Source organism: Parasteatoda tepidariorum, chromosome 5, assembly GCF_043381705.1.
Source record: "Parasteatoda tepidariorum isolate YZ-2023 chromosome 5, CAS_Ptep_4.0, whole genome shotgun sequence".
NCBI lineage: Eukaryota > Metazoa > Arthropoda > Arachnida > Araneae > Theridiidae > Parasteatoda > Parasteatoda tepidariorum.
The window spans coordinates 5193509-5311800 of NC_092208.1; the positions used below are offsets into that span (position 1 = coordinate 5193509).

The window sequence follows — 118292 nt, forward strand, 5'->3', positions numbered from 1 at the left end:
ATACAGAAAATTAAGAGAATTTGTAGATTTGGTCGATTATCTCTGAAACTACTAGACTAGACAGATTTAAATGAAATTTGATGTGTGCATACATTGATACAATACAAAACAAATAACCATTCAACAATTGTGATACACACGCATGATCGTGCATAACACTCGTTGGAGTCGAAACGTATGAAACAGCAGTTGCAGAATAAACAAGAACAACAAGGGTTAATAGGAGGTATGGTCCCCTCTTACAGGGGTACAGGACTTGCAGCGTGATTTCATACTTGAAATAAGGCACTTTATCATCTCCCGTGGCAATTTCATACCTACCGACTCCAACGAATGTTACGCACGAACATGTATGTGTATTACAATTGTTGAATGGTTATTTGTTTTGTATTGTAGCAATGTATCAAATTTCATTAAAATCGGTCCTGTAGTTCTAGAGATAATCGACCCAGTCTGCAGATTCTCTTAATTTCTTACACCAGTGTAGAAAGGAGCCCCTAAAATTCTAGGAAATTTTCCATGTGAGGCATTTATAACCAGATTCAACTACACCCTATAGATACGCCGTCTCTTAAAAATGATGTCTCGTCCCATAGCTATCAAGATAAGTATTTTGATATACTAACTTGTTAATATACTAATGTTAAATATACTAACTCTATAGGTATACCACACTTGGACTGCTTCCTGGAGAATAAATATTTTATAATTTTGAACGAGGTTCATTTCGATGTCATTAAAATGATTTTTTAAGTATTGTTTTTTTACCAAATAAAAGAAGTAGAAAAAAAAATTTTAGATTATTTTTTTTATGTTTGAGAAAATATTTTTTTTTTCTACGACAGGCACTGAACGTTTGTTCGTCACCTCGGAAGATGCGTGAAGTGTTGCTCGTTTAACGTTACCTACCGGCACCATACTTCCATCGATAGGGTGGGCCACATTCACACAACAGAGAACAACACAGAGACCTCCATTCTCAAAGTGGAATTCGAACCAGCAGCCATTAGCTTCACAGTCAGGCACGCTGACTCGGCCGCCTGTTTGAGAAAATATTAAAAATTGCCACTTACAAGCCCCTCCCTTACCTACGTGTATCAAAAAACGTGTGACATAACTTCTTTGCCGAGAATGAACTCGTTTCATTATAGGTTTTCTTCAAAGTCAAACCTAACGAAAGGTTATACTCGAGTAATTTGAGATCACCCCTCTTTCAACCATTTATTCAAGGTGTTCCGGTATCTATAGTGTATTTTAAAATAAAATTAATTAACTTTAAGTACAATTTTGTAATCTAAGGACTTAAATGTCCTCATACTTTGAAATTAAAAACAAAAAAGTAAGTGAAAGTTAAGATAAGTTCTTATAAATGAATGGTGAGAGGAAAGGATTTAATGGAAGTACAAGGTTATCGAGTCCTATAAGTGATATAGAAAATGCGTGTTTACATTCTGTTATCTTAACTTAATGGAAGTCGAGATTAAAAGCAGTCTTTTTATCATTCGGTTACGAGTTCCTCATGACAATTTTGATAATACGTTCTATACTATATCAAGCAGGCATAGCAAAATTTTCATTCATTTTTTTTATTCTCTTTTCTAATGATTATGATTTGAGTTACCATACAACGTATGAATGTAACTAAAACGTATGTATACATATATATTTACCTAATTCAAATCTAGGTAATCTATATATATATACATATATAGCATAATAAATAAATACAAAAAGGAAAAAAAACACGAAGAAAATTAAGAAAAACAATATTTTTTTTAATTTTATCATTATTATTATTGTTTTTTTTTTTTTTAGTACCTCTCACACTATTGCATTGATATATTTTGTTTTGGCTTTATTGATACAATATTAGAAAGCGCTCCTTTTTGCGGATATAATCGTGTGAGCTGATGAAAAGATTATATATTTTATTTTCCGGATTTCGAATTTTTTTTCTCTCCAGTTTCTTGTAAATTTTATTATTATTTTTCTTTTTTCCCCTTTTTTCATTGTTCTGTAATTTTTTCCATGTTTTCTCTGCATTTTGAACTTATATACAATGAACATATATGTAATGTATATATTTGTGCATGCACAGAGTATATCCGTGTTTATGCATATAAGTATATACAATGTACTTGAAAAAACATACGTGCATTGTGTGTACAATATTTTTCTCATGCATGTATACACGATATATGTTCTACGCATGTATATCCAATGTACGTATTTCTTATGTACAATATATGTATGCTCACTGCATCTATGTGCATATGTACAGTGCTCAAAATAAAAAAAAACGGACCATCTTGAATAACTTTTGATCTAATGAACGGATCTTTACGTTTTAGGACTCAACCATAATCGTTCGAGGAGGTGACTTCGTCTGAATTAATTAGTGGAAAGGGTTAATCGAGGGGGTGGAACTAATTAGTGCAGACGATATTTTAATTAACGAAATCAGGCACAAAAAGTTTTTTTTTTTCTGAATAAACATACCATTTTTTTCGACGGATTCGGATTTCTGACACATAAAAAACAGCAATCTGAGAAATGTATCTGATATAAATTTTGATTAGCAACAGTTTTGCCAACCATATGTTGTTTTCTAAAGAATTTCAATAATTTATTTTGGCATAATTTTATTATTTTGGCATAGTTTTATTATTTTTCTGATATTGAATAAAAATTACTTTTACTCCTTTTTTGAATTTCACTATATAAATATTCATTATAAGATCATAGTTCATCATATGATTAAATTTAAAAAGAAAACTTTTGGGCTCAAGTTTTGATTATTAAATAATTAACAACCGATTAAAAAGCCATTGTTATATAAAATTCTAAAATTATTGTTCTTAAGAAGCTTTTATAAAAATGAAACATAATTTTTTTTAATGAATTTTAAGGGGTTACCTGTATATGAATACAAGCTTTTATTAATTTTTTACTTATTTCTTTAAACGAAAATTATAATGTTGTCCAACTTCTTCAACACATTAATTTATTACAATAAATTTCGAAAGCAAAAACAAAATTTCTAACGACATGATAGTTTTAACTAAATTTAACATAGTTAAGTTTAATTATGTTATTTAAGGTATCCGACTACCTTCGGGACAAAATTTTTGAAAAATAAGTATTTTCCACAACATTATTGCAATTTATATTGTATATTAATTTAAATTAACATATTTAATAGAGAAAAGGTAAAAGCACAAGAATTTTTTTGTTTAAAGAGTATTTTTTAGATAATTTTAATGAAAATAACTCATTAACGGAAATCACTCTACACAAAAAACTATTGTACATACAGCTATCAAAAATTTCTGAGCAGTTTCGTATAACCCTTTGAAGTGTTATGAACCTCAACTTAAATGATATCATGAAATTAATAAAATTTATGGAGTGTTAAGCATATTTTTCCATTTTATTCGCATTTTCTTCACATTATCTACTGCAAAATATCTCATAAAACAAAAAATAATACAGATATATGAATTCTGGAGGTCTGTTACATAACCATCAATACAAGAAACAATCTCTGAAAGTTTGAAGACAAATTTATAATAATTGGTTGAGTTATCTTGTTTTCCGTAGACAAAATTTTCATTTTGAGTAAAACGTAATTAAAGTTTATAATTAAATTTTTTTTAAAAAAAAACTATGAATGTTTGTCAGTTGGAAGTTATTATATTTTATAGGGGGCACATTCCTTCACACATTTTCTTAGTTTCATTTTCATATTTAAAGCCTGGAATTTTTTGTAATAAAATTTTAACGTAGTCAGTGAATACCATCAAAAGTCTACTACTTATAAAGCATTCAACACAGGAACAATTTTTTATTAAACAACAATCTTACATTATTTTTTTACTTTAATATATATGTATAAATATAGTTTTTATTAATAATTAGAAGTAAAAAATATTTTTTATAATAATTAATTAAAGATAATACAACAGTGGAAAACACTGTTTCTGAAATATGCAATAAATATACCTAAAAAACATTTTTTCTGTGCATCATCAAAAATTGATTCACAGTTTAGATAGGAAATATCTAATTAAAATATAATTCAGATTATTAGCCGAGAGTTTAAGAGCTTTTAAAAATTAAATATCTAAGAGAAATAAACACACAAATAGAAATGGAGCCGAAACTGTCGGTTTCGTTTTTGTAATTTCTGGTAAGTTTGACAGCTGTCGTCTGTTACTAAAATAGCTATAACTAAAGTTCTACTTGATGTGCAATCAAAAACAAAACAGTTTTGAAAACTAGAAAAATTTCGCATTATTATAAAACTATAAAATAAAATAGTGACTTTTTGTCAAAATCCTCGTTTTTAAGGTAGTCGGATACCTTAAAACTAATTTAAAACTCTTTTTTATATGCAAGCATTGAATTTTAATTTCTGGTTTGGTTTCTAGATGTTTCTAACATTCAATGAATATTGTAACATTTAACTGCTTTTGAAGTTTTTATACATTTAAATTAAAACGTTTCAAATAAATTTTTGTCGCATTTTTTTAAAATGAAATTTTTGATTACGTTGAATTTTCGATTTCATCAAAATGCACTTTAAAATCGTTACATTTTTTGTTTTGTACTTGTACTTCTTACTCATTACTTTTTAAGATCAAAACTTTTCACTTTTTACTCGTTCTTCTTTGCTGTTGTTTTGAGTAGAAGTATAGAGAGAAGTTATCGACAATGTCAACCTTAATCTATGAAAAGCCCTACATAGAATCGAGTTAACATGTCTTATATGCTAGTGAATTGGAATTGTATTTTTGTAGTAGCAGACACACTTCAGTATACTCTCCCACCAGAATTATATCTGTGATAGAATTCGATGAACGGATACCACTAGTTGATTCATTACCGTTTTGTGAGAAGCCGGGAGAGCTGTATTTAGATCACCGGACTTTGAGTGCTGATCGTGAGAGCTATATTAAGTTCACGGTCATAGACGTTTCTGTGTTGCCATTAGCAGTAGAGTGCATACAGGTCGACGTTGTGTGTGATCGAGATTGCGTAGTAACAGCGCGATGAAGACAATGTCCCAGTCACAAATAACAAGACAACTGTTGAAAGTGGACCATCTATCGAAGTAGGCATGTTCAAATCGAAGTGGGAGCTTCTGTCAAGGCAGGTGTGTTTACATCACGTCCGGGTCACCAATGAAGTGGGTAGAGAAGTTATTGACAATGTCAACCTTCATCTATGAAAATATACCCCAACATAGAATCGAGTTAACATGTCTTATATAGTAGTGAATTGAAATTATATTTTTGTAGTGGTAGACAAACTACATTATAATCATTAACTTTAGAGTTATAATTATTATATATTAATTTCTAGTTAACTATTAATTGATTCTTAACTTTCTATTATAACTGTAAAAAAACTGTACATGAAATTGCATTCGAATAGCCAATTTATATTTCAAACAAGACTAGTAATACGAATAACAATAAAAGAGATAGCAATCAACATCAAAAGATAAAACCTTAATATAAGTGTCATTTATACAATACATTATTTCTTGCGAATTGATAATTGATTGCAATATTTGTCTGTTATTTTGGATTTCAATTTATGATTTGACATCGCTTAATACTTGTAAAATTCATCAACATATTTAATTTGTTTAATATTATTATTGACTCTTTACTTATGTTAACAAATGTTTGCATTATTCATTTATTTTGTTTACCTTGATTATCATAATCTGCATAATTATTACTCACTTTAAAGACAAGATTCATTATTATTAAGCAAAAAGTTTCTCCTAGAATTATTATATTCACTTTTATTATTTTAATAAAAGAATATTTGCTCTATCAAGAATCATTTGCAGTGATACAAACACTTGTCTTTAAATGGATCTAGCTCCTAGATTTGCTCGTCAATTTCTTGTAATGTTACACAATCATAAATTAGACTTTTTGATTTGACGATCTTCCTCTAACATTTTCTCTCCTCGTTTAAAACCAAAACAATAAATTAATTTCTCCTTAATTTTAATCTTATTTTTCCTGTGAGTACAGGAAAAATAAGATTAAAATTAAGGAGAAATTAACCAGACAGAGGTCGAGTTCTGACCTCTGCATTGGCTGAGACCTTTTGATTTTAAACGAATTCATTTTATTTTAATATTATATATTATAAGCGCCATTGAACAGCCGACCCGATTTTGGGTTTACGACTACTATAGTATTCAACTCTGTAGCCTTGCAATTTTGAACCCAATCCAGAAGACAAGGAAACTCCTGGATCAGTACCCCCAAGGGTTATGATTTGTTATGGGAACATGGACTCGACAGATTTAACTTGCATCAGTCACCATTTACTAAACGGAGAGTCTTCAACCGGCGGTGATTGAACCCACGGCTTCTTGGACACAAGCCCAGTGCCCTACCAACCAGGCTATCCCGGTCCTCATTCAACTTTGCAAACGAATTCCTTATATTTCATAACCGTCGTTGAACAGCCGACTCAATTTTTGGGTTTACGACTACCAATGTTCAACTCCGCAGCTTCGTCATTTTGAACCCAATACAGAAGACAAGGGAACTCCTGGATTAAGTATTGAAAAATTTGCTCTCGTGGAGGACTTTTTGATGGAACTAAGCCGCATTTGCGTTACATGGAGAGGAAGACCGCGAGAATCTCTCACGGTTAGCCTGTCGGCAAAGGGACTCTAACCCATAATCCATCTTCCACTGAGGATATTGCACGTCAGCACTGTGGTCGGTGCAAGTCGGATGGGGAATTCATATCGACCAGCCATGCCATGACTGGGATACGAACCCGGTTCACCTCATTGTAAAGCGAACACTTTATCCCCTGTGCCATCACGGCTCAGGGGGATCGTTCATTGGACTTTTTTTTCTTCTTGCATGTGAAAAGTTAATTTCGTCCCTTGTGTAGTAGGAATTTACCGTTTCTCAGTCTTTTCTTTTCTGCTGTGCCAAATGTCTCCGCGTACGTAACAATAACTATCTACACTTAATTGACCTTAACTCAATAGGATTAAACAAATTTTCTCCCCGACCGAATATCATCTCTTTATTTAATGTTTCAATTATTTTATCAGATTTGATTACGTTACTTAACATGTGTCAACTTTACGTCATTTGCAATAATGTGACTGCTTAGCCAATTGAATAAATGTTGATGAAATTTTTAAAGTAGTCTTAAAGATTCTTAGTTGAAAATCGCGCCACATTAAAGCTTTTAATTTTTTAAAGTAGATCATCTTCTTCGCAACAAGCCCATTGATTAAAAATTCTTTTGATGTTTTTCGAAGCAAATCAAAGATGAAAATAAGCACATTTTCAGGCGCAGCACCGGAAGGAATATCCGATATTATTTTATTTTTATACCTCTACTCCCGGTTCCTGTTGACATAATAGTTAGCAAACACTCATGCAACACATGTCCCATTCTTGATAATCTCCTGAGACGCTTTCTTATTTTTTATCCCCTTATTTTATAGTCATGAATTTGATTTGGATTATTTTAAGCCTTCAATTTATTCTGAGGCGTCTGCAAGAACATTTTATTTTGTAACCTTCGTCGAACAGCCGACCCAATTTTGGGTTTACGACTACTAATATTCAACTCCGTAGCCCTGTAATTTTGACCCCTGATCCAGAAAACAAGGGAATTCCTGGATCAAGAATAGGGAGAAGTTTGTTTTTGAGGAGAACTTTTTAATTGAACTAACCCTCGTTTGGGTTAAATAGATAGGGGAAACACGAAACCCTCCCACTGTTAGCCTGACAGCAAGGGGACTCTAACCCATGATCCGCTTACCACTGAGGATATCTTTCATTTATTGTTTTGGGAGCTTGGTTTTTCGCTTCTGTTTAAAGTCTTTCTCTTAACTGTGCTAGAATTTTGTTTAGTTCCATATTCGTTGCCTTTTCCTCTGCCTGTAATTAAAGTTACAGTTTTTAACAAATTCAGTATCTTAAATATTTCTCCATTAATTTAGTAATACTGTTGGCGCTATCCATTCGTCTAATACCTTTACTTCTTTTTTAGTATTTTTTTCTTACATGGTCAAAAGTATAGAGAAAAGATTAAAAAATGTGCAAAGAATTTTTCAAAGGAAAAAATAAATAATTTTTAAAAAAAACTCTAAAACTTAAAATAGAAAAAGAACGGAAAACAAAGTAAGGAAAAGATATAATCTCGTCCTCACCTCAGACGATTATATTAAAAAAAAAAGTACTTTCTAATATTTTATTTGTATAGCCATAGCAAAATATAGCAATACAATAGTGTGAGGAGTACCAAAAACTGAAACTAAAGTAGAACTTATTAAGCAAAAAATGTCAAATAAAACAAAGAAATGCAAAGTGCAAATAAAATTGCAAAAAATATATGTATTACACTCCGAACTTGAGATTTGCGAGTTGCTTTTTATTCTTAATCATAAAAACAAATGACTCGAAAGAAACTGAAGGTCTTTCAAATCGAGAGAGCTGTCACGACGATCTGAATATTTTAATAATATAAATAATTAAAATATTCAGCGATTTATAAAATGAATATTTGGATTCATACTGCTCTATTCAATTTATTTGAAGTTAAAAATATAGAAATACATACTTCAAACTGCCGTCCGTATTGATAATGAAAAAGGAACTAGTATTTACATAAGAAATAAAAAAGTTCGTTGTCTATTTAAATCATAAATATTTATTTTCTGACATAAAGGAATGCTACGATTTGAAATATGTCGTTTGTTTTGCATCAAGGTTTATTTTATGTGTCCACTCACCTGCTGTTTTTTGCTGATGCAAGGTGATGCAAATGTTACCGAAAGCTGTTTTGTTTTATTAATAGAAACGTGTAGTTAGCTCGAATTAACCGCAGATTTAGAAGATTCTCAAATGATATCTTTTTATATAGGGATTGAAAAAAAAAACACTTCTTTACTTTCTTTTTCTTCAAATTTCGCAAGAAATACTTTTTAAAGCATTAAAGTACTATTTAAGTTTTGAAATTTATCATACATGTATACAGTCTGGCCTCCATTTAACGAAGTTGCTAAATACCGATAAAAAAAATTCCTGATATGGAAGATTCGTTAAATAGAAAATCATTATTTGAAATACTTAAACAACGCATAACAGATTTTAAATTCATAAACACCAGACATAATTTGTCTTCCTCACATTTTATTGCTGCATTGGTTTTATTTTTTGCACTGTCCAAAATATCCGACTCAGTTAATGTTCCTGTGCTTGCCGCTTCAAAATCAATAAAACGAAAATCATTAATCAGTAGTACATCATCGTTCACTTCGTGGCTCTCTCTTAGCTGTACCCACATATTTCTTAAGTTCTTCTAAAGAAATGTCATCCTCGTCCTCCGCACTTACCAAATTCTCCACGCTGACTAAGAATCCAGCTTCAGCATAACTGTTACGAATAGTTACGATATGTAACATCATAGTTCCACGCTTTAGAAATATCTGTTATGCTTTCTCGTAAATTAATTTTTGGAAATGGATTCCTGTATGAAAAATAAAAGGGAATGCAAGTAGAAGGGAAGGGATTTTACCACTTTCTCTAGAAGTTAAGTCGCTGCAAAAATCAATTCAAGAAAATTTTCCCATAAAATGAGTTAACAAGTTTGAAATGTTCCGAAATATTTCGAGAAATACGGAAAGTGAATCTTAAAGAAAAAATTCGTTAATTAGAAAATTCACTTTGCTATTGAGAAGTTATTTTACGAAGAAATTTCTAAAATATTCTCAGTTTCTCGAAAAAAATCGTAAATTAGAGAAATTTGCTAAATGGAAGTTCGTTAAATAGAAGCCCGACTGTATATATATTTATATCCGTGTAATAATAAAGTTTCCAATAAAGTTTAAAACTTTTAGAGTGACGAACGAAAAAGAATGCTTTTGAACACCCTATGCCAAACAATTATAGCCATAACTTATGACAATTATGTTGGTTATTATGTGCAATAACTGCACAAAATTTCGTAAACCTAGCTAAATATTCATAAAAATGTAAACGCGAAAAAAAAAGAAAAAAAATTTACCTTAGGTTTTCTTACTATAACTGCTAAAATATTCTATAAAATCAAACAAAATTTTTAGAGTAATTTTTAATAAAAAATAAAAATATCATTTTAAAATTTGAACAAAATTCGTTAAAAATTGAGCAAGATATGAAAATTTAAAGTAATCCTTTCACACTGCTTAGACATTTTCAATAATTTATTTTCTTTCATAATTTTCATTAGAATCGTATTTGTAATGATGCATCAGAAATCTATGAATGTTACAATCCTCTGCAATAATACCATTGAAACAGCGTGTAGTGTGTCTACCACTACAAAAATACAATTCCAATTCATTAGTGTATAAGACATGTTATCTGATTCTATGGTGGGATATCTTTTTATAGATGAATGCTGACATTGTCGATAACTACTATTCTCACATCGGTGACCCGGATGTGATGTGTACACGCCCCCACTATTACTTCGATGGATGATCCCCATTGAACAGTTGACTTTGCTACTTGTGATTGCGACATTGTCCACCTCCTCAACGTCGACACGTATACACTCGATTGCTAATGGCCACACAGGAGTGACCACGACCGTTAAACTAATACAGTTCTCGCAATCAGCATTCAAAAGTACGAGGATCTTAATACAGCTCTCCCGGCTTCTCACAAACAGCAATGAATCAACTAGTGGTACCCGTTCATCGAATTTTATCACAGGTATAATTCTGGAGGAGGAGTACTTTAGTGTGTCTACCACTATAAAAATAAAATTCCAATTCCCTAGTACAGGGATGGCGAACAAATGGCACTCGTGCCATTTATGGCACGCTGCACAATATTTTGGGCACGCCACCGATCACAATTGTTATTGCACTATGAATTGTTATTACAAAAATGTTATTACACTATGAAGCATATGTAACAATTAAATTAAAATTTATAAAAAAAAACGAAATAATAAAGAATCATTAATAAAAAAATTAACAATTAAGGCTAAAAAAACAATTAATAATCATAAAAAAACAAGCTATCGAGTAATGGGAGGAATTTGCCTTCGAGGAGAACTTTTTGATGGAGCGAACTCACAGTTGCTTTACACGGAGAGGAAGACCACGAGAACCTCCCACGGTTAGTCTGATGGCAAGAGCACTCTAGCTCATGATCCGTCAACCACTGAGGATATTTCACGTCAGCGCTGTGGTCGGTGCAATTCGGATGCGGAATTCGTATAAACTGGGATTCGAATCCGGTTTGCCTCATTGGAAGCCTAACGCTCTATCCGCTGAGACATCGCGGCTCTACATGCACTAGTGAGAAAAAAATCAATTTTTTGTTTCAATTCTTTCCGGTTTTAATAATTTATTAACTATAAATATATTTTCCCCGGAAAGTATCATCGTCCAATTCCACGAAATTCGAAAAATCAAACATTTAAAACAGCATTATTTAAAACAGCATCTGTTTTAACCATGAGCATATCTCTTCTGATCGATTTATTTTTATTACGCGAATCGTCTCTTAAACATTTAAACGCTCTTAAGTTAGTATTCACCGCCATTAACGCTGTATACTTAATAAGAGTTGATTACGTTAAACTTGGTTTACAATTTATGATGAGCTCTTCTCGCAGTTTTACATTCTGCATATATTAACTTCACGTCGGGAAGCACTTAAAACAGATTATTTTTAACAAACTCTACTCTATCAGAAAATCTTTTAAATTGTGGGCCAAATTGTAACGCATGAGATTCATTATTTTTTACATAATACGCAGTTATCATTTTTTTTTTAATCGCACTCCTGCCCTAATTAATGCTGTTTAAAATACGCCCCCCCCCCACTTTTAAACTAATATGAGTCATCAATTTCTTATCGAGATTTTTTTTTAAAACCGATACTCGCAGACATTACAGCAATAATATTCAAATGCCGCACTTAACCTTGAGGTAGATTGTATTTATTTTTGGCGCTGTTTATTAAAGCATTGTTGTGGGGAAAGTTCTTTCAGTTCTCGTTTTCGGAACCATTAAAATGTAACCCATTTTTAAAAGAACTGATCTTTTGTTTTGTTTTGATGCGACTGGAAAAATAAATTCTCCCCGACTTTAATAAAGCTCCGATATTATTTGGAAGCACTCTCTTTTGTAAGCGCTCTTGGAATATTAGCGCTCTAATTTAATTTGCACTTTAGATTCGGACTTTTCCACTAAATCCTAAATATTAGCTAGCTAATTTAATTCGCTTTTTAGCTTCGGCTTTTTCATTTAAATCCTAAATATTAGCGAGCTAATTTAACTCGCTCTTTAGCTTCGACTGTTTCATCTAAATCCTAAATATTAGAGCACTAATTTAATTCGCGCTTTAGCTGAGGACTTTTCCACTAAATCCTTAATATTAGCGAGCTAATTTAATTCGCTTTTTAGCTTCGGCTTTTTCATCTAAATTCTAAAGATTAGCGAGCTAATTTAATTCGCTTTTTAGCTTCGGCTTTTTCATCTAAATCCTAAATATTAGAGCACAAATTTAATTCGCTCTTTAGCAGAGGACTTTTCCACTAAATCCTTAATATTAGCGAGCTAATTTAATTCGCTTTTTATTTTCGGCTTTTTTTTTTGTCGAAATCCGAAATATTAGCGCGCAAATTGAATTCGCTCTTTAGCTCCGGACCTTTCCTCTAAATCCTTAAGATTAGCGAGCTAATTTAAATCGCTCTTTAGCTTTGGATTTTTACACTAAATCCGAAATATTAGCACGCAAATTGAATTCGCTCTTTAGCTCCGGACCTTTCCTCTAAATCCTAAATCTTATCGCGCTAATTTAATTCGCTCTTTATAGCTTCGGACTTTTCCTCTAAAGCCTAACTCCGTTTTATAAACCTCACCGTCTTGGATTCAAATCGCTGTTACATTTAACCCTTCAGCGACTACTCGTCTTTCTTTAATTTAGTTAAAGACATATTTATAATTTGATATGCAACTAAATAGGAAAATTACGTACCTCCTCAGATCGCTGTGTCGCGCAATGGTTTCGATTTTGACCCTAATTTTCACTTTATTTTTTATAAAATGCTCATCCATAGATCATGTAATTTCTATTTAAAATACAGTAAGCAGGTTGGTTTCACTGCACTATCGAGGTCATTATTACACGTTGCCTGCATAGAGGGCGCAGCTGATCAATAAAGCTTTTAGAGTGACCAACGAAAAAGAATGTTTTTGAACACTCTATGCCAAACAATAATGCACTCATTTATGACTGTTAAGTTGGTTATTATAGGCAATATATAGGTTGGTTATTATAGGCACAAAATTTCGTAAACCTAGCATAAATATTCATGAAAATGTAGGCATTTTAATAATTTTTATTATTATTATTATTATTTTTTTTAAATTTTTTTTTAAACTTAGGTTTTCAGACTATAACTGCTAAATATTCAATAAAATTAATCAAAATTTTTAAAGTAATTTTTAATACATAACAAAAAGATTATTTTAAAATTTGAACAAAATTCGTTAAAAATTGAGAGACATATGAATATTTGAAGTAACCCTTTCATATTGCGTGGAAAACATTTAGAATATTTTCTTTCTTTCATAATTTTGATTAGAATCGTATTTGGTAACGATTAGAACATCTTTGAAAATGTAAAAAGTTTCTAGTGAACCGCAATGACTCAGGGGATAAAGCGTTCTCCTTCCAATGAGGTGAACCGGGTTCGAATCCCAGCGATGCCTGGTCGATACGAATTGCTCCTCCGCCTTGCACGGACCACAGTGCCAACCGGAAAATATCCTCAGTGGTAGACGGATCATGGGTTAGAGTCCTCTTGCCGTCAGGAAGAAGGTTTTCCGTGGAAGGTTTCCGTGGTTTTCCTCTGCATGTAACGCAAATGCGGGTTAGTTCCATAAAAAAAAAGTCCTGCACGAAGGCAAATGTGAACACGCCTATCTTAAGAGTATATGGAGAGTATTATTTTATAACTTTAGAAGTGTTTAGGACATGCATATTCTCATGCATATCGATTCAGTTTAAAGCTTTCAGAGATTTGAGGGTCCGGTAATACATTAAGAACAATTAAAAGTGTTTTTGGTGATTAAAAATAATAATTAAAAAAAACAGCAATAAGCTTGTATCTTGTATCAATTATTGTACAAAATTTCATAAACTTAACTTAAATATTCATAGGAATAAAGACATTTTTATAATAAAAAGAAAAAACAAACTATTTTTTTCTCGCTTTTCGTTTTCTTACTACAACTGTAAAAATGTACAATAAACGCAAATTTTAAATTAATAACAAAATATCATTTTAAAATTGATTAATTTTCATCGACCGTATGTTAATTTCAAACATCAAAATTGTAAGTTTTCTCATAAATCATAACCTTTCATTCGTTAATAATTTGCTTATGGATTCCATTACTAAATGTTAGTTCAATTTTTATCAATGACGTGCAGTCCCTGGCCAAATTGTTAGACGCCCTATAAGATTCTATGTAAAATCTTAATTATCAGGTGATACTATACAGCTTTATCGTTCTTAAACGGCTGAAACCAGTTTGCACTCGTTAATGTTCGTGTATCAATTGGTTAACATTGCAAAGCAATACGTTAAAAATAAATACAAATAGGAAGTAAATAAAAACTCTCCTGAATAAAAACCCATTACATTTATGTTTAAATATAGAAGTACTGCATATAAACTGGTGCAAAACACGTCATTATTAAAACACTGCAGGGTGTCTAGTAATTTGGTTCAATTATTACAATATCTTACTATAATACCTGATATAATAAATATTCTATATTTGTATAATATATCTAATTTATATTATATATCGTCTAATTTAACCCATAGATACACGAACGTAAACAGTGCAAACCGGTTTCAGTCGCGTAAAAACAATAAAGCTGTGTATTGTCACCTGATAATTAAGATTTTACATAGAATTTTAGGGTGCATCTAATAATTTGGCCAGAAACTGTGTCTGACATTGATTCTGTGAATAACATAGCATGTTAAGAGTCTTCTAAATAATCAATTAAAAATGTTTTGATATTTGTATTTTCAAAAATCACGATTTACAGTAAAAATTTATTTTCCATAGTTCCGGTTAAATTTTTGCTTTTTTTTAATTCAAACCGTTGATCAATTTCTCAGGACCAATAAAGTTGGAAAATTGTGCCATTGAAAAGATTTTCTGTAATAACCATCTAAAAATGTTTTAATATATTTTATTTTTCTAATGTCCAAGATGATTTTAATTATGGAACATGGTGACCATTATCTTGTGGAATAGAGAGTCATTTTTAAGTTTCCATCTATCGAATTAAAAGAAAACGAAATTTTTGAAAATTATTAATGATAATACTTCTCCCCCCTCCCCTCGAAATCTCCAAGGCAGAAATTAAAAAAAAAAAAAAAAAAAAAAAAAAAAAAAAAAAAAAAAAATACAATTCACACCTTCTATTTATTTACTTTTAAAAATAATAAAAGGTGGTGAATTTATCGTCAAAGCACAATGTTGATGAATAGAAAGTTCCGATTGTGCCAGTCATAGTCAATTCACATGCTATCATTTTCAAAATAAAGTAGTACGCATTCATTTATTTAATCGATGTCATATGATTTATTAATGAGGGCAGATGTATACAAAATACACCTGCGCGTTTCTCACTAAGATAACAGAAGAAAAAATATTCGATATCGTCTGCAACGTGATTTTGAGAAGCCTTATTAAATGACGCAGGAGGAAAAGAAGAAACAGGAGAAAAGAAGGGCTTCCAAACTAATCACTGAAAATGACGTAACGAAAAACTTACGATGAGTAATCCTCTCTATTTGTCATCTCAAGCTACGTGGCGGCAATCATTCGTTACCGATCGCCGACCAATCACAGAGCGGGCGGTTTTTCGATTGGAATAAAAAGATCACCCTACGCTCAATTTCTTTAATTAGATTGTTGTCTATTCTTTCGTTTGGATCTTTACAGGAAGGTTAGAAAGAGAAGATATTTTGTAGAGCTTCTCTTCTCTTCCTTTGGAATAGGGTTTCTCGTTTTTAAGATGAGCATCGAGATAGTTCCAGTGACGATATCGAACGATATGGATGATGATTCCTCCTGCGGCAATCACAGCGAAGAGGGTGGTCTCAATTTTTCAGACACCGACCCTAAAGACTCCGGCATTGACTGTGCTGATCCGGAGGATATGCCGGGTGAGGAGATCGCTTCTGCGATCATGAAGACAGTAGAGTACTACCTCTCTGATGCGAACATTCTGAGGGACCCCTTCCTCCTGAAGCATGTCCGTCGCAACAAGGAAGGCTACGTCAGCCTGAAATTACTCGCCTCATTCCGAAAAGTGAGAAGCCTCAGTCGCAATTGGAAAGCGGTGGCTTACAGCTTGCAGAAGTCGACCCAGCTCGCCCTGAACAGCGAAGGCACCAAAGTGAAACGCCTCACTCCCCTACCTGACCACGACGAGTCTCCGGTGTCCAGATCCATCATCGTTCACGGATTCAGTACGGACAAGCCTTCCGTCGACAGCATCAGCGAGATGTTCAGTCACTGCGGCGACATCGCCCTGGTCAGGATTCTGAGACCCGGCGGTTCCATTCCTTCCGATGTCAAGCACTTCCTCGCGAAGAATAGCGACATTCAGTCCAAAGTCAGCGCCCTGGTGGAATTCGAAGAGCACTCGGCCGCTAAAAGAGCGCTAGAATCTGATCTACCCGGTGACATCAAAGTCACATCGATTGTTCTCAAAGAAAAATCAGAGAACACTGATCCAAAATCATCTCCAGCCAAGGAAAAAAAGAAGAAAAAGAACAGGAAATCATCGAATGCTGATTCATCGACGACTCTAAATGACAATAGACGAAGTTCCAGTGGATCTGTTAGCTCCGGTTACCTTTCATCCTCGCCATACAACACCAATCCATTCGATAATCGATATCCGAGGCGGCACAGTTACCACATCTATAATGACCCAAACTCTTCATTTGCTTCATTGTCTAATAGGCACGGTGGATCAAGGGACCGCCTTCTACGGAGTGATATCATGAGTCCCTGGCGCCGGCGCCGAGAACAATCTGACTCAAATTTGCTCTCTTCGGTGTCATCGGCGTGCCAACTATTGCAAGGTGTTCCAGTCAAAACGATCCGTATGCCAAAAGGGCCCGATGGCACAAACGGATTTTGTCCAAAGTTCCGATCCAGGCTTCCATCCACGGCTGAGTAAAATGCATTTAATTGTTGAACATTTAACATAAGTATTAGCAATTTTGAACATTTTTTTAAACCCAAATCATACTAAAATATCATTTTTTTAAAAAGTATTAATGCATTCATTTTATTATCGTTTGGTATTGTTACTTTATTAAAACAACTATTAGAAGAATAGTTTTTCATGTATTTAAAAAAAAAAAAAAAAAAAAAAAAAAAAAAAAAANAAAAAAAAAAAAAAAACCGAAAACGATAATTAATTTTATAATCATTTCATGACAAATCTTTTTTATGTTGCAACCCTTGATTAGAAAAAAACAGCAATTTGTTTTTAAAATACTTAAATGTTTATTTAATATTATTTTATTTCCAATTTATTCAAATACCATTTCATATTTAAATTTTTTCTTGAAATAATATTTTTTAGTTTGTATATGTGCAATCATACATATATATATATATATATATATATATTTTAAATACCTAAAACAGGATATTATAAAATGCTGTTTTTCGATGTGGTTTAGAAACTGAACGGTAATTTTGTTGTTATTTAAATTCATGTTTATGATCTGTTATCATANAAAAAAAAAAAAAAAAAAAAAAAAAAAAAAAAAAAAAAAAAAAAAAAAAAAAAAAAAACCGAAAACGATAATTAATTTTATAATCATTTCATGACAAATCTTTTTTATGTTGCAACCCTTGACTAGAAAAAAACAGCAATTTGTTTTTAAAATACTTAAATGTTTATTTAATAATATTTTATTTCCAATTGCAATTTATTCAAATACCATTTCATATTTAAATTCTTTCTTGAAATAATATTTTTTAGTTTGTATATGTGCAATCATACATATATATATATATTTTAAATACCTAAAACAGGATATTATAAAATGCTGTTTTTCGATGTGGTTTAGAAACTGAACGGTAATTTTGTTGTTATTTAAATTCATGTTTATGATCTGTTATCATATTCCCACCAAATTTCATCCACTGTTAAATATGAGAATAGTTTGTTTCATTCAATGGTTTAAACAGTATTTCTATGTACATAATGTAAATATATTTGTTAAAAAAAAATTATGATTTTCTACTGTGAAATCTACATATGTTGTGCCTTTTATATGTTGTAAAGTATTCACGTATGTTATATTGAAATAAACAAAGAATTATAGTTTCATATCATATATTTATTACCAATTAATCACAAGCTTATTCATTGTTTCATATGATTATTTAGAATTTGCAAAAAGAATTTAAAGGAAAGTTACATTATTTTTAATAAATGTAGTTTATTTGGAATGTAATTTTTCATCGGGACTATTTACAAAGCAATGAAATACAAAACGTTTCATATCAGATTTACAACGAATAGTATTTTTTTACAAATTATTTTTCAATCGAATGTTTCTTAAATATCAAAATTGAATCATAGTGAAAATAACTTGTTTACATGAATATATAAAAATGATTTACAACTCTAATTTAACTTAAGCAAAATTATTGATTAAAATAATTAATTCAATTGAAAAATATAATTTCTGTTTTTACATTGTACATTGATGATAATATATTATTTATTACTTAAAAATGATTTTTTAAAAATTTTTTTCTAGAGATAGTATTTGATGGTTTTCAATTATAATTTTTGTGTGTTATAAAAATTGTTTCTGGCAAATTTATCTTAGTAATAAATTCATTTTGTGTTTTTGGTTACAAATAAGAATACGGAACTTCAAGTTAATCCTAAAATAGTTTGAATTTTGTCAAAATCCTTTTGCATAATTTATTTATCATAAAAATTTTAATTATTTGTATTTTTAGAAGCTCTTGTAGACAATTTTTTTAGAACTCAATTGAGATCAAAATTTGAAAAAAAAAAGCTATATATTTTAAAATAGTAGTGAAATATGTGTTGTTTAATACAGCGTAATTAAAAAAGTGATTTATTTAATATTCCAGGCATATTTTTTTCAATATATTTGTTTTTCAGGGCAAGTTTATTTTTAATATTTACTATCCTGAAAAAAAAAGAAAACATAAAGAAAAAAATTTCATTTAGGCAGTTTAGTTTTATTCTAATTTAATAAAATTAAAAAGAAATAATGTTTCTGAAATATTTAACTGCATATAAAATAAAGTGTTTATTCCGCCATTTACAACTGCAGAACCGTTTATACTAGCGCCCTGACAGTAGTGAAAAGGGTAATTTTTATTTGTTCAAAAAAATCCTAAAAATTGCTCAAAAAGTTCTATTAGATTGATCAGGAGAGATGTTTCATCCATGGAATTTTTTCTTAGGTCTAAAACTTGCTATTGATAAAAATTAAACTGCAAACGATTTTTTTCCATATATTTTAAAGATTATATGATCGATGTTTCCTTGCTCGATTTAAAAAAAAAAAGAAAAAAAAGAAGAGTTTATTGCACATTCTTTATTAACAAACTAATTTTTATTCGTTATAATAATCGTCAGATAAATTAAATGATTAAGTGAAGGTGGCAGCATAGAACAACGTCACTGAATTAGCTTCTGAAACTAAGTGTTTAATTTGTTAAAATTTAAAACGATGTTTACATAAAATTAAATTCCAAGTGCTTAATTTGTTAAAATTTAAAACGATGTTTACATAAAATTACTTAATTTTAAATCAACGGTATTTTAAAATAAAAAAAAAGCATGCTATGTACTGAAAAGCGAAGTGAATGGAGAAAAAATATATCCATTCGTTTAGGGTTGGGGAAACCGTAAAAAATCATTGCAATACTATTGACGCCAATGATGCTTAATTATTTTTGATGATTAATTAGTATAATTGGAGTAAAAAAAATAAGATACAGTGAACAAATAAATAAAATAATAATAATCACTCTGAATAACTTTCGTTCGAATGGTTTCAGGGGGTGACCTCAAATATGCTAATTATTTAGTGCTAACTATTAATTCAAATGCGAAATCGGACACCAAAACACGTACTTTTCCTGAATAAACGTATATATATGTATAGATGTATAAATTGACATATTTGGATTCTTAACCTTCAAAATGTAGGGCGTAGCCGCAATCTGGAAAATATGGTTCCCATAATATGATCAGGAGAGCGATCCAAAGTTCGTACCCCTCAATGTTAATTTCACTCTTTGCGATTTTAGTTATATTTTTAAAACTAATCTAGCAATTGAAAAAAAAGGAAGAAAAATTGCACTCACTTTTAAAACCCGTTTACCCTAAGATAATTTCCTGCAAAAATAAAAATATTTATTAATTATTTATTATTTCGTATAATTTAATTTATTTGAGGATGAAAAAATGTTGAATTATGAGGTATAAATTTTAACATATATTTTTTTTTATTAAAAAATCTAAAGTTTCAACTGTTTTTATTTAGTAGAAGCAGAGAAAAATTAAAATTAATTATTTTGCAAAAAATAAGTTGACAACAATGAAGAATTAAAATTTAAATGTGGTTAACTTACGAGGAACTTGACCTAAACGCGTGCAGCGTAAAATTTCTTTCATATTTTTTTCGCTAATAACAATCCTTTGCCAATCCTTTTTTTTTTAATTTTTAGTTATGAAATACGTTTTTTTCTTTTTTAGTCGTCTAAAAATTTATTCGTAATTTAGCAAAGATTTTTGAATAAAACATTTTATTGAATAAAAAGCATTTTATTCAACGAATGTCGAGTTATATAAAAGCATGTTTTTTATAGAATGTGATTATACATCAGATTGTGATTATATTTAATATGATTATAATATATTTTTCAGTTTGTTTTTACAATAGTTGATAAAAAAAAATTTCAATATTGAAAGAAAACTTAGAATTATTGCCCGCTAGCTAATAATTAAATCTTGTTAATAAATTAAAAACATTCTGCTGTTTAAAATTATTCGATGCAAAACAGCTGACTATTTACTGAGCAAAAGATTTTTTCTAAAAATGAAGATAAATTATTGATTGCCTTTTTTATTGTTTCTTGTGACTTCAAAAAAAATTATCTAAAACTGTGTCAATGTTAAGTCACTACAAAGAGTATAAAGATAACAAAAAGCTGTCGAATATGTAGCCAAAATTTTTAAGCGTCTTAAAATATCTCAGCATTTTGTGTCGTCCTAATATCTTAATTTTGAAATTAAATTTTTAATTACCACTCGTGATTCAAAGAAATATTCAACTAATTATTTCATTACACATTTTGCTTTGTTTTTTAAATGAACAAATTCAAACCGCTATTTTATTTTGACTTATATATTTCACCGTTAACTTTAAGAAAGTTCTTTTAAAAAAAGATATTGAAAAAATTTACTTTTGTAAAACTATTTCTCATCATTAGCACAATTCCCAAAATATTATTATATTTTATTTTATAACCGTCGTTGGGTAGCCGAACCAATTTAGGGTTTACGGCTACTAATGTTCAACTCCGTAGCCTTATAATTTTGAACCCGATCAAGAAGACAAGGGAACTCCAGGATCAAGTATTGGAAGAAATTTGCCTTCATGGAGGACTTTTTGATGGATCTAACCCGCATTTGCGTTGCATGGAGAGGAAGACTACGAAAAACTTCCACGGACTCTAACCCATGATCCACTGAAGATATTTTACATCAGCACTGTGGTCGGTGCGACCCGGGAGCGGAATTCAAATAGACCAGCTATCGCTGGGATTGAACGCGGGTCACCCCATTGGGCCTTTCGCTCTATCTACTGAGCCACCACCTCTCAAGATATTTATTACAGCATATTTTGTTATTAGGGAAATGCCTTATTTTGTTAAACAGCAAATACTGAAAATTGATATTCGTAAAAAGATTCCGAAGCCATGCAAAAATTTTAGAATCATGATATAATTTGACAAATAAATAAATAATTAAAATACACAATTTTCATTTGATAAAGAAATAAAATACGCAGAACTATGAAGTTGTCTTTAACTTTAAAATAACTATGAAGATATCTTTAACTTTAAAATTTTGAAGCCAGATATTTTGTGTTATAGAAATTGAATATTTTATCTTTTAAGTTTTTGTGCTTATTTCAGTATCTTAATGACCTTACGAACTCTGTTTAAAAGGAGAGTATTGTATTAGATATATATAAGGAAAAAAAAGAAATCATAGTAGCGGTATTTGATGATAAATGTAGCTTATCGTAATTGAAGAACATGTTGTGCAACATTTTGTGGTGAATTTGCGAAAATGAGTTTCAGAATGTATCGAAACATAAGGATGCTATTTGCAAATCATCTTGCAATCAGAAATAGTTTTCATTTTTGTTATTTTTAATTTAATAAGAATAAACTCCAGAAAATTTGACAAACATGAAACACGGTTGAGAATAAGGTAAATTCAACCTAACGTTATAAAAACGAAACGTTACAACGAATTAACGCCATAAATTATGAAAGTTGATAGTGTGTTGAAAAATGTACGCAAAGTATAATAAAATAACAAAACTAAATGAAAAAAAATTAAAATTCGAGAATTATTAACTACTAAACTTGTGAAAATATAAGATGCCACCAACAATCTGTTATAGCCCATAAGTTGAGCAGTTAATATCTCTCGAACTTACTTATCGAATGAGATTTTCATTTTTAATTTGCATACATCTTTATGCTTTTGCTGTACATATATTTGCGTGAAGAGTTGTCATTCCAAAAACGCAGCCATCGGGCAAAAATTTAGTTGTAAAATCAAAATATTATTTTGATGATTTCATTCAATTCATAAACAAGGAATTCGATATGAAAACAAAAACATGCGTATGTACGTCCCGTATCAATAGTGCGATAACAAATGCTTTATCATTTCATCTTACTTGATTCGTGATCTGTTTAACGTAAAAAAAAAAAAAAAAAAAAGAAGAAAGATAATATTTTTATAGTTTTAGAAGTACAATGGCGAACTCTTTTCTTCCCTTTTTGTTATCTATAATTATGAAATAAAGAGTTTTTCTGTGTGTGTTTATGTGTGCGAGTCTGTAAAATAAAATGAAAAAACGAATATTTTTAGGTAATTTCTTAATCTAAATTCTCCTTCTTAATTACAAAATTAAAAGCGTTCTCACATTTTACTATTCACATTCATTAATTTATTTTTAGAATTGAAATTGTACATTCTAAGCTTAAGAGTACTGAAGAAATCCTATTTTTTTGAACGATAGTCACAAGAAATTCCTCTTTGGCACGAAAGTTCACACCAGGATTTTCCCTAATTTTTATGTCGGAACATAAAGATTTTGCGTCACTTTTGACAATTATGGTTAAATATACTTTTACGTTATGCCAGTTCGCCCGGCTGAAAAAAAAAACTGATTTAAAAAAAAAAAGGATGAATTTTTTTTAATTTTTAAAAACCGGAAAATAAAAGATATAATCCTTTCATCAGCCGACACGATTATATCCGCAAAAAAGAGTACTTTCTGATATTGCGAATATAATCGTGTGGGCTGATTTGTAAGAACCGCAGGGAATTGACGGCCAAGTATGATTGTGCGATTATAGTTTGTCTAAAATAGGAACTCCCCCAGACATTCGTCTGGACCTGTGGCGGTGACTATGGTAACGACGTATGACTATTTCAAGAAGGGGTGCGGGGTCACTGTTTTGGAGTGGTTTCGGGTAGGCGAGAGAAAGGGGATCGCTTTCTTCGGTCTATTGTGTTAGCCTTTAGAGTGAAAAGAAGCCACCCTTCCTAAAATGCGCTATTTTTGTTTCCATAGCAGCAAACGGCCTCAGACTTTGTGGCGGGAGTTCTTAGCTTAAGCAAACTATACATCATAAGGGAGTAATTCTGTTTATTTTATGATTTTCACATGACCAAAATGTTTTTCGATGGTGTTTGGTTGTTTAGATATTTTTTTTAAATGTACTTTTATAGTGTTTGTTCTCTTGCTGCGCATGCCGTGCTATAATAGAGAACTCTTAGTCTATAATTAATAAATTTTTTTCCCCATTTTCAGTGCACGAGTTGAAATTTACTGACCGAATTTTCATAGTAATCGATTCTTACAACTTATTATTTGATTTCATTTGCTTTATTCAGCATACGTATAATTGTAGTTTAGAAGCGAGTATGAAAAAGTTTAGAAACGTAATTTTTTAACCAGTGTGCGTAGCCAAATCGTTCAACAAAAAATAAGCACTTTTTACATTAACAAAATGCAGACTCTCAGGGGACTGATCGGTAAGACACACCGGTTCCCATTTAATCACCGAAGTCAAGCATCACTGGCTGCGGTCAGCGTGTGGCTGGTGACCACTTGAATCAGTCTGCGTAGGGACCGCGATATCAGAGGGTGAAATATGAAGCCTTAAATGGAGAATATCTGGCAAAATGCAGCAGAATTACACATGAGAGAGCAATAATCTCACCGAACCCAGCTCAGTAGACGCACATGCGGAATCCCAAGTATTTTATCAAACATGTAAAATGATTGGCGCTTTTAAACGCACCGTTACGAACCGAATGTAAGCCAAAATGGTTTGTTGTCGAATTAATTGTTAAAACGTTGAATAGAACAATGTGAAAAGCACGCTTTTGCATAATACGTGGCGAAAATAGACAGGGTAACAAAAGAAAAATTTCATTATCGAAAAAGGAAAATTAAGCACTTTTTATAAACCAATAAAAAAAGCACTTTTAAGTTTTTAAGGGCTTCTAAAAAACGAAAATGAGTAACATGAAGATATCGTTAAATATATTTAAATACCATTGTCAATTTATTAAACGATATTTATCTCATAATATAAACATATTAATGAAAATCAAACACTGCAATAAAATAATCGATCAACAAAGGATTTATTCTGAATCTCAAAAAGTGAAGACTTTTAAGAGAAGCGTTGTAATCAGATTATAAGCGTCACTCCCAATGGATCTCCTTTCATGACGTCATCACACCTAACTGATAGTTTTGGGATCCATGCATGTTGAGCTCTCGTTCGTAAACAGCCTAAAAAGTTTAATCTTAGATATTTCATCCTTCTTTTCTTGTTATAAACAAAAATTTTTTTGTTGGATTAAAATGTTTTGAAAATTAAAACTTTCATTTAAATACGAAACCCAGAAACCTTACAGCAACCATGTGTCTGAATTTTCTTTTTATTTTCATGAAAAGATTTGCGGTAAAATCCCTTTTTTTTTTTTGCAATGAAGCAAAAGTATTTGCAATTTCAAACCTTTCATCATAATTAATAAATGATTTATAAAGCTTTTTTATGTATACGTAAAATATTGTTGCTTAGGTTTAAAATAAAAAAATGTAAACCTTGTTTTTATTTTTTTGTTCGCATTTACCTTTTCTCCCAAAATGTTAATAAATAATAATATTTCGCAAAAAAAACAACAACCTTATTCTACGGAAAACAAGTTACGAACATAAAACCTTGTTTTTTTTCTAAGGTAGTGCTAAAGAAAAAATAAAATGTTAACTTAATTATCAGTATTCGTTCTGTTTTAAAAACTTTTTATTCTGATAATTTTATTTATGAAATTTAATCTTCAAAATTTATTTTTTATATATTTAAAAATTTTCTCACAATTTATGTTCTAGGAATTTTTTGCGTTCCTTTATGTTGCATGATTTCTATCTATTCGCGTCCATATTGTGAATCTTAGTACAATAATGAAAGACATTTTTTAATTTAAAATGTAAATTTTTTTATACATATAAATGTATTTCCGCAATAGCCCGTTGTTGGGGGAAGTCATGGAAATTAAGGCTCCACAAATTCGTAACCAACCGCATGAATATGGTCTGTTAATAATAAATTCTAAAACCCTACAGATGGCGCTCTGAACAGTAATGTAAAAGGATTAATTGTATCCCGTTTCCACTATGGCCCTGTACCATGATAGCTAGGAAAAGAGCGCCATGCAACATTATTACAGTCATAGTGTTACAATATTAAGCATTCTTTCAATTTAACTTTCAATGAAACAATATTGTGAATCACAACAATGATCCGGTGAGTCATGAAGTTCTATATAGGGCCAATATCGAAAAAATAATGACCCTTTGAGCAATCATTGAGCCTAGATTCATCGATATCGGCCCAAGTTATTTCGCTGCTAGGGCAGTTGCACAAAATTTTAGAGCATCATTTATTTCCTTGTGTCTGATGATTCAGCAGTTTCCAGAGATTCATTTTAACCACACGTGTTTTCGCAATTATATTTTTGAATAAATTTTTTCGTATTTGTGTTCACATTCAATAAAGTAACAGAAATAATAAAATAATTTTATTATAGATGAAATAGGTTTAACACTGTATTTATAATATTTCAAAGTAAAATTAACAAGTATTCACAATCTCTCAAAGCATGGGAATTGGTGCTTTTTCCATAAAACCTGAAAAAAATTCATTTTTTTAGTAATAAAGTGCAACAATGCAGTTTAGATTTTTTAACAAACAAGCATTTTTTAAAAAAATTTAATTTTGCAATCTGGTAACCTGTCTACTACAACTAAACGCTGCTAGTCGGGTATCCCCTAGCAACGAGGAACACGAAACAATTTATGTTCTCTTTTTGATTATTCTTCTAATGTTGTATATATATCTATATTAACGATCTGTTTTTGTTATCATCTCTGCTTGTTCAACTATACTTTCTATATTATTATTCAAAACTGTTTATTACATAAATTTTATTAAAAGCAGTGTGCCTAATTATTTCTCTCAAAAACCGTACCTCCATAAACTCGTGACCTGCAGACGTGATATGAACTCGTCTACAACGAAATTAACATCCACTTTGACGAATGGTAATAATTGAAAAGTTGACTTGCTATTTGTGACTGCGTCATCGTCCTCATCACGCTGTTGATTATCAGTCTCATTCACACACAAAAGGATCCTGCACACACTCATCTGCTAATAGCAACATAGAAGAAATCACACACACAACCGCAAACTTAATGCAGCGTCACAAGTACTCAATATCCGGTGAACTTAACACAGCTCTCCCGGTCTTTTGCACACACGGAAACTAGTGGTATCCGTTCATCGAATTCCATCCCTGATAAAATTCTGGTGTTGCAGTATTGTGTCATAACAACCACTACGATTATGAAACATCAATTCACTAAGACATGCAAACTCGAATCAACCTTGAGGTACCTTTTGATAGATGAAGGTTGGCATAGTCGAAAGCTCAGTCTCCACATGCAATATCATACAACACTTTCTCCTCGTCAGGGTTAATGGCACCCATTTTGACGTATACAGTATTATATGAGAGTAATACCCAACAGAAACGGTGCATCTTAACTTTTTCCAGGGATCTGTCCAGGGTAAATTTACTACCATCTAGTAGTACCTTCACAAATTCAACTTTAAGAAAAATGGTAGTTTCACAAATAAAAAAGCAAACCCTGTTCTCCTTGCAATCTATGGAAAAGAGGAGATTTTCTGTAAGCTATCTTCTACAAAAAAAGGTTGCCCGTGTTTGATCATATAGTGCAATATGGTGAACCTAACCGGTAAACTACGCCATATCAAAGCGAGCCTTTTTTTATGCTGAGTTTTTTTAAAATGAAACGACGAGGCTCTCCCTCTATAAACTTTACAGGAAGTCGAAATTCAAACATTTCCTTAAACATTATTCTATATTTATTCTAACAGACCTTTATTTTTTATGATACATTTTTTTCTCAGTGAAACGTTTTTCTGTATGACCCAATTGAAAATGTACTCATAATTAAAATAACTTTTAGTACTGTTAAATCCATGTTTTTATTAAATTCAAGTTGAAATTTAACTATGGACAATGACTAGTGCTAACTATTAATTAAGTTACGAAATCAGACACAAAAACGTACTTTTTCTGATTAAACATATATTTCTTTTTACATATGGTAGAAAATTTTGAAACAATTTGGTTGCAATAAAGATTTGCATAGATGGTGAAAATATAAAAAAAGTTCCCAATTACTTCGCGATAGAAGATTAAACAATTGTAAACAACCATAAAGAAACTGAATGAATGACAAGATAGCAAAACATCGCATGTAGAAGTTTAATTTTAAATTTTATGATAACTTTATAATTACCACAGTTTTCTCTTTTTAAAGACTCATAAGTACTGTTGAAATATTAAAATACAGATGTTTGTTATTACAAACATAAAAACTTAATTTTTCTAAATGAAAGTTCAGATTAAAAGAAGAAAAAAAAAGCACGGTTTTGGAATCTTTTTACAATTTTCCATTTCAGTAGTTGTTCGACGAAATAAGGCACATCATGCATTTTCTAGATATAGAAATATTTTCTTGAATTGTGCTAAAATTGAGAAATAATATTAGCAACTTTTTAAGCACATTTTTTTAAACAATAACCTTTTTAAAAGGGCAACTTTCTTAAATTTGGCAGAAGAGAAAAAGTTTGAACGTCAAAATAGAATTGATGTCTATAACTTTTGGTCATTTAAAAAACACAGCAAACTGTTGTATTTTTTGCTGTGCACACTTATGCAATTACTTCTCATTATTCAAATAAATAAGAAAAAAAAATCAATAATTTATCTTCATTTATTAAAATTTTTCTTGGTTTCTACCAAATAAAAACAGTGTTGCAATAGAAAAATAAGTAGATTAATATGATATAAATTTTTATCCATAACTAAATTAAATAGTTGAAAATAATAATAGTCAAAAATAATTTTTTGCATTAAATTATCTTTGGGTAAAAGGGTTTTATAAGTGGGTGAATTTTTTTAAATTGCTTAATTAGTTTTAAAAATATGACTAAAAATGCAAAAAGCGAAATTAGCATTAAGGAGTCCGAATTTTGGATCGCTGTCCTGACCAAACTATGGGGAGAACATTTTCCAGATTGCGGCTACCCCTCACATCTTGAAGATTAAGAATCTAAATGTGTAAAACAAATATATGTTTATTCAGAGAAAGTACGTTTTTTTGCTCGATTTCGTAACTTAATTAATAGTTAGCATTAAATAATTTGCATATTTGAAAATCACCCCCAGAAAACATTAAGATTTACAGTTACAAGATGAAAATACGATTATTAGAACAAAAGTTATCCAAGGTAATATCTTTTTTCTTTGCACACTGTAAACTTTACATCTATATAATATATATGCTACGAATGTATGTGTGTATACAAAGATACAAAATATGCATGTCGAATGCATTGGTACACACGTACAATACTGGACATGCATAAAATGTACATATATACATAAACATATTGCACATATATACAAACACATATTGTTCAAAAATAAATTGTACAAGCTCGATTTCGTAACTTAATTAATAGTTAGCATTAAATAATTTGCATATTTGAAATCACCCCCAGGAAACATTAAGATTTACAGTTACTAGATGAAAATACGATCATTAGAACAAAAGTTATCCAAGGTAATGTCTTTTTTCTTTGCACATTGTAAACTTTACATGTATATAATATATATGCTACGAATGTATGTGTGTATACAAAGATACAAAATATGCATGTCGAATGCATTGGTACACATGTACAATACTGAACATGCATAAAATGTACATATATACATAAACATATTGCACATATATACAAACACATATTGTTCATAAATAAATTGTACATGTATGCATGGGGCATTCATACATTATACATGCAGGTGTGGAACATACAACATACATACATTGTACATGCATGGGTCATTCATGCATTGAAAATATATGCATAGGATATAAATATATTGTACATACATGCAGGGTACATTATCGAATTGCACAACATTATGCAATAACTGAATTTGATCCTCAACAATTTTTAAATTACTTTATACATTTCAAAAAGTACACACATCAAAACAGGAAAACAATTCATAGTTATGAAAAGTTCATTTTTTTTTAAAAAAAAGGTATTTATTTAAAAAAAAATTAAGAATTGAAAATCACTTAAAAAAATTCACTAATAGAAAAACTTATAAAAATTAAATTAGCTGAAAATAATCCTAACGAAGTCTTAGTGAAATGGTAATCAGAATTAAACTTATCAACACAGATAATTTTATAAGTTTGTAATAATAATTTAAAGAGTAAGTTATTTATTTGTTTTTTTTAATTGGAATATGGGTAAAAAAGCAGTGAATTAAGGGGTAAGTGATTTTCCGTAAAAAGACATAAGAAATAAGGGAAACGTTTTGGTTAATTATGTTACTCAAAATGTCTTAACTTTCTCATCTCGTAATGAGTAGTTCAACTCTCTTAACAAAAAATATGTTTTATATCAATTTCTTTACTACTTCATACAAAAAGTTCAAGAAGTGTTGCCTCTTTTTTTCTTTTTCATCGAAATCATACTAATTTTTATTATTGCTTATGTTAGCCTCATTGTTTATGACTCCTACAGGGCTAAGTGAAAAATGTCTGATGATTCATGCACTCTGCAAGGAAAAAAAATACTTAGGTGGTCTGAGATTGAACACAGAAGTCTGAGAGTCTGTTATAATTACTAAAAGATACAATCGAACCTCGATTTAACGCACTTTGATTTAACGAATATTTTTTTGTTCCTACAAAAGGAGTGCTAAAATGCTCTCATTTAACAAATTGCTAGTTATGATTTAACAAACAATCGCTGGAAAAAAATGAGCTAATATATCTAAAAATTTTTCGCATTTAAAATTTTGAATATTTCACATCCTAATTGAAGTGTATAATTATCTGTATGTACAGTTGGACCTCTATTTAACGAAGTCGCTAAATTCCAAAAAAAGTTCGTTATATGGAAAATTCGTTAAATAGAAAATCATCTTTTGAAATACTTACACAACGTAGAATAGGTTTTAAATTCATGGATACTAGAAATAATTAAAATTGCAATTGATGCACCTTTATCTTGTAATTTTTTTCTTTAATAGTCAGGCACTTTCGCTTCGACATTTTGCAGCCGTAAGAAAAGCAACAAGCAGCACTCTGATCAGCAATCTTAAAACAGGAGCTCTACCGAGTGAACAACGAGAAAGTTTTTCTAGAAAGGAAGTGAACAGTGGGGGTGGAGATAATATGACATGTCAATAAGGGACCAGGGACCACACACTTTGATGACCCATTCCTTTTATCTTCTCTGCTCATTTTCTATTCAAGGAATTTGATCCTTTCCCCCCTTTTCTAGTGGGATTGCATTTCCTGTATGAAATGCAAACAAAAAGGGAAAGGAATTTTACTGCTTTCTCTAAAAGTTAAGGGGATGCGAAAATCAGTTCAAAGTTATTTCCCTCATAAAATGCGTTAACTAGTTAATACTTTTCTCAAATATTTTGGGAAATGGGGAAAGTAGATCTAAAAAAAAAAATTCGTTAAATAGAAAATTCACTTCGCTATTTAGAAGTTATTTAACGAAGAAATTTCCAAAATGTTCTTGGTTCCATGAAAAAATTCGCAAAATAGAGAAATTCGTAAAATGGAAGTTCGTTAAATAGAAGTCCGACTGTATTACGTATTAAGTTTTAAAAGCAAGTGGCTTTAAAAAATTGAGATAATTTTAAAGTTAATTTCCTAACATATAACTTATAAGTTTTAAGCTTGTAGTAAACAATAATTCCTTTTTTTCATTATCTGTATATCTAAGGGTATTTTGCATCGATACTTTTATACCATACTCTATACAAAAATTGATATTCGATTTAATGAACGGATTTGCCAGTCCCAATCAATTCTTTAAATTGAAGTTCAACTGTAGCTAGAAGGGTACGGAAATTATTGTCCAAATTTAAGAGACAGAGAAAAAAAACCCTTCAAAAATCAAACAAGAAACAGTTGACATTTTTGAAACTTTTTCACAAATAAACGTGTTTAAAAAAAGGTAAATGAAAACAAATATTTACTGCTTGGATAAAAGTCAACATCTTACCCAAATTCAGTTCCCAAACCAACTGCTACTCATTGCAGTTACTTTTTCATAAAAGGATGCTGTTGTTTTCAGGGTGGTTGGAGTTTCAATAGCAACTAAGTTAGGACTAGAACTACGAGTGTTCTTTACTTCTGGTTCCTGTTGAAATAAGCAGCATAACAGTTAGCAAACATTCATGCAACACATGCCTCATGTTACACACACAAACCATTCTTGATAATCTCCTGAGATGCTTTCTTATTTTTTATAGTCCTGAGTTTGATTTGGATTATTTTAAGATTTAAGTTTATTCTGAGAGGCTGCAAGTACATTTTATTTTATAACCTTCGTTGAACAGCCGACCCAATTTAGGGTTTACAACTACCAATGTTCAACTCCGTAGCCTTGTAATTTTGAACCCAATCCAGAAAACAAGGGAACTCCTTTTAAATTTGGAAGAAATTTGCCTTTGTGGAGGAATTTTTAATGAAACTAACCCACATTTGCTTTACACGGAGAGGAAGACCCGGGGAACCTCCCAGGGTTAGCCTGAGGGCAAGGGGACTCTAACCCATGATCCGTGTACCATTGAGGACATTTTACGTCAGCAAGCCGGGTGCAGAATTCGAATTGACCAGCTATCGCTGGGATTGAACCCGGGTCACCTCATTAGGAGGCGAGTGTTCTATCACCATAGCCACCACGGCTCTGCAAGAATATTTGAAGCAAGGAAATATAACACTGGGAAACAATTTTCTTCTTCTATTGCATGGGATTTTTTAAACAGATTTTAGATGAAGCACGGATTTCAAATCTATTTTTCTCAACAAGCTACAGTTTTTAATGCAATTTAATAAATATAATCTGAAAAAAGATTTTTAAAATTCACTTGAGTAACTTGAAATTGACGTGGTAGGAAGAAGGCAATAAAACATTTCAGTTTATGGTGCAGCAAGTTAAGGTTTATTCTCTTAAGTGATATTTTATATGTTCTTCGACTTACGTGTTATTTTCAAAGAAGTGCTTCTTTATCTGCTCCCCCATATGTATATGAATTGATACTTTCTGTATAAAAAATGTACATTCAGACAAAAAAAATACACTAAGTTAAAAATATTATTTTTGAAAATAAAAAAAATTTAGTTTTCAAAACAAAATAAATTTTGGATTTGAAGTTCCTACACCCGAATTAGGTAAGGTGAAGTACTTTTATAAATGGAGAAAAAAAATTTATTCCCCAGTTCAATCATGTTCAAGTTTTTCCCCCATTTTCAAAATATTACAGCTTCTTTTTTTCCCCGAACAAAAAGACACAAATAAAAATATATAGCCATAAACTATGGAAGAGGCCTTGAAACTCTGCCAGGAAAGTTTGGATATTTCACTGATGATTGAGAGGTGATGAATTTTAAAACATTTTTATTATTATTATTATTATTTTGTTTTGCAGAGCAGTGTTAGTTACATCAAATATGACAGAAAATGTAAGTTAATCAGTTAATTGACAAACTATAAAACATAAAGGTTAATATATGTTTGTTAATAAAATACAAAGAAAAATAACATAGAGGATTCAAACTCCTGACTCGACTACTGAAGCAATTGTCTCTCACATGCTTTGAGTATATCAGCCAAAAGGAGAAATATATTTTACTTTAAAGCAAGCTAGTCAAAAATGATGAATTTCTTTTTATTAAAAAAAATAGTATAAATGAATTGGATTTTTCATTTATTTATTTAAATCAAATTTTTTTTATTACATTTACCAGTCAAACCATCCCATGTATTAATAATACATATAATCATATGCATAATATTATCCTATATCAAAAATACTTAATAATTCTAACTAAAAATATTTAAAATTGTTAGGCACTTAATTTATTAACAAAATAATTTCAAAGGCAATTTGTTAGATTAGTTAAATCAATCTAAACTTTGGAGTTTCTATGGCCAGAACAAGTTATTGATATACAGTAACTACATATTTAATAAGTTTGTGAAAGCATTTGTATTTCTTTAAATATGCTTATTACCATCAAATTACTTTACATATAGTAAATTAAAATTTGAAAGTTATAATTTAAACTACTGAAAATTTTTAGTAATTTTTAAATTTTTCTTCTAGTTTGAAGTAAAATAATTTTACATACATTATCAACCTAAAAAATATACTCATAAATAATATTGCACGAAAATATTTCCAAATTAATGATTTATTTTCAAAATATCAATTGGTTTAAATTAATTAGTTACCTTGTTTAGTAATTTAGCCTACCAAAAGTGGAATCTTGAATATTAAATTTTAGTAGGTTAGTTTACTTATGAGTGCTCATTCAGTTATCAGCATAAAGAAATGAAACTCACCTCTAATTGTTCCCGAGAAGAGGATGTCTTGGCTGGCAGAGGCAAATGAGGAAACCTTGCACCCGTTGGAGACATCAACATCACATTGTGGTCCATATGACCACTCACAGAGAGTATTTTACAGCTAGTGAGGTAGCTCACTTGATCTGGCGATGTTATTAGGCCATACAGAGACTGAAAGAGAGTTCATTTTCATTTCTTTATTATGTAAGTTGATATCTAGAGATCTACAAAAGTTTGTAAGTTCCAAAATTTTATAAATTGTTCAACTTTTTTGTATCATAATATTAAATTATTTTTATGATGGACAGTGGAATTCACAAATCTTAAGTGGCATTTACTCTGGATCTGAATTATATGTTTAAGTTGAAAATGAATAAAATAAAGTTGAAATAAAAACAGGAAAGAACTGCTGCAGTATAACTGCTATCAGAGAGACACCTTTGAATTTGGTTGCTTTATTTTCAATTGAAAATTTCAATGGGAAATTTCAATTTTTATGAATATCCCTTTCATAATTAATTGAATACATTGTTTGAATTTTTCCTTCTAATTCTGGTATTTATTTTTTCATGGGCATTTCATCCAAATTACTTTAAATTACTAGTAATAAGTATAATTCATTGGGTATAAATATAATTAAAGGTTTAAAATATCATTAATGGAACCCTAGGGTTCTGTCATACACCTTTTGAGATCCACTCGTCTAGATAAATTAACCAACATGTTTTCGTGCACAGTTTCAAACACTCATATTTTCAAAAATTCATAAAACATTGGCAATTTACCAATTGATTGTCCATTTTTAAAAATTTGTTAAAATAACAAAACTAAACAAATCATCAGTAATTCTCTGAAAACTGGAAAGGGACTTTTGTAGTGTGAAAAACAAATTTCTTGTTCTATGATTGTGAATTTCCTTTTTTATTGTTTCCTTTTGCTTGTTTTTATCACTCAACAAGTGTTTTTTAACAGTTGTAGATATTTTTTTAAAACTTCTCAAGAAATTCTTAGGATTATTTTAGAGCTCTAAAGGTGTTTAGTTTATTGCATAACTAAGTTTACTTAAATGTTTAAACAAATTAAACAATTAACCCAGTTTAAACAGGATTGCCACTCAAATCTGGAAAAAAATAACTCTGTGTGTTTTCCCTGTGTATATTATACACAATACATTAAGAGGAAACACAGCAATTAGTGTTTTGTTTTATTTGCTGTATTTGGCTAACTATACTATTTTTAATCGATGGAAATACTTAAAGAAATAAGGAACATACTTTAATAATGCTACAGTAAATAAAATAGTTCAATGTAGCTTAAATATCTTTAAATATCCCATAGATCGCACTTTGAGTAATCACCATTTTTTAAAAAAGACTAAAATAAATAAAAAAAATTCCTTGTATTTTCCCAGTTTGTAAAGGAAAACTGAAAATTCCTTGCATTTTCCCTGTTATTTCATGTGATTTTTTTTAATTTCCTGTATTTTCAAGGCATTCCCTGTTCTCCAAATTTGGAGTGGCAACCCTGTTAAAGCTGTCAGGGCAATAAATTACCAACGAAAAAAGGAAAAGGTGTTTTTGAACACCCTATGTTAGATAATATGCCAATAAAATGGTAACTTATATTGTTAACTTTATTATAGGTAATAACTGCATAAAACTTTATAAATCAAGCTTATATACTTATGGAGATGTAGATATTTTTTATAAAAAAAACAAGCAAATTTTTTGTCTTCTGTTCTTTTTGTTATGACTTCAAAAATATTCAATAAACTTAAACAAAATTTCTAAAGCAATATTTAATGAATAACAAAATTATAATGAAAAATTTGAAAAAATAACAAAAATAAAAACTCAGTAAAAAGTGCACAAGATACGAGTATTTAAAGTGGTTCTTCCATGTTGCACTCGAGCAGAAAACATTTAAAAAAATTATTTCTTCATAATTTCATAGCGAATAGTATTTGGTAACTAATAAAAAATAGATCGCTTTTAATATCTTAAAAATTTCATAATTTTCAAACTATTTCAGGAGTTTCGGATAAGGGGGCTACCCACAAAACTCATTTTGTATCATAAGACAAAATTTAATAAGAATTGACAATAATCGTTTTGTGATGGTATTAGGGAAGAAAACATGTGAAAGAAACATACTTTTATGGAGGTAGCGTTATTATTAATATTAATTTATTAATAATGCTTTCAATTTTTCGGGTATTCAAAAACCCTTTTTTTTGTTCATAATTTATTGTCGGTCCCTCAAACCTCTGAAAGCCTTAAACTTTATAGATAAGTGTAAGGAAATGTATGCCCTAAACATCTCTAAGCAGATTATCAAATGTAAGAAAAAATATTTTTGATGTCCCTCTCTCCATAAAGGTATTGAGAAATTAAAAAAAAAAATTTCTCCTTAATTACTATAGGGTAGCGCGTGTATAGCAAAAAAAAATCTGGCATTTTCAATTTTTAAAATTATTTTAAAACATTTCTTTCTTACATAAAAATTTTTTTTCCTTTTTATTTCTACCTCATGTAGAGTTTTATGGCACAAGATCCAAAGGAGAATATGCTGCGCCAAACAATTTGTTGAGTTAGATCTAATGGTAAATTTTGTGCTACAATTTCATTGCCATTAAATAAATGAAACTAATAAAATTGTTAACCACAAGACACTTATTTTTAAAAGTTCATAAAAATCAATAAAAGGTGCCATTCTATAAAATACACAGAAAAGATAAAACGGTACATGGGTAAGAAATAAGAGTGAATAAAATCAAATAAAACAGTTATATACAATACAAAATACAGATAGCTCGCAGAAATGTGAAAATGTTAGGAAGATGCATTACTCCTAACAAATCCTTCATACATAAAATAGTGCTACTAAAAAAGGTAAGACGATGATGGTTAAAAGTGATGAACCGTAAGTAAAACATTAGAAGTGATACTAATCAAGGTTGATTCCGTTAAAAAAAGGTTCAAATGAGTAAGAGAAATTACCAGAGATTTGTGCAGAGCTTTCTTAATATTCTGCTGCAAAGGAAGAGAGAAAACGTCCATGTCAAATGGATCTATCTGAGATACTGCTCTGTTTATGATTTCTTGAGAGATGACATCATCGGATGCATTGTGCACCATCAGGCTCATCAAGAACTGCACATCAAATAACAGCTGTAGGGACTGAACCTGCAGTAACCTGGGTGGAATCGATTGTGTTGAAAATACTTTCTGTTTGTAAACATCCAGTAGGGCACTCAACAGCTGCCTGCTCATCCATGCCCTCACTTCACTGTGTGCAGAAAAGATGTGCGTCAGTTTTACATTAAAATACGAAATGAATTATACATAGCAGTCAACATAGATAAGAAAAAAAAAAACAGTAGATTTTACGAAATATAAATTTCATGAAAATTGTTGCATAATAATTAATAACTAAGTATTATAGCTGATTAATATAACTAATCAACTAAATACAGTCAAACCTCGCTATAGTGAACACGGTTTATAGTGAATTCACGGATATAGTGAACGAAATGTTCGGTCCCGTGCCTTGTCATACATGTATAATGCTATTTAGAGAGGAAGTTGGATATTATGAACTTTTTCCATCTTCGACTGATTTTTTTAAAAACANAGGTTGATTCCGTTAAAAAAAGGTTCAAATGAGTAAGAGAAATTACCAGAGATTTGTGCAGAGCTTTCTTAATATTCTGCTGCAAAGGAAGAGAGAAAACGTCCATGTCAAATGGATCTATCTGAGATACTGCTCTGTTTATGATTTCTTGAGAGATGACATCATCGGATGCATTGTGCACCATCAGGCTCATCAAGAACTGCACATCAAATAACAGCTGCAGGGATTGAACCTGCAGTAACCTGGGCGGAATCGATTGTGTTGAAAATACTTTCTGTTTGTAAACATCCAGTAGGGCACTCAACAGCTGCCTGCTCATCCATGACCTTACTTCACTGTGTGCAGAAAAGATGTGCGTCAGTTTTACATTAAAATACAAAATGAATTATACATAGCTGCCAACATAGATAAGGAAAAAAAAATACAGTAGATTTTACGAAATATAAATTTCATGAAAATTGTTGCATAATAATTAACAACTAAGTATTATAGCTGATTAATATAACTAATCATTACATTATTTGTTACTACGTATTATTTTCCAGTCATTTTTGTATTTAATTTTATTGGCCATTTAATTAAATAATGTATAATAAAAGGGAGGAGTTCGGAACTATTAGTTAAAATTGTTTGCGGAACGGATATAGTGAACTCCCGGTGAACCGAAATTTCGGTCCCTTCACTATAGCGGGGTTTGAGTATTACACATAGGAAATTTTAGGGATTTTTTTAATCAAAAGTGAATCATCAAAAGAGAAATACAGCAATAGTTTCCTGTTGTACACAAAGATCGTCAAAACACAAAGAAATCGGCGTTCACAAAGAGTGGCAAAAGTAATAATTAAAATGCGAAATTCGTGTATCATAATGATGTTGTATTAAAAATATTAGGATTCTCAAAACCATGCATAAATCCATAGGATTAACCATCGGAAAAAGAAGTGTTCAAAAAATTACATTTATCAAGATTGGGTACTGCAAGAACTTAAATGCGTGTAACAAATTTTACAATGGATAAAAAACCTCTGTTTAACATTGCAGAACAGCTAAAGGCCAAAGAAGCTCTGTACCTCCCACACCAATGTCCTCATAAATTAAGTCTGACTTCCTGTGGCTACTTTTTAAAAGTATTTGCATGAGCATAAGCAGTTTTTGAAATCGTTCATAATTTTCGCCCATTGTCAAAAGAGCAAGTATTCAAAATAAAGTTTAAAAAATTTAAAAGATCAAAATCAGTTTATTATTGATATCATTATTTTTTAATTCATGAAATTATTTACCCCGTATCATCATCAAAGAAGTAAACAGCAAATTAATGCTTACATCACGCTAAATAATTAATGATTGCTGTATACAATATGGTCACCCATAATACAACTGTATGCACTAATATATACCATACAAATGTAATAAAGTAAAACAATTGCTCAAAAGTGACTTATTAAAAAAAATTCAAATTAAATTACACTTGAAAAATCAAATAGAACATTGTTTAAAAAAGATTTGAGTTATATCCAGCTGTAATAAAAAATATTATAAAACATATGTGTTAATTTAAAATATTTTATATTTAAATAATATAATGAGAAAATAATTATTAAAATTTTTTTAAAAATAAAATTATAGTTAAAAGAATTTACAGCTGCATCTACAGTTTCATATAATATGGTCACCAGGTATTTAATGTAGAGTCACTTAAATGATGTTTGTGGATAAATTTTTTACCTATTGATTGAAAATCCGCCAATAGCATTCAAATGACAACAGAATTGGAATAGAGAATCAGCCACAGGTGTAGATATCTAAGAGAAAATGAAAAAAAAATGAAAAACTCATTTCTAACTAGAACAATGGCACTCTTACTTAGTGATCTAATCCCATGTATTGATGGTTGACTGAATGTAAACAAGAACAAGTTTCCTAAAACTTAAAGAAATTTAGAAAACTTCCTGTGTATCCCTACGCTTATGAGGTGATGTGCGAACAGGCTTATTCTAGGAGGCTTCATTATTATGATTTGTGTTTAAATTCACGTGAAAATTTAGAAATTTAATATAAAATTTTTTTGTAACTTAAGTTGTTACTTATCCTAGCAAAATCGACACCATTCCAGAGAGAATAAAAAAACAAGATATGTAAATTTATATTAAATACAATCCCTTTTACAAAAAAATAATTCAATACACCTGCATATTTCTTTAGTCTGATGAACATGCGCAAGCATAAGGACACAAACCCAACCTATTTTTTTTGTAGTCACATGATTTAAGAATCATATATCGTGATTTGTATTTATGCCTATTAAAAATTATAGGTTTTGATTCTTCCCACAATTTTAAAGTCATATATCGTAATTCGTATTCACATGGTCGAAAACTCACAAATCGCATTTTGTATTAACATTAACGAGATTTAAAAATCGCTCATTGCGATTTGCATTCATGTGATTTAAAAATAACATATCGCGAGTCGTCTTTTGGCATTTAAAAATTCATACATTGTTACTCTTTTCATCATTCATAAATACCGGTGAACCAGCAGATTACAATCACCCCTGATCTTTAGCAAAAACAAAGCAACTCATTAACAAATCTTTGATTTCTTCAATTCTTTGCCGAATATTCAGAACTGACTTTGGTTTATAGCAGTGTATTCTTAGCTTTTTAAGAATTACTTCTTTGAGGAAAACATTTCTGCAGATATTTTTTAAAGCTCAGTTTGTCCAAAAACATTTTCTTAAAAAAGAAAAAAAATATTATTTTTAAAAATTACGTTTTTGTAGTGGAGAATAACTAAAAAACAAAAATTTGAAAAATGAAAAACGTGGGACACATGAAATACATAACAGTAACCGTATGTGTGCTCATGAGAATCTGTGTATGTATATCTGTAATTGTATCTGAATGTGGAATATGTTTGTGTATATGCATGTGTATGTCAATGAGTAAGAAAATGTGCATATATGTACTGTTATGTATTTCATGCTCCCCACGTTTTTCGAATTTTTGTTTTTTAATTATTATTCTCCACTACAAAAACGTGGTTTTTAAAAATATTACTTTTATTTTTTTTGTACTCACTTCCAAAATCAATTTTTTCACTCACTGTACCCAAAACTTTTCAACTGACATGTGACACTAATTTGACATAATCGAATCGACAACAAAAGACAATTGCGAAAATATCAATTTTTCTTCACTTCGTATGTCTTTTTCTCTTCATTTTCATGCATTGTCATCCAATTCTGAACTATGTGCCAAATTTGAAGTCTGAAGCCAGTTGGGTTAGTTTAAAATCAATTACAAAATTCCACCCGAACAGACATACACGAAGGCAAGTTGATATAAACGTGGTAAAAACTTACATTTTGTGGTATTCTTAAAACAGAATGAATGGCATTTCCCTGGTCAGATTCTTCTTGTATTTCAATTTTATCCCATTGCTGAAAAGGAAGATAAAAATGAAATTGTTTTTATAGCCTGTGAATAATTTTTAATTCTACATTCAAACCTATAAAAAGAATTCAATATTACATTTTATAAAATTCATACAAATAATTTGAGTTGAATTGAAACAAGTTATGAGTTTTTACTACAAAATTGATAAAAACACTCATTCATAAGATGCAGCACAAAATGTGTTTTTCCGGATGTCTTCAAACCTTCATTAATGAAAATGTAAGTCGAAATCTGTTTTCTAAATGTAACTTGTTTTATAGTCAAAATTAACAAAATTAGATTACTTATTAATAAGAAAACATATTTTTTTATAAATAAAATAATACAAGGGTGCACTTGATTACATAAAAGCAAACAAAACTATACACATCTTAATTGTTTTATACATATTATTAATCCAATATTCTTAAAAGTTTTATAACATTTCATCCTTTTTTATATTGTTGCACTCTTTCAGAATTTGATAGATAAGTATTACGGATGATGTTTTCAATATAAATGTAAACAACAACAATCTCAAACTCTTGAACTGCTTTACTTATGGCTAGAAAGTATACAGCTACAGCTTATTCTGCAAGGCAATACTTTCAAACAGATAATTTTGATTAATATATGATATAAATTATATGATTTCTGAGTTCAAATATGTTATATTTTATAAGCTATTAATGATATTAAGTAATTCTGGTAAATTTGAAGTGAAAATTTGCTTTAGTTACTTAGTTATAATGTTAAAAAAGGTGACATGTTTGCTAGATTTTGAAAGAACTCGCTTTTTTGGCAGTTCTGATTTGGCCTTTTTTTATTTGTTTATTTCAGTTTGCTCTTGGTTCAAGCCATGTACCATCATTTGAAAGAGTTAGCATATTGTTCGAGCAGCGAGATTAAGTTCATTTTACAAATTATCATTTAGGTTTAAATTTTAAAGTTGGTAAATTGTTAACAAGGTAAGAAGGGTTTTATAATGATTCCTTTTTCAAATGACAATTCTTATGTTTTGATATGACAGGTCTTCAAATGACAAGTCTTATAACGAATATTCTTTCAAACACAAATAACAAATCGGGTAACAAATACACAAAATACTATTCCAGAGACTCTCATGTTGTAAGCCAAATGGTTTCGAAACTCACCAAAAACAGTAACTTGGAAGTATAGGCAGTCAAAAACTTGCACAGCTATGTAGAAAACACCATGCTTAGACTCAGAAAAAAAAAAGCCTCATCCAAAATATAATTCTTACAGTTTTTTTAAATATTAATTTTTTTAATAACATACCAGAAGAATTTTTAAAAGTCCTTCCATAGAATAAGTCATAAGCTCAGATTCCGCTGTGGCTTTCAAATGATTTATTTGGCTAACACTCCACAATCTAGAAAATAAATAACTTAATTAATAATGAATTTTAATACTCAAAATAAAGAAATGTATTTAAAATTTACTTCCACACCTAAAAGCTGATGCACTTGTTTCTAATAATTTACTCTTCAAAATCTTCCAATTTTCACTTTCCTTTAAAATAATAGGATAAACTCAATGAAAATTGTCCAAAAATAATAAAATTATATATTTAATCAATTTATACATATATCAGACACTGTACAAAAAGCAATATACAGTCAAATCCCATTTTAGCGAAATCCGAAATAGAAAAAATTAAACCGATACAAATGTTTTCAGAACTATCAAATGAGTTTCCATAGAAACAATCAATTTAAAATATCGATATTACGAAGAAGATTATCCTATTTAACGAAGGCGAATAAAAGGAACAATTTCTTTTTTTAATCAATGCACCTTTCTTCAAAGTATACTATGTGTTGTATGAAACTGTTTCTGAAGAACAGATGACATTTGTAATGTGCTTGCGCCGCTGACTGCCCAAATGCTTCAGAATGAAATGGACTACTACCTAGATGTTGTCATTGCGACCAAGGGGCGTCACATAGAAAATCTGTGCCGCATGTATAAAAAATTTAGAAGTTCCTTCTACATTATGCATAAATTATACCGATAAATTCTTTTTCATTAAATAATTATAATCGCTTGTAATCACTATATTTATTCTGAATTACCCTATAGTATAAATGACACAGAGTTTACATCAAGGAAATTCTGGGGCGATAATTTTTTTTTCTAAAATTAAAAGAAAATTAAAGTATGTACCTTTATTGCAGCTTGTGTATAGGAGGGTCTTTTCTCCATATTTTCATTGCGTAACAAGGCAAGATTGATATGGGGACATAGGTTAGCCAAACCATTGCACATGTGGCCCAAGAATACAATTCTGAAACAACAACGCAAATATTAACAATCTCATACATGACAAAGAGATAAAAAAAAAACAAACTCATTAATAAGTCCTCGTACCTGTTGCTCTCAGTTGTTTCAGATTCCAAGCATGCAAGATGGGCTTCAATAAAACATATTAAACTGGAAAAAATTCAATCTGATATCACCAAAAATTATTTATTCATCATCAAGGGAAAGTAAAAAAGAAACAGTATTGAGATAAATCCTCTAAATGAAGAAAACCTCTATCTATATATCCTCCATTTCCACAAGACAGTAACCAAATTGCTCAATGGAATTTTTCTCTCAAGCAATGACCGCGAATTCTCCGCAGGCAATGACCGCGAATTCTCTGCTAGCAATGACCGCGGAAGCATCTCATGTGTGGGGGAGGGGGTATCTCCTGATGAATTACTTGGAAGGGACCGCCCTGAAATCCCAACCCATTCATGTCTGAAGAAGTAAAAATACATGCGGCTTTCCAAAAGAATTTATTATTTTTTAATGCGATAAACTCCATTGCCACAAAATAATTTTGGTCAATGTTGAAATTCGAAATATCAGTATAACGAATGTGTGGACCCATTTCTTTTAGTTTAACAATAAAGATTTTTTTTTAAAAGTTTTAAAGTGCAATGTTTCCTCTAAAAACAACAGATGGGTCATTCTCACAAAAAGGTGATTTTTTAAGTCCCTTAGTAATAAATATTAGGAAATACAGCAGATTTCTTAATATTTTTCTGCGTCATTTTTCGTGAAGTTCTAACTAACAAATCATATGCATTTCTGCTAAATGTATTTAATATTTCATTCTTATTTTTTAATAAACATAACTTCAAAATCCCTTTCATGGACGTCCCTACGTCTGGGACACAAAATAATTTTTAATGGCTGTTAAACAATTTAAATGTTATTTTAATGATTTTTGTAGTTTTACCTAGTTAAATGTTTATAGTAACTTTTTATTTAATATTTTTTGAAAAAAAATTATTTTTATAAAATAAATGACTAGTAAACTTTGTCCATCAAAAATGAAATCTCCCTCCATGGACAATTAATATAGTTCGGTAAATATGCAATCAAGGGCAGCATATGCGAAATCCCTATAAGACAGTTGCTGGGAAAGGTAACCATTCCATTTTCTATTGTTAACTATCAGTTGTTTTTGTTCTCTTTGGTGTCAGTTTTGGATTGTTGTGTTCAACTGGGGTTTGGTAAAGTTCTCACCCTATACTCCGTGGACATCATAAAGAAGAAAATTATTTTATTTTTGATAGATGAATTTTAGATTGCAAAAATAGTATATTTAATAAAAAGAACTGCGCCATATTTGTAACTTTAAAATCAAAAATCAGTAAAATTCAAGAACTAGTTTTTGTCTCCTCCGTGGACGTCCCCTCCGTGGACATAACAAGTCCACGAATGAGAAGACACAGTCAATGGAAGAGACAACGTGTTAGATAACCATAATACAATTTTTATAATTAAAAAACTATTTTCTTTTAATTGATATTGTTTAAAATTGAGCAAATGTGTTAATTTGTTTGTATTTTTAAAGAAAATCCATTAAGTTTAACATTTTCTTATCGGAGAAGTAAATATTGGCAATTTTTCTAAATAATTTCTGTGATGTTTAACATTTTTTTTCTCTTCAAATTTTGGGGAAAAAAAGGCAAAACCAAATTATAAAAAAAGAAGGCAATCAAATGTTCAAATGCAAAAGAGAAGGGAAGAGAAAAAACTTAGTATGTGACAAGTTAGTCAGAAATTAAAAGAAAACCCTATGTTTTTTTTGAAGAAAGTAAAAAAGAAAGAAAGAGCAAGAAACTTTAAAATCTGTATCAGAAAAAGATTTAACAGAAAAATCGTGATTAAATGTACTTAAATTTCTAGAAATTGATAGAGCAAGCCGTTTGTGCCCAGGGAAAAAACAAACAATAACAAGAAGAAAAGAGAAAAAACAAAAACATCATTTGGATGACAGTATGCTTAACTTGCATAAAATGTTCATAAAAGAGTACCCTTAGCACTCAACTTTCATGTGGAGTCTGAATTTTTATTTCAATAGTCTTTAAATTTTAATTTATTAATATTCAGTAAGAGTTACTTAAAAAATTGTACGCTTAGGTTAAAAATGGTTGTTTCCTTTCATAGCAGCATGATTAATCGGAAGTAGCTCTATCTCTAATAATGAAATATTTTATTATTTACTTATTAATGTTAAACTCATATCAGTTGTACCCAATAATTAAAAAATTAGTCTTCATTGACATTTTATATTTTATAACATAAAATGTCTCCTCCGTTGACTATTACATCTCCTCCGTAGACAATTTAAAATATTTTAAATCTTGTAAAAAATAAAATAGAAAACTTGACCATTATTATAAGGACATATAACAAAAATAAATAAAGGCATTTAAGTAATTTTTATCACTTTTTCAATTACTTTAATTTTAGAAAATTTTTTAGTCTTTTTATACCTTTTCAGTGAGAATGACTCAGATCATATAAGGTATAGTAATAAGTAAAAATTAAAATCTTTACATTGGTTGAGTAACATTGGTTGTAGTATTTTTTATTAAAAAAAAAACTGCAATAGAAAAATGTGTGGAAAGATACATACTTATGAAATCCATTTTCTACTGTTTGAGCAATGCATCTGTTGATGACATTGCTTTCTTCATGAATTTCTGTCATAAACTTTTCTTGATTGGAAGAATCCACTTTTAAAGATGAGAAACAAGAGATATCCTCTATTGACATCTTGATTTGATTGTCCAAATCCTTACAAATGCTAAATAATAATAATTTAAACAAATTGAAAAGGATTTTTAGTTAATGACATGAAACATGAAATAAATAACCTTATTTTAAGGGTATGAGGAAAAGAAAAATCACACAATAATTATCATACTATAGTAAGAAGTCTTAGAAGCTTAAATTTAACACTATACTCTTAACTTGTAAATATTATTTAGACTAGGATATGTAATGTTCAGTTAGCTATAGAATATCAGGGACGTCACTTAAATTTGGAAGGAAAAAAAATTCCCAGTGCTTTCATAACACAATTATACACAATATATTAAGAGAAAACACATAATTATTGTGCTTTTCAGTTAGCTATATTAGGCTAACTATGCTAGTTTTAAAATTGCTGGAAAAACTTTAGGGAACGGCAAAACATACTTAAAACGTATAATGCATAGTTGAAGAAATGAAATAGTTTAGTATCGATGAAATGTCATCCTTAAATATCCCACAGATTGTGCTTGGAGTGGTCATCATTTCTTAAAAGACGAAAATAAGGAGGAAATTTCCCTGTTTTCTACTAGTTTGTTAAGAAAAAAAATTCCCTGTTACATACCTGCCAATATTGGAGAGATAAAATAATGGCGATTTTACTAACTGACCCAATTTCTGGTTTACGACTAATGATGTTCACTCCGTAACCTTGTAATTTTGAACCCAATTGAGAAGACAAGGGAACTCCTAGATTAAGAGAAATTTGCTTCAAGGAGGACTTTTTTTATGGAACTAACTCGCATTTGCGTTGCATGAAGCGGAAAGCTATGAAAACCTCAAAAGGTTAGCCTGACGGCAAGAGGACTCTAACCCATGATTCGTCTACCACTGAGGATATTTTATGTCAGCCCTGTGGTAGATGCTAGCCGGATGCAGAATTCGTATCAACCAGTCATTGCTGGAATTTGAACCTGGGTTCACCTCACTGGAGAGGAAAAACACGAAACCTACCAAGGTTAGCCTGACAAGGGGAATGTAACCCCTTACTACTGAGGACATTTCATGTCAGTGGTCGGCGCAAGCCGGATGCGGAATTCGTATCGACCAATCATTGCTGGGATTTGAACCTGGGTTCACCTCACTGGAGAGAAAAAACACGAAACCTACGAAGGTTAGCCTGACAAGGGGAATGTAACCCATGATCCGTTTACTACTGAGGACATTTCATGTCAGTGGTCGGCGCAAGTCGAATGCGTAATTCGTATCGACCAGTCATTGCTGGGATTCGAACCTAGGTTCACCTCACTGGAAGACGAATGCTTTCACCCCTGAGCCATCACGGCTCGACATAAACAATTAACACTCAACATACTGCAGTACTGGCAATAGTACAACCTGTTGAGGAATAAGAGAAGTATTTTTGTTATCAGTGGCTATTTTATCACCAGATTATTATTTTTAAAAAACATTTCTTCAATAAATACAGAGACATTTCAGAAAATACGGGTAAACAGGAGATAACCGTAAAATCCAGGTCATACCTGCCAGGAGACTTGGCAGGTATGATGTTATTTTAGGTGATTTTTAAATGCCCTTTCCTAGCAACCCAGATATTACAAAAAAATAACATTTATGGAAAGTAACAATTGCTTGAAAACAAGACCTGTTTTATTGTGTGAGTTCATTCAAAGAAAGAAAAAAATTCCTACCTTTGAACTTTTGGTGTGAAACCCATAGATTTCATGCTGAGTTGACCACTGTCCCAGTAATTTCTGTGGTGTCTGGAATGCCATGCTATGTTTGCAATGATGTCTTGGGGTGACTCCGACCACACATAGAGGGAAATGTTTGATTTGGAACTGAAATAAATAATGACTTTATCACTTATAAAATAAAGTGTCATACAACCAGTATCGAAGAATATTCAAAATCAAAATATACAATGCATTGAACAAGGGTCCCCTAGCAATGCCTGGGGGGGGGGCCCTTAAGGCATCTTACTTTAGATAAATTGTATTAAAAAAAAAAAAAATTAACAGTAAAAGCACTGCATTATATATTTTTCAAAATAAATATATTTCCATGTGAAAAGTGTGCATTTTTTCCCTCTACAAATAGTGATCGATTATCATGCAAACACCATTAATTTGAAAAGATTATTACCAGGAAAACTTAAAAAGTCAACCGAAATCTATTTTTCTATATTAAAATGTTATTTTTAGGTACTCAACTAATTTCTCTAAATATGCTTAGAGAAGAAACATTTTTAGTCTTAAAAATTTGTTCTCTGTCTCACACAAATTTAAATACAGTAGAAAACCATTAAAACCGGGAAGAATTTTGCTTGGTGTTGCCACTATTTTGAAGTATAACGATTATAAAAAAAAAGCAGAAATTTGACTCATCCTTGAAGTTGAGTAGAGAGAAAGGGGGGAATTCTTCGTGTTTGCCCAGAGAAATTTAAATTCTTCCCCTGACCTTGAAGATCATTAGATCGAGAGGGGGCAAGGAAGGGACAAATGTTTTATTTTCTCCTGCATGTCAGTTGCTTTTCTGATAAGCTGCCATCAATCAAACTTAAAGGAGTGGCATGCTGATTTCGTTTTCTCTTTGATTTATGAGGGGGTGGGGAAAATGCACTGCACAAGTATATCAATGAATGTCCAAGTTAAGTAACTTGAAACTTCTGGGGAAGAGTATTGACATTTGAGATGTACTTTAAATCCACTTTAGTTACTCAGTTTTTGTTATCCTTGATTTATTATGATGAATTGTTTTATTATTTCCGATAATGCATCATTTATTTGAACGAAACGTTTTTTAATCACCAGTTATATTCATCTATTTGACATCGATTAACAAAACAATATTTTTTTTTGAGAATAAACTCTGATTTTTTAGAAATGCTGTATCATCAGCACGTTTTTCTTAATGTGGAATCAAATCTGCTTCCGTTAAAAATAGTCCTTTTATAAAAAATAAAATAAAAGGAGAAGATTGTTTATTAATTTGAGCATATAATTATTTGTTACTAAAAGCAGATGATTATTTTATGAAGCAGATAATAGTTTTCTTTTTTTAATTTTGATTCTGTTCTTCTGATTCTACTGCATTTGAGTTTTTTTTTTCTTTTTAAGATAAATTTCATACTCTGATTTATTATTTTAATTCATAAATTTTATCATTAAGTTGGTCCCCCCCCCCCGATATTATAATATCCTGCCTTGTTCCAGTTTTTAATATTTATGCTAGTGCCTTTTTTAAATATTGTTTCGGTTCAATAATTTTCAAGTGTTGCTTTTATTTAGATTAATAAGTTTTCATTTCATCCCCCGTATAATTAGGTATGAAATATATTGCGTTTTTCAATTATTGATTTTGTTTTATATTAGTTAATTTGGGGACTTTAATTATTATCAAAAAATAAATATGCGAATTTTGTATTTTTTAAACTTGTTTTTCTTGTCTAAACTTGAAAATGTTTTTATCCTATTAAATGTTATTTTGCTAAATTTTTATTTATTTATTTATTTTTTTGATTTAGGAGATCTTTTAATTTTCTTATTTTGAAACGTGTTTCACTTTTTCCTTGTAGTTTGGGTTTGATAAAACATCGATTAACGGCCCTTTTTGGCGATCCAGAAAACCAGGAAATTCAGACATCTGGGATAGCGATGGTTCCGAGCATCCCAGTTAATTGGTTTTCTACTGCATTAAAACACCAAAATTTCATTCCACAAATTGATTTTATAGATAAATGAATTTAGAAAAAAGAAATAAAATTTTACTATTGCAACTAAAATTATACACAAACACATACATTTAAATACAAAAGAAAAACAATTACTCCAATTAAAAACTATACCTTTTGCACTTATGTTTTAGGGCATGTAGCTGTTTTTTTAAAAAAAAAAAACTACAGTAGCTTATTTAGCATTTAATTTTTTGAAAACAACTTTTGGTAGTATTAATCATTACTGTTTAACAAATTGAATTTTTTCAACTAACAAAGCATTTAAAGTTTCAATTTTCCTTGATGAACTGAATCTTGTAAATTTTGTCACACAATGTTGGTTCACTTGTGGCATTACTTTGTGGAATTAATAGAACAGTCAACATTATCTTGAGAAACAAATTACACTTATTTGATTCCTTAACTTAGATATTTTGAACCAGCATGGGTGCCACTCTAAAGAAATTTTAAGACTGAACTTATTTTTTTGACTGATTAACACAATCTAATGTGGTTTATCGGAAATTCTCTAACAAATATCTGATCTATATTAAACTCTACATTAAAGTAAGAATATTAAAACAAAAAAATTCACATTAAAATAGTCTTTTTTGTTAATTAGTATGGAAAAAAGGTTTTTATTTGATAATGAATAAATAACAAATTTAATGTAATAGTGTTTTCAGATCTGTGAATTGAACTATTCCCAAATATTTTGGGTACAAGTGTGGATCAAAGAAAGCAGCATTTCATAATTTAAAATATCATCAGCACTTATAAATTAGCCTATTTAAGATCAGATTTTTAAAACAATAAAATTTTAATTCTGTAACAAAAATCTGATCGCTAGAAATAAGTTATTATGGTGTTTTTTTTCCTCCATTTTTTTATTTTGCACACTGTAGCATAATTTAAGAGAGTTCAAGGAATGGTATTTAAGGATCCTTCTTCTAAAAAAACAAAACAAGGGAGAGTTGGCACCTATGATATAAAATCATACAGTGTTGTCACTCAAATTTGTATTTACCCTAAACGTATTATACACAATATATTAAGGGGTAAGAATTACTTTGCTCCTGTATGAGCTATAATAATGGGCTAACTATGCTAATTTTAATCGTGGAAAAACTTAGAGAAAAAAAAGGAACAGCTCTGAACATACTTAAATAATGCTATAGTAAATGGAATAGTTCAGTATAGCAGAAATATCTTCCTTAAATATCCTATAGATTGTGCTCTAAGAGTTCACCATATTTTAAAAGACGAAAATAAAAAAAAACCCCTGTATTTTCTTAGTTTGTAAAGAAAAACTAAAAATTCCCTGCATTTTCCTATGTAATTTTTAAATTCTCTGCATTTTCCACGTTTTCTCTATTCTTCCTGTGGAGTGGCAACCCTGTATTGACAGAGCCTCCTTCAACAAAAAAAGTAGGAGAGTTGGCACCTATGATATGTAGATAAAAAACAATAACTTTCTGAGAAATTCCTAACAACAAATTAAAATTTTAATTTTCCAGTAAAAGCAAAAAAAGAAAACAATACGTTGAAAAGGATGTCATTACCTGGTAGTTTCACAGCCGATTTCAGTTAAGGTTTTCTCGATATTTCTTTGAGAGTTCTCACCCGCATTCAGAACACTTTCACTAATGATATCCTTCAAATGATAACAATATAAATAAGACTTCAATAATCTTTCATTGTAATATTCTGACTTTTTAATTTAGAAACAGGGCTACCATAAAACAATCTATTAAACCAGTGATTCTCAACTTTTTTTTTTTTTTACTTGCTGTGGCACACTTTTGAGAATTTTGAAATTTGATGGCAAACAAAGAAATAAATAAGCTTAAAAGTTGTTTATTTACCCATAATTCACTGGGATTATACCTATAATTCACTAGGACTCAAAAAATTAAACAAAAATCACAAAAAATTAAATGTATTAAGTTAAATTTTGTATTGGCATTTAATGTTATGTACAGGGAGGGGGCCCTTGGCACAGTGTCTGAAAGGGCACTAAATATCTGTTATTATTATTTAGCAGTATTATTAATGCAACCTTCAGTGTTTTGAGAAACATTATTAGTCTGATTTATTATTAATTACTTTAATGAACAAAAGATATTTCAGTTTCTATGTTTATGCTTTATTATTACGAAGAACATAATTCACTGTTTATACCTATTTTCGAAAAAATACTATTAGTATATGCTATACAAAATTGTTTTATTGCAGTAAGGAAAAATAATTTCAAAACTTAAAGAGGTTTTACTAAAATTTTGAATTTTTTTTAAAGTATGACTAGTTTAATTCAGACTATTTAACTTTTAAAATTAAAAACAACCCGTTTTTAAAGGGATCCTTAAACTGAAGTTCAAGAATTGGTTAAACCCTAAATCAGTGATTCTCTATCACTGAGCCACTGCACTTTTTTGTGCCGCCAAATTCTTAAAAAGTACTGCCAAATTTTAAAAATGACATAGTAAAAATTATAATGCTCTTTTTTAATTATGAGTAAAGTTTAAATTAAAGAAAAGTACATATATAATATTATATATATATACTTTTTATAATTTTTTTATGCTTAAAGGGTTTTGTCAGTGACAGACTTGTCTCTGACAATCTTAAAATGTTAAAATAAGCAGGAAATTTAATGACTATTAAAATTTTTAATTAACAAAAGAAATCAAACTAAATATTAACATACAAAAGGAAATAGCTAACAATTAAAATAAGCTATGCAATTAATAGTTATAAAAATAAATCAACAAAGGATAACTAACAAAAAAAACAATGAAAAAACAAGCTAACAATCAATAATTTACAAAATACAAGTTAAAAAGGAATCACAAAAAATAAAATGTGTAAAAAAAATAAATAAAAAAAAACATTAGCAATTAATAACTAGCAAAAAATAATAACTGTTAAAAAAAACCCAAAAGAACTATTAAACAATGAGAGGGAAAAAAGACGAAATAAGGACTGCAAAAATTGAAAGAGCTAATTAATCCCTTAATAAACATGTTTTGTAGTATATTGTCTTGCAGTTTTTTAAATTATAGGAAAATAAAATCGTGAATCAATCGGATTAGCCTGTCTTTGTATACATAAAACCAAGGATGCCGAAAATTACATTTTTTTATTTATTTATTTAATTATTATTTTTTTTTTTTGAGTTACAATAACTATTTTAGAAAGTTTGTACAGTTATAAAATCTTTCGATAATAATTTTTTCTCTAAAAAAGAAAAAAAATTCATTTGATTTTAGATAATTATATACTGAATACTGAAATATTATATCAAAATATACTGAAATAGTGATAATTTATAAGAATAAATTTAAGATACCACTTATAAACTTCAGAAATTCAAACTTTTAAGCAAATGCATTGGCATATAAATTTATTTGTATGATATTTAACATAATGAAAAATGCACCTTTTCTTTTAACATAATAGAAACTAGTATTTCTCTTTTAATGCAATCATATTATTTCACTTTTGTCTACTCTGTCAAAGCAATCTTTGCCTTTCTTTCTCGTAAGATTTTTTCGGCAGAGAAAATTTCCCATTTCATTCTTATTAACTGAGAAAAATTTTAAGAGCAAATTTTTTTTTTTTTACAATAAAAAATTTTGTAGCATCTTTTTTTAATTAGACCAAAAATTTCCCCATGGTTATCTGAATTTTTTTGTGTGCCTTGTTCGTGCGATCAGACACTCCTGCATAAAATCTTCACCTCATAATTCATCTGACAGGGTTGTCACTCAAATCAGGGGGGAAAAATCCCCATGTTGTCCTCGTACATATTATGCACAATATATTTAGAGGAAACACAACAATTCCTGAGCACTTGTGTGAGCTATACTGGGCTAACTACATTTATTAGTTTTAATTGCTGGAAACACAGCTGAACATACTTAAATAATGCTATAGTGAATGAAATAGTTTAGTATAGCTGAAATATCATCCTATAATAAAGATCCCATAGATTGCGCCTTGAGTGGTTACCCTTTTTAAAAGACGAAAATAAGAAACAAAATTCCCTGCAACCCAGTTCATATAGAAAAAATCAAAATTTCCTGTTCTTTTAGGTGATTTCCCTATATTTTCCAGGTTTTCCCAATTCTCCTTGTGGAGTGGCAACCCTGTCTGTATATTTCTTTCAAACAATATTTCTATTTTTATTAATAAAAAATGTAAGTAGTTTGCAACAATGGTTGCATTACCTCAATACTTTTCAAGAAACAGTCTTTCAGAAAAAAATCCCAAATTGAGAATGACTTGTTCAGTAGAGCACTGCATATCATGTCCCACTCCTCGATCTAAAAATATGATAAAAAAATTAAACATATATTGAAGTATGTTAACTTTTTTAATAGCCATTCGTCGAATAAGACGAGACTGAAATTTTTTTATTTTAATGTTCATCCTATCATTGACTGATAGTTTCTCTGGCAACAAAATAGTTTGGCCCCTCATTGAGCTAATATTATTCATGAATCTTGGCTGAGTAAGGATTCAAAAGGCCTTTATTTTTCCGATATTGGCCCTATAAGGAATTTTTTGATTCACGCGATATCTTACAACCACTTCACAACCAATATTGGTCTTATATAGAATTGTCAGCTTCACCCAATATTTTGTAACCATTATTTAGAAAATGTAGGTTCTATATTGGATAAAGTAGGCCCTATATAGGCCATTCTAGGACCAATATTAAAAAATCTAGACCTCCCAATATTGGTCCCTCGGTGCATGTTCTTATTGGACATATTTTGAGCCAATTTTGAACCCAACTGGGGCCACGCTAAAATTGCTGTAAGGGTTAATGGCTGGATGTGAGTTTAGAGAACCAAACTCAAAATTTAAAAAAAAAAAGTGATCATTTAAAGAAGAAACAAAATCAGTTTTTAATTTTGTTTACACATTGCATTACATTTTAGCTTTACAGTATTTCAAAACAGTTTTCAATAATTGAGAGTAATCATAAGACAGTCAAATCCAGTTTTAGCAAAATCCGAAATAGCAAAAATTTCAATGTAACGAATATTTTCCCAAATGAAAACTCCATAGAAACAATGGATTAAAAATACCGATCTTTTGAAATTCGTAATCTGCTTTAACGAAGGTGAAAATAAGCAACAATTTTCATTTCTTTTCCACGATCAAAACACTTTTCCACTGTTCAAAAGTACATAATGATTTCAGAATTTAAATATTTTTTCATCTTCAAAATATAAGATACGAAAGGGACATGTCAGAAAAGACGAATCACTTGGAGCGAACCACCCTGAAACTCCAACATATTCATGTTTGAAGAAATAAAAATACACGTGGCTTTCCAATAGAGTGATTTTCCAGTTCAGTTGTTTGATTAATTTGGAGGAGTTTGTAATTTCTACTAGTTTTAAATCATTTGTACAGAAAAAAATTACGTATTACGTTATTTCAGATAGGTAAGTGATAATAAATTAATTGTTCCTTTTAATTTAATTGTTTTTGTGAGCTTTTAAAATATTAATTTGATTTTTTGTACACATAGAGTACAAATAGATTAAATCTGTAATTAAATGCAATATTTATTACTTTTTCACATAAGAAAATTACATTGTAAAGAAATAATTTTGGTTCCTATTGAAATTCGTAGCATCGGTATACCAAATTTTCGTTATTGTTTTGGTCCATAGGAATTCTCTAAAACAGGTTTCGACTTAATTCAGTTAATTAAGTGAACTTCTTTAAACATGTGTACATATTTATANAAAATTTCAATGTAACGAATATTTTCCCAAATGAAAACTCCATAGAAACAATGGATTAAAAATACCGATCTTTTGAAATTCGTAATCTGTTTTAACGAAGGTGGAAATTAGCAATGATTTTCATTTCTTTTCCATGATCAAAACACTTTTCCACTGTTCAAAAGTACACAATGATTTCAAAATTTAAATATTTTTTCATCTTCAAAACAGAGTGAGTGAGTCAAAATAGAGTGAATAGTGGCTCTCCAATCGAGTTATTTTCCAGTTCAGCTGTTTGAAAACGCGCATAATTTGGAGGAGTTTGTAATTTCTGATAGTTCTAAATCATTTGTACAGAAAAAAATTACGTATTACGCAATTTCAGATAGGTAAGTGATAATAAATTAATTGTTCCGTTTAATTTAATTGTTTTTGTGAGCTTTTAAAATATTGATTTGATTTTTTCTACACGTAGAGTACAATTAGATTAAATCTGTAATTAAATGCAATATTTATTACTTTTTTATACAAGAAAATTACTTGGTAAAGAAATCATTTTGGTTCCCATTGAAATTCTCAGCATCGGTATACCAAATTTTCGTTATTGCTTCGGTCCCTAGGAATTCGCTAAAACAGGTTTCGACTTAATTCAGTTAAGTAAGTGAACTTCTTTAAACATGTGTACATATTTATACAAGTACATAAAACATTCCACATACTTAAAAACAAGTAATATAAAAAAAAAAAATTATTTCAATTCCTACTTAGGTCAACAAGGAAAAATTTTATTTTAGTTACTTTTCATTAAATTATTATAATTTTTCTCTTATAAAACTAAAATTAATTAAATTTAATGAATGAATTAGTATTTGAAAAAACTGTATTAACATCAAGTATCATCCACTACAAGTTTAAAAAAAAGTGTATTTGAACTTGAGTGCATGAATAAAAAGTATTTTATTAACAATTGAAAAATTGAACAATATATAGGGAGAGTGTGAACTAATAGTAGGAATTGAAAAAAGAAACTGAGATCTAGGAATATAAGGAACTTGTAACTTGAAGAGTTAAGAAACAAGTCCTTAATGAGTAAAAATAAAATCTTTACCTCACACAAATTTTCAAACAATGCCTCTCTAATCAAGGACAAACTTTTCACTGACTTAACATAATTTAACAATGTCCCCAAATCTGACTGAAGATTCACTTTGATTCTGTAAGAAACAAAATTAAGAACCAAGAATATAATTGAATGTCTACTAAACAATTAAATACATTACCCAATACAGTTTGCACTCAAATCTGGAAAAAAAAATTTCTATGCTGTCCCTGTACATATATATTACACACAATACATTAAGAAGAAAAACAACAATTATTATGCTCTTGTGTGAGCTATATTTGGCTAACCATATTAGTTTTAATTGATGGAAAATCTTAAGAGAAAAGAAAGAAACAGCTGAACATACTTAATGCTATAAGAAAATGAAATAGTTAAGTATAGCTGAAATAGCATCCTTAAATATCCCATAGATTGCACAGAGTAAAAATTTTAAAACTGAGAAACTCAACTCAAAGCAGATTAGTTGGCCTTGTCTGTGTTCAATACACAGAGTAAAACTAAAATTTTTAAAAGAAATGTCACCTGGAAAATATGAATAGTTAGATTTATGAAACCAAATAAACATAATGCATATAAATATATATATATAAAAGTCAAAGACTAATTTCAATTTATGCCATAGAAAGTTCCAAATTATTTTGTGTGGTTCTTAATCTGTTACTGGTCCTTTACTCATGACTTAAATTTTATTAAGATATCAGAATCTTAATATTCCTTAAGTTACAGAACAGTTTAATTCATATTTTTCAAAAAATCTTAAGAGAAATGCCAAAAATGAAAAGTGTCCAGTAAGTTTAAGGATTTACTCAATTGAACTACTATTATTTGCTTTTAATAATAATTTCCCTGGCTATGCAAAAAATAAGAAAAAATAGATAAATAATGTAAAAAATAAATAAAAATATGAAAAATTCGCATTTTTAGCAATTTAATTTTTGTGCTAACTGTATTTTTCAAACTTCCTCTACTGCTTAGAGAATTTCAAATCAGGGTGTGTAGCCAAATCTCTGAACAAAAAAAAAAAAAAAAAAAAAAAAAAAAAAAAAAAAAANATAAGCACCTTTAAAGTACTTTTTAAGCACTTAAAAAATATTTTTAAGCACTATATACATTAACAAAATGCAAACTAATTTTCAAACACTTTACATGATAAAAAAAAAACTAGTTTTAGACACAGAATAATTTTCTTGATTAGCCACCACAAAAAGATCGAGAGATTTTCCGGTTCAATTTCAGAGGCCTGAAATTGAGAATATCTTGCAAAATGCAGCTGACTTGCACATGACAATGCAAGAATCTCACCAATCACAGCTCAGTAGACACACCTGTGGACTCAACAATTATTTAATGAATCATGTATCAGGATTGGTGCTATTACACGTTTCGGACCCAGGGGCACGGCAAAATGGATTGCGGCTGAATGAATTGTGAAAATGTTGAATAGAGCAATGTGAAAACCAGGCTTCTGCGTAATATGCAGAAAATCGACATGGTAAAGAAAAAAATCTTATTCCCTAAAAAGGAAAATTAAGCACTTTCTAAAAACACCCAATGAAAAATTAACCTTTATGGGCTTTCAAAAAATGACAACAAAAAAAAAGCACTTTTATGAATTTTTTGAAAACACTACTCACCATGTCAAATTTTACTGTCGTACCAAAAAAAAAATTTTTTTTGTTCACCAAGATACATTGGTGACTTAAACTAAAACTAACTTAAGTAAAAGAAAAAATTTAAAAAAAACTTACTCTTGAAGCCAACTACTGCACTTTGATTGAAGAAATTCAATTCCACATTGTTCAAGAGAAGTTGTTAAAATGGGCCGGAAATCTGAAAAATACTTTCAGTATCAATGAAATGTTCTAAATTGCATTATTATGTACTAAAATTTTTTTTTATCTTGTAATTGTAAATAACTACAATGGCTTAAAGATATTTCTTGAAACATTATATCAATAAGTAAATAATGCGAGAAAAACATGATCAAAGGAAGAGTATATTTGTGACTGTGAATCAATAATCCCAAGAAATTAATCAGTTCGCCTTAGTCATGAAAAAGTTTTCAAAGCCGCAATTTTTCAAAATGTGGAATTTTCACACATTCTAAAATTTGGTGCATGATTCTTGGTGATAATAATCCTTTTATGCGAGAAAAAAATAGACGATTAGCCACTACACGCAAGACTGAGCCGTGATGGGTCGGAGGATAGAGCATTCGCCTTCCAATGAGGTGAACCACGTTCGAATCCTAACAATGTCTGCTCGATACGAATACCACAACCGGTTAGCACGGACCACTGTGCAGACGTAAAATATCCCTAATGGTAGATGGATCATGGGTTAGAGTCCTCTTGCCATCAAGCTAACCCTGGAAGGTTTTCATGGCTTCCTTCTCCATGCAATGCAAATGTGGGTTAGTTCCATCAAACAGTCCTCAAGAAGGCACATTTTTCCCAATACTTGATCCAGGAATTCACTTGTCTTCTGGATTGGGTTCAAAATTACAAGGATACAGAATTGAACATTAGTAGTTGTTAACCCAAAAATTGGGCTGACTATTCAACGCTGGTTCTAAAATATATACAAGATCATAATTTCAAGAAATTTGTTTCTTCCAAATGTTGACTATCTTTAGTCAATCCCCCTAGTAATTTTGTAAAGTTTCCCGCCTATATAATACAGAGTGAAAATGATCAATGATTGTTTTCATAATTATTTCTGTTTAACAATCTGAGTTTAAAAAAAACTACATTTCATAGCAAATTATTACCTGTAATGCTGCTAGGTAAAAATTTATATATTGCACTTGATTTCAAATCCAGCATTGATACAGGACCTTAAACAAATTTTAAAAAAATGCATTAAAGCTCTGTTTTATTAATAAAACATTAATTTAAATACAATCCTACTGAAAACACCAATAGCATTTTTATCAATAAGGAAAAATTTCAATATTTTGTTCTTGTTAAATATATGTAGAAGACAAATATTACAAAATTAAATCTGTTGGGTACTTGTACAGGGCTGCCAATCAAATCTGTGTGAGCTATTATTAGTTTTAATTGCTGGAAAAACAGCTATACATACTTAAATAATGCCATAGTAAATGAAATAGTTTAGTATAGCTGAAATATTGTGGTTAAATATCCTATTGCTATGAGTGGTCACCAATTTTTAGAAGACAAAAATAAGAAACAAAATTCCCTGCATTTTTCCTGTTATTTCAGGTGATTTTTAAATTCCCTGTATTTTCCAGGTTTTCCCTGTGGAGTGGCAACCCTGTTATATTGGCTGAATAATTAGGTATTTGATAACACAATTAAATATTTCCTATTTTGGTTTAAATGTTTCATTTATAAAAAATTAAATGGATTGATGCAAACGTTTTGAACTAGAAGCTACATAATATCATGTTATATCTTAGATAATTTTAAATCCTCCATCTTTAGCTTTAAGTTAGAAAACTAATCAGGAATTAAAAATATTTGCTCTTTATTCTTCAAATATTTTTTAAAACATTTTTTTAAATTTAATAAAAAATTAATTTTCATATTGTCCTGCATATAATAAAGTGTTTCTCCCCAAAATTCCATATAACTTTAAACGGTACTTTTCCCTTTCAGGCAATAAAGTCGACACTGCAAAGTTACTGACTGCAAGTAAATTGAACTGTTTTTTTTTTTCATTAATTTTTTTAAGTGACGTTTTTATTTATTTAAAAAAAAAAATAGTTGAAATTACTCTTGCTAGCAAAATGAAAAAAGTACCCTTTAAACTTATTGAGCATATTAGATTTCGAGATTTTTAATCCTGTTAGATTTTTGTCTAAAATACAACAGGAGTTTTTTGTACAAAAACTGAAAAAGAACTTGATTAATAACTGAATATTTGTCTGAATAAGGAACAGCACTCAGTCAGCAAGAAGCCCTTTCATTTAACTAGGACTGGGTGACACATTGGAAAATTTCGATGTTATGTAATCATCGTCAATCCGATGTTTGGATTAGCAATTTTTCAAAGCATCAATTGCGATTTACCAAGATATGTGCGGTGTTTTACGTTATCTACAACGCATGACAATGAATACTATTTCTAAAAGCGCAATGACAGTTACAAGTGCGAGCGATGAGCATTTTCCCCGACTAAAAAATGGATGACCGTACACTCGCACAAACAGCTTTCCCCCTTTTTTTTTATTGATAGTAATGAATTAAACTTATGATAAGGGATGAATGGGATGTTACGTGCATTATAGTGCCAGCTGTTCCTAAGTTTTTAATCTTTCTCAATTCATCAGCAAAGTTTTTATATTTTTGTTTATGAAGATTTTTATGAATGATCTCAATACGCATTTTAATTTTGATTTTTATACTCATAATTACTTATTTACTGCCCTAAGCAGCGGCAGATTAATGTTTGTTGCAAACCCCCCTCCTGGACAAGTTAGTGAATTTTTTTTTTTAAAATTTATCAGGTCCTTGTTGTGATTTAATGATTTTTTAAAAATAAAACAGATAATTTATTGATAATTAGACGAATTATAGCATTTTTTTGTAAGGTAACTGAGGATTGAGTTTATTTCAAGAAAACTTATCAATCAAAAAGTGTAAGAATTTAAAATAACACCACACCAAATGCAAAATATTAGTGTAAAGAAACATCGTGATGTTAGAGTGATGATACATTGCGCAGTGCCACATTTAACAATCAGTTTCTCAGCCAAAATTGTGAATAGGAACCTCACTATAAAGACTTAGCAGTACAATAAATTAGATGTGCAATAAGTTTACTTACCTGGTTCTTTGGAACTTATTAATTTCGTTAGAGAATTATACAATAAATTTCTCTCCAAACCTAGAAAAGTATAAATACTATTAAAATTGCTAACTAAAAGCACTTTTTTAATGAAACATATAAATAAATGTATAAATACCATTATTTGAANAAAAAAAAAAAAAAAAAAAAAAAAAAAAAAAAAAAAAAAAAAAAAAAAAAAAAAAAAACTAGTTTTAGACAAAGAATAATTTTTTTGATTAGCCACCATAAAAAGATTGAGAGATTTTCCCATTTGATTTCAGAGGCCTGAAATTGAGAATATCTTGCAAAGTGCAGCCGAATTGCACATGAGAATGCAAGAATCTCACCAATAACAGCTCAGTAGACACACCTGCGGACTCAACAATTATTTAATGAAACATGTAACAGGATTGGTGCTATTACATGTTTCGCACCGACGACAAGCCAAAATAGATTGTGGCTGAATTAATTGTGAAAATGTTGAATAGAGCAATGTGAAAACCAGGTTTCTGCGTAATATGCAGAAAATCGACACAGTAAAGAAAAAAATCTTATTCCCTAAAAAGGAAAATTAGGCACTTTCTAAAAACACCCAATGAAAAATGCACCTTTATGGGCTTTCAAAAAATGAAAACAAAAAACAAGCACTTTTAAGAAATTTTTTAAAACACTACTCATCATGTCAAATTTTACTGTCATACCAAGATCATAAATTTATCTGTTCACCAAGATATATTGGTGACTTAAATTAAAACTAACTTAAGTAAAAAAAAAAAACTTACTCTTGAAGCCAACTAGTGCACTTTGATTGAAGAAATTCAATTCCACATTGTTCAAGAGAAGTCGTTAAAATGGGTCGGAAATCTGAAAAATACTTTCAGTATCAATGAAATGTTCTAAATTCTATTAAAAATTTTTTTATCTTGTAATTGTAAATAACTACACCGGCTTAAAGATATTTTTTGAAAAATGATATCAATAAGTAAATAATGCGAGAAAAACATGATCAAAGGAAGAGTATATTTGTGACTGTGAATCAATAATCCCAAGAAATTAATCAGTTTGCCTTAGTCATGACGAATTTCTCAAAGCCGTAATTTTTAAAAATGTGGAATTTTCACACACTCTAAAATTCGGTGTATGATTCTTTGTGATAATATTCCTTTTATGCGAGAAAAAAATAGGCGATTAGCCACTACATGCAAGACTGAGCCAAGATGGGTCGGAGGATAGAGCATTCACCTTCAAATGAAGTGAACCACGTTTGAATCCTAACAATGCCTGCTCGATACGAATACCACATCCGGCTAGCACGGAGCACTGTGCAGACGTAAAATATCCTTAATGGTAGATGGATCATGGGTTAGAGTCTCCTTGCCATCAAGCTAACCCTGGAAGGTTTTCGTAGCTTTCTCGTCCATGCAATGCAAATGTGGGTTAGTTGCATCAAACAGTCCTCAAGAAGGCACATTTCTCCCAATACTTGATCCAGGAATTCACTTGTCTTTTGGATTGGGTTCAAAATTACAAGGCTACGGAATTGAACATTAGTAGTCATTAACCTAAAAAATTAGGTTGACTATTCAACGCTGGTTATAAAATGCATACAAGATCATAATTTCAAGAAATTTGTTTCTTCCAAATGCTGACTATCTTTAGTCAATCCCCATTGTAATTTTGTAAAGTTTCTCGCCTATATAATACAGAGTGAAAATGATCAATGATTGTTTTCATGATTATTTCTGTTTAACAATCTGAGTTAAAAAAAAAAAAAAACTACATTTCAAAGCAAATTATTACCTGTAATGCTGCTAGGTAAAAATTTATATATTGCACTTGATTTCAAATCCAGCATTGATACAGGACCTTAAAAAAATTTTTAAAAAATGCATTAAAGCTCTGTTTCATTAATAAAACATTAAATTAAATACAATGTTACTGAAAACATCAATAGCATTTTTATCAATAAGGAAAAATTTCAATATTTTGTTCTTGTTACATATTTGTTTTTTGTTTTTTTCATTAATTTTTTTAAGTGACGTTTTTATTTATTTTTAAAAAAAAGATAAAATAGTTGAAATTACTCTTGCTAGCAAAATGAAAAAAGTACCCTTTAAACTTATTGAGCATATTAGATTTCGAGATTTTTAATCCTGTTAGATTTTTGTCTAAAATACAACAGGAGTTTTTTGTACAAAAACTGAAAAAGAACTTGATTAATAACTGAATATTTGTCTGAATAAGGAACAGCACTCAGTCAGCAAGAAGCCCTTTCATTTAACTAGGACTGGGTGACACATTGGAAAATTTCGATGTTATGTAATCATCGTCAATCCGATGTTTGGATTAGCAATTTTTCAAAGCATCAATTGCGATTTACCAAGATATGTGCGGTGTTTTACGTTATCTACAACGCATGACAATGAATACTATTTCTAAAAGCGCAATGACAGTTACAAGTGCGAGCGATGAGCATTTTCCCCGACTAAAAAATGGATGACCGTACACTCGCACAAACAGCTTTCCCCCTTTTTTTTTATTGATAGTAATGAATTAAACTTATGATAAGGGATGAATGGGATGTTACGTGCATTATAGTGCCAGCTGTTCCTAAGTTTTTAATCTTTCTCAATTCATCAGCAAAGTTTTTATATTTTTGTTTATGAAGATTTTTATGAATGATCTCAATACGCATTTTAATTTTGATTTTTATACTCATAATTACTTATTTACTGCCCTAAGCAGCGGCAGATTAATGTTTGTTGCAAACCCCCCTCCTGGACAAGTTAGTGAATTTTTTTTTTTAAAATTTATCAGGTCCTTGTTGTGATTTAATGATTTTTTAAAAATAAAACAGATAATTTATTGATAATTAGACGAATTATAGCATTTTTTTGTAAGGTAACTGAGGATTGAGTTTATTTCAAGAAAACTTATCAATCAAAAAGTGTAAGAATTTAAAATAACACCACACCAAATGCAAAATATTAGTGTAAAGAAACATCGTGATGTTAGAGTGATGATACATTGCGCAGTGCCACATTTAACAATCAGTTTCTCAGCCAAAATTGTGAATAGGAACCTCACTATAAAGACTTAGCAGTACAATAAATTAGATGTGCAATAAGTTTACTTACCTGGTTCTTTGGAACTTATTAATTTCGTTAGAGAATTATACAGTAAATTTCTCTCCAAACCTAGAAAAGTATAAATACTATTAAAATTGCTAACTAAAAGCACTTTTTTAATGAAACATATAAATAAATGTATAAATACCATTATTTGAAACATTTTCATTGGAAGGATAAAAGAGAACATAAATTATTTTTAGTGTCATCTGTACAACATTGACAAACTGGCAAACTTGGTCTCTCGCTAAAAATAAAAAGAAAGAAACGGTTCATTATGCAGACAATGTATCATAATCTCATAAATTACAGGCTAAATCTTAATCTACAAATAATCTCTTTATAAAATCTTAATCTACAAAAAGTTCTCAATTTCTAGGAACTATAATATTATGCATTTGTGAAGTACAAATAATTATTTGAATGAATTTTTCAGTATATTATATTCTTCTATATTATGAATTTTTTAGTAATTTTAAATCTTTTGTTTATATATGCAATTTTTATTTAAAAATGCATCTTTGAATGTCAATTTTCTCATAATTTTCAGTTTAAAATATCAAGTTGTTTATACATTAAGAATTTTTTTTTTTTTGAAGAAAATTTATACGCAGATTATCTTTTAGTTTGCTTTTATTTTTCAAAAGCTTCAAATTTTCTGCTATTTTAATAATGAGTGAGAATTATTTTGTGAAATGTACACATAAAATAGGATAATAGGACCGCTTAAAAATTGAGGGTCAAATTCAATTATTATATAACTACTGTGATTCACAACCACTGTGCCTAAGTACTTTTGTGTTCAGCCAAATTCTTAAAGTGCACAGCCAAATTTTTGAAATGATGTTAAAAATTTTAATGCTTTTTAGTAAAGTTTAAGTTAAAGAAAAGTATAATACATATACTTCTTATAATTTTTCAACGCTTTAACGGTGTAAACATCTTTGTTAGCGGTAGTCCTGCGTCAGACAGTCTTAGGAAATTTAAGGACTATTAAAATTATTAATTAACAAAAAAAGCAAGCTAAATGTTAGCTTACAAAAGGAAATAAAAGCTAACAATAAAAAGAAGCTACGCAATTAATAGTTACAAAAACAAATTAACAAAGGATAATTAACAAACAAAAACAAGCTAACAATAGTTAGCAAAAAACAATTTAACAAGGAATCACGAAAAATAACAATTAATGTAAAAAAAACTAATAATTAATAACTAGAAAAAAAATAATAGTGAATAACAAATAAAAAACAAAACAAAAGAACTATTATGCAATGCAAGGGAAAGAAGACGAAATAAGAACTGCCCAAGTCAAAAGAGCTAATTAACCCCTTAATAAACGTGCTTTTGTAGTACAGATTTTATTTTACATTCAGAATTATTTATCATAAACTATTTTACACAGTGTATTATAGGTAAGTAAACAATTTCGCTGTTTACAAATTACTTTCTTTGTGTGCCGTCAAATTTTGAAATCGTTAAAAGTGTACCACGACAAAAAAAAAAAAAAAAAAAAAAAAAAAANAAATAATAAAAGGTTGAGAATCACTGTGTTAAGCAATATGAAGTTTTAACAGAAAAAGAAAAATAGCATGAAGAACACCATACCAGTTTTTTCAACTTGAAATAGATTCTTCAGTACATTCTGTAAGGATGACAAAGAAACAAAATTAAATAAAGATTTCCTGCCTGAAAAAAAAAATTATAAAACTGTAATACAGCAAACATTACCTGACGAGTATTTAAAAACTCTAAGAATATGTGCTGCAGTGAGGAATTAGTGAGCAAACACAAACAGCATATGGGTCCTAAGACATCCTATCCAAATTAACACAACCAAATTAATGCTTACCTACAATAATTTAAAAAATAATGAAAAATGTATATAAAAAAATATCTACTTCAGGTTCAGCCTCTTGCGATTCCAAAACTTTCTGGGAATTCTAAAATTAAAACAAAAAAAGAATGGAAAAAAAAGTGTTTATTAACACAAGATTAAAAGTATAGACAAAGAACTTGAGATACATAAAGTTTTAAAAGAAACTTATGATATGGAACCACAAAATGAAATGGTGGCAGTACATGTTTTTGCATAGTGTTGAAGGACCATGGGACCAAGGGGGGGGGGGTCAGAGGTGGTCTTAGTCCCATTACATTTTATAAATAAAGGGACACAGCCCCTTCAATTTTTGACTCTATCTTTGCGTTTTTAAATTTACAGTTAATCGAATATTTGATTGTCATTTTGTAGGGTTCAGATCATTCAGACTCTTTATCTCTCAGATAATATATATATATAAAACATCGTTGCCGAGTGGAAGGATTAAAACAGGTCTTAGGCAGTGAAAGAGGGCACAATATTTATTTAACAATTAATAGAGAGAGAACAATCATCAGAGAGACACAAAATCGTTGTGCTCCTCAATAAAAGTTAGGGAAAATTTTGCAGAGTAAATTCGCAAAATGTCTCATTTTAGGGAAATGTTAGTAATTGTAATTGATTAAATAGATCGTGGGGTACTCACAAATTAGCAAAGGGAAAAATGTCAAACTGCTAATTAATACATACGTGAACTATAAATAGATTACAAGACAGGATGTGAATTTTAAAGTGCTGGAAAGAGCAGTTCGTTTTGAATATATATTAAGAAAAGGATTTACAGGAAAGGAATTACATAAAAAGATTAGCTGAAGCTTTATATGTTTTATATTATATATATAGGAAGGAGAGGAGAACCCCTTTTCCAATTTTGAGACACTTCCGTGGTCACCGATAGTATTAGTCCGTTCATCGCATTCTTTCTTCTTTAAACATTCAAGTGTGCAAGAATAATCTAGGTGAGCTGCTTTTAAGGGTTAAAAACCAATAGACACTAATCAAACAATTTTAGAAGCAAAAACGAAATTGCATTGCAACATCAGCATCGCTCCGTTTTATATAGTGTTTCCATTCCTTTTTGATGAAATATATTTGTAAAATAGTGCCCTCTATGAGCAATAAGTCATGATAATAAATATTGGTTCATCTTAAAGGAATTGAAATATGTAAGTCCGAAAATATAAAATAAATTTACTTCACTTTTGATAATTTATTCATTTCAGTAATGCAATCAAAATCGTTTAGTATTAACCAAAATTTGTATTGATAAAATAGCAGAAGACTTTTTTTATGATTTATTACTGAAATAAGTAAAAATTACCTGCAGTAAAACAGTTCTGAACTGAGCTATGGAAGACCATTGCCTGTTGATGAGAGGAAACTGAGAACAGTAATCTGGACTGAGAATAAGAAGAGAATGAATGTGCCTCGCCAGCAAATACAGGCACACTGAATCAATGAAATTTTTGCTTTCAATGGAATTCCAAATCTAACAAAAGAGAAAAGAATTTTTACATCATAATAACAACACTTAAGCTAAAACGATTAAAAAATTATAAATACTTTTGTTGGTGAATCCATTAGTATTTTGATTTGTGATGCAAGTGTATAAAGAAATTCTTTGCTTTTCTTTCTAGAATAAAAAGAAAATTTTATTTGCTTTTTAGAGGGGAGTAAAAACAAAGCTAAGTTTTAAAAAGGAAGATTCTAGGTAATACGGTAGAGTCCCAATTATCTGAGTTTGCGATTTAACTGAATATTTTTATGACTGAATATTATTATTTAACTGAATTTTTTGCTCTAGTTTATTTTTAAAACTACCCCCCCCCCTCACCCAAAAAAAATAATTCTGAATTTTATCTTCTAAATACCCAGGAAAACAAGCTGCTGGATTTTGAGATTATCGATTAGATTGTTAATATCGTCAATAATGAAAATGAATCTAGCAAAGATGACGAAGACAGTGACGATGAAAATCAACATATTAAAATCACTCATACAGATGGACTAACTCAGTTATTGGAATTTATAGTCAAGTGGAATTAGACAAGAGTATCGAGCAAGTACAGCTGTTATCTAAGTAAGAAAAACCTTGGAATGCTCAAATATAAGATTCCATCGCTTTTCTGGAATCTTATTAACTTTTTTTTTCTTTTAAACTCTTGGAATATTCCATCTTGGCCAAAAATTTCTGATGGGTTGCTTTTTCTACAGATTGTTTTTGTTTCCTTCTTCATATTAACCTCATGTTCTACGCTCAAGTTTTGTCAAACTCTCTCCAAGAATAAAATTAAAATGACAAAAATACATAAAGCAAAGAAAAATTTCTCTGATCTAATGCCATATCTGCCAATGTTGGAGAAATAAAATAACGGAGATTTTACTAGCACCATTTTTCAGGCTACGAGTTAAATTTTGATAAATTTGTTACAGGTCAAAATAAGGGTTAATAATTACGACATTATAATAATGAAGGGTTAATAATAATGAATTCTTAAAACAAGTTCGTTATAAATCATAATTATGCAAGCCAAAAAGAGAAATTAAAAATTGAAAATAATAAGCACTTATATTTAGCAAAGCAAAAAATATGTATATAAATCTTAATCTAAAGAAGATTTTTTTAACCATTATTTATAATTACTTAAACTATAAATGATCAACACATTGCAGTACTGGCAATAGCACCATCTGTTGAGGAATAATAGGAAGTATTCTTAGTATCAGCGGATATTTTATTGGCAAATTTTTTTTAAAGAAAACTTCTTCAACAAATACCGAGAAATTTGAGAATATAAAGGTAAACAGGAGATAGTCGAAAAATAGATAGTCGTCTTCGTTATAAAAACAGAAGAGTAGGCAGGTATGTAACGCAGTGATTAAATATTCTGACTTAACAAAAACATTATTTTATTTAACTTGGAACTAATTTGCAAAAACATATTCATTTTCTAATGCAAGTTTAATAACATTGGAGGAAAAAAACATTCTGTTACATAAGATTTTTTAACAGATCTTAAAATACCTGATTTCAAATCTGCAATATGTTCCTCGCTCAAAGCTACACTTTTTATTTTTGTAAATGACATTTTTTGTCAAAGAGTACAAGTTTAAAAATGACAAACTAGGGGACAAACAATGAGAGCACATCATCGTCCGAATTAAAATTGCAAATAATCTATGCCCAGAAATATCCTCATTTGTTGGGGGAGTTTTACTATTATGAACGTTTTTTTTTTTTTTTTGGTGCTTCTGAAGAGGTCAAAATAGGGAAGCACCCCTAGCTGCGTATGACGACATTTCAGGGCACGGGTTATTATGCAATCCTGATGATGTGCCCAAAACTTCCCCAGAAATTTGTCACAACATTTACGCAAACCCAGTATATATAAAGTTTTAAAATTCGTACATTTTGAAAAAAAAAATACAGACTAAAAACGTCATTTAAAAAAACTTTTTTTTAGCTCTAGGAACAAAACTCATTTCAGATTTTAAATCTCTACACTCCAATTATTTTATTTTATAACCGCCATTGAACAGCTGACTCAATTTTGGGTTAACGACTACTAATGCTCCACTCCGTAGACTTGTGATTTTGAAGCCAATCCAGAAGACAAGGGAACTCCTGGATCAAGTATTGGGATAAATTTGTCTTTGTGGAGGATTTTTTGATGGAACTAACTTGCATTTGCGTCACATGGAAAGGAAAACCTCCCACGGTTAGCCTGATAGCAAGGGGACTCTAATCCATGATTCATCAACCCCTGAGGATATTTCTCTGTCTGCACTGCGGTCCGTGCAAGCCGGAAGCAGAATTCGCTTCAACCAGCCATCGCTGGGATTCGAACCCCGTTCACCTCAATTGAAGGCAAATACTCTATCCCCTGAGCTACTACCGCTCCGCAACCCAAGTAGGAAACATCAAATATTTGCATATATGCAAAATAAATAAATAAATAAATAAATAAAAAAAAAATTTCCCAGTGCAATTAATTAACAATGCAGAGATTTTACTTTTGTTAAAAAAATTAGTTTATTTCACTTTTTTAGGAATAAATTTTGCATTTTGGAAACAAATTTTTTGTTTCAAGAGTAGTTTTGAATGCAGCTGAGCATGCTTTAGGTGCACTTCAGATAAAACAAAACAAGTTATAATTGCATTTGATTAAAAGACTTCATTAACTTAAAAAAAATATGAAAAATTAAATAAAAAGTTGACAATGTTAATATGTGCCCATTCTCAAGACTTCCCAGTTGTGAAAGAGAAAAACCAAAAGTGATTTGAAACATATAAGTTGCCAACAAAAACAGAAAAATAAAGATGAAAAAACAAACTATTGAGACCAGATATAGACAAAATACATGACCAGTGCATCAAGATGAGTGACAATAACTTGGGCAGTGCTGAAATTCAATTTGTCAATTTTCGCTCAAAATTCCATTTATAAGTTGCAATTGATGATTTGTTGTGTTCTTGATATCTATCGTGTTCCAAATTTTATAGATAGTTTGGTTCGTCCAAAGTAGAAAAGGATGCACTGGCAAGGTATAGGATCTTTAAGAGACTTAAATTTAATTTTGTTACAATGGAAACACGATATGCTATTAATAATTTAGTAGGAAAGGGAATAAAGTAAAGCAACAAGTTCACTGTAAGGATTAGAAGTCAACTGAGTTTAGCATAGAAGGGTTTCCTGCTATTATTTATTTAATTAGTTATAAATGTATTTTCTAAGATTTGTGAAACAAAACACATTGAGTAATAACAAATTTTGTTACCTGTACTTTTTGTTCAGTTTAGTTGTAGAAATAATTTCCATAATATGTTAATATAGATTAAACTTGAATTATTTACATGAGGCACTATTTTAGGATTCAAAAACCAACTGAAACAACAAAAAAAAATCCCTGGTTGATATTAGAACTTAATCCAGCAGAAAAAATTAAACTTTAAACCAGTTAACAGAATCATAAAAATATTTCTGTCTGGTATTTGCTCGCTAAAAGCGAGCTATACTCCGATGAACTCAACATTGTACCAACCAAATATTTTAAATTTCTTTAATGAATCTGGGATCTCATTAAACAAGGACTCATTATTATAAGCAAATTCGAATGTATTAAATTATAGTTTAGCATTGTTACCTTTCAAAAACTTTGTCTTGGATACCAAAGAGGATACCATTTTGGAGACTGCTGTTCTGCAGTTGTGTGCATCGATTTTCAATTGATTTAACATTTGTTGTGACCTGAAAAACAGAACCATTATTTCAGATTATATAACATCATTACATATTTAAAAATATTCTATTCAAATATCTCCTATGATTGGGAAAGATTCCAGTTTTTACCATTAGAAAAAATTTATGAAGAAATTTGAACTGCGAATTTTCATAACAAAAACATTTTTTAAAATATAAAATTTTTTGACATTCCAACAAATCTTTTTTTACATATATAACCCATTTATGCCTAGTTCATTGTTCCAAAAAAATATAAAATAAATAAATAAATTGTAACAAAAGTGTTAGGACTTACTTTACATGAACAAAATAGTTCTGATTACCATAATGTAATAAATATTCATATTTGAATCTTAACTTTAAGAAAAATTTGGCAAATACAAATGCAAACAGATTTTATAAAATTTAAAATAAGCCAGAAACCTAGGAGAATGGAAAAGTAGGCTATATGCACCAAACAGTATGATGTAAATAAGTAAGAGCCTAAGATGTAAATAAGTATTAAAACTCAATAAAGAATTTTTAAAATCATCAATTCTAAAATGGTTATCGAGCCATGATAGCTCAAGGAATAGACCGTTCACCTTCTAATGAGGTGAACCTGTTCGAATCCCAGTGATGACTGCATCCAGCGTGCATCGACCACAGTGCTGATGTAAAATATCCTTGATGGTATACTGATCACGGGTTAGAGCCCTCTTACCATCAGTCTGACCGTCAAAGGTTCTCATGGTCCTCCTCTCCATGTAACGCAAATGTAGGTTAGTTCCATCAAAAAGTCCTCCACGAAGGCAAAATTTCTCCCAATACTTGATTCAGGAGTTCCCTTGTCTTCTGGATAGGGTACAAAATTACAAGGCTACAGAGTTGAAAAATTATTAGTCGTAAATAAAAAAAATTGGGTCGGCAGTTCAAAGACGGATCTCCAGACTCCCACAAAATACTACCCAAGGAATTGGAAATATCACATTTCTTAAAAGAGTTATAATTATTATACAGGCAGAATTTGAATTTTATTGTTACTTTTTCCATAAAATGTGGTTGCATAAAAATATTGAGATTAGCAGTTTTAAAGCTTTGATTTACGAAAAATCAATTTTTTTAATTTTAATTTTTCCATGCATTCAATGAAAATGTTTCATTTTTATTATTTTTAATTTAATTCTTCTTATGAATTTAGAATGACTTTGAATTCTTTACTTTACTTTCATCATTACTTTTCCTGAAAATGCAAGATGTGCTGTGTAAAAATGAAAATGACAGTTTCAAAATTTATTTTACAAATTAAGATGAATTTTTTTTTTTTTTTTATTTAAATTTTTCGTAATTTTCACTTATTTATTTTTATCAAAATTTTTATTTAGATGTTGCATTTTTAGGACATTTTCACTATTTTTTCACATTGACTTTTTCAAAAATATGATAAAATAGAAAAATGAGTTTTCAACTCCTAAGTTTTGCTTTAGAAATTAAAAACAATTTTTTTTTTTTTAAGAAATTCAGTTTGAATTAATTAAATATCAAGAATTTAGGTGAACTACAACATCAATAAACTGAGCTCTGTTTTTTGAAAACACACAAATTGACATGCATTTTGAAGATTTCAGAAAATTTAGGGCCCATATTAAGTATTTGCCACCTTGCCAAGTGCGATAAAATCGTAAATTCAGTGAAACAAATTGCATTTTTATTTTGTTAAAAATTTGCTTTTTGACGAACCTGAATTTGGATGTCAATTTATACACCAAATAGACACATTGAAGTAAAAAATTGTACACCAGAAAATATGGTTTCATACTTACATTTTCAGCTATCAGTTTCATTTCTGTTATAGTGTCAGCTGCTTCCATCAAATCTCTATAGCGCTCTCTGAAAATAACAAAGATTGTAAACACATATACAAAAGAATAAATCAATAAGAAAAATTCAAATGTTTTCTCACCCAACCATTTGGCGAAGTTCCTCTTTTTTTCTCTCAATATCATTTCTAAGAAAATATAACAGATACATCTTAGATACACAAATTCAAAAAAGGCCACATCAGTTTACCAAAAAAATTAATAATAAGAATAAAATAACTCACTCAAAAAAAAAAAAAGTTGAAAAAAATATATTTATATGTATTTTATACACAATATATTTATAAATAAATGTATTTTTATACACAATTCTTTTGTGATTCTTAACTGTTAGTGTTCCTATCAATTGCATAAGAAAAAAAAAATTAAACCTCCCCTGCTTGGATGTCAGATTTAAGGGGATATAATTATCGACCATGTCAACCTTCATCTATCAAGAGGTACCTCAAGATAAAATCAAGTTAACATGTCTTATATACTAGTGAATAGGTATTTAATATTTATAGTGGTAGTTACGCCATATTACTCACCTTGAAGAATTTTATGTGTGATAGAATTCGATGAACAAATACCACTAGTTGATTTATGCTGTTATTTATATTCATTTCAGGGTTTAGGTTCCCTGGTCCTCAACTGGTTTTGGACCAGGGAACCTCAACCCTGAAATGTCCTAAACTGGTTTTGGACAGGACAGGTGGGTTTTATTCCCTTAACCTGTCCTAAACTTGATTTAGATTAATAGATTAGGTTGTTGTTATAAATAATATCGTATGAAAAATATCGGATTAAAAACTATGGAAAAATCAAAATCTATAACTGCCAAAAATTTGATAAAATAATTGCTTTAAAAATTAAAAACTCAAACACACCATTCGAATTTAACATATTGTTTGAAATATATCGGGATATTCAAAACCCATGTGAAAATCAATAACTGCCAAAAATACAATTGAAACATTACATCGATTTCTGATGCTATCAGGGTAAATTAAGCGTGTCAAAAAAAGATTATCTAAATGCGTGATAGATGAGAAGTAATTAATTTTATTACTTTTCAAAAGAAAAATTGTTATGCAAGAACACTGTATCATTCTGCGACAATGTCACCGTGATTCTGCCACGGGGAACAAAACCAAAACTAAAGGATGCAATTAACATAATTAAATATTCAGAGAATTTAGATAAAATAGTGAAACAACTCTTATTTATTTTCAACATAGTGTTTCCTACATAGCAAGTTCTAAGCAAATATTAAATTTTTTTTTTAAATTTGAAAATTAAAATATATTTCAAAATTTTCATTAAAACTCACGGTACAAATAAACTAAAATTGAATCAATTTATTCAAATATTAAACAGACAAACCTTAATTTTTTTTCTATCTCTTGTATTTCTTTCACTGTATGGTTTTCAAACAAGCCATCTGTACCTACGCTTGTCATTTTCATTTTACAATCTGGAAAATAAAAAAATTATCAGAAATAAAAAATTAAGAACATTAAATATAGAAGGCTGTCTATATAAAATATCCAGCGTGTAACTACCACTACAATTGTTAAACATCAATGCTAACGACTCCATCTTGGGGTACATCTCGATTGATGAAGGTTGAGATTTTATTTTTATTTCATAACTGTTGTTGAACAGCCAATCCAATTTTTGGGTGTACAACAACTAATGTTCAACTCCGTAGCCTTGTCATTTTGAACCCAATCCAGAAGACAAGGGAACTCCTGAATTGAGAGAAATTTGCTTTCATGGAGGATCTTTTGATGGAACTAACCCACATTTGCGTTACATTAAGAGGAAGACCACGAGAACCTCCCACGGTTAGCCTGACATCAAAAGGACTCTAACCCATGATCCGTCTACCACTGAGGATATTTTCACGTCAGCAAGGTGGATGCTGAATTCGTATCGACCAACCGTTGCTGGGATTCGGACCCGGTTCATCTTATTGGAATGTGAACGCTCTATTCCCCGAACCATCGCTGCTCTGAAGGTTGACATAGTAGATTTCTACATTCCCCACAATAACTGAGCAGTGGAAGACACCAGGATATTTTAAAAAAAAAAATATACAAATTTGTAGCAAAAGTTGTTCGAAAAATTATCAGAGCATGGTGTGAGTCGTGAGCGATAAAATAAAAACCCAAATGTGTGAGTTAAAATTTTCCTATGTGTAATATGTTTAAAATATTGGATCAATTTTATTCCAAATTCATAAAAAAAGGACAAATTTGCTGCATTGATTAATTCTTTTGCTATAATTTTTAACACTGAATTTTTGACAAAATATTTACTCATAGTCATATGTTATTTAAATGTAAAATATGGTGTCCTTAAAAAAAGATGAAAGAACATGGTTTCTAAAGTGAGCTATCTTTTAAACTTTCACGATTTTTAAATACAATTACATTTTTTTATATATTGTCCATTTGAATCTCAAGCTGAAGCTAGTCAGTATCAATTATCATTTTTTATTCTCAAATGAGAATAGAAATATCATGAGCATTTCTTTACCTCTTATGCATGAGAGAGGCATCTTTTGAATGTAATTATGCAGAAAAGAAAAATCTTTCTAAAATTTTTAGAGAAAAGAAAACCCAAGTTTTTGTGTTACATCCCAAAGGAAAACTCTTTCTGCAAAATGAGAAACATTCTGCAACAATGTCGCTGTGATTCTACAATGGGAATCAAAAATATGAATTAGAAATACATGTTTAAGTAAGCCCTGTAGCAGAATCGGGGCAACACAGTGACATTGTCATAGAATGCTGCAGAGTTCTTGCAAAAAGATTAATTCTTTGAAAAATAGTTCTTTTTGCTACTCTGCAGAATTTTCAAATTTTTTTTCCTTCCGAATTATATTCAAAAGATGAATTTGGAAGTCCATTGGAGAGGAAAGAAATGCTTGGATTTTTCTATTTTTATTAAAAAAAAAAAAAAAATTGATAATGACTGACTTTATCTAGAATTTTAACTGGATAATAATAAAAAAAATTAGAAATTACGAAAGTTTAAAAGACAACTCGCTCTAGGAAATATGTTCTTTTCACTTTTTTAATATCTATTTTACATTAGATATTTTACATTAAAATATTTTACATTTTAATAAAATTTGACTGTGAATGGGATTTTGTTTCAAAATTGAGATTTATAGCAAAAAAATGTCACACTTTTTTTAAATTTGGTTAAAATAAAATCTACCCAAATTTGTAATGAACATTTTAATTTGTAATGAAAATTTAAAATCAATTGTAGATGAACATTTTAAATCAAACATTTCACTTCATCGATCACAACTCGAGCTGATTCCATTGTAAATTGATGTAGTGTTATAATTTTCTTTCGTTTTGGCAATATTTCTTGGATTTTTTTTTTCTAATACCGATTTCTACCTATTACTATTAATAACAGAATGTCTCCTGAAATAAAAACCCAACTCTAAATGGTAAATAGGGCTGAGAAAATTTATTAATTCTAGGTTTCTTTCAAGAAAAACCAAGTTTTTAATTTACAAAACTCTTGTCAGGCTGGTCTTGACACATGCTTCTGAAGCTTGGACAATGAAACTGAAGGAAAATTGCATTGCAATATTTAGATAAAGATTTTTGATGAGTATACTCAAATGCGTAAATGAAAACAATAATTGGAGAAGGAGATTTAACTTTGAACTGTACAAGATTTAAAAACAACCTGAAATTATTAAATACATAAAAATAAATTGGATGGCCCACATAATTCGAATGAGTGATGACAATATAATATAAAAGATATTGCTTTTTAGACCCACTGGAACAAGAAAGCATGGAGTGGACTGATTCGGTGGAGTCTGATTTTTATGCAATTAATAAAAAGAATTGGATATTAAAAGTAAATTGGAAGTCATTATGGAGAAATCTTCAGAGGAAGGCATTGGCCCACATTAGGTAAACTATGATGATAATTTTGACAATCTAGTAATTATCGAATGCAGTATCATGTAAAACAATTTGATGTTTAATAATTGACAATAAAAAAATAATGGGTTTGCACTTGATGAATTGAAAATGGAGTTAAATATATAAGGGGCCAACTGCATTCAATAGCTTTGCTTAAATCCGGCCCTGTCTAATTCGGTAGCTGGGCAGACTTTAGGGTATAACAGTTAACAAGGACCAATACCATATATCCTTGGTCCCATCGCGGGCTGATCAAAGTAGTTACCCACCCGCACACTAAAAGCAGTCAAGGAGAGATTTCCATCAACTTCCGGACAGCAGTCCGCAAGAAACTTAAAAAAAAAAAAAGACATCACTGAAAGAGATCAACTCGAAAGGTAAAACTTGCAGACCTCCAGCCAAACATCTACATGTTATTTTTTATTTTTTTTAAAAAAAAGAGAGATGCAAATTTAAAATCTATTTGGCCCTTTGGCGACTGTAATTGGCGTGACAGATCACGATAAGGAAATATCCCCACAGTCAGTGATGCTTGACTTCGGTGATCTACTTGGAATCCTGTATTAACAATCAATCTACTGTATGTGTCAATGAAATTAAAGAAGGCCACATTTTATAATTCTTTTATACAACATTAGTAATTTTCATCATAACAACTATTTAAGTCACAGACGAGCAGTTGCATTTTTTAAAAATTATATAAGAGTAAACATTTGTGAGTCCAACATTTTACTTTTATTAAAAACAGAATGGAAAAATTTCTGTACCTTGATTTGCCAAGCCAACTATACCAAATTTATTTTGAATAAGAAAATTTAAAAAAAAAAATTTACAGGTTTGCCTGGAGGTAAGAGAAAGAATCTGAAAACCTTTAAAGTTGGTTGGTTTCCATGATGTTTTTTTAATCTGGTGGGTTGATGCCTAGAAGTTGCCAGGACATGGCGATCTGCCACAGAACACTATACAAAAATCTCCGTTTCTAGTTTCCGAAAGAGGTTTCAACTCTTCTTTTTCTCACTCACCGAAAGAGGTTTCAACTCTTCTTTTAAACTACTTCAGAAAATGTGATAGATGGAGGATGGCGTCAAAATTTTAATTATGAACCCCACAGAAAATTCTAATATTTATGCACATTCTTTTGCAATTTTTCATTCTTAAAGTAAAAGTTTATTTAAATGAAAACTCCTCGTATTTCGGTGATTTGTATAATCTTACAAAAGATAACATGGAAAATAACATTATTAGTATATTATTAATATTATTAGTATATTCTAATAATAAGTAATCGAGATAGAAATAATAGGAAAGATTTTGTAAAACTCCAAGGAAAGAGTGTTTAATCAAAACTGCTCGCTTTTTTACGCTCTAACTTTAAGAAAATCAACACATAAAATTATAGTAAAGTAAAGCGCTGGTAAAGTTTTGTGGAAAATATAGGAGTTAGACAAATATTTTAAAATGTTATGATTTACAAGATGAAACTTCAAGAGAAACGAATAAATAATTTACCTCACAAGTATAAATAAATAAGAATAAATAAATACAATTGCACACGCACAGATGGCGCTAGGGGAAAAAATACGTCATTTTTCCCGTGTTGCTGCTTCCGATTGATTTTCTTCGTCTGAGCTTGAAAATGCGCTTTAGTCACTTAAACTTTCCGTCTTAGCGATCATCCATTTCAAATCCTTTGCCACCCATGCATGAGCCATAATGCCCATGCCCAATTAGCCCCATCACCCCTGTCGTCATTATTATCAATCAATCAATGTAACACCAAATGACCGATGTAAATAACAAATAAAGGTTAATAGCTTACAATTTATTTCTTGTCTGTCAAAAATGGCACTTAGTAGTGCTGCTCGGGTTTTTTATTTAAACTTAAAAAAGTCGAGTAGCCTTTTAGCCTCTACCAGAATATGTGTTGTTCAGACTGCTAACTTAACTAGCAAAGAAAATCGAGATCCAGATTATAAAAGGCCTAAACCATGGCCTTATGAAACAAAGTATTATTCATTTTTGTGGGGTTATGTTGAAGGTACAGTCAAACGTTTCGATGAGAATACAAAAATTGTTGTCGTGGATGGAAATATCGGTGCGGGGAAAAGTGCGTTTGCTAAGCAACTTGCTGAAGCTTTTGATTTAGTTTACTTTCCAGAGCCCACAATGGAACCGTTTTACGTCACACCTTATGGATATGATATCAGGTTGTTAGATGACATCGTGCCTCCTTCCTACAAAGCCTGTGATTTAAAGACATTTTATTCCAATCCTCATCATCGCAACGTGGCTCAATTTCAATTTAGGATGTTTATGTTCAGATATGAGCAGTACATTGATGCTTTAGCTCATGTTCTTAATACTGGTAAGTTTATATTTTTTCATTCATTAAAATGGGACATATTGTGGTTATTTACGCATCAGAGATTATCTCCATATCCTGATCTGTGGTCTGAATAATCGCCAAGTCTTGAAAACTTATAGGCAGTGGATCGCGAGAAACTAAAAGAAACATCACAGGAAGAGACCAACTCGAAAGGCATAACTAGTAGCCACTCCTTTACAGCCATCTATTTGTTTGTTGTTTTTAAATTGCAAATTTAAAATCTCTTAGACACCTTGGCAATTGTAGTTGGCCCGACAGATCACGATACGGAAATATCCCCTATTTCCGTATCAGAGATTATCATGATCTGTTACTCCAATTTCAACTGTATGAAATGGATTTTAAACTTGCCAATTAGAAACAAACAAGCATGTAGACGTTTGCTCGGGGTGGCCACATAACCATTCCAGTTGGTTCTTTTCTGTGATGTTTCTTGTTCAGTTTCTCAGGAGACATTACCCAGGCTTTGCGATTATTCTGCCACAGTTCATGATATGGTAATCTCCCTTGAGTTATATAGAAAGAAGCTCTTTAATAAAGATTTTTCTTTAGAAAAGTATAAAATTTTACTTTTCTATAGAAATTTACATGTAATATTTGAATCATGCATTTATATAATTAATTTTCGAAGTACTAAATTTATGCCTATAGTATCGTAGATCAGTGTAATGTTTCGATTGTATTTTAGTGAGTTATTGATATTGATTTTCACATGGTTTTTAAATACCCCGATATATTTCAAACAGGAAAATTCAAATCGTGCATTTGAGTATTTACTTTTTAAGACAATGATTCCATTGAATTTTTGGCAGTTATTGCATCTGATTTCTCCAATTTTTTTAAATCTGATATTTTTATACAATACAGTGTAATAAAAAAATAATGGGTTTGCACTTGANCAATGATTCCATTGAATTTTTGGCAGTTATTGCATCTGATTTCTCCAATTTTTTTAAATCTGATATTTTTATACTGTATTACTTATTACAATAACCTAATCTCCAAACGAAACATGCATCCGAGGAGTTTGATTCGCGTGATTTCATCTTCAATCTTTTTTTTGGTAATTACTACTATGGATTTCAGGATTTTTAATTAGTGACATATATGTTTATTATTAAAAGTATGTTGCAGATAGATATTAGTGCTACTTTCATCTTTCGTAATCTGCTATAATTTTTTTTCTTAACGCTTTTAAATTTTTTGCAATCATTTTTTTTTTATGAGATGGTATGATTTGTGATTCTAATCATTAAGGACATTATCAGTGATTAAACGAAAAAAGTTTTATTTCTCATTATTCAAAACTTTTTCTTCTAACCCATATTAATTTTTATTTAGTCTTTTATAATATAAAAATTGTTGAAACTCTATGTATGACTAAGTAATTGTACTTTTCCCTTAGCCAGGTACAAATGTCGCCAATTGTGAACCAAGTCGCCAAGCAAAACGAATAACAAAACAGTCAATGGAATAAAAGTCAATAACGTTCAACTATAAACAAATATTTATTAATAGTAGCAAAACAAGTTTAACTATAAACAAATGTTATTAAATTGTAAACAAAACCGTTTTACCCAAAGAAATGCTTCTTCAATTCTGGCTAAATCCCAAATTTTCATAAATTTTTTAATGCAAGAATTAAGATATAAGAAAGACAAGAAAATGTGCTTTGTTTTGAATGAATTCAGAGAATAGAGCACATGTCCCCAAACTAACATCCCCTCATGGTTGTGAAAAATTTGGCGGAATCCTACATTATTTTGCCCTTGCGTTCGGCAAACGGAAAAGTACCTAATTAAATTTAAACTTAAATTTTAATACAAATTTTAGATGCAAATAACAAAATTGAAAAAGTTTTAATATTGCTAAGTTTTAAAATACTAAATTAAATTGAAATGTGTTTGTCAGTTAAAATATAAAACATGTTAAAAATATTAAATCAGTAAATTCGCTTGAACAGAAAAATTTTCCATTTTTTCAAAACATAATAATCTTGTCTTTAATAAAAATAAGAGTTAAAGCAATTTAATTTATATAGCTGAAAAATTGTTTAACTTAAAATTTCATATGTATTTTTGTTAATTGTGAAAATGGAGGGGCAGATTTTTCAAATTTATTATTTATTTTTTGTTTTGTATGTTATTTTAATTTGCTGAGTTACTTGATGTTTATTTTGATGTTAGTATTTTAATATATACTAATAATTAATATTTCTTTTTAGGGCAAGGTGTAGTTATGGAAAGATCAGTTTACGGAGATTTTGTTTTTATGGAAACCATGCACAAATTTGGATACATCAGTGATCCAGGTAGTGTATTTTTAGAATTGTATTTCAATTTTAATTATAACCATATTTTTTTTAGAGTTCTAAAGAGGAGAAAAAAAATTTAAACAACAAATGGGTGTATCACTTTGAAAAAAAATCTGGGATATTTACTTACTCAGGCTCTTTACATTTGTAGTGTGTCTACCTCTACAAAAAATACAATTCCAATTCACTAGTCAGGGGTATATCCAGGGCAAATTTACTGCCGGTAAGCAGTTATTTCACAAATTCAATTTTAGGAAAGACGTTAGTTTCACAAAATACTTTTAACATATTTCCGAAAAATATTTTACCAAATTTTTGTGTTGATTTTTTTGATATAATTTTTAAATTTCACAAATTATGTCTAAATTTTCACAAAATCGGTACCTCTCAATAAAACCTAGACAGACCCCTGTTAGTATATAAGACATATTAACTTCATTCTATGTTACTTTATTATCAACCATGTCCTTTTCATAGATGAAGATGGACATGGTCGATAACTACTCACTCCATTCATGACCTGGACATGATGTCAACATGCCTATCTTGACAGTGACGCCCACTTCGATTTGAACACACCTACTTCAATGGATGGTCCACATTGAACAGTTAACATGGTCCCCCTCACGCTGTTGCTTCTCAGTCTCGATCACAGACAATGTACAACGTGTACACTTGGCTGCTAATGGCAACACAGGAGCAATCATGACCCTGAACTTATTTCAGCTCACACGAACAGCGAAAGTATAGTGATCTTAAAACAGCTCTCCTGGCTTCTCACAAAACAGCAATGAATCAACTAGTGGTATCCATTCATTGAATTTGAACACTGTAATTCTGGTGGGGGAATACTGTAGTGTATCTACCTCTACAAAAATACTATCCCACTTCACTAGTACAGTGCAGAACCTCTTATCCGGAAATCAGAAAACCAGATAACCCGAATGAAATTCGGAACCGGAAATTAATTTTCTTCCATTAAAAATTTTTTTTTTTCTTGCAAGATTTTGGGCCTATTTTGATATTTAGAGCGTACGGCGTATCGAGTTGACGAAAGAACTGATTTAGAGGACGGATCAAAAGCCGTTTGTAGACGAATCTCACATAAGCACAAATAGCTTATATATGTTATTAATGTTAATAATAACATTAACATATATAAGCCTGTATATAGTTTTTATTTCATAATTTTTATCTTTATTTAAACTTAAGTGTATTATTATTTATAATTTTTTATTATTTCTAAAACTATTTCAAAAAATTTTTTTAGTTCCGTTTTATAAACATTAAAAAAACGGCATTTTGTAGCGATTCAGAAAACCGGAAAAATCAGTTATCCGGAATCGCGATGGTCCCGATCATTCCGGATAATCGGTTCTCTACTGTATATAAGACATGTTAACTTCATTCTATGTTGGGGTACGCTTTCATAGATGAAAGTTGACATGGTCGGTAACTACTCACTCCCCTCACACTCTTTGCAGAGTTACCACTCCACAGGAAAAACCTGAAAAGTACAGGTAATTTATAAATCACCTAAAAATAACAGGAAATTTTGAGTTTTTTTTTTTTACAAACTGGGAAAATATAGGGAATTTTGTTTCTTATTTTTGTCTTTTAAGAANACAAATCTCACATAAGCACAAATAGCTTACATATGTTATTAATGTTAATAATAACATTAATAACATATATAAGCCTGTATATAATTTTTATTTCATAATTTCTTTCCTTATTTAAACTTAAGTGTATTATTATTTATCATTTTTTATTATTTCTAAAACTATTTCAAAATAATTTTTTAGTTCCGTTTTATAAACATTAAAAAAACGGCATTTTGTAGCGATTCAGGAAACCGGAAAAATCAGTTATCCAGAATCGTGATGGTCCCGATCGTTCCGGATTATCGGTTCTCTACTGTATATAAGACATGTTAACTTGATTCTATGTTGGGGTACGCTTTCACAGATGAAAGTTGACATGGTCGGTAACTACTCACTCCCCTCACACTCTTTGCAGAGTTACCACTCCACAGGAAAAACCTGAAAAGTACAGGTAATTTATAAATCACCTAAAAATAACAGGAAATTTTGAGTTTTTTTTTTTTTACAAACTGGGAAAATATAGGGAATTTTGTTTCTTATTTTTGTCTTTTAAGAAATGGTAACCACTTGAAGAGCAATCTATGGGATATTTAAAGATGTTATTTCAGCTATACTGAACTATTTCATTTACTATAGTATTATTTAAGTAAGTTCAGCTGTTCCTTTATCCTCTTAAGTTTTTCCAAAAATGATAACTAGTATAGTTATCCCAATACTGCTCATTCAAGAGCACAATGATTTTGTGTTTCCTTTTAATATAGTTTCAAATCTAAAGGCATATGTGCCATTAGATGGCACACAATGCGTACAACGTAGCTGTGAGGGCTCAGGGGAATGAACTTTCACCTTCCGATGAGGTTAATCGGGTTCGAATCCCAGTGATAGCTGATTGATACGAATTTAGCTCCCGACTTGCTCCAACCAGAGTGCTGGTGTAAATTATTCTCAGAGCTAGACCCATGTGGATTAGAGTCCCCTTGCCGTTAGGTTGACAGTGAGAGGTTCTCATGGTTTCCCTCTCCATTTATAATGCAAATATGGGTTAGTTCCATTAGACGAATTTCTCCCAAAACTTGATTTAAGAGTTCCCTTCTCTTCTGGATTAGGTTCAAAATTACAAGACTGCAGAGATGAACATTAGTTGTCGTATACCCAAAATTCCAAAATTAGGTCGGCTGTTCAAAGACAGTTTTTAGGCATTGTGTGTGTGTTCTTGTATTGTGCTACATTGTTTAATAATAATAATAATTACATAGAAAAAAAAAGATGCTGATCATATTTTTTCCCCGATATAGTGTCATTCTCCCTCTTCAAACTCTTTCAAAGTCTGTTTGAAGCAGTAGGGTTTTTAACTTGTAACAGGTAGTTAAGACTTCTAAATTATTGTTATAATATAGTTTTAGTATTAATTTAATTTTGATTAAATATTTATCAAGCTTTTTTAATCATAAATTAAAGTTCTTATAGTGTATTTGAATCAAAATCAAAAAAGTCCGATTTAAATTTAAAAAAAGTCTGATTTAAGAAAAAAAAAAAATCATGAACCCTAATTACAAAAATAATGCTCAAATTGTTAAATATTTTTTTAAATGGTTTTTCCCTCTGTGGTAGAAATTTGCTGTGTCATAAAATGACCAGTTGTCAAGTTGGCTGAAGGCTACTAGTCACACTACATTTTAAAAAGAAAACTGCTTTTTTCGTACTTTACTTGATAAAAATGTTGTTTTAAAAAAAACAAATATTTTGTTAGTGACACAGAAGTTTTTCGTATTCAGAGTACACTACAAAAGACTTAATCTACTGTATTATTTTCCTTTGCATGTGATGTCACTATAAGGCTTTCTTTTATTTCCTCTTAAAATAAATAAATCATTTCATTAATTCAATTATAAAAAAGCGAATGGAAATATTTTTAATAAATGTCTTTTTATTTCACTGCAAGTGTATAATTAATTAATTATTCAATGTTGTGACAACTATACTCTATTTTTAATTTTTCTCCCTTCTACAATTTACTTTAATTTCCAACAAGCTGTTTAACCTTACATGTGGTTGGCAGTGTTCTTTTTTGATCTCTTCTGTATTACAAAACCAGAGTTGGGGTTTTCAGCCTCCAAAACTGGTTTTAGACAGGACATGTGGGTTTTACTGTGTTAAAGTGTCCAAAACATTGAACATTTGTAAAAGGTAAAAATTCTATGTGTAACCATTCTACGTGTAATAATTACATATAGTAATAAATATTTGATGTGTTTTATACAATTTACTTTAACTTATTAAAGGAAAATCATATATATATAATATAATAAGAAAATATTAGTAATTCATTGAATAACAAAAGTGGATACCTTATCCTTTAAATAGGCTTTTAATACTGATAAATTATGTTCTTGCATAAAGATAAATAATGCAATATTAATTAAATGCAGTAATAATCAAAAATTAACCTTTTGTTTTTCGCAATATTTTTTTTTTAAATTGTGACATAATTTGAATAAAAGGGTTTTGGACAGGACGGTTTAAACTGGGGATTAATCCATCCTGTCCTAAACCTTGCCAACTCTGTACAAAACATTAATTGAATACTACTTTTGATTTGTCTTTTGTAGACAGGCCTGTCCTTAATCCGCAAAATTATCTATTTTAATTGATATGTCGCTTGAACAACATTCTTTTTATTCTGCACCTCTTATTATGATTTTTATCCTGTATCTTCTTCAATTATACCATCTTCACCACATCATCCTGTACATAATGAAATGTTTTGTCTCTTCAACAGTTCGCCAGTTATACAAAGACATTAACGAAAATACTTTAGATGAACTTTTGAGACCTCACCTTATTGTTTATCTTGATGTTAGCCCTGAGGTTTGCCTTCAGAGAATCAAGGAAAGAAATGATGTGAGTCATTCATTTTCTTTTAATTAGCGATTAACTGTTGAAGTTTTTTCACTGAGGGAGGTCTTTTTCCCTAAAAAAAAAATTCAAAAAGTTATGACCCGCTGTTGAATTTGTCACTCAAAGCACCTTGCATCGAAATTACTGAAACATACTCACCGAAAACCTATTTCTAAACTGCAACTTAACTTTGTTATTTAAAATATTTATTTAAAATTATTTATTTAAAATTATTTATTTAAAATTATTTATTCAAATTTGTCTTTCTTTTTTGTATATTTTTTTCATCTTGCATGAAACTTTTTTAACTGCTTCCCTGATTAACCCGAGTTAACTCAGGTATATTTACATTGCAAATATTTATTATCCTTAGAAAAATTCGGAAGTAGCAAAATTTTATTAGTGCGTTTTGTTTTATCACGTTTTTAATCGACCGGAAACAGGAAAAAAAAAAATCCTGCTTTGATTGGAAATTTTGCTTGGGAGTTGAAAGCAAATTTTGAAGCCAAGTTTTGTTTGGGAGTTTTGCTTTTGAATTGCGGGACTGCACATGTGTTTTGTGCTATTGTATATACAATGGTTGCTAAATTTACGTAGAAAAGAGAGTAAAAAAAAAAATGGTGTATCACTCTACAGGTGTTTGGAAAGTATCCTTTTGTGTTGTTCCTTCTTTTAAAAATTATCATACAGAGACTAATATTTAACTTTTTTCTCATTTGCCCGAGATAACTCGGGATAGTAAACTGATGGTAAAATTAAAATTTCAACTTGAAATTTTTGTATTATGTTTTGTTTTAGTTCCTGGTATTCATTAGTAAAAGAAGAAAAAAAATATAAATTGTTGTATTTTTTTCCAAAAAAATTGATAAAGGAAGTGGTGAATATATATTATGAAAATTGTAATTTGAAAATATTTAAATAATAAATGCAAACATACTACATATATATATATATATGGCCTCAGAATTGCTACTCTCTTATTGTTACCCAGTGGGCACCTGTGAATAAGCCACGATGGTGGAGTAGCGTAGCCCGCGTCATCATACAGCTACAAACCCATTTATAGGGTGGGTTACATTCACACAATAGAAAGGGCATAAAACAGAGGGAGAGAAAGTTTCATCCATGCCTATGGTGGGATTTGAACCCACATCCACTTGGCCTCATAGTCCTGTACAGTAACCACTAGACCCGTGATCGGCCTTGGTAGCAAAATCTTTGAAATACCTCGAAATACTAAATCATTTTTTTTTATACAATTTTACAGTAAACTTCCTAAATTTATTATTTTCCTCCAAAGATTGTACAAATTTTTAATTACTAAATTCTTATAATAATTTTGTTTATTTTTTAGCCAACTGAAGTAAACTCAAAAGTTCTTACAAAAGAATATTTGGAGACGCTTGAACACTACTACAAGCATCATTATTTAAAGAAATTAGAGTAAGTTAAAAAAAATAAGTAAATAAAATTTTATATGTTTTGCATAGCTGCCAACTCTACTGGATTTTGCCAGTTTCTCCTGGTCTATTGATTTAATTAAAATTCTTCTGGTTTTTGTACATTTTAGGAAATTCCCTAAAATTGTGTAAGTTTCCTTAAAAAATCCCTATTAAAATAGAATTTTTGTACAGATTATTGCTTGCTTTCTAGAATATTTACATAAGAATTACTAATAACATAATAAAGCGAAACTGATTTCTAAAAATCAGTTCAAAACTTTTTTTGTTCTAAAATGTTTAGTTTATTTTTATTTCTCTTTTCAAATTAATTAAAAAAATCTTCTAACTATCTTTGATGGATAAAATGCCTATTAATGTTCAAAATTATGAGTAAACATAATACATAACATTTCAAATATGTTTAATGTCAATCATAAATGGAAAATATGATAATTTGTCTATTTTGATGACTATAAAAATCCCTAAAACTCCGTATGTGTAAAATATTTAGTACATTATGAAACAATTATCATGAAATTTATATTATTTCTTAAAATCTTACACAACTTTGTAAATTTCCTACAGCGACTACTTTAACTTGTTATAAATGCACGTAACTTTTCATTCACTCCCATCATCTTAAATTAAGTTCATTACCATCAATAATAAAGAAAAGATCTCACCCGAGCTTGCAGTCATCGATTTTATGGTCAGGAGCAGTGCTGATTGTACGCACTTGAAACCATCGTTATAGTGTTAAAAATAAGGCTTGTGAATCGTTGCATATAATATATAGATGTCACTGATGCATCTGGAAACATAGCATGTATATTGGTGAATCGCAATGTTCCATGTTTTGTAAAATTGCCATTCCAAACATTGGATTGGCTATAATCACATAACATTGATATTTTCCAATGTATTGCCCAATCCTAATATATATATATATATATATAATTAAAAATTAAAACAATAAAAAAATTCATCTCTCTGAACCAATAGTTAAGCTTTTTACCTTTGTGCTAAAAAAAACTTGATACTTAAAAAAAAACAACATTTTTTTTGCAAATTGTACAATTCTGCAAAAGTTTGACAGTTTGAATAGTATATTTAAGTTCTATTGAGCCATACTTTTTAAAATATGGTTCAATATTCATATTTAGTGCTGGTTTTCATATTTTTCCTCATCACAAATTCATTTTAGGATTGCATACTGCTTTTCTTTTTTTTTTTTCAAAATTTTATACAGGTATTTTTTATGTGGCAACTATATTTAACTGTCTTTGAACAGCTGACCCAATATTTTGGGCTTACGACTACTAATGTTCAACTCCGTATCTTTGTAATTTTGAATCCAATTCAGATGACAAGGAAACTCTTGATTCAAGTATTGGGAGAAATTTGTCTTCATGGAGGACTTTTTGCAGAACTAACCCACATTTGCATTACGAAGAAAACCATGTAAACTTCAAATGGTTAGCCTCAGGGCAAGGGGACTCAAACCCATGATCCGTCTACCATTGAGGATATTTTACATCAGCACTATGGTCGGTGCAAGCCTGATGTTGAATTCATATTGAGCAGTCATCACTGGAATTCGAACCCGGTTCACCTCATTGGAAGGCGAATGCTCTATCCCCTGAGCCATCATGTGGCAACTATTAAAAAAAACTGCCTGCAGTTTAATAAGTAATACTAAACCTTTGAAGAATTTTTTTCCTTCTTTGGACTGGCCCCTTGAATGAATTGTTTTGGATTGGGGGCTAAAAATTTTTTCGACATTATTTCTCTTATGCGTAGTTAAAAAGCACATAAATTTTGCACTCTCTGGTATCGAACCTAAAAATCTCTTCATCATTTTATAATGGCTAATATAATCAAGGAAAAGAGTTCTTTGTCAGAAACTAGTTATTTTATCATGATCATGTAAGGTCTTTGAAAATTATTTATAGTTTGTTAATGTATATAGTGCTTAAAAATATTTTTAAGTGCTTGAAAGGTGCTTATTATTTGTTGAAAGATTTGGCTACACACCCTGAAGTAAATACTAATTTTTAAAAAAATTTATTTTAGAAGACATACAGAGATTCTGATATATGACTGGAATAATTTTGGTGATGTGGAAGTGGTAAGTCCTTTGCATTTATTTCTTTTTTTGAGTAATTTTTTTCCCTATGGAGGGATAAATAGATGACCTTAATATGATAATTACAATTAATATTATAATTATACAGTATAACCTCGCAACAACAATATTTTTGGGACCAGATAAATATACAATTGTAGAGGGATATATTGTTTTGTAAGGGGCTTACATACTCTGGGGACGTAATAAGATTTTTTAAAAATTTTAATGTTATGTATATATTAACTAGAAATGTATATATCATATAAAAAAAATCAATTTGCGGAGCGTTTTTTATGGTTAAGTATTGAAAACAATTGAAATAAAATAAGTTCGCAAACATACCTGAAAATCATTTCTATTAAAAATAATCCGATATTTTTGTTTATTTGTTCATTTTTCTGGCTGTTAAGTCAACCAACAAAGTATGTATTACGTGACTTCTTAAGTGATAAGGGAGGCAATTCTAAGAAAGAATGCTCTTGGGGTGGTCAGCAGTGAGTCTTCTCTTGTCAGAAAAAAAAATGGCAAAAGATTATAAAATAAGATTTTTTACATTATTTGGAAACCAATAATAAATGGAGAAAATAAGGTTAAGATTTGGTAACAAAATCGTTTTACAGGGATTTATTGCTTCAGAGAATATCGTAATATTGAGAGGAGGATAACATTAATTCACATGCCAGTTCGTCGGGACCACGAAACATCGCAGCAGAGGGAGTTTTGGTTGTATTGGATATATCGTAGTATCGAGAGTTCACTGTATATGATAACAATTGTTTATTTTAATATTATGTATTATATTAAACTGAAAGAAATGGTGAACACCCAAATTGCAATCTATGGGATATTTAAGGATGATATTTCAGCTATACTAAACTATTTAATTTACTATAGAATTACTCGTTTTAAATATGTTGAGCTACACCTTTTTCCTCTATGTTCCTCCAGTAATTAAACTTAGTATAGTTAGAACAATATAGCTCACACAAAAGTACAGTAATTGTTGTGTTTCTTCTTAATATATTGTGTTTAATATGTACAGGGAAAACACGGGAAATTTATTTCCAGATTAGAGTGGTAATCCTGTTTTTTCTCTTCTTTATTTTTACTATGTTAATTTTGTCTTAAAAAAAATACTGCTTTACAAAACATTACGGATGTAGCTAAAAAGAAAAAGTGGCGCTTAAATAAAAAATTTACATATATTTTTGCTGTTTTCTAAAATGGGGGGAGATTTTTGCATTTAAAAGGGTGCCCACCCCCGGAAGTGATTAAAGCTTGAACTTGTGTAAAAAATTTAATGCCAGTTAAGTTAACTATTAAATGAGTCATCTTGTTTGCAATTACACTTTTGTTTTTAATTTGTTGTATGCAATTTTATTTATTTATTTTTTAAGCAAGTAATTTGTTTATAGCAGTCACCTCTTAACAACAGTTACCTAGACACAATCCCTCAAAGGACCATTGTCCGGAGGTTTTACTGTACAATGTTTTTATTTTATTATTAAATAGTATATTGCAGTGAACTATTGCTATTACGATATCCGATACAACAATAACTCCCTCTATTACAATAATGTTTCGTGGTCCCAAAGAACTTGCATATGAATTAATGTTATCACCTCTCAGTATCGCAATATTCTATGAAGCAATAAACCCCTCTAAAACGATTTTTTTTCCTTCAAATTTCAACCTTATTTTCTCCATTTATCATTGGTTTTCAAATAATGAAAAAATCTTATTTTATCATATTTTGCCATTTTTTTAAATCTTTTCTGACAAGAGAAATCTCACTGCCGATTTTGTACTTATCTTATTTCCTTTCATCACAGTGAATTACTTTCGTATTCAGATTTCAATACCCCGTATTTGATGCACATAGACCCCACTCCCAAGACCTTCGGTTCTTGGAATTGCCTACCTTATCTCTAAAGAAGTTACAGATGTAACATTCCTATCTGATATCATATTTAACCATAATTACCAGTCTGCAAATTAAACTTTTATATAATATATAAATAGATTTTTAGTTAATACTTATATAACATTAAGATTTTTAAAAAAAATCTTATTGTGTCCCCAAAGTATGCAGGCCTTTGATATAATAATATATTCCTCTACAACAATATATTTATTTGGTCTCCAAAATATTTTTCTAGCGAGGTTTTGATGTATTAGAAATTCTCTCTACCCTTTTCCTAAAATAACAAGGTATTTGTTAAATGGAATATTGTTGAATAACTGAATTAAGATGTTATCTTACATTTAAATACTTATATTATTATACTAATTATTTCAGGTTGTTGAGGATATTGAAAGAATTGATTTTGAGCGCTATTCAAGATATGATTTTAAACTACAAGATTGGAGAAAAGCAGATGATTGGGAATGGAACTATTTCAGAAGACAGTTAGTTACCTGAATTTTTTATTTATTTATTTAATGATGTTTTTATGTTTATGTGAACTTTCTAGATATTTTTTTATGGAATATTTGAAGTTGTTGAACTTTAACTAGCCCTGATATGATTTAGTTATTCAATTAATTCTTTTACAATTAATTTAAATTTTAGTTTGTTTATTTGAATTAAATCACTGATCTTATTTTAAATCACAAGCAGTTCTTATTAAGGGTCTTATAATTAAATATATGTATATACATATATGCACACACACACACTCACATATATATATATGTTCTTTAAATTATCAAATGAATCCATTATTCAAATCAGATGCACCCCCCTTATAATGACAAAATTAGGAAAATGAGAGCATTCCAAAAGAAACATGACAAAAGGATGAAAATTCTTATGATAAGCAATAGGCTACAAACTTGAGACCCTTTCTTTTCAAAGTGAGAAAGTTTCTGTGCCTGTCATAAGTGAGAGGTGGTTTTGCAGAACAGTGAATAAATGAATAAAAGTTATTATTAATTTTTTTATATCACCAGCCAGGACTGCTAAAAAAAACGCACATAAGTGAGAAACTTACTTGTATAAAAGAGAGTGTGCATGAGTGAGAGATCACTGTATTTACAAATACCCTACCCCCCCCAAAAAAATTTCTTTCATGCTAGGCCTGTAATAAATAAAATTATTGAATTAGTCATTGAAAGCAATAACAGGTTAAAAACTGATTTACAAAATGGCATTATAACTGAAGCTCGAGGCAGCTAGTGAGAAACTGAAAGTAAAAAAAAAGTTTAAAAAAAAGGTGAAGTTCATAGATTGTCTGATGTTATAAGTAAAGAAATATTAATAATTACAAATTTAGTACATAAAAAAGCCTAAAACTGGTTAGTTTGTAAGATAATCTGTATATGTTTTGTAACCTGTACTATAGTCTGCATTAATTAGATGGTAGTCAAACCCTGGCCGTTCTGATCATTAGATTAGAAATAGTTGAAATGTTTGTACAATTGAGTTATTTGTACAAAAAATATTAAATCCTTCTGAGCTCAATGATATATAACAGACTGATACTTTCATTTCTAACAGCTTCAATAAAGTTTTAATCGAAGTTTTTAAATAAGTCCAAGTTATGGTCAATACAGTGCTCATAAAAATCGTATTAAAAAATATTTTATTTAAGTATTCATTAACTTTTTTTTAAATTAAACTAATTTAAATTTAACCCTCCGCTTAGAACTCTCGCAATTTGAGCGGGGTATCAGTTTCGTCCCCGAGTGCGAGTCACGTGAAAATCGCGGGCGAAGAATTCTTCTCCCCCTTGTTTCAATGCTGATTCCGCTATTTCCCCATGTAGATTTAAAAAAACATTTGTTGCTTATTTCTGCTGCTATATGACACTAGACAGTTCAGGAAATGTTTTTCTCTTGCTTGATCCCCCCCCCCCCATATTTATGAGTTTGCATGCTTTGTTTTTTTTTTTCTTTTGCGCGACTAGCATTTATGAAAAATATGTATTTGCCGAGTGTCGGTGGCATTATATGTGGAAATAACAAGCGAAAATATCTTGATTATGAAGATAGTGTTTCGGATTCGGAGTAAAATGTTCGGTTTGAGACAAAATGTTTACAAATTATATTCCTCTGAAAATAAAAATATCCCATGAATTTTTTTCACTTTATAAACCCTGTCCGCAGAAACAACAGGCGCCATATTATATATTTTTTAAGAACATAAAAGCTATTAAAATTCATGTATTATTTTAAAACAAATGTGGAAAACAAATACAGTCAAACCCCGCTATAGTGAACCTTCAAGGGACCGAAATTTCGGTTCACTATAACCGGGAGTTCACATNTTTTTTTCTTTCTTTTGCGCGACTGGCATTTATGAAAAATATGGATTTGCCGAGTGTCGGTGGCATTATATGTGGAAATAACAAGCGAAAATATCTTGATTCTGAAGATAGTGTTTCGGATTCGGAGTAAAATGTTCGGTTTGAGACAAAATGTTTACAAATTATATTCCTCGGAAGAAAAAAAAATATCCCATGAATTTTTTTCACTTTATAAACCCTGTCTGCAGAAACAGCAGGCGCCATATTATATATTTTTTAATAACATAAAAGCTATTAAAATTCGCGTATTATTTTAAAATAAATGTTGAAGATGTGGATTGTAACATAAGAAAGTAAATACAGTCAAACCCCGCTATAGTGAACCTTCAAGGGACCGAAATTTCGGTTCACTATAACCGGGAGTTCACTATATCCATACTGCAAACAATTTTAACTAATTTTTCCGAACTGCTCTTTTTTATTTCACATTATTTAAATAAATGACCCATAAAAAGAAATACAAAAAGGATTAAAAAGCAATCTGTACTAATAAAAAAATATGTTAAATTTTATTTTTTATAACTCTTCGTCTTACTTACAGAAAATTTCGGACTGCCCTTTATTTAGGGGTGGGAAACTGAGATAGAAGAAGCAAACAAGAAAAATGCTTATGGCTGCATTCCACTCAGTTGATAGTTTTAAAAATCGGTATATGTATTTCATGTAAAAATTTCTAAATTACCAAAAATTGAAGGGGGGGTATCAGTCAAAGATGGAAAAAAGTTCATAATATCCAGGGTGCGTTCAGACTCCTTATACTCCTTTGAAACTCTTTGGCAATAAAAAAGTCCCCAAGAATTACTTGGAACTACTTAAATTTCCAAATTAGTCCTTAGAATCTCCTTAGATTGATTATTGCAATGCATAGATAGATGAACTAAGTTCGCTGATAAATTTGCTGTTCAAGCAGGGAAACTAAATGATGACTTAGATGCCAAAATCCAATAGTTTAAGAAAAACTTTAAAAGAAAAAAAAAATTGAATTGCGAGAGTAAGAAGGAAAAAATAACAGCAAATAATTTTAATTTTACATGTTACAAGCAAACTTAATGATTTTTATTTTTTGTCCAAAATGCCTTAGATTTTTTTGTGTATTCAAGTTTAAAAATATAAGATTGTTAGGTTTTTATGTTAATCTTTAACATCTGTACTTTAACAAGATTTATTACAATATTTGAAACTGAAAAATGTATTTATGTGTAAAAGTGATGACTTTATTTATTTTTGTTCATTAAGTTTGACAAAGTCGAAATTTATTTCAAAAGGGTTAGAGAAAAAATATGCAAAATATACATATTTGCAAGTTCCTTATAATAACTGCTTTTTAATTTAAAAAATAAATTCTTGTTATCTTTTGCACAAAGTCTGAGCCATACTCAGAGGGTTAATGTTTTATTTATTTAGTGTTCCTAAATGTTGGGATTTTATTATATTTGATTTAATAAGCAGAGATTTTTTTCTACAGGTACACAACTCACAAAAACAAACTCTTGATCTACTCACATATCTTTCGACCAAAAGTTTCAGAAGTTCACCATCCACCTGATGAAGTTATTGAATATCGGGAACTTCTTGAAAAGGTAAAAGTCTTGACTGTGTATTGTCTGGTTATGAAATGTAGAAATATGAAAGAAACATTGTATTATTAAGAAACGTTAAACATTGTTATTATTAAACAATGTAGCACAATACAAGAACATACACACAATGCCTAAAACCCGTCTTTGAACAGCCGACCCAATTTTGGGTTTATGATTACCAATGTTCAACTCTGTAGCCTTGTAACTTTGAACCCAATCCAGAAGGCAAGAGAACTCTTGGATCAAGTATTTGGAAAATTTTTGCCTTTGTGGAGGACTTTTTGAGGGAAGTAACCCACATTTGCGTTTGAACCTACATTTGCGTAAATGAAATTAAACCTTTCAGCACGTAAATTTGCACCTCTGTACTTTTGTCCAATTCTACAAATTTAATATTCTTGAACTAATAACTAAATTCTTTTTTTTTATTGTCTCCTTGAACCATTTTTATACGCCTTCATAATTTTAATTTTCTATGACACTTGCAGCAAACCTAAAAAAAAATGTTTTAAATAAGAACATCTCCGTAAAAGCACTTAAAAGAAGCTGAAATTGAAAAAAAGAAAAAACTTTTATTAAATGCATAACCAAAAATGATCTTTTTAGAACAACAAATTTCAACTCTGTAGCTCTGTAGTTGCATTCCTGCTACCTGCAGAGCAACATACATGGTATTTTTTGCTTCAAGTTTAGCAGTTTATGAATTTCAGACTAATTATAAATTCTGAATGAATTTCAACAAACATCTTTATAATTTCAAGTTTCATATCCCAAACAAAGGCACTAAAGAGGCTTCTGCAATTTTTTAATTTAGACAAAGTTTTATTTTATAGTAGCATACAACTTTAGCATTTTTTAAACTCTATTTTTATATTCTGATTCATTTTAAGCATAAAAGCTCTGAACGATTTTTTTTTTTAAATATTCAAANTTTATTAAGGAAATGGTATTTATTTAAAGAGTATCTACCTAATATAGTTTTGTGTTGCTAAATCTGTGTTTAATTATTTTATTTCCATTTAATATTTTTAAACAATTATTGCTCTATTAGTGTGTAAAATTTCTTGCATTCTTATATTTAATAAATTTTTTACTTAAAATTCCTTAGAAGTGCCAAATGTTGCATACCATGCACCTTTTTTTACCCCTCCTGAAATCTCCTGAATTCTTGTTAGGGAAACTCCTGAATGTTAATTTTGCTAGGTTGGCACGTCTGCGAACAGCTTTTAAAAATTTAGAAGATCAAATTGCAAAATATGCCTAACGGTTATTATACTTAATAAAAATAATATATATCCTTTAAAAAAAATTGTGTTATTAATGTTCTGAAAAACTGAAAGGTGGTTTTTGTGTGTGTGTTTCAAGTTCCTGGAGAAATGTTATAAGTTTAGTTTCATAGCCGCAAACAACTTTAGCATGTTTTAAACTAGATATTTTATATTCTGATTCATTTAAAGCATAAATGCACTTAACAATTTTTTTTTAAATGTTCAAACGAATTATCCTTTTTTCACTACTTAATTAAACTTGTGTCATTATTGTACTGAAAAACTTAAAGGTTTTTTTTGTGTTGTTACAGATTCCTGGAGAAATGTATGAAGAGGGATTCAATCCAAATGCTGGAGATAATGTGTGGTTCAAAACAGATCATAAAGGATTTCGCTATATGCCTATTATTAGATACAGGAAAGAATAATTTGCCTCTCACTGTAGTTATTTAAAGATTCTATTAAAATTTTATTCAAATGGGCTCTTCTCTTTTGTAGCATGATTTCATAGTGTTGATTAATAACGATTTACTGACTTTTCCCCCCTTGTACAGGCATTCAGCTTGTAGTGTGTCATCATCATCAATGACTCGACAGTCCAGTGTGAGCCTTGGCCTTCTCAAGAAGTTTTTTCCGGGCTAACCTTTTTCCTGCTAGTGTTTTCCAGTTTTTAAGACCGAAAGGTCTTTTTCTTGGCCATCTTAACATCTCAAATTCGGCCTGCCACTTTTTCATGTGTCAACCACTACAAAAATACAATTCACTAGGATATAAGATTTGTTAACTTGATTCTGTGTTGGAATACCTTTTTGTCGACATTGTCGATGTGACTCTTCCCACATTGGTGACCCGGGTGTGATTTGATCTCTCTTACTTCGATGGATTGTCCACATTGAACAGTTGACTTGCTACTAGTGACTGCAACATTATCCACCTCTTCGCACCGTTATTACTCAATCTGGATCATGCACAACGTCGGCGTGCATTCACTCGGCAGCTGAGGGCACCACGAGCAACCACAACTGCGAACTCAATACAACTCTGATGATCAGCACTCAAAAGTATGGTGGTCTTAATACAGCTCTTCTGACTTCTCACGAAACAGCAATGAATCAACTAGTGGTATCCATTCATAAAATTCTATCGCTGATATAACTCTGGTGGGGGAGTACTATTGCATGTCCACCACTTCAAAAATATTAATTCCCTAGTATATAAGACTCGTTAACTCAATTATATAGTGGGGTGCCTTTTCACAGATGAAGGTTGATATTGTCTATACTAAGCTAGTATATACTCCACAAGCTCATAAAAAAATAAAAACCGTCAAAGTATTAAATCAGTGGGTTGCCACTCCACCTGGAAAATACAAGGAATTTAAAAATCACCTAAAATAACAGGGAATTTTGATTTTGTAAATTAGAAAAATACAGGAAATTTTGTTTCTTATTTTCGTCTTTTAAAAGATGGTGACCACTCAAAGTGCAATTTATGGGATATTTCAGCTATACTAAACTATTTTATTTACTATAGCATTATTTGTTTTAAGTATGTTCAGCTGTTTCCTTTTTTTTCTCTTAAGTTTTTCCAGCAAATTAAAATTAGTATAGTTAGCACAATATAGCTCACACAAGAGCACAGTCATTGTTTTGTTTCTTCTTGTGTATGATATGCACAGGGAAAACAAGGATTTTTTTTTTTCTCCAGATTAGAATGGTAACTCTGTTTGTTTTTTCTCAGTCACGTCTGGCAAGTCATGAGAATAGCGGCCAATTTTTGAGCGTTTCAAACATGCCAACTTTTATATACATCTGCATACTGTTGAGGTCAATCAACATTTTTATATCGAACAATACCTTCAAAATATTGTAAGAATATTTTTAAGTATGTAGAAATTTAAATCCCAAGAATAGCCAGGTTTTGCAATTTATTTTGACTTATTGCCTAAAAATGTTGAATTTTTTAGCTTTACACTCAGTCAACAACTGCTAATGTTCAACTCTGTATCCTTGTCATTTTGGACCCAATCCAGAAGACAAGGAAACTCCTGGATCAAGTATTGGGAGAAATTTGATTTCGCGGACGACCTTTCTTTGATGGAACCAACCCGCATTTGCGTTACATGAAGAGGAAAACCACGAGAACCTCCCATGGTTAGCCTGATGGCGAAGGGACTCTAACCCCTGATCCGTCTACCACTGAGGATATTTCACGTCAGCACTGTGATCGGTGAAAGCCGAATACGAAATATTTGGTAAGATTGTGCTATATATATACACTGAGTGGCCAAATTATGACCACCTCATAGTTTTATGCAAATGAGTTATTACGTCACAGCGCTGCCGCTAGAGGGCAAGATAACTATAACACGGGAATGCTGGACAAGTGAGTCATCAGTTATACTGTGTTGATTGCTCAGATATGGGAGAAAAAAATTGATTTAACTGAATTTCAACGTGGAATAATTGTGGGTGCGAGATGTGTCAGAACGAGTATCAGCAAAACGGTTGCACTTGTGAAGTGTTCTAGAGCAGCAGTTGTTAATGTGTACAAAGAATGGACAATCAAGCAAAAAACCGGGTTTCAACGTCAGACTTGTGGTCGTCACAGGGTACTGAATGCTCGATCAGAGAGAAGGCTGCTGGTCAGGGTTGTTCAGCGTAACAGGAGAGGAACAGTGCGACAAATTGCAAGTGATCTTAATCAAGAAGCAACTCGGAACGGACTGTTCGACGCACACTGCGCCGTATAGGGTATGGAAGCAGACGACCTGTTCGTAAGCCTCTACTGTCTCCTTTAAATAAGCGCAGACGTCTCCAAATTGCAAAGGAGCACAAACATTGGACAGTAGATGACTGGAATAGGGTCATGTGGTCCGATGAATCACGATTTCAAATGCATCGCGCAGATGGCAGGATGAGAATATGGAGAAAACAGCACGAAAGCATGGATCCCAACTGCATTGCCACGACACTTCACGCTAGTGGTGGCAACGTTATGGCATGGGGAATGTTCTCTTGGTATTGTATGGGTCTTTTAATTCCTGTACCACAACGCCTTAATACCCAAGGGTATTTAAGTATCATCGCTTATCAAGTACGTCCGTTTATGTCAATGGTGTACTCTGGCGGGGATGGATACTTCCAACAAGACAACGCTCCTTGTCATAAAGCTGGCATTGTCCTCAGATGGTTCGAAGAGCATGACGGAGAATTTAACTTGCTTCGTTGGCCAGCACAATCCTCATGTGTCATTTCGGAATCCATTCTTTACATAGTTNAAACAACTTTCCAAATGCACCAGCACCTTTGCGTTCTGTTTTCGACCATGCATTCTTTGATAAAAATTGTTTGTTTGGGTGTGTACTATCACTTCCTAAAATTTTGCCCATCTTTTTAGAATCACCCTGTATATATCAAACATTTACATGCATTATAATAAAGCAGTTTTTAAAGCGGTAATTTGTTGCAGCGTATGAAATACAATGCTATTATTTAATTTTCATTGTATTTTAATCATAACTGCATTTATAAATTCTAATTTAATTAATTAAAAACTTAAGTTTTAAAATAAGTTGTGAAATTACAAAAAAAAAATCCAATTTAAGTATTAAAAAAATTGATTTAAATAAAATGATTCTGATTTTAATTGGAAAAAAAAATCAATTTTAAATAAACAACATTAAATTTTCTTAATTAAAAAAAAAAATTGCGAACAGTTCTATGGTTGATGACTTTTTTTTTCAAATACTTCCACTAAAACTTGAGCTAGATGTAAATTGAAAAGTCTGTTACTATTTATTTCAAAATTGTATCCCTTATTATTCCATCATTATTTCATAAAATTTATTTGAAAACATAAAAAGAAAATTGTTTGTTCATAAAAAGAGTAATTTTGACTGTAGTGTGTCTACCACTACAAAAATAATATCCAATTCGCTAGTATATAAGACATGTTAACTTGATCAAGAGACGGGCCACCTTTTCATAGATGAAGATTGACGTTATCGATAAATACTATCATCACATTGACTGCCAGTATTAAAAGGAAAATCTACTAGATTTTACCAATTTAAAAAAAAAATTAGATTGAATGTGAAATACTCCTTATAATACTATTAATAATACTATAATGAAATAATAATCCCTAAAATGAATGAAAGTAATTGGCGTAAAGGCACGATTAAAGTTAAAAATGTGTAAATAAAAGTGAATTTTCAATAACAACCAAAATATTAGAAAATTATTGCTAATTCGATCGCTTAACGTCTTATAAAGAGTCGCGATGGCTCAGGGGATAGAGCGTTCGTCTTCCAATGAGTTGAACCGGGTTCGAATCCCAGCGAGGGCTGGTCGACACGAATTCCGCCTCCGGGTTGCCCCGACCACAGTGCTGACGTAAATTATCCTCAAAGGTAGACGGATCATTGGTAAGAGTCCCCTCGCCGTCCGGTTAACCATGGGAGGTTCTCGTGGTCTTCCTCTCCATGTAACACAAATGCGGGTTGGTTCCATCAAAAAAAAAAGGTTCTCCACGAAATCAAATTTCTCCCAATACTTGATTAAGGAGGTCTCTTGTCTTTTGGATTGGGTTCAAAATGACAAGTTGAACATTAGTAGTACGGAGACTACTAGGTTGAACATTAGTAGTTGTAAACCCAAAAATTGGGTCTGCTATTGAACAACGGTTATAAAAAAAACGTCTTATAGAGAATGCACTTTTAAACGCAAAATGTATGCTTAAACCTTATTTCAAGTACTTTCGAATGCAAAATCACTTTAAAACAAATTTAAGATCTTACAATGAAAACTTTGATTTCAACTTCTCGCCACCCAAGACATTTTACGTTTAAAAAAAAAGTTTTTTTTCTTTCTTTTTTGTAGCTTAACCTTTGTAATTTAGCAGCTAATTTTCAGGTTATGGATTTTCTTTCAGTTCTTCTGTTAGCTGTAAGATTTTCCATCGCATTCTAAGAGTTTAGCTTAGAAACGATACGTATGTAGACAAATGGACCTAATAGATTAAAACAGCTAAAAAAATAAACACTTGCATGTATGATTTAATATACATTGAATTCCCGGATATAGTGAACAAAATGTTCTCTCCCGTGCAGGGCCGGATTACCCATTAGACCATGGTCTAGGGCCCCCAATGATTAAGGGCCCCCTTAAAAAATTTTTTTGAAAATAAATTTTAAAAAATTAAGAAAAACAATGATTTTTAAAAAAAAATCAATTTCAAATATATATTAATAAAATACGATAATTTTTTTAGTTCCGATTTAACAAATTAAAGTAAAATTTAATTTATTATTATTTATTTTAATTTTAAATATGCTTTCTTAAATGAAAAGATATATAAATACTTTTACATTTCAATAAATAAAAAAATATACGAGATCGAGAAAAAAAAAATTTAATCTAAGGACCCCCAAAATTTGAATGGCCTGGGGCCCCACGTGCGCTTAATCCGGCCCTGCTCCCGTGCCTTGATATACACAATTCCTAACATCCATATTTCATACATTCAATAAAGAAACATAAAGTCCGGTTATTTGACAAGCTACGGTAGAAATCTAAGTGTTGGAATGTTTAGTGTTAAAATTAAATTATTTCTTCAAAACATAATACAATCAAAACTAGTTATGATGAACATGGTTTATAGTGAACTCCCGGTTATAGTGAACGAAATGTTCGTCCCCGTTCCTTGCTATACAATTATAATATTATCTTCTGTGGATATAGTGAACCAAAAGATGAGAGGAAATTGGATATTATGAACTTTTTTCTGATTTTTTTCTTCTTCATTTTTTGGTAATTTTGAAATTTCTACGTAAAATACATACTACCGATTTTTAAAACCATCGATTGAGTGGAATGCAGCCATAAACATTTTTCCTGTTTACTTCTTCGATCTCAGTTTCCCATCCCTAAATAACTAAAGGCCATCCCTAAATTTTTTGTACGCAAGAGTTATAAAAATTAAAAGTTAACACTTTCGTTACTACATATTGTTTTTTATTATTTTTGTATTTCGTTTTATGGGTCATTTATTTAAATAATGTGTCATAAAAGGGAGCAGTTCAGAATATTTAGTTAGAATTGTTTGCAGTACGGATATNAAATTAAGAAAAACAATGATTTTTTTAAAAAAAATCAATTTGAAATATATATTAATAAAATACGATAATTTTTTTAGTTCTGATTTAACAAATTAAAGTAAAATTTAATTTATTATTATTTATTTTAATTTTAAATATGCTTTCTTAAATGAAAAGATATATAAATACTTTTACATTTCAATAAATAAAAAAATATACGAGAACGAGAAAAAAAATTTAATCTAAGGACCCCCAAAATTTGAATGGCCCAGGGACCCACGCGCGCTTAATCCGGCCCTGCTCCCGTGCCTTGATATACACGATTCTTAACATCCATATTTTATACATTCAATCAAGAAACATAAAGTCCGTTCATTTGACCGGCTACGATAGAAATCTAAGTGTTGGTATGTTTAGTGTTAAAATTAAATTATTTCTTCAAAACATAATACAATCAAAACTAGTTATGATGAACATGGTTTACAGTGAACTCCCGGTTATAGTGAACCGAAATTTCAGGGGTTCGACTGTATAATGAGATTTCAATAAATTATTCAGTGATAAAAATAATCTCTTTTTTTCCCCTTCTTTTTGCACTGTAACTTTTCCCAAATTCTTAATCATTCTATAATTTTGCCAGATTTTTTTTTTTTTTTTGACTTACTAAACAATACGTGGATTTGAAAATTTTTTAGAAAATAACTCATATGCATAGCTGCCAACATGGATAGGAAAAAATCCAGTGAATTTTACGTAATAATATAAATTTCATGATAATTGTTGCATAGTAAATTATTTACTCAAGGGGAATTTTAGGGATAGTTATCAAAATAGAAAAATTGCAATATTTTCCAGTTATGATGGACATTAAATAACATAATACATAACATGAAATGTTATGTATTATGTTTACTCATAATTTTAATAGTAATAGGCATTTAATTCATCAAAATTATTGAAAGACTTTTTAATTAATTTAAAAAGGGAGTTCTGAATAAAAATATAAACTGAACATTTTAGAACAAAAACAGTTATAAACTGATTTTTAAAAATGAGGCTAGCTTTATAATACTTGTTTTGGTATCCAAGCAAGTAATAACCTGTGCAAAAATTATATTTCAATAAGGATTTTTTTTTGGAATCGCACTCAGTTTTATGGAATATTCTAAAATGTAAAGAAACTGGGAGAATTTATATTAAACCAGGAGAAACTGGAAAAATCCAGTAGAGTTGGCAGCTATGCATTTGTAAAAAAGAAAATAAATTCTACGAGAAGAAAATTGTTAAAGTGTTTTAATAATTAGTAATGACCCACTAAAAACAAAAGAATTATTATCAAACGATCATTTCAAAATGGCGCCTGGAGTTTTGACTCTGGGAAAAATGAACTCGGGGGCAAAATGAATCACAATGCAACCGTCTCATTTGCCTATAAAGATGATCCACAGGTTCGAAAAACCTGTTTTCCCTCTCTTGTTATACTTTTCTGAATCCTTTTCCTTCGGCGGCGACAGTCCTTCCTCTACACGGATTCAAACACACCTGCCACACACATCCTGCTGAAATCATTTAATTCCCTCCGATTTTTCACGATTACACGCCATCTTTTTATGTTTATTGATCAAAAAGGACTGAAAAGTTAGCCTTCACTGAATATTTTCCCTCGAATATAGTTCGTTAAGAACAAGTCATTGTGCTTCTGCTCAGGTGAGTCACTGTTTATTTATGCATGAATAATCTTGATCAATTCCTTTGTTTTAATATGACTTCCGTAGTGGTGTACAGGGACTGGTCCCCGAGATTTGTGATCACCCCCCCACCCCAAATTACGTATGAAAAAAAAGAAAACAATGTCTTAAATTTTTTGCCTTTTAACTTGTAAGGGCCCCCAAATTTTTCTTTTAAATTTCTAATGTTTTTTACAGGTATTTTAATAAATCAGTTATTTATTTTTCAAATAATGTTTTGTGTTCTATATCTATTTAATTTTCATACTCGTGAAGAAAATTAAACTTGTTTTTCACAGGGTTTGTTGACTTAAATCAGTTTGATTTAAATCAAATGATTATTTTAAAAAAATCATTGATTTAAATAAACTGATTTTTTCTTTATATGTATATATATTGATTTAAAAAGTTAAAAACAATTTTTTACATTATTGAAACTAAAATAATTTTCTTTTCTTAGTTTTAAAATTTATTTTAAATAAATTATTTTAAACAAATTTTATTTGAATAAATCTCATAATATGTTTACAGTGTCTTTGACATTTTCAGATTTTCTATAAAGAAATTTTGTGAAAAAAAATTCCAATAAGTACATAGATTTAAAAAAAAATTTTTTATAGCTTAACTTATCTATTTTGATATACAATTAAAAATAAATATTTTAATATAAAAATATATAGATTAAATATTTATTTATTATTGGTTGAATGACTACATTTATAAACACAATCTGTAACATTTATTTTGTCATTTCAAAAATCACGAGAAAAAAAAAGAAATCACAATTTTAAATTAAAATTATGGTTTGCTAATTGAAACTTTGTTTTAATAGTTAAAGTATTGTTTAAATTCTTTATTTCATCTAGTCTTTAAATTTCATGTCATGCATCAATCATGCATTTATTTCAAAATGGTTGCTATGCATTCAAAGCTATGTATTTAAATGAAAAATTGTTTTATGTAGTTATAGCTTCTAAAATATTGTTATATTATAGTTTTAATATTAATTTAAATTTTTTTGATCAAGCATTTATAAAGTTTTTTTTTAATCATAAGTCAAAGTTCTTACAGTGTATTTGAATTAAATAAAAAAAAATTCGATTTAAACCAAAAAAATAGTTTTATTTATTTATTTTTTTTAAAAATCAAAAAAATCACGAACCCTGGTTTTTTGTTCTGTTGACTTTTAAAGACCTGCCAATGAGTTTTCACCCACACATAATGATCATGCAATGTGAAATACAATGTAACAGCCTGAATAACCTCCGACCCATTTTAATTTCATTAAAAATAAAATAAATTTGACAGAATTATTATTATTAATTTTATTTACAAAAAGGTTCGTTGCTAAGTTCTTCTATCAATTAACGCATGCATTATTTTCAGTGAGCAATGTGCATTTTACATAACACAAGAAAGACTGAAACTTAGTATATACCTATATTGCCCAAATGCAGTAAAAATGACTGGATTGTGAGAAAATAACCAATGTGTAAAGAAATTTGTTTAACTAATTTTTAATATTTTGTATATTATTTACAGTTATGCAACAAGTTATTAGTAAATATTAACTATAAAAAAAGTATATGTTGTACAAAAAAGTCACAAAATTCTAAAAAATTGTGTCATTATGTACATCATTGTTTTTCTAATTGAAATTAGAAAACAGTCAAAATGACTTCCTTGGGCAATCTAGTGTTGAGTAATTATTTTTTCTGAACCAAAGAAAACCTAAACACTTAAAATAAAAGAATATGCTTTTCTTCTCGTGTTTTGGGATGCGGGATTGTTTTATTTTTCATGCAATACTTTTGTTTGTCAATGCAGTCACATATTTGAATATTGAATAATCAGTACCGTCTTTACGCATGCGCACTCGGAAGGCCCTTGAGAATCTAACTTTTTACAAGTTTTATTAAGAAAAAAAAAGAAAAAAAACTAAGAATAAACAACATTGTCTACATTAATGTAACTATATTCTATTGTAAGTGTGTATTTTGTTTTTCTTTCTACAAATAGTGACTGATTCTCTGATCAGTATTTAAAGTTAGTTAAATAAAGTCAAAACTGAAAGAATTTAGAATTACACAGCACTGTGGATCAACTTTTAGACTGTTTATGGCTGAAGTGCATTGAAAAAGGTTTTGATAACTGCTAAGCTTGACAAAATATTTTATACCATTATATTTTTTTTCTTGATATGTTATGCCTTAATGTTTTTTTTTTTTTTTTTTTTTTTNAAAATTTTTTTTTTTTTTTTTTTTAAATTTTATTACAGTCAAACCACACTATAGTAAACCTTCAAGGGACCGAAATTTCGGTTCAAAAATTCGATAATTTTATATAAAACCAAATGTCCTCCTTTTATACGTTTACTTATGATTGCCAGTCTTAATTGCATATAGTAGAGGAAAAAACGATTTTTTTTTCTTTATTTATGATATGTTTCACTGGTTAGAATGAAATTTCCGTTTTCCGAAAGAGATCACAATATGTGTTCCTTTCAATAGGGATTTTTGGATCAGTTCCTGATCCAAACGGGTGTCAAGGGCAGAGCCGTCATACTATTTAAAGTCGAACTAAAAAACTTCACATATAGTCCCTGGTTGAATTATTAGAGGTACTATAAGATTCTATGTAAAATCTTAATTATCAGGTGATACTATACAGCTTTACTGTTTTGATGCGATGAAACCGGTTTAGGTTCGTGTATCAATTGGTTAACATAGGAATTGAATGTGTTAAAAATAAATACAAATAGGGAATATCTAAAAAATCCCCTGAATAAAAACCCATTACACGTATGTTTAAATATAAAAGTATTGCATATAAACTCGTGCAAAACATGTCATTATTAAAAAACTACAGTGCGTCTAATATAACGATATAATTAATATAATACCTGATATAATAAATATTCACTATTTATAAAATGTATCCAATCGTTGAATTTATATTANTTCAGACTCGGATCGACCCCCTGGCTCAGATCGACCCCCGCTTTTGTTAAATAGACCCCTGGGGGTCTATATAGACCACTTTGGCGACCTCTGTTTTAGACTGTTTATGGCTGATGTGCATTGAAAAAGGTTTTGATAACTGCTAAGTTTGACAAAATATTTCATACCATTATATTTTTTTCTTGATATGTTATGCCTTTATGTTTTTTTTTTTTTTTTTTTTAAATTTTATTACAGTCAAACCACACTATAGTAAACCTTCAAGGGACCGAAATTTCGGTTCAAAAATTCGATAATTTTATATGAAACCAAATGTCCTCCTTTTATACGTATAGTAGAGGAAAAACGATTTTTTTTCTTTATTTATGAAATGTTTCACTGGTTAGAATGAAATTTCCGTTTTCCGAAAGAGAACACAATATGTGTTCCTTTCAATAGGGATTTTTGGATCAGTTCCTGATCCAAACGGGTGTCAAGGGCAGAGCCGTCATACTATTTAAAAACGAACTAAAAAACTTCACATATAGTCCCTGGCTGAATTATGAGAAGCTCTATAAGATTCTATGTAAAATCTTAATTATCAGGTGATACTATATACAGCTTTTATGTTTTTACGCGGCTGAAACCGGTTTGCACTTGCTTATTTTCGAGTATCAATTGGTTAACCTTGGAATTTAATGCGTTAAAAATGAATACAAATAGGAAGCATATAAAAAATCTCCAGTATAAAACCCCATTACACGTATGTTTAAATATAAAAGTATTGCCTATAAACTCGTGCAAAACATGTCATTATTAAAACAACTACAGTGCGTCTAATATAACGATATAATTAATATAATACCTGAGATAATAAATATTCACTATTTATATAATATATCGTCTAATACTATATCCAATCGTTGAATTTATATTATATATCGCCTAATTTAATAAATTAATACACGATCATAATCAAGTGCAAACAGCTGCGTAAAAACAATAATGCTGTATAGTATCAGCTGATAATTAAGATTTTACATAGAATCTTATAGTGCGTCTAATAAGTTGGCCAGGGACTACATAAAGCACTTTTGATATGCAATAATTTTAACAAACTTTTTACACGTTTTTATTACCCCCAAAAACTCAAAGCACATAAAATAAAGCATTTTTAAACGCGTGGTCCTAAATTAAAATGAGAACTTCTAATTTAGAACCCATGTATGCATAATTTTTAAAAAAAAATTAAAATGCTTACCAGTTGCAATCCTTAAATAATATAATAATTATAAAAACCAGGAAGTTAATTAAATTAAAAATCATAAGGGTATAAAAAGTAAAAATATTCCAAAGGTACTAATTAAAAAGTCAGTTATTTAAACAGCTTTCAATGCACCATCAGACTTAAACAGTTTATAAGTTGCTGTCCCATAGTGCTAAACTCTTTCAATTACTACTTTATTTAACTGAACAGAGTTGCAGGTGGTCAAGTATATTTAGAGGCATTATGACTTAGAGAGTTGAGTACCTAAAAACTTCCTATTAACGTATAAAAATTGACCTTTAAAGTTTTCCTGGTGATAAACAGTTCAAACTATTGGTGTATGCATGATAATCAATTACTATTTGTAGCGAGAAAAAAAAATGCGCACTTTTTATGCGAGAATATATTTATTTTAAAAATTATATAATGCTATGTTGTTTATTCGTAACACAGCCAATTTATAAAAAGAATTTATATTTACACAATTAATTACTATTTAAATTTATGAAATTTATAAAAAGTAAGATTCCCAATTGCCCCCTGAGTGCTTAAGACCCCCGGTCCCTGCCCGGGTATGGTAAAAACGGTACAAGTCAAGGGGTAGTTAAAGTATAGATTGTCTATGGTAAGAACTACCCCGCCACAACGTCTGAGTCCGTCTGCTGCTATGGAAACAAGAACGCATTTCAGAGAGGGAAGCTTCTCTTCATTCTAGGGCTAACACAGTAGACAGAATAAAAAGATTCCCTTTATCTCGCCGACCCGATCCAAAACTTGTCCTAAGCAATGACCCCACACCCCTACTTGAAATAGTTATTTCTCGTTACCATAGTCACCGCAACGGGTCCAGACGAATGATTAAGGGAGTTCCTACCTTAGACAAACTATAATTAATCACATCTTGTTAGCTGTTTATAAGAATTTGATTCGATGTAGTAACATAGATGAAAAATATTTGATGTAGGTTTTTACACCTTTTTGACACACTTTACTCAACGCACTATTTGTGGAAAAGTCTCCAATTATAGATTTCTTCATGAAAAAAAAAATAATAATTAGTATTATAGTACCTATATGTAATACTTTTCATTTGAATTGATTTTTATCTAATTTTAAATGTCATTTATATTAACACCAATAGATCTAACTATAATTGATTATTAACACTATGACTGTTTAAGAACTTTTGCATCGAAAATGCGCGTATCATCTAATCGTTTTTCCACACTTCATAACTTTTTCTACTAATTATATACAGTTAATATTCTATTATTATTTTTTTCTTGTATTTTTCTGTTTCGAATAATACTTGTGTGTATTTCTACCACAATCGGTCATTTGGTCGGGAGAACAATTTACTGCTTTGTAAGGTTAATCGATCAGAAATGACGATGTAATGCGTGTTTAACGTATTGCATTCGATTGATTAGTTGCACATTTCTGCAAAGATTGTTGCATGGATAGTTCAATCGGAAAAACTGAGGGTTCAAATTTCAAGAAAATACCGAAAATTTTAGATTGACATTTTTGTGTCGGAAAAAGTGACAAAAACTAAATGTTTTGGTAAGTAGCTTACATTTTATTTTGATAACTTTACTTCGTTTCTAACTTTACTGTTAGTTTTTACCCAGAAAAATGTCGAAGCAATCGAGACAGCACTAGTTTTTAGAAGAAATAATATTAATTGTAAAGAATAATTATAAAAATTGTAATTCTTATAATTACAAGAATAATCATAAGAATTATAGAAATATGTTTGTGAAAAATGTACAATTGAAACATCCTGTAAAATGCGTTCAGCAATGAATTAAAAATTCTTATTCTTTGTGTTTGTAATACATAAATATTGGCAGTATAAAATTTTGCTTAATTATAATAAAGTTTTTTTTAAGTTTATTTCCTTCCTAACATCCATATTTCATACATTCAATCAAGAAACATAAATTCCAATCATTTGACCGGCTTTGATAGATATCTAAGTGTTAGAATGTTTAGTGTTAAAATTAAATTATTTCTTCAAAACATAATACAATCAAAACTAGTTATGATGAACATGGTTTACAGTGAACTCCCGGATATAGTGAACGAAATGTTCGCTCTTGTGCCTTGCTGTCAGGGTTGGCAGGTTTTTGACATGTGACAGTTTTTGACAGTTTAAACCATGGTTTAAACCGTCACGTCAAAAACCTCACTGTCAAAAATGTCGAAAATGTCAAAAACCTATATTCATATGTGAAATTTAATTAATACATAAAATTTATATATTTTTTATAAAGGATAGTGTTTCTAAATATGTTCTAGAAAAAATAAATTTAAAATTTTGAAGAAACACTTATATTTTGAATAGTAACCAAAATCTTGTACTTTTGAAAGCTCACATCTTTTGTAATATTATGTATTCATTTTCATGTGTTATTGAAAATCTGCAGTGATATTATTAAGAAATTTATTTATAACCAAATTTAGTGTATAGTATAGATTATACTAAAAATTAGACATTTTTAAAGATAAACATTAGCAGTTTTGTACATTAGACATCTTTTAAAGAAAAATCTTTTTAATATTCTTTTAAATCTTCTTAATAATCTTTTTAACATAAGACAATACAAATTTAAGTGCTTTCTGTTAAATACACAGAGTAGTTAGTGTCGATTTACAGTATATTCAGCCTATTCATTTACTATGCTGAAAATTTAGTTTATCCAAATACTTGTGAATTTCATTTTGCTGAATACTATATACATAGTTTTGTTGAATATCTAAATATTCAGCTGTTGAATAATTACTTCTTGCTTTCAAGATATGCATTATTTGTATTCTTAATACAAGTGGGGGAAAAAAATTAAGAGGTAAAAATTGTTTTAAAATGATAAGTGTAATAATTATAAATAAATATAATAAACAATATGAATTATATTTATCATTATTCACAAATATAACTACTTTTAAATTCAAATTAACATACTGGATAATAAAGATATTCGGTATAACATTAAAATTTTTTTTCATACACTTGTATCAAGTTTGTATTTATACAACATAACTTGTAAGTTCCTTATAAATATTAGTTATATGTTCCTTATATGTCAAAAATGCATAGTAATAAACTTTTAATTTTCTTAAGTATCAAAAAAAAAAAAAAATTTTTTAAATATAAATATTTAAACAATTTTTGTGCAAAATTTTTCTGCACATGCATTTGAATATAAATTTCTGAGATTTTAAATCTGTTATTTTACCTTAATTTTAATTAAAAAATATTTTAAAACCTGCTGATTACCTATAGTATAATTAAATTTCAATATAATGCATGGCAACTGTTGGTAGTTTTGAAGTTTATATATTTTCTTGGCAAACTTCAGTTTTTGACATTTTTGACGGGTTTTTGACGGTTTAAACCAGTATTATACCCTTGTCATGTCAAAAACCACTTTTTGACGTCAAAAACCCAACCCTGCTTGCTGTACACAAATAATATTATCTTCTGTGGATATAGCGAACCAAAAGAAGAGAGGAAATTATGAACTTTTTTCTGTCTTCGACTGATTCTTTTTTCTTTATTTTTTAGTCATTTTGAAATGTCTACATAAAATACATATACCGATTTTTAAATTACCATCTATTGAGTGGAATGTAGCCATAAGCATTCCTTTCCTGTTTGCTTCTTCCATCTCAGTTTCCCATCTCTAAAATAAAAGTTAGCCCATTTTTTGTTACTACATATTGTTTCTTAAAATCATTTTTGCATTTCTTTTTATGGGTCATTTATTTGTATAATATGTAATAAAAGGGAGCAGTTCAGAAAATTTTGTTAAAATTGTTCGCAGTACGGATATAGTGAAACTTCCTGTTATAGTGAACCAAAATTTCAGTCCCTTGAAGGTTCATTATAGCGGGGTTTGACTGTACTTCCGTATTTGCAAGTAAAATTTCTTAAAAACAAGCAGTTCTGATTAACTTATAATCGAATATCCATCCGCTTTTTGACAATGATATTCTTTTAAGCCGGGATGTAAGTGCATATTATTTTTAAAGAGGGTTGTATGAACGAAAAATACCTACGTTATCTAGAATGAGATAACAGATTTATCTCCCAGAATCATTTTGTTTCCTGTGGAACTTATTTAAATGGAGTTACAAACACGGGAGCTGTCGTGTCAATAGAACTTACAATGACCTTGGGATATATCACCTGATCGTAAAATGGCGGCCATGAGGACTAAATACAGAGTGAGTATTTTGTTTATCACCTTCGACACAGGGAAGAGTCATTTTTTTTAGGTAACATCAGTTAAAACAGTTATGGTAATAAATCGGCTAGTAAGTCGATCAGAATTTGTCACATTAAATGGTTATTTTTAACAATTACCAATGAAAATGAGGTCAAGATTAATAATAACCGGTAAATGTGGTTTAGAGGCGAAACTGAACAACCAGAAGTAAAATTTTCGCCGCAAATTCTCTTTCTCCTTCATTGTTAATTTAAAATTTAAAGTGTAAAAAAAAAAGTGAGTTCAGACTAGAGAAAGCCATGAAGTGTCAAATACTGAAAAGAAAATTTTTAAATATACAAATGCAAAACAAATTATGCTAAGATAACTTAGTATATTGTAATGATGAAGTTCTCTTCTCATAATTTGTTTTGCATTTTAATATTTTTAAATATTTTTTTTCAGCAATTGAAACTTATCGGTTTGAAAATCGAGGTTGGCCTGAACTTATTTTTTTCCTTCTTTTTAATTAGTAATGAATGAGAGAGAGAATTTGAGAGGAAAATTTTCTTCCACGTTATGGCATCCTGTACGGCATAGAATTCATAAAATAAGTATAAAATATAGAGAAAACATGGAAAATAATAAACCTTCGAAAAAGATAATAGTAAGAGAAATTATTACAATAAAATAATTTTAAAAACTATTTAAAACGTTATTTAAAAAAAATATTAAAATGCCGGAAAACAAAATAATGAAACGCTCACACGATTATATCCGAAAAAGGGACACTTTTCTTACATTTTATTTCCTGTTTTTTGCTTGATTTGTTTTATTTTGTATACTGTTTCACTTAATGTGTTCTATTTTAGTGCTCCTCACACTATTGTATTGATATAATTTGATTTGGCTATATTAATACGATATTAGAAAGCACTCTTTTTTGGGGATATAATCGTGTGAGCTGATGGCGAGATTATTACTTTTCATTACTTTGCTTTCCGGCATATTAATATTAATTTTTTTCAAAATAAATTCTTTTTTTTTTTCCCAAGAGAGTAGGCTGTTTTATATTACTGGTTCTGATTAGAGTAGGCTATTATACTGCTGAGTTCAAGTATTTTTCAGTTTAATGTGATAAATGAGTAATTTGCTATTATAATTTATTTGAGAAGCATCATTTAAGCTAATATTTCATTTCATTGAGTTATATTCATGAAATTATATTTGTTAAGTGTCTATCGTCTGTTCTGTACTGACAAATAAAGAGTTTTATGATTAACGCCTGCGACTGTACTGTTAAATCTACATTTTTCAAACGATTTTTTAGAGTGAAAATTTGTTCTTTATTAATGTGGCTTCTGAAAATATCGACAAGTTGAAGAACACAATGTCAATGTTTATTTTCTAAGACTTGTAATGATTTGATAAAGAAAAGACTAATTTAAATAGTGGTGACAGGTTAATTAAACTCATTGAAGGACATTGAAATGAAAATCAGAGACAATCATTGAGAAGTTGATGAAGCGAAACTGAATTTGATGAATCGGAAACAGATATTGATCGTTATCGATTTTTAGAGCAAACTTATAAAATTTGTAACTTTTGAGAAAGAAGAATATGTATTTAGGGCCCAGCTTAGTCTAATTGGGGCCCGGGGCAAAAAATTCGTTAGGGGCCCCTACTGCTTCTTTTCTTCAGTAATGAAGGTATTTAATTGTGAGGTATTTAAATGTTTCACCTCATTATAGACATAAAAAAAAATTTGACTAGAACCTAAAATAGCTATGAAGTCCCCCTCTCCAATGGTCAGACGAAATACATATATTGATTAACTCTATGTCCATCATTGCCGAATGCAGTTTTCTGATTGTCATCTAGCTGCGAAAAATTCATGCTGACATTAGGGCTAAATTACGCAATGACGATGACTCAATTAAGCCAATTAGAAGCCCGTATTTTTCTAAACTTATCGCACTATGTGAAAATACAGGCTTTTGATTGACCAAATTTCTCCATCGTCATTGCGACACTTTAGCTGAATTCCGCCTTAGATTAGATTAATGAACGATAGATTAATGAATTAATTCATACAATAGATTAATGAAGAAACTAACATAAAACTGACGGATTTTACACTGTACTGATATTTTTTTTAAAAAAAAGTTCATTAAGAATGTAACGTAAAATAAACTTTCTATTCGATTGGGGGGGAGGGGCTTTCTACTGCGGGGGCCCGGGCAACTGCCCCGCATGCCCATGTCTTAATCAGGCTCTGTCTGTATTTGGTGAGAATGCTTTGTCAAGAAATACGGTGTTACGTTATCCTAAATTTCAACTCCCAAGTTTTTATTGGAATTATCAGAAACTGGTTAGATTTTTGAGGACAATTTCAAAAAATTGGTAAAGATTCCAATTTGGGAGAATCATGATAAATTTTCGTAACTATCACAAACCATACAATACAGGAAAGGAATAATTTCTAGGGAGTTGATTATAAGTTTTCTTCCAAATGGGAGCATCATTTCAACACCTTGCCTGACAGACAAAAAACTCAACACAATGTTTTTAATTCTTGGAAGAGATGAGGTCAGAATGTTAGGCATTTCTAAATTTCAAAAGCCAGCCGATTTTTAAACTTGAACAAAGCTGGAGTTTTACGTCAGTTGTTTCATGTGATCAGCTTTGTCCCTTTTTTGCGACCTTTTATGGTACGGGTAGAGCAATATCATTACAAGAAGATAAAATTTTCGATTGGGAAGAAGAAAAAAAAAAAAAACAGTCTCTAAGTTGGAAAAAAATAGGTTTTTTTTTCTTTCTAAAATTACGAATTTTACTTGACCTTATTTTCGAGAATGTCTACATGTCAGAAGGGTTGAAACTCCCCCTCACTTAAATTTTAGAGGAATATTGTAATACCTCATTAACACGAAACCGCTTAACATGAACTATCGCCTTACATAAAACACATGCTTGGTCCCGTGAGTCAGCAATCAATTATTGTTGTATTTTACATGTTTAACATAAAATTTTCAAGCTGATTCACGAAAGGAAACTGCGCAGATAACTTAGCATGTGAATAAAATCCCAATCATTCATTTTGAAGGATGGTATTTGTATTTTCTTCCTTTGTTAGAAGTGGCAGATGGACAAATAAATAAAATCGTTTGATGGAATAGTTAAGACTCTTAAGCTTATTTTAATTTGTTTGGTTCATAATAGTGTTGTTTGCACTCATTATTGTAGTACATAACATACATTAATAATACGTCCAAAATTCGGTTAACACGAAATAATTATGATAGTCCCGCCGATTTTGCGTTAACGAGGTTCGACTGTATAAAGTTTTCGGTTTGAAAATATAGCTTTAATGTTCTTTTTTAAAAAAAATTTCTGTGTAATTGTACTTCTGGTACTGATAGCTTGTTTCGAATTTTGTCATCTCTGGTTATTCTGAAATGGGAGAGGGGGGGGAGNTGGTGGGGGGGGGGGCTTTCACCGAAGATCGTCGTTCATCGAGTATTCATTTACAGACGTCAATTAATTATCACTCTTCACTGATTCCAAAGCTTCTCATTCACTTTCATGTCTTCATCCAGCTAAGATTTGTGGAGATGGGGCACCCTTCTTCCAAAACAAGAATTTCTCAATAGAATTTTTTTTTTTTAATATTTCAAATATTTTTTAAAAGTACATTTATCTAATACCTAAAATTATTTATTTGTTTGCGATATAGCTAGTGCTAAACAAATGGGTTTGTCTTCTATTCAGAGCCCAAACGCGTCCTGCGGAACAATTTATAGTTTGTCTAAAGTAAGAACTCCCCTAGCCATTCGTCTGAACTCGTGGCTGTAACTATGGTAACGAGATATAACTATTTCATGTAGGGGTGTGGGGTTATTATTTAGTAAAGGTCGGCGAGAGAAAGGGGGTATTTTTCTTCAGTCTATTGTGTTAAGATCTAGAGTGAAGAGAAGCTATCCTCTCTGAAATGGGCAATTCTTGTTCTCATAGTAGTAAACGGCCTCAGACCAGGGAAGTTAACTTC

The 118292-nt window shown here is 30.0% G+C and overlaps 4 protein-coding genes across 10 annotated transcripts in view; 3 read left to right on the forward strand and 1 right to left on the reverse strand.

Moving 5' to 3' along the window:
- The first annotated feature begins 15738 nt into the window (after window positions 1–15738).
- Window positions 15739–17522, forward strand: LOC107444408 (la-related protein 6). Its single transcript, XM_016058533.4, has one exon. The coding sequence runs from the start codon at window positions 16113–16115 to the stop codon at window positions 17286–17288; it is 1176 nt and encodes a 391-aa protein (XP_015914019.1). The 5' UTR covers window positions 15739–16112; the 3' UTR covers window positions 17289–17522.
- An 8986-nt stretch (window positions 17523–26508) lies between these two features.
- LOC107444406 (conserved oligomeric Golgi complex subunit 1) lies at window positions 26509–79713 on the reverse strand. Of its 6 annotated transcripts, none has more exons than XM_071180942.1 (29): window positions 79583–79713; window positions 75495–75585; window positions 74213–74257; window positions 74073–74139; window positions 72173–72276; window positions 68591–68660; window positions 68349–68516; window positions 67050–67091; window positions 66880–66966; window positions 66757–66793; window positions 65300–65398; window positions 62021–62080; window positions 59997–60062; window positions 58975–59056; window positions 57212–57317; window positions 54589–54684; window positions 51922–52013; window positions 48336–48485; window positions 46505–46675; window positions 43957–44019; window positions 43753–43873; window positions 43037–43098; window positions 42865–42958; window positions 41493–41570; window positions 39854–39930; window positions 37495–37783; window positions 34493–34666; window positions 32147–32284; window positions 26509–26634 (listed from the first exon to the last, which is right to left on the reverse strand). In XM_071180942.1, exons 2-28 carry the CDS (start codon window positions 75575–75577, stop codon window positions 32153–32155), a joined length of 2715 nt encoding a protein of 904 aa, XP_071037043.1. In that variant the 5' UTR covers window positions 75578–75585; window positions 79583–79713; the 3' UTR covers window positions 26509–26634; window positions 32147–32152. The 6 variants fall into 6 exon arrangements, with proteins under 6 accessions (XP_071037043.1, XP_071037042.1, XP_071037045.1 ...); XM_071180941.1 differs by lacking the exons at window positions 58975–59056; window positions 59997–60062; window positions 62021–62080 and adding exons at window positions 62806–62887; window positions 63824–63889; window positions 65161–65220; XM_071180944.1 differs by lacking the exons at window positions 58975–59056; window positions 59997–60062; window positions 62021–62080 and adding exons at window positions 62806–62887; window positions 63824–63889; window positions 65161–65220 and having other exon boundaries at window positions 79546–79585.
- Window positions 79654–98482, forward strand: LOC107444407 (NADH dehydrogenase [ubiquinone] 1 alpha subcomplex subunit 10, mitochondrial). The gene is made up of 8 exons (XM_016058532.4): window positions 79654–80438; window positions 82684–82770; window positions 87157–87278; window positions 88630–88718; window positions 90791–90845; window positions 93145–93254; window positions 96618–96732; window positions 98312–98482. Exons 1-8 carry the CDS (start codon window positions 79916–79918, stop codon window positions 98426–98428), a joined length of 1218 nt encoding a protein of 405 aa, XP_015914018.2. The 5' UTR covers window positions 79654–79915; the 3' UTR covers window positions 98429–98482.
- Window positions 98483–105450: 6968 nt separating this feature from the next.
- LOC122270632 (uncharacterized) overlaps window positions 105451–118292 on the forward strand; it is a 31925-nt gene continuing 19083 nt past the window's right edge. Inside the window, exon 1 of one of the 2 annotated variants that reach the window (XM_043048827.2) lies at window positions 105451–105807. Coding sequence is in view for 1 of the 2 variants with exons in the window: in XM_043048826.2 (XP_042904760.1) it covers window positions 114237–114263 (27 nt within the window). In the remaining variant the exon portion in view is untranslated. Of the gene's footprint in view, window positions 105808–113965; window positions 114264–118292 lie in introns of those variants that run through there. The other variant, XM_043048826.2, reaches the window with a different exon arrangement.

Bases quoted from the DNA above. Each gene is read 5' to 3' on its own strand.
- LOC107444408 (XM_016058533.4), top strand. From the start codon at position 16,113: ATGAGCATCGAGATAGTTCCAGTGACGATATCGAACGATATGGATGAT.
- LOC107444406 (XM_071180942.1), bottom strand. From the start codon at position 75,577: ATGAAAATGACAAGCGTAGGTACAGATGGCTTGTTTGAAAACCATACA. The intron at 52,014-54,588 runs GTAATGCAACCA...TATCATTTGAAG, and splicing joins GTTTCTTGAAAAGTATTGAG to GATATCATTAGTGAAAGTGT. The intron at 37,784-39,853 runs GTAAAAAATTTA...TTCTGCACACAG, and splicing joins GGCGGATTTTCAATCAATAG to TGAAGTGAGGGCATGGATGA.
- LOC107444407 (XM_016058532.4), top strand. From the start codon at position 79,916: ATGGCACTTAGTAGTGCTGCTCGGGTTTTTTATTTAAACTTAAAAAAG. The intron at 80,439-82,683 runs GTAAGTTTATAT...ATTTCTTTTTAG, and splicing joins AGCTCATGTTCTTAATACTG to GGCAAGGTGTAGTTATGGAA. The intron at 93,255-96,617 runs GTTAGTTACCTG...TTTTTTCTACAG, and splicing joins TGGAACTATTTCAGAAGACA to GTACACAACTCACAAAAACA.